Source organism: Myxocyprinus asiaticus, chromosome 28, assembly GCF_019703515.2.
Source record: "Myxocyprinus asiaticus isolate MX2 ecotype Aquarium Trade chromosome 28, UBuf_Myxa_2, whole genome shotgun sequence".
Taxonomy (NCBI): Eukaryota; Metazoa; Chordata; class Actinopteri; order Cypriniformes; family Catostomidae; genus Myxocyprinus; species Myxocyprinus asiaticus.
The window spans coordinates 5,119,462-5,231,317 of record NC_059371.1 but is presented as its reverse complement, the minus strand read 5'-3'; the positions used below and the strand labels follow the sequence as shown (position 1 = coordinate 5,231,317).

The 111,856-nt window shown below is 38.6% G+C and overlaps 2 protein-coding genes across 3 annotated transcripts; both read left to right on the top strand.

Moving 5' to 3' along the window:
* Positions 1 to 33,195: 33,195 nt before the first annotated feature.
* LOC127418943 (complement C1q tumor necrosis factor-related protein 7-like) lies at positions 33,196 to 34,529 on the top strand. The gene is made up of 2 exons (XM_051659883.1): positions 33,196 to 33,412; positions 33,898 to 34,529. Exons 1-2 carry the CDS (start codon positions 33,196 to 33,198, stop codon positions 34,527 to 34,529), a joined length of 849 nt encoding a protein of 282 aa, XP_051515843.1.
* Positions 34,530 to 37,337: 2,808 nt separating this feature from the next.
* On the top strand, positions 37,338 to 85,261 carry LOC127418874 (coiled-coil and C2 domain-containing protein 2A-like). 2 transcript variants are annotated; one of them, XM_051659732.1, is made up of 39 exons: positions 37,338 to 37,484; positions 37,660 to 37,763; positions 37,846 to 37,921; positions 39,479 to 39,535; positions 40,874 to 40,951; positions 43,327 to 43,471; positions 43,739 to 43,830; positions 43,921 to 44,022; positions 44,573 to 44,665; positions 46,594 to 46,788; positions 46,996 to 47,155; positions 47,252 to 47,388; positions 48,462 to 48,593; positions 53,758 to 53,967; positions 54,056 to 54,162; positions 54,373 to 54,513; positions 54,590 to 54,746; positions 56,811 to 57,055; positions 60,490 to 60,667; positions 60,775 to 60,928; positions 61,058 to 61,205; positions 68,659 to 68,797; positions 68,901 to 69,104; positions 71,399 to 71,491; positions 71,584 to 71,675; positions 75,160 to 75,327; positions 75,873 to 75,978; positions 76,184 to 76,293; positions 77,831 to 77,927; positions 78,025 to 78,123; positions 78,810 to 78,986; positions 79,625 to 79,828; positions 80,057 to 80,146; positions 82,808 to 82,921; positions 83,137 to 83,271; positions 83,562 to 83,684; positions 84,385 to 84,443; positions 84,548 to 84,725; positions 84,864 to 85,261. In XM_051659732.1, exons 2-39 carry the CDS (start codon positions 37,738 to 37,740, stop codon positions 85,050 to 85,052), a joined length of 5,010 nt encoding a protein of 1,669 aa, XP_051515692.1. In that variant the 5' UTR covers positions 37,338 to 37,484; positions 37,660 to 37,737; the 3' UTR covers positions 85,053 to 85,261. The 2 variants fall into 2 exon arrangements, with proteins under 2 accessions (XP_051515692.1, XP_051515693.1); XM_051659733.1 differs by lacking the exons at positions 39,479 to 39,535; positions 40,874 to 40,951.
* The last annotated feature ends 26,595 nt before the right edge of the window (positions 85,262 to 111,856 follow it).

The following is a 111,856-nucleotide window of genomic DNA, read 5'->3' as shown; positions in this document are numbered from 1 at the left end:
CTCAGAGAACTTTGCTTCCATCACCGTAATCGATTGATGTATTACAGCGAGATCCTCCAAGTCAGCAACAACCTTCGTCAGCATCACTGAGATGTTGGACAGTTGACGCTGAATATCTTCTCCCGACATGCTTTCCAATTCGAGTCCCCGGCTCGCAGGCCCATCAGAGGCCTCAGCTTGAACACGTAAGTGTCTTTTAATGTCTCCAGAGTCTGAGGATTTTGACTTCTTTGCCATGATTGCCTCAAAGAGCAAATATGTAACTGGGTGTATCGAATCTCACCGGTTATAACATGAAAATAATTAAAAAATTAGCAAAGTGCGCAGAGCTCATGATTCACATGTCTGCTTCTCGCATGGCATCACGTGACCCTGAGATGAAAGCATGTTACATTTTTTAAAAATCTGCCTGCATGGGGCTATCACGTTTGGTGGTCATGATGAAGATGGAAACATGATATAACTCGCTGCGTCTGAAGGCGAGACCTGGTCTCACTAAGCCAATGAGTTTGCTGGTATCTCCCCTGCGGGAAGGAAAACCGTGTGACAGCAGTCTATCACATTGAGCTGAAGCAGGTTCTCACTTGGGATCGTTCGAGAAACTCCGAATGGCCCTCTCCTACTGTGCCCGCATCACGCAGTCAGGTGCCGTTTTTCTCTGAGCTGTATGACCAGCTGGTTAAAATGTGGTGTTTGCCCTACTCTGCATGAACGTATGGCCCTTGCCCTAGCAGAAAATCTCCTTCTAGGTGAGTCAAGCATTCCTGATGGTCGAGGACCATGAAGCAGGGGCCAAAGCCCACGGAACAGTCTACACTGGCTCCGAAGAAGGCCCGGAACACTTCTCCATGTCCCTGCCGAGACTCTCTCGCTCTCCCCACTGTCAAATGCCAGGATAAAAAAAACAATGTTACTGTTTGTGTTGCTCTTGGCAGTGTGCTCGTTGTTTGCCACGTTCCAATAAAGTGTTCAGACCTCATTGCAGTTGCACGAGGCACAAACATTCTCACAGAAATGAGTAAAAATCCAGCTTTAACTGACTCGGTTGCACTGAGCAACGGCCCACCGAGGGGGGCTGGCATTCAGCCACCAGTGGCTACACACTAGCCCATGTGTCCTCTGGCCCTCTATGCTGGGTACTGAGCACAGTGGCACATGGCTATGTGCTTCAGTTTGCAAGGCGGCCGCCTCGCTTCACTGCCACCCTGTCCTCCACCATAACGGTGTGAGTCGTGCCAATTTTACACTTTAGAGGTACAATGTCTCCTTGACAAAGACATGATAGAAAAATTACCAGCGTGTGAGGCTCATGCAGGCTTCTACAGTTGTTATTTTTTGGTTGCCAAGAAGGATGGTGGGCTGTGGCCCATTCAGGACTTAAGATGCTTGAACCAGATCAGAGTTTGGACTAGGCTTGTCAAAAGCTGTTCTCAAGCTAAGGGAGGGTTATGTACCCAAGGTTTTGGTCACTCCCTTCAGAGCTCAGGTGGTTACCTTGCAAGCTTACTCTCCTGAGTTCAAATCGGACAAGGCAGAGGCTGTACATGCTCTGCCCTGTGAGGGCGCTACGCATATACTGGATATTGACAGTACGAGTCAATTCAGGCTGGCAGGTCAGGTCTTTGTCTGCTTTAGAGGTCGTTCAAAGGGTTTGGTCGTCTCCAAGCAAAAGACTTTCTCACTGCCATTCTGCTTGCTTATAATTCGCAAGGTGTGCAGTGTCCCATGGAAGGCCTCCTACTTGTCATGGGCAAAGGGTGTGTCCTTGGAGGACATCTGTCAGGCTGCAGATTGGGCTTTGCCTTATTGCCAGGTTTTAAACCTTGGATGTCTCTTGCTTCCCTTCCCAGATCCTCACTGTGAAGTAGGGTTGATTTCTCAATGCTTACTACCTTACTAGCTAGTGCATTGTGCTATGACTATTGTTCATATGACCATGTTGTTCTTGACTCTCCCCAGTTTTGAAGAGCAATGTTTTTAATGCCCTACTGCCCTGTTGGCTAATGGCAATACATTATTTTGTCATCTACAATTGTTCTGTTTCTAAACTCTTTTCCCACTATGGTGCGAATGTAAATCTTTAACTTTGTTTTACTACATGGTATGACTAGAATCACTTTTATACTTTGTTAGTTACAGCAGAAAAATATAATTACTCTACCGTACTTTTGTTATATTTTATTTTATTTAGTATGTTACATATTTAACCATTAAATGTAGTAGTATTTTGATATTAATTAAGTAGCATTTTAAATGTTAGGAGAAAGTAGAACTTTTTACATGTGTATGCAACTAAAGTGAAAACTGCCTGCTTTGTAATGTGTGGAGCTTAGCTCAAGGTCGAAAGATAAGAATGAAAACTGTGTTGCCAAAATACTACACAAATGCTTTATGAAGAAAGAGACATGTATTAGAATAGAGCAAAATTTTAAAAATGTGAATGTAACATTACATATTATATAAGAGAAATATATTGCTATAGAATAGTGCATGATGTCTTGCAGACGAAGCGTTGGAGGAGTCAGCAGAGAAGAGCCAGTCGAAGATCAAGAAGGACATGAAACAGGCTATTTAAATGGACTTTGAAGGCGTTTGCAAAGTTACATCTGATGTCATTCATAGAGACATTTGGGAAGGTCCCTGTTCAAGAGATGGCTAACTTATCTATAAAAGACTGATGCACTGATAAGAACTTCAGATTGCTGGTTTTGCCTTTAGAATTTATTGATGATTATTTCGTTTTGTACTTTTTACTTACCTATATTTTGATTGCTAGAAAAATTTTAACCAATAAAACGATTTTTGTTGATTGCAAAAAAGACTTGACTACTGAGGCTTTTATTTTAATGTTTTAAGTTTGTGAGCCAGAACAAACCACGAAGGAGTCTTCTGTCTAGGTTGTAAGTATAATTTATACTTATAATTTAGGACAAATTCGACTTACTTTACCTAACCGGAGAATAATAGAAATAAGGTAAAAGGTGTTAGGTTATGCACCGCATAACATGGCACCCAATGCACGGGGGCTCGATAAAGCTTAAAACATTAAACAGACGAATCACCGCGAGAAAAATTGATCCTTAAGACCCAAAAAGAGGATAAACGTTTCCAGTATTTGTTTATAAAAAAGACCTTAGAAAAGTTGTATGTGCGCATGATAAAAATTAAACTGTAGGGGCTTAGAAAGAAAAGTTCTGTGTATTAAAATCGGTCTCTGTTTACCGAATTTCTGAACAGCTGCCCCCAGTGGCCAAAGTTGAAACTATTGTTTCACGCATGGAGAGCGTGTTCGACGCCATTTTGAAAGCTTGTTTTATGGGAGCGGTGTGAAAGTAATTTGTGTAATACAGTTTCTTGGAGAATTTTGTTGATTAAATAGTGAGTGATTGGAATGCAAACTTTATATTTCCCTGGTTTTCCTTTTGATTTTTTTAATCTGCTGTGCAAGGTAGTTTGTCTGGATTGTATTCCACCAAGACTGATGCAGAATCACTGATCTAACAACAATAAATAAACTTGGGCTATGCTAAAAATCATATTAATTGTTGATAGGAGAACTTTTTAATCGAGGCAATAACCAAAAATAACCAACCTTTGCAGGTTACTCCATTTTGACTCGATATCATTTTGACATCTCATCGCGTTCTGTTCACAAGCTGAAATCTAGAGACCTTCTACATTTGCGACAAAGTAAATACTTTAATAATGTTAATAATGGTAATTATGTTTGTTAGAAATTTTTAGTGCACAATAGTTGTGCATTTTAAATTGGTTTAAATCTAGCTTAGTATTTTTGTTAATACTTTACTGTAAAATATTTATGGTTTGCCTTAATGTCATTCATGAGAAATACACAAGAACCATCACTCCTTCCAAAAAAGTTTCCCCTTAAAACATTTTCATGACTTGATGGGGAAACATTTACATATTCAAAATTGCTGGCAATGTACAGAGACTATAAGGCTATTCCTGATCATGTTAAGCAAATAGCTATTACAAAAAAATATTATTTATGTACTCAGGTTTGGGAGGGTTACTTTTGAAATGTATTCCACTACAGATTACAGAATACATGCTGTAAAATGTCATTTGTAACATATTCTGTTAGATTACTCAAGGTCAGTAACGTATTCTAAATACTTTGGATTACTTCTTCAGCACTGGTAGATTTTTTCACTTGTTTTGACTATAAAAACTCTGCCAGTACAGTAAGACAAAATACACATGTTAAAAATACATTCTCTGAAAAACCTAAATATCTTATGCAGTGTTGTTTCAAAAACAAGATCAATCAAACAGATCTTGTTTTAAAGATTTTCAGATATTTTTACAGGAAAACTTAATAATCAAGAATATGATTTTTGCCCTAATATCAAAGGTCTTACTATAAAAAATAAATTATGATCCAACGTCAATTTTCTTGATAAAAAATATGATTGTGTCTGGTAAAATGTGCATGTAAAATGGCTAGAAATAGCATTTTAGCTTAGTGTAAAGCTGACAATTTACACAAGGTTTATTTCTATTTCTTCTGCTCCAAACTTACTTCAAACTTACTTCTCTGTCTGCTCGTATGAATGTAACACATCATAAGAAAGTGTTTCACCGCTGTTCAAATGCACTTTGGATTGCATCATTTATATGTATAAATGTTTTCCATCTGAAAGGACTAAATATTAAATGAAACAAATGACAATAAAATGCAAAGTAATCTCTTCAGTAATCAAAATACTTTTTTAATGTAACTGTATTCTAATTACAATGATTTAAACTGAAACTGTAGTGGAATACAGTTACTTATATTTTGTATTTTAAATACATAATCCCGTTACATGTATTCCATTACTCCCCAACACTGTATGTACTACATAAGGGTCTGTACTGGTGGTACAACAGTGCACTAAATTTTGGGCGAACTATGGTTGTTTACCATGAAACAATCAAGTCGATGAAATGAAACTATTTGTGTGATACTAATATCATCGTTAATCTCACACTACTGTCTTTGTCTCCATTATAGATGAATCTCTTCAACAGCTACAATCTTTATTGCAGGTGGCTCATGCTTTATCTGAAACAACTGCTGGACCATCTATCTGGGAACGTAGGAAGTAGCAGACAGATGAGAGCTGGCGTTCGTCGCGTCCTGCATTTCTCGATTCTTTGTTGGCAGCTGAAAAATGCAAAGGTCATGTCAGTGCTGTGGTGAGGAAGCAGTTGTGTGGTCCCACGATTGCCTTCCTAAGCAGTTTCTCTGCCAACACTGTGATGCCACAGTACATAAGAATTTTGTCCTTCACAATAGAGAGTCAGGCATCAATGGCTTTTATTCAGCTATTCCTCCCACCTCTGTAATTGTGAAGGCTGATCATGGATATAAAATTCAGCAACAAGGTAAGGGTCACCGTAACTAGTTTAATGTACATTTTCTTAATATATAAAGAAAGGCTCTGCACTCCTTTTATTTCTCCTTTTTATACATTAAAAGTTCTATCCTATAGAGTTTGTAATCCTCTTGTTTATTTTAGTATTATTAATGTATTCATCCAGCCCCACATTGTTTAGAGTCACTCAGCATTTTTCACTCTTTTTGATTATAGCAAACTCATTTACATTTTTCATTTTTTTCTTTCTCTAATCCTAGCTTGCTTTCTTCCTGTCACTTTGCCACCATCTGTATGCGCATGTGGGCCCACACACCTGAGTGTGACTGCTGGAAATCCAGTCATATTGATCAAAACAAATGGTCTATATCTCTTAACCAAAATGTTCTAATTAGCACTGTTGGTTATTAATTAATATTTATATATGCATAAATAATTATGTATATATGCATGTATTTGTTTATTTATTATGTGATATTTTTGTTTGTGTTGAGGTCACTATGATCTTACAATGCTCCTCCTGTTCTGTTCGGCATACAGTCATAGCTGGTCACCTCAGGTGGTAGATTTGTTGTGTAGCTCTTACTGGCCTGCCAGTTTGAGCAGCCAGACATTTTTTGACCAAACTGTTTTTGAGGATTTTTCCAAGGTTAAAATCATTGCAAATCATTAGACTGCTTGAGGGTAAATCGAAGTGTCATGGTAGGGTAAGTAACTAAAATGTACAAATAGAATTTGGTCATGAGTAGCATGTTGCCATATTTTTCATTTAGAACTACAGATGACTAATAACAATCAAACTCATTTGAATGTTTTTAGGTTGGTAGTACTTGTGGTGACTCCTTTCAAAAAAGTTACCTGGAATATAGGTACTGCAGATTTGAACAGGACAAGCTTGGCTTCGGTGATCATTTTGAATGTCCAGCTTGCACATCTGCCATGTTGGCAGTTTGTGCAGATGGGAACCAGAAGCATTACAGGTTCCAGAAATCAAAGGGGTGTGTGCAGAACTGTTATAAAGCTCTTTCATAATTAAACCTGAAATGTTGCACTGTCTGATAATTAAATATGTGTGAAATAAGTTTTTTTTTTTTTTTTTCAGGACTGATAAGAGCCTATTTTGATGGCCTTTTCACGGCTAAAGATAATGATGTGGCTTAATATGTGGAGCTCATCAGAGGCCAGATGAAAAGTGTAAGTAAATGTCAAAGAATAGAAAAGAGAATTTTATAGTGTATGAACTCTTTACTAACTTTTTTTTTTTTTGCATTCTCCCTTTAGAAGCCAGGTAGTGCTGTTTGCGGGACATCAACCTGGAAGGCTGATGAGAGTGCTTGTGAAGATTGAGAGCCAACATAGAGTAGATAACAGGGCATAGAAATCTCTGTCTGTCGTCATGGCCTTTTCCTGAAAGGTCTGAACATGTACAGAGGGGAAATCTATGCTTACTCCATGTACTTACAAAAGGAGGTGGCTTCCAGCCAGGTCTCCTAGGCAACCAAATTGGCCCGGTTGCTAGGGAGGGTAGAGTCACATGGGGTAACCTCCTCGTGGTCGCTATAATGTGGTTCTCGCTCTTGGTGGGGCATGTGATGAGTTGTGCGTGGATGCCACGGAGAATAGCGTGAAGCCTCCACATGCGCTAGGTCTGTCATGGGAGGATTCATTCTGCTGGTTTATTGCTGTGTGTCTCCCTCATGTTGTTGCTGGTGCGGAGTTAAACACGTGGCAGCGCTGCCCAGCAATGCTCATTACCAGCCGCTGCTTGATTAGCTCGGCACCTGCACACTATCTTCTCTCTCCCTTATAAGCAGCCCTTTTGTGTGAGTTCAGTATCGGATCGTTCTCTTGTTGTGTGTATTCTCTGTATTTTTTAGTCTGGATATTTTGCCTATTTTCCTGTGCTCCAGCCATTACCATCAGCTCCATTCACCAGGATTTCTCACCTCTGTTTCTCTCTGCTCCAGTCGTCACCATCTCACACCCTGGAATATACATTATCTCTACTCTCTCCCCGCTGCAGCTGCTGCCGTCAAAGTCCTCCACCTTCATCTTCTTCCATCTCATCTCTGGACTGTTCTGTTGTTTGTGCTACTTCATATTTTTTCATCATATACCTGAACTTTTCACTCATTAAACATTATTATATTTTTACTCCTGCATCTGGGTCCTATTTATATCATGACAAGGTCTCCGTGGTAATGCGCTCAACAAGCCACATGATAAGATGTGAGGATTGACGGTCTCAGACGTGGAGGCAGCTAAGATTCGTCCTCCGCCACCCAGATTGAGGTGAGTCACTACGTCACCATGAGGACTTAGAGCGCATTGGGAACTGGGCATTCCAAATTGGGGAGAAAAGGGAAGAGAGAGAGAGAAAAAAGGAGGTAACTTCTTCTAGGAATGTGTCTTTCTTTTGCACTGACATTGCTTGCAGGTGTCACATATTCCCTGTTTTTTGTTTCCTGTTAGTTTTGTTGTCCTTTGTAGTTTCTTTTCATGATTGGTTTTCCCCTGATTGTTTCCCCAGGTGTTCTTCGTTCCCTTGTTTTCCCTTGTGTATTTAAGCCCTTGTTTTCCCCTGGTTTCTTTGGCAGTTCAACTGTATTATGCTGTGCTTTGTTCCCTGTGTTTTGTTTCATTACATTCTGAGTTACCTGGTTTACCTTTATTTTATTAAAAAAGGCTGCATTTAGATCCTAATTCCTCTCCTGTATCGTCACAGAAAGACTGACCCAGAAATGGATCTAGCAGCCGTCTGGATTCTGCTCCTTCAGCAGGGGGACCGTCCAGTTGAGGATCATGCCCGTGAGTTTTTAGAGCTGGCAAATGTAGTGCACTATTCAGACCGCTCTCTGGTGTTTTCTTCCGGGCCGGTCTGAATAGTGCACTGAGGGAACTCATGCCTCCGGCTGATCCTTTATTTATGTGGAGAAGGCTCTGGAATTTAGCGGTTCCCCTTATTCAGTGGATTATGGCGGGAACCCCGGGCCAAAACCTGCATCCATGGCCCCGTCATGAAGTCTTCCACGGCCCCTGTCGCGAAGCCTTCCACGGCCCCTGTCGCGAAGCCTTCCATGGCCCCTGTCTCAAAGCTTTCCACGGCCCCTGTCTTGAAGCCTTCCACGGCCCGTGTCTCCAAGTTGTATGATCTGCTACTGATGTCGGTGCGTAGGTCCTTGAAGACCCTACTTCAAAAATTGTCTGCGCCCACGCCTGCCACGGTCAACGAGCCAGCACCCACGCCTGCCACGGTCAACAAGCCAATGCCCACACCTGCCATGGCCAACGAATTGCCAGCCTCGTCCATCCCAGAGCCAGTGTTGCCAGCCTTGTCCGTCCCAGAGCCAGCGTTGCCAGCCTCGTCCGTCCCAGAGACAGCGTTGCCAGCCTTGCCCTTCCCAGAGCCAGCGTTGCCAACTTCGGCCATCCAGAGGAGGAGGAAGAGAAGAAAAGTTTCTGTTCCCAAGTCTCTTCCCATGTACATGACCATGGAGGTTGTTTCCGAGTCTCCTCCCATGCCCGTGACCACAGAGGTCATTCCCAAGTCTCTTCCCATGTACACGACCATGGAGGTTGTTTCCGAGTCTCCTCCCATGCCCGTGACCACAGAGGTCATTCCCAAGTCTCTTCCCATGTACACGACCATGGAGGTTATTTCCAGGTCTCCTCCCATGCCCATGACCACAGAGGTCATTCCCAAGTCTCTTGCCATGTACACGACCACGGAGATCGTTCCCGAGTCTCATCCCATGTTCACGAGCACGGAGGTCATTTCCGAGTCTCTGCTCATGCCCACGACCACGGAGGTCATTCCCGAGTCTCATCCCATGTTCATGACCACGGAGTTTGTTTCCGAGTCTCTGCCCATGCCCACGACCACGGAGGTCGTTCCTGAGTCTCTGCCCATGTTCATGACCATGGAGGTCGATCCCAAGTCTCTTCACATGTACGCGACCATGGAGGTCATTTCCAAGTCTCTGTCCATTCCCACGACTACGGAGGTCGTTTCCGAGTCTCTACCCATGTTCGCGACCATGGAGGTCATTTCCCATTCATCCAGGACTCTTTGTCTCGAGCCTCCCATGGCTCTGCCTTCCACGGCTTGGCCCCACGAGCCTCCCACGGCTCCATCTTCCACGGCTCTGCCACGACTCCGCTCCCAGAGACTATTTCCACTGCGGCTCTGCCCCAGAGACAATTTCCCCTGCGGCTCCACCCCCAGAGACTATTCCTCCAGCGGCTCCGCCCACTTCTTCAGAGACTATTCCTCCTGCGGCTCCGCCCGCTTCTCCAGAGACTATTCCTCCAGTGGCTCCGCCCCCTCCCCCAGAGGCTATTCCTCCCGCAGCTCCACCCACTTCCCCAGAGACTATTCCTCCTGCGGATCCACCCGCTCCCCCAGAGACTATTCCTCCTGCGGCTCCACCCGCTCCCCCAGAGAGTCCTCCTACAGCGGCTCCGCCGCCTGACCCTGTCCCTGTCCTGTGGTCGCCTCCCAGGCCTCCTGACCCTGTCTCGGCCCTGCAGCCGCCTCCCAGGCCTCCTGACCCTGTTTCGGCTCTGCGGCCGCCTCCCAGGCCTCCTGACCCTGTTTCGGCCCTGCGGCCACCTCCCAGGCATCCTGAACCTGTTTCGGCCCTGAGGCCGCCTCCCAGGATTCCTGACCCTGTCTCAGCCCTGTGGCCACCTCCCAGGCCTCCTGACCCTGTCTCAGCCCTGGTCATCTCCTTGGTCGCCTGGCTGTCTGCCTGATCTGCTCTGGTCTACTTGGTCTCCTGGCAATCCGCCTGATCTGCTCTGGTCTCTCTGGTCTCCTGGCCGTCCACCTGATCTGCTCTGGTCTCCTGGCCATCCGCCTGATCTGCTCTGGTCTCCCTGGTCTCCTGGCCATCCGCCAGATCTGCTCTGGTCTCCTTGGTCTACTGGCCGTCCGCCTGATCTGCTCTGGTCTCCCTGGTCTCCTGGCCATCCACCAGATCTGCTCTGGTCTCCTTGGTCTCCTGGCAGTCCGCCTGATCTGCTCTGGTCTTCCTGGTCTCCTGGCTGCCCGCCTGATCTGCTCTGGTCTACTTGGTCCTCCGAGCCTGCAGCGTTGCCCTGGCTCTCCATCCTTCTGGCTCTGCCTTGGTTTCAAGCCTCCATGACTTTGCCTTGTTCCTCTGCTCCCCTTGCCCCTTGTGCCCTCTTGAACTACCTGTTTTCCCCCCTACCCCATGGACAATTTTTTTTGTTTTGTTTTTTGGAGCGTCTGGAATCCGCTCCTTAAAAGGGAGCTCTGTCACATATTCCCTGTTTTTTGTCTTCACTTTTATGTTAAAATTGTGGTTTAGTTCCCTGTTTCTGTTTCCTGTTAGTTTTGTAGTCCTTTGTAGTTTCTTTTCATGATTGGTTTACCCCTGATTGTTTCCCCAGGTGTTCCTCGTTCCCTTGTTTTCCCTTGTGTATTTAAGCCCTTGTTTTCCCCTGGTTTCTTTGGCAGTCTTCATCTGTATTATGCTGTGCTTTGTTCCCTTTGTTTTGTTTCATTACGTTCTGAGTTACCTGGTTTACCTTTATTTTATTAAAAAGGCTGCATTTAGATCCTCATTCCTCTCCTGTCTCATCTCTCACAAGTCAGGCTGGGGCACCGTATGCAAGGGGCACGCAGCCTCGGGCTCCTGGACAGGACCTCAACTGCGTTTGCATTTCAACTGCCTCGAGTTGCTGGCGGTATTGCTGGCTCTGCGGAGGTTTCGGCCATTGATCCAGGGCAAGCACGTGTTAGTCTGGACAGACAACATGGCGATGGTAGCATATATAAATCGCCAAGGTTGTTTACGCTCACGTTGCATGTCGCAACTCGCCCGCCATCTCCTCCTTTGGAGTCCCAGGTGAACTCAATCATGCAGTGGACGCGCTGTCGCAACAGGTGAGACTCCACCCCCAAGTGGTTCAGCTGATTTGGAGTTGATTCGGCGAAGTGCAGGTAGACCTGTTTGCTTCCCAGGAATCCTCCCACTGGCCGCTATGGTACTTCCTGACCAAAGCCCCGCTCGGCATGGACACATTGGCACACAGCTGGCCCTGGGGCCTGCGCAAATATGCGTTTCCCCCAGTTAGCCTGCTTGCACAGACTCTGTGCAAAGTCAGGGAGGACGAAGAACAAGTTGTGTTGGTGGCACCGTACTGGCCCACCCAGACTTGGTTCTTGGACCTCACACTCCTCACAACAGTGCCTCCCTGATGAATTCCCCTGAGGAAGGACCTCCTTTCTCAGGGACAGGGCATGATTTGGCACCCATGACCAGACCTCTGGAACCTCCATGTCTGGCCCCTGGACGGGATGTGGAAGACCTAAGTGGGCTACCACCGGTGGTGGTAGACACTATCACTCAGGCCAGAGCTCCCTCTACGAGGCAGCTGTATGCCTTGAAGTGGCATCTGTCCATGAATTGGTGTTCTTCCTGAGGCGAAGACCCACAGAGATGCGCAGGCAGGTCGGTGCTTTCCTTCCTGCAGGAGAGGTTGGAGGTGGCAGCTGTCCCCCTCCACCTTAAAAGTGTATGTGGCCGCCATAGTGGCACACCATGATGCGGTAGACGGTAAGTCCTTGGGGAAGCACGACCTGATCATCAGGTTCCTTAGAGGCGCCAGGAGGTTGAATCCTCCTAGGCATGCCTCATTCCCTCGTGGGACCTCTCTGTAGTCTTGCTGGGCCTACAGAGAGCCCTGTTTGAGCCCCTGGAGTCAGTCGAGCTAAAAGCCCTCTCACTGAAGACGGCCCTCCTGACTGCGCTCACTTCCATCAAGAGGGTTGGGAACCTGCAGGCATTCTCTGTCAGTGATACATGGCTAGAGTTTGGTCCGGCATACTCTCACATGATCCTCAGACCTCGGCCGGGCTATGTTCCCAAGGTTCCTATTACCCCTTTTAGGGATCAAGTGGTGAATTGCACCGGGAAGAGGCAGACCCAGCCTTGTCGTTGCTGTGTCCAGTACGCGCCTTGCGTGTTTACTTGGCCCGCACAGACAGCTTTAGATGCTCTGATCAGCTCTTTGTCTGTTTTGGGGGACAGCAGAAGGGGAAGGCTGTCTCCATACAGAGGATTGCCCACTGGATTGTGGATGCCATCGCTTTGGCATACCAGGCCCAGGGCGCGCTGTGCCCCCTGGGAGTATGAGTACACTCCACTAGGAGTGTGGCATCCTCCTGGGCCCTGTCGAATGGCACCTCTCTAACAGACATCTGTAGAGCAGCAGGCTGGCGACACCCAATACCTTTGCATGATTTTACAATCTCCGAGTTGAGCCAGTTTTGTCCCATGTGTTAGAAGGTATGAACAGGTAAATATGCGGGCAGCTGGCTGGGTGTACCGCTTGCACTCAGTGCCTTTCCCCTCCCTGAGGGGATAACGTGTGCTTTTTCATCCACGTGAGTTCACGGGACCGGCGAACCCTGGATGTCTTTCCTCCCCAGCACCCTGCAGCAGGCGAATTTGGCGGAGGAATTCGATGCCAGGCCCAGTACTCGTGAAATATGCCCTGTCAGGTCAGCCCCTGTACTTAGGATAGGTGCTCCATATGTAGTGGTTCCCTGTCGGTAATACCATATGAGGTGTTTTCCATGGTACAGTTTCCCTGATGGTAAACCCATGTCTTCCCCTGGGCAGAGCTCTGCTCTGCCATCAGTCGCTGTGCATGTAAAGCTCCTCCCTTCCAGGTAGGACCTACCGCAGGGACTCCTTTCCATGTGTGATACTTCCCGGTGGGTAAGTCCATGTGATGTGCTCTCCACATGTTTAACCTCCCTTCAGGCAGGATGTGGTCTCCACGGTGTCCTTTCTCCATGGGGGAAAAGAACACCTTCCCCCGTGCGAATATACAGTATCTTGGTCCCAGCTAAGTGAAATTTCATTTACAAAAAAAGAGAAAAGGTCAAAACAGCTGATGCTACATATTCCCATTGTAAGTACATGTTGTCCCCCCCTTTGAGGGTACGAGGGACTATGCGACTTATGTGGGGCGTTGGGAAGGTTACGATGGGGCTGTGTGCACTTGTTACTTGGCACGCAGTAACCTGCCTGCATCTGCACCGCCGATCCACGCAACACAGTTCAGCTGGTTGTGGCGTTTTGTATAGGGACCCCTAGTGTCTCTACATCGACACAACATTGAGTGAGTGACCGATAGGGAATGTCTTGGTTACTGTTGGAGGGAACGAGACATTATGTCCCTCCTGCCACAACACTGAACTACCCGCTGAAATGGCCGGGACACTGTCTTGGCTCCTCAGCACAAACCTGAATGAGTGGATGCAAGCCGTCTCCTTTTATACCCGTATGTCTGGGGGAGTGGCATAAAAATTCCACTCGCCAATTCTTATTGGCCATTTCTCAAATATCAGAGGTGATTGGGGCTCCCAAGTTCGACCCCTAGTGTCACTACATCGACACAACTTCTCGTTCCCTCCATCAGGGAATAGAGGTTACAACAGTAACCAAGACGTTTTTTGCCTTCAACATTTCTGCTGTCCCATGCATAGATTTCAAAAAATTTGAATGGCAGAGGAAGATTCATTCATATTTATGAGGAAAGCGCTATTTGATTGGTTTGATTTAGCTGTGGGTTTTAGTTCTTACAACCAATCAGGTTGGACCATTCACCACTAATGAATATTACTGAATTGTCCAGTTAAGGATGGCCTTGCTCATGAAATTAAATGATTATGTTTCAGAAAAAAACTGTACTATTATCATACAGTAAAGACCTGGAATCTATGTAGTTTAATGTGACATTTTGACCTACTTTTTCAAATTCTGAATGTTTACTGAATAATTGATATTGCTGTTAGAAACACTGTTTTCTTCTTTTGTTTCTTTGTTCTTATTTTATTACTGACTATTTCTTTGTCTTTTATAATTTCTTGAGAATTAAAATAATGTTACCTTACTAACAAATTTGTTGAAATTAACTGTGGTATTGAGAATCATTAGTTTTCACAGTATTGGTACAGACTACAGAAATGTTGGTATTGTGACCACACTGTCTACAATGTTCTGTACATTTAAATTGTGCATGCTAGATCTTACTGTAAATCATTATGAAAAAGTATATCCCATGCCATAGAAGTATGAGCACTTACACACTTTACATTCTAATTGCATATGTGTATTGTTTTCTCATGTTATTTTCTTTGTTTACTCTCATCCCTGTATTCCTCTTGAATCTAAATGTTTTGTTAGAGAATTAAATTGAGTTGATTAATGGTTGTGTGGTTATCATCCTAATTTTGTTCTGAACTATGAAAAGGCTAAAAAAATCGATCTTTCTAACATATTATACATATGAACTGGGGGTGGGAATCACAGAATAATTGGCAATAAGATATTATATTGATATTTGGGTCAAGATATGATATGATCGCGGTTCTTTATTTTTTATGTATTGCGTTTCAGAAATATGATATATTGTGATATTTCACTCAATGTTCTCAATCGTCTTGACTGGACTTCAGTGAACTGTTACCAAATCACCAAATGCAAAATCAAATTTTTTTTCTCCCCTTTTCTCCCCAATTTGGTATGCCTAATTCCCAATGAGCTCTAGGTCCTCGTGGTGCTGTAGTGACTCGCCTCAATCCGGATGGCGGAGGACGAATCTAAGTTGCCTCCGTGTCTGAGATGGTCAATCCGCGCATCTTATCGCTTGGCTTGTTGAGCGCATTACCGCAGAGACCTAGCGCTTGTGAAGGCTTCACGTTATTCTCCGTGGCATCCAATGACCCAATGTCCAAAGTCCATAGTTAGACCCAATGACCGCGAATGCGTACATTGTGTTTAACAATGCGCCGTTTCGCGAAAAATCTATACATTTTTTAAAAAGACTCTACTCTTTCGACTCATACAGGTTTTACAGTGAAAACTTAATCAGGCTTCTTACCAGATTTAGTTTTGTTGCCGTTTCTCCCAAAAATGAACTGAGCTATGTTCGGCGCCACGTTGTTCGAATTACATTTAGCTTGCGTTCTCAACATGCTTTTCATCTAATGACATGCACAGTTGTGTTTCATGTTAGTGTTGTGCCCGCTATCTGAAACACGCAAGTGCACGTGAGTCTTGCAGGCATACCATACTTTGTGCTTCATATATAGAAAAAGTGCAGATCTCACCTGCTGCTCATTCTGGTATCTTTCAGTGTCATGCGGGTTTTAAAACTATACATTTACATGCCTTCTAAAATTCTATTCTGTTATGTTCTTTATAGAGATTACAAAAAGATTACTAAGAGCTTCATTTAGTGTTTATTTTCGTTGAATAATTATGTTAATTTCTTTTTTGCATTGCTTTGAGAATATGTTAAGTTTCTGGAGAAAAGTTTATAATAATGAATATGGCATAATGTTCAATTTAGCATTATGGCAAGGTTGAGTAAAAAAAAAAAAAAAACATCTTTTTTTTTATTTTTTTTATTTTTATTTTTTTTTTGGACTATATTTGTCAAGTTCCAAATAAAGAGAAAAGTAGTTTTCATATTTAAAATATTTTAATTCACTGACCGGACTACTCAAAATTAGACATTGCAACATGGCTTTATACTGTATATAATAAAAATTTATTGATTTTGCTGAAAAATGTAACTATATTGTGATAGAAAAATGTAACTACATTGTTATAATTGTATACCTTTATCGTGATGTAAAATTACTCATCATGATATAAGATTTTGGTCATATCACCCACCCCTATCATGAACATATTATGGGAAATAATATGAAATAAATTAAAATACACTCACCAACCAGAGCAAGGCTTCTATCTAATCAGCACCTCCCACTCACCTTCCTTCAAAATAAGATCAGCATGGCCCAGTAAGTTACAGATTAAAGATCATTCACACCCTCTTTGTAAAGTTCACATTTAGTGCTCCCTGCACTAAAATTGGTATGAAGCATTTATGAAATAGCAATACTATTTCATCCTAAGTTTGGATTGGCACTAATACAGTAGACATCTACAGTGCTTTGCAAAGTGAGCAAGTTTACCATCGAAATCTGTGTGTAATTCTTGACATCAAAATTTTTTATTCTCTTTCTCTACGTTTCTGTAAAATTAAATATACCAATGCCAACATGTATGAAAAGACCACTGATTTACTAGCAAACATATTGTTATGCCATGGTGATGAATATTCATCCAAGCTCATGTACACACTGTTTCAGCTATGCTCTCTTGAACAGCAATTCCTTACAATTTCAAAATTCTATATTCAGTAAATTCAGTAATCATTAAGTAATTTGGTAAAACAGTGTTGAGACTGAAATACCATTCTAAGCAATGGGCAATAATTCCTTTTCATGAATTCTGTACTCACTTCCTGGGGAGTGTTTGCATTGCCATGTCTTATTTACATATTTTTTATGAATCATTGTGCACTTATAGTGCTTTACTGACACTACACTCAAAGTGCTTTAACACAGTTAACAAACACCACCAGTTAATCATATTTTAATATGATTATTAATGTTTTATCTACTATTAAAGTTTGTATTGTACTACAGTTATCAATTTAAGAGGTGAAAATTGTGATATGGTTGATACGAGTTTAATGGAAGACTTTATTATTTTTATATTATATTTTACAGCCTCAGTTGATAATGCAAGTAAAACCATAATATTACAATAGTACATCTACACAAAACACACAATAACACTGTAAACTAAAAACATAAAACGAGGATTCAATTAAGATTGGGATGAAATATATGTTAATAAACATGGAAATAATATGCAGAAATATGCTATATAAAAATTACAAAAATACCTTTAATTAATAATTTCTTAAGCAGTAAAGTTATAATAGATAAAAGGACACAAAAAAAATTCATATGTACTTTACTGTGCTGTGAAATCTGTACATTTTAAACAACTTGAGATGATTGTACATTTCATGGTGAACTACCTTGTAGTAACTTGTACCTACATTGGCTTTTAAACAGATTTGTAAACAGACAGACTATCTGCTAAAATGACTTTACCTGAACTAAAGTAAAGAGTGTAGTTTCTCCTTCAGGAACACGTGACAGCCGGCTCTTCTTTCCTGTGTTTACAGACATGACGTAATGACATAAGGATGAATGACACAACCCTGGGATTTCACGGCAAATCCGACCCAACTGCTCAAAATACAAATCAATTTTGTAGGCTTACTGTACTGAATTGGGGTAAAGTAAGGACATTGTTTTGAGCACTGTTTTTATGTACTCAATCAATGGCATTTTGTTTATTTTTAACCAAAATATATTCCGTAGTGTAGCTTTAAAGTTCCTTATTACTTCTAGATCATCGGTTAGATCATTAGTTCTTTTTATTATTATTATTATTCAGTTATTAAATTGTCTTATGTTCTTTCTGAAGTCTCCAGGCAGAAAGGCTTGGTTCTGCCCACAGCTTTTTCCATTCAGAGTAACTGGTCAATGGCTCTACCATCTAATTTCAATAAGGTCAATTCTTCCACTCAACAAAGGTTATGTTTGGTCTTGTATTAATTTTGTCTCATTTTTGGAGCCACCCATAATGTTTAATCTTTCTAGGTCTTTGGTGCCTTTTTTTTCTTTTCTTTTCCTTCTTTTCCCTTCCCTTTCCATTTCCTTTCCCTTTTCTTTTCTTTTCTTTTCTTTTCCTTTCCTTTTTCCATTCCCTTTTCCTTTCTTTTCCATTCCCTTTTCTTTTCTTTTCTTTTCTTTCCTTTTTTGTCCTTACATTTTATATTGTTTTGAATGCAGAGAGCAGCTGGGAGAATTGCACAGTCAGTCTCTCCCAAAACAACAAATTGCTCTTGCTGCTATATTAAGGGTTATCTGATATCTCTTTAAATTCTTGATCTATTTTTATTTTTATTTTAACCTTATAGCAACTTGAAGAGAAAGTTGTCACTTTTGTGAAAAAGGAGCTCCAAAAAATCAGCAAGGTTTGAACCTGGATCTCCCAAAGTGTGCAGATACTCATCCAGAGGAAGATGCTCAAGAAACTGATGAAGCAGCAGTCCAGATCACATTACACATTCTGAAGGGCATGACAGAGCAGAGCATCTTTGACAAACTACTTCAATGTTAGTGTGCTTGGATGGGTGAAAGAGAGTTATACATAAAAAATAAATAAATAAATAAAAAAACACAGGCAAAGGTAGTTTTACTCTACGTATAACAAATTGTTTGTATTTCCTTTCTTTTATTTAGTTCATCAAGTCTATGCATGTCAGCAAAAGCTTAAATCCAGTTTGAAGAAGAAAAACCAATGTGTATTTGAAGGAATTTCTAAGCAAGGGAATTCAGCCCTTCTTAACAAGATCTTCACAGTGCTCTACATCACAGAGGGAGGGAGTGGAGAGGTCAGTAATGAACATGAGGTGAGACAGATTTAGGCAGCATCCAGGAGACCAGAGACACACCAATCAAATGCAATGAGATAATTAAACCCTGACCTGGACAAAACAAACCCATCAGAATTGTGCTGAATAAAGGAGTTGCTGGAATTGGAAAAACAGTCTCTGTGCAGAAGTTCATTTTGCATTCGGTTGAAGGAAAAGCCAATCACGATGTCCATATCATGCTCTCATTACCATTCTGGGAGCTGAAATTGATAGCCAAGAACCGTTACGCTTTGGAGCGACTTCTTAAAATCTTTTTTCAACGAAATGGATGGATTGAGTCTTTCAAACTTTGAAAACTACAAAGTCACATTCATCTTTGATGGTCTGGATGAGTGTAGACTACCCCTTAATTTTAGGAACAATAAGAGGTGCTCTGATTTAACTGCGGCAACCTCAGTGGAAGAACTTTTTATAAACCTCATCAGGGGGAATCTGCTTCCTTCTGCTCTCCTCTGGATCACCTCTTGGCCAGCAGCAGCCAATCAGATTCCTCCTGAGTTTGTTGACCAGGTCACAGAGGTACAAGGATTCAATGATCCTCAGGAGGATGAGTATTTCAGGAAAAGAATAAAAGATCAGAGTCTGGCCAACAGAATCATCACACACATCAAATCATCAAGAAGCCTGTACATCATGTGTCATATACCAGTCTTCTGCTGGATTTCAGCCACTATTCTAGAGATAATGCTGAGTGAAGCAGAGAGTCTCTGACTGAAATGTACACCCACTTCCTGATTTTCCAGACATTATAGAGGGATGACAAGTACAGGGAACCACATCACTTGGATCCTCACTTGAGTAGAGACAACATTTTTTTGCTTGGAAAATTGGCCTTCCAGCAGTTGAGAAAAGGTTATGTGATCTTCTATGAATAAGACCTGACAGAGTGTGACATTGTTGTCATGGCCGCATCACTGTATTCAGGACTGTGCACCCAGATCTTCAGAGAGGATTTTGGACTGTACAAAAGGAAAGTGGTTCGCAGCTCAAAATTCTCCTGAAATGAAGATACCATCCCAAGACACAGAATTTGGAGAGCTTAGTGTTGATTCAAGTCTGTTCGACTTGCACAAGAGTGCCATATATCAGGCTTTAGAGTCGCATAATGACCATTTCAACCTTTTCCTCTGTTTCCTCCTTGGCCTATCACAGAAGTGCAATGAGATGTTGCTTTGTCACCTTTCAATACAGATAGGAAACAGCACACAAAACATTGAGGACATGGTCAAATACATAAAGGAGCTTTGGGGCATGTCTCAGCCCAGAAAGCTCCATCAATCTTTTCCACTGCCTCAAGGAACTCAATGACCATTCTCTTATAGAGGAAATCCAAACGTACCTTCACTCTGGAAGACTTTCCTTAGAAGTACTTTCACATGCATAGTGGTCAGCTCAGGTGTTTGCCTTGCTCACCAGTGATAAAGGACTGGAGATTTTTGACTTAAGAAAATTCTCCAAATCAGATCATTGTCTTTTAAGGATTTATCCCGTTTTCAAAGCTAGTCGGACCGCTATAATTGCCATTAAATCTCCTCTGCAATAACCATTAAAATTACTACATTTCTAAATCAATTCTGAAGTTGTGTTTGTGTTAAGAGACTTGTTGCAACTTCTAGACTGTCCACATGTAACCTGACAAAGGGATGCTGTCCAACTTTGGCTTCTGTACTTGAATAAAACCCAAATGTTTTGAGAGAACTGTACTTAAGCGTCAACGACTAAGCTTAGAGGGAAAAATGTAACCTTTGAGTCGTGTTCGTCTCTGCTCATGCAAACACGATTTCTTCCTGGTTTCAATGCAGGATCTGTATCCGGGTCTCCCATGCTGCAGACACAAAGCACTCCTGGTAGCGCCAATAGGGAAGATAAACATGCTGAAGCAGATGCAAAAATGTCTGATAGGAGATGGTATTTGTCAGTGAGTTAGCATAATTTGGCTGATCCTAGTGTACAGGAACTCATGCCAACTACCCGTGTGATCATGTTGTAGTTTCAGTTTAGCTTATTAGATATTTAGTTTTTTTTTTAGTTTTAGTTTAATATTTTAGGGCTGTCCTAGTAAATGTATTAACTGATATAATTAAAATATTTAAAACTGTTACATTTCTCAGGGTTGTCTAGACTTTTTGCTATCTGTCTGAGGGTTGTAGTGGTTTTATATTTTATAATATTGTTTGTAAAATCATAAATAAATACATTTGTTTATTTTTATTTTAGTTCATTTTGAAATCATGAAAATTTATTTTAGTTCAGTTTCAGTTTTACCAGTTATACTACTTGTTGTATTTATGCCAGTTAACAAATGTGTTCAGTATTCAGTTTTTAACCTTTGTTAATGATAATAGCACTGTCTTAGCTGATTACGAAGCACCAGTGGCGTAGTAACGGTTGTGCCTTGTGTAAGCGGTCCTGCTTGACCCACTCCGAGCGGGATTTAAACCGGCTTCATCCGGCATGGGAGGCGGGCGTACTAACGAGGAGGCTAAATGCTACAGCCCTTAGCGTCAGTCGCTATTGCGCCTCTTGAGGCCAGGAGAGTGAGGTTTACACATACCGCACAGCTATCACGTACCAGCTGGCTACCGTTACACCTGGGTGTACAAATGGCACTCTACTCCACACTCTACTTCTACTAAAATGAACTGACAATTGTTTTAGTTATTGATTTTTGGACATTTAACAGTAAGGGTATCCAGTAAGGGTGTTAAGGAGGCCATCTCAGATTAAATGTGGGCCCTTGCAAAACAAGCGCACACATCAAATTGTTTTTGTTTTCTTCGTTTTTTTACAGTTACTGTAATGTGCCTTTACTTATGACTATTTTTTTCTTTACGTGTTTAAATTGTTAACTCTGTGATCCTGCTTGATTTAAAGTGACTTATCTGCCTGTATACATGGTAGGTTTCATTTTATTATTATTATTATTATTATTATTATTGGTTCAGTAACTAAAATTTCCCTTTAGATGATCTGCAAATCTATGACACATGATCAACATGGTCAGCTTAATGTCTGTATGTTAGTTTGCATCAGATCAGACATGATGTTATCCTTTATTCATATTGGCTCAATAATTAATGTAACACAAGAAATCATTTTCTGTTTATATTTGCAGTCATAACATAAACCAAAGCTCCCTGTACCTAAAATGTACAAGGTAGTACCTATATACAGTAATATTGTTAAAGGTAGTTTTACACGGTAGACAGTAACCCCAGGTTCTAGTTCTTTTTCAGTGGGAGAGAGAACAGAGCAGAACAGAGGCGGTACTCAAAGCTGCGGCGCTTTCCAAGCCCGTTCACGAGAATCCTGCCACTTTGTCGTGCACGACTGCTTGCAGCACACACCACGCAAGATAAAAATATTTTATCTCTCTGTGTCTCCACTTGTCATTAACCAGTCAGAGGTGACTTTATTCACAACCAATCAAATGCCATTATACTCACTGTTGCTGAATTTATGCTATGCTATATAACATTTCTTTTAACATTTATAGTGACATAAATTGGAAAATGAGTCATTGTAACAGGTGTTAGGTTCAAGCTAGAAGAATGTAGAAGCTTTAGCATTTTTTGAAAAGAAATTATGAATCAAATCATGGCCGAATTTCAGATTATATTACAAATAATTATGAAGTCGAATCCTGGCCGAATTTCAGATTATAAAACTACATTTTAAGCATAATATTTGGATGCATTAACAGGCTAACTTAATCCACTGATAAAAGTAGCAGTAATTTGTTTAAAGTCATTTTTACATCATGCAGGGCTAAAAAAGTTGCTGTTAATGATACATGCCACTTTATTGTGCTTCGGTTCTTGCACACCCTATTTTCCCATGGCTCACCCAGAGCCTTGTTTCTGGCTACGCCAATGCGACACATGCTTATTTGGGTAAAAATGTGTCTTTATTTGGTGTTCATTACAGAACATTGATGAATATGCATTATCTGAAATTACTGCTGAATAATATTATCGCAGTTATCAACTTCAATTTTGCTTGCAGGCTGTCACGCTGTGGGATCACAAAGGAGGCCTGTGCTTTCTTCGCATCTGCTCTGAGTTCAAAACCATTCAACCTTTGAAGGCTGGACTTGAGTGATAATACTTTTTGGGATTTAGGAGTCAGTGTATTTCCTGATTTACGTATGAACCCAAATTGTACCCTTGAAGAGTTGAGGTACTGTAGGTGTGTGATGATCTGGTCTTTCAAATATTTCTCCTTTCTTGTTCTTTTGGGTCTTTATTTTTGTTGGATCAAAGGCTCACCATTAAGTTGTTGTTGTTTGTTTTTAGATTAGAGAGATGCAATATTACATCTGGAGGTTGTAGATTGGGTCTGGAATGCTCACATCTGAGAGCGCTGGATCTGCCTGACAATGACCTGCATGATTCAGGAGTGAAGCATCTTGTGAGCTCACTGAAGAGTCCACTCTGTAAACTAGAGAAACTAAGGTTATGTTTCATTCTGTTTCATTTCACAGTATTGGCAACTATTTTTTGTAAAGTGATACATTGTAAAGTGATACATTCAGACTATGGTGTGTTATCTTCTGCAGGCTGTCACAGTGCATGCTGACAAATAAGGGTTTCTCATCTTTGGCTTCAGTTCTAATATCAAACCCCTCCAGCCTGAAAGAGCTGGGTTTAAGCAAAAATTTCCCAGGACGTTCGGGAATAGGGCAGCTTTGTAAATTCCTCAACAACAAAAAAAAAGCAACTGTATTCTTGAAAATCTGCAGTCAGTGTTCTGGTGAAAGCTCATTTCAAAAGTTTTGCTTTATGGGTAAAAAGGACTATTAAGAAGTATAGCAAATAATCAGAGTTGTTTTGTTTGCCTCTACAGTTTGGACTTTTGCAATCTCACTGAGGGAATGTCTGGCTTACTTGCCACAGCTCTCATCCAAAATGTGAACCTGATGGAGTTGAACCTGAACAACAACAACAACAACCTTAAAGATAAAGGTGTACAGATGCTCTGTCAGGGCCTACTGGAGGGCAAGTGTGGCCTGAAGATTTTAAAGTAAGATCAAATAATCATTCATCCAATAAACGGAAAATATACATAAGTAGAATGCAACTTCAGTCATTGATAAGAAAGACCTTGTGGAAACTTTTATTTTATTTTCCCTCTCCTAAGCAGGTTGTTCAACTATTTTCTCACTGCCAGTGGTTGTCAATATTTGACATCTGTTCTTAGCTGTCAGTCGTGTCCACTATCAGAACTGGACCTAAGCAGAAACTCCATCATCCACCAGGTGGAGCAGTTTCTGAGCTCAATTTCAAACATCAATCTTTCATTCTAGTTTACAGATGCATAAATAACATGCACAGTGCTTTTTATTCTTGGAGAATATTAATGTTTCAGTTACAACACAAACACTGACGCACAGGCATGCAGTCTACTCATGAAAAATCACGAAAAATTTTCCTGTCTGTCACCACATGCTGTAGTTCATGCTTGTTTCAACATTTTCAAGAACATTTCTGATTTTTCATTTTTAAATTTGGCAGACACAGAGATAAAGTAGTGTGATAATATCACATTTATTTGAATGAATTAAATAAAAAGCTGTACAAATAATTGGAAAATTGGACATACGTTTTTTGGAGACCACGCACTCTGTAAAAACTAAAAAAGTCTATGAATTTAAATGCACAATCCAGAAATAATAATAGCCACATAATGTAGAAGGGTTTGCACTCCTCAGAGCATGTCATATCTAATTTCTATTCTTTGTTTTTTCACATTAATTATGAAAAAGGACAATTAACCAACACGGGTAGGACAATTCTAAATGCCCTGGAAAGACAGGGGCCCCAGCAGAAACTTTGAGTCTTTTCCTGCATGTTTTTGTGATAAATGTACACTTCTCACAGGTAAGCTAGAATGATGACTGCTCTTACTTGATTATAAAAGATAATGTAGTGTGTGGGATCCCCCTTTAGATGTTTGGTGGTTTATCCCAAAAGTGCTTTTTAAGCGCTAAATGCACTTCCCATTTGTACAGCGTGGCACGACTCACATTGGATGCATCATAAACCAGGCTTCATTGGATTGTGCAGCACAGTGCAGACACAAACCTGAATTAAGCCAAGAATTTCCTACTTTGAGGCACTATGCAGAATGTCAAACATCTCATAAGGCCAGACAGACCTGACATTATAAATGGCGCTGATGAGGAAAAGACGAGAAAATATAGTGTATGCCACTACTCTAGTAAAATCCAACTGTAGTGACAGGTATGATTTGACAAGAAAGTTATAGATTCATATTAAAACTATAAAAGGGAAGGAGAAGTCTCCTTAGTTCCCTTTCAAGTCGTTCACTGCATCAGTTGCTGATGCTATGGGAAACATTGCCCAGGAGGGACAGTCTCTGAAGCCCTGTAAAACCATGCCAATTTATTGGCAGATGGTGCTTGATGCTTGATGCTCGCTCCCCATAAGCACTGCGCAATTTCATCACAATTGTCTCCTTCAGGTCCGCAATAACGTTATCTCTCATACTCTAGATGCCCAAATCTTCGCTTCGTCATTGATACTGCACATCTTCAGCAAGTGGATTAATCTCTACTTTCCTGTTGTGCTCCTCAGGCAGATGAACCTTCGCTTCGCAGTTGATACTGCACATCTTCAGCGAGTGGATTATTTTCTACTTTCCTGTTGTGCTCCAATGGACAGCATATCCTTTATCACTTAGACATCTTTTTCAAGATGACCTTTCGCAAATATTTTCCACCATGTGAGTGTTATATATATTCTTGTTGCACTCTAATCTGTCTTGGATACTACTAATCTGATGCTAGTGAAACTTCGTAATGCAGCACTTTTCATACCAGTCTCTTTAAGATGAATCGCTTATGATGTATTATTCCTCTTTTGTAAGTCACTTTGGATAAAAGCGTTTGCCAAATGAATAAATGTAAATGCAAATATTATATCCCTCTGTAAGACAGGCACGATTGCTGCTTTATTTGCCTGGGCAAAGCTCACGCTGAATCAGCTTTCGGTGAAACTGATTGCATTCGCTGTGAGCACTTGGAACTAAAGACGCTTTGCTCTTGGCTTTCCTTCTTTCAAGATGACGATGCCAGACCCCCTCCTCCCACCATACTCCTTCTACGGCTCCCGAGGGAAGGCCTGAGGGAGGCGTGCGAGTTCAGGATAAAGAGCATGGGGAATTTGAGGAGGAGTTGTCGCCAGCGTCATTGGGTCCGCCCGTGACGACCTGTTGTTTGCTCCATGCCAAATTGTTGTCACGCTCCAATAAAATGCTCACGCCCCGCTGCAATTGCTCGGGCACAAACGTGCACCAAAATGAGCTCATTTCCAGTTCCCCATGTCAACCCAGTCACACTGCAAGACTGCTCCTCGAGGGTGGGCGGTGTTCAATCCCTGCTGGACACAGGTGGACCCTATGTCATCTGGCCCATCATGCGGACGTGATCTTCCCCGTATTTCCAGTTGGGTACTGAGCACAGTCAAGCATAGCTACACACTTGAGTGAGGTGGCTGCCTTGTTTTAACACCATTCTGTTCTGTCCTTGGTTTCCAGAGCAGGTGGAGCTGATAGATGCCCTGTGCAGACAAAACTTCACTTCATACAGGATTGTTTGGATGCAGGACTCACACCATCCATGCTCACACCATCCACGCACCACAAACCACTCCCTTGGGTGGTTTGTAAGTGGTCAAAAACCCCCTGGTCATCATATTTTTATGAGGTCAGAGACAGCTGAGACCCTCTCGCCCCTTTACTGTCCCGGTCTTGGACTTAACACTTGTGCTAAATGCGGTTACAGGTTCCCCATTCGAGCCACCTGATACAGTAAGCTTACGCTTACTCTCTCTAAAGACTGCGCTGCAGTTCGCTTTGGATTTAGTTGTGAAAAAAAAATTCTCTTTTGGGGATCTTCAGGCCTTATCGGTCAATGACTGTTGCTTGGAGTTTAGACCGGGCTTGTAAAAAGACATTCTCAAGCCTAGGGAATGTTATGTGCCCAAGGTTTTGGCCACTTCTTTCAGGGCTCAGATTGTTACCTTACAAGCTTTCTCTCCTCCTCCGTTCATGTCAGACGAGGCACAGAAACAACACATGCTCTTTCCTCTGTGTGCGCTCTGCATGTACGTTGACCGTATGAGTCAGTTTAGGCTGACAGATCAGCTCTTTGTCTACACTGGAGGCTGTTCATAGGGTTTGACCATTTCCAAACAAAGACTTTCTCACTGGGTTGTCCATGCAAGGTGTGAAATGTCCAACGGATGTTAAGGCTCACTCTACAAGGAGCATGGCCTCCTTCAGGGTGTGGGCTAAGGGTGTGTCCTTGGAGGACATGTGCTTGGCTGCAGGCTGGGCTTCACCTAACACCTTTGCCAGGTTTTACAACTTGGATGTCTCTTCCCTCTCTTTTCATATTCTTACTGCGAAGGAGGGTTAATATCTCAATCATTCACTACCTTTCTTGCTAATGCAGTGTATGTGCAATGGACCGTTCCAACCATTTTCCCCATCATGGTGTGTATGGCTATAGTTTTGCATTGCTTCACTATCTGGATTGGCTAGTGTCACTGCCACTTTTTTCTCTTAAATTGTTAGATTTATTTCTCTTGCCCTTCTGTTTGTCAACATGAAGGGGAGAATCTGTCAATGCCCTTTAACTACACTGCTGGCTAGTAGACATTGCTGGTGTGTGGAACAGTAGCACGGAGTGGTGGTGTACGATTCTCATGGCTTCAGCAACTGACGCAGCATCGAAGTGACTGACTTGAAAGGGAACGGTATGGTTATGACTTTAACCCTGGTTCCCTGAAAGGAGGGAATGAGACGCTGCGTTCACTGGCCACACTACTGATTACTCGCTTTTAAGGGTTCGAGAGATGCGCTCTCTTCCCTTTTCAGATGAAATGGTGCCGTGCTCTGTTTATATGCTCGCAGTGACGTGCGCATCGGGGGCGGGCCGTCAAGCGCCATCCGCCAATGAATTGCCATGATTTTAAAGGGCTTCAGAAATTCTCACTCCAGAGCAGAGCTTCCTATAGCATCAGCAACTGACACAGCATCTTGTTCCCTCCTCTCTGGGATATATACAGTATATGTATACAAACACAGAATTTACTTCACTTCAAACAGAGTTTTTTTAGTTAGTAATTTCATCTGTTATTCAAATCTCCTCTGTACTTTTCTTATATTGTGCCAAAACTTCAATGTGAATAGAAGTTTTATTTTTTATCTTTAATATTAAAATAGATATTTTTGCAGGTTGCATGACAAGATGTTTTGATACATAATTTGATCTGTGGTATGTAATTAAATGTTTTTATTTGTGTTCGTGTTTGTGGAATGTGTGATTGCTGTGGCAACTGTGTGACCTCACTGAGGAACTCCAGAGGTGTGTTTCTGCAGTGGGTGTTTAAATTCTTTAGTCTGAAAATCAGAAAGATCACTGCAAAGACCTTACAAATAGACAGTGATGCAGTCATTCAGAAAGACCAAACTAAATGGAGAGAATATGGAAATACTGTAAGTAGGGAGGGAAAGAGACAGATATAGTCAGCTTTACTTACTAAAAGTAGGGTTGTTTGATTTTAGGAGAGCGCAGATTATATTATATGTTCTGCAAAGATTTGGCTTATTCATGGCTGTTCAAGAAAAAAGAGCAGAGAAAGAAAGAACATAGAGAATGAAAGGCCAAACATCTTTGAAGTCCAGAAAATAAGGCAGAGGACATCACTGCAAGAATAAACCAAGACAATGACAACAATCCGACAATTTCCAAATAAACTGGCAAGTTATTTTTCTTGCTTATTTAAAAAAAAAAAGGAAACTGAATTTTAGTTTAAAACTGTTAGCTTAAAGTGCACTGAAGAGTAAAACTGTTTCATTGCGATAAAGACTCAACTTTTCATGCTAACCAAGTGGTCCCAAGATAATTTTTGTGGATGCATGAAGTCAGCTCCCCTGAGTAACTACAGGTGTAGCTTATCACATTAACTACAATATGGACATGTTCCACTAAGTTTGACAACCAGAATGTGTCACAATACTTTTTTATGTTTATTTGAATAGCATATCTACGGATTTATAATTGTAAACCTACAAATATGTTTTTATTGAAAAGTCTTGCTTGCAATCTCTGCTTATGCTATATTTAACATAAATGCCACTTAGTTTGATATTATGTTGTATAATGCAAAGACATTCATACACATTTAATTATATTTTAAGTGTCCAAATACTTTTTGGCACCATTGTTTATACTTTGTTTCCATGAAATTGTAAAAGAAAAAAAAGAAGCATTAAATAAAGCATAAAACAGCAGCCAATAAAGCATGACATATGAATAAAAACATATGTATGTTTTTTGCTTGTAAATGTAATTGAGTAAGATTCATTTTTAATAGTACTGATAAGTACAAATTTCCCAAAATATAATTTAAATATATAGTAATTAACTACTTTACACCCCTAGTTGTTTGTCTATGGGTAGATGACACATAACACATCCACAAACTCCATGTGATCTCTCAATTACTATAGCCATAAAAATTGCATCCATAATAATCATTAAAGAGTAAAATGCTATTAAAAATACTTTAAGATGGAGTATAATGGGGGCCTGGGTAGCTCAGTGAGTACTGACGCTGACTACAAGCCAGGGTCGTTTCTAGGCATAGTCGAACTAGGCGGTCGCCTAGGGCTTCACCTGCTGGGAGGGCGCCAAAGAGGAGGCCTCTACTTTTGGGAGTGGGGTTGATTGTGTGACATTTGATTCGTTTCAGGGTTTGAATTTTGTCTTGTAGGTGAACAATGGAAATTAACTCGAAATGAAATCTTCCTCCTGCTGTCACCAGGCCAGGCTGATCTAACAGGACAGGAGTAAGTGAAAGAATGTTGTTTTGGTCTGACGACTGACTATCCTAACCATTTCACAGTGCAAGTCAAAAAAGACCCAGCAGAGTACAAGAGATATACAACACCACTCTTTTGATTATAAACATGGGCTTTTTTCCTCACTGAACACAAGCTTTTACAATAGTATTTCTTCTGGAAAGAGCAGAACCTACACTATATGTCAGAGGTGGTACAATTCTTTTACAATAGAAATACAGTTAACCTTTCATTTTGAGTATAAAAGCTGACAATTAGAATAATTAAATATTATATCTGTAAAAAAAAAAAAAAAAAACATGGTCAAAAGGTACAATGTGGGTAATTTTAAGGGCATGAACATTTGCTGCATGGTGGCGCTTATCTAAAATTGACACATTGGGTCTGAATTTAAGTAGGAAAAAATTCTGAACTATCCTGTTTACCGTACAACAAGTGAACTGAAGTCATGTGATCCACAATTAGGCCAGAAACATACTTTACGCAAGTACACATACTCATACTTGGCTAATGCGTTGGTGACACATGGTCCGGTTGAACATGGTTAATGTGCATTCTTGCATTACAATGGCAGTAACAAACCTCAGTACTCAAGGGGGTGAAAGAGTTACCTTCGAATGTCTTTGCCCATACATTGGATTTAATATTATTTAGGTAATTTCCTGTAAATATATTGACTTTACCTTACTTGCTCTGCAGTATTCTCTTCAAACTGTTGCTCCACCATGACAGTAGTTGGTTTGAAAGAGAAATCTTACCGTAGAAGTGAACAGTTCACCCTAATCTCACTATAGCGCCCCTTGTGGCAACATACTTGTGTGTATGAATGGCGGTCTGACACTATTTGGGACACAACAATGCTTGATATTTAGTTTGAGTAGCTAGAAGCGCATATGTTCACATACTTGTGTAGACTATGTTTTGGACTTTAGTCAACACAGACTCAGCACGTCAAATAGTTGCAGAACTAGTTGAATAGTCGACAAGTTTTTGCACCCCCTAATTCTCTCATAATGTTTGATTTGGATATCAGAATTCCTGGGCACTTTTTTAAAAACATTATTTGTCTACTTTCTTGACAGTGTACATTTCCATTGTGGCATATATTGGAAAATGAAATAGTTTGTAGTTTGTTTATTGTAACCATTTCACAAATATGTTCCAAACTGACACAGTCCTCTAAGTTCAATGATGATCTGGTTCCAGCATGAGCTGGACTAGAGCTGCCATTACTGTATCATTCAGAGAAGATGGTTGCCAAATCCACAGTTTTCCCATGGAATTAGGCTATTGTTAAACTTGTTCTGCAGTTTGAGGGTTTGACCTATTGCATGAATTAGATGAATGTAAAGATTTTTGACAAACCAACAGCCACCTTCTGCATGTCAAAACAGGCAAGATGGTTTTTATTTTGGTATGGAAACAGACAGGCCAACTGTGTTTGACTACAATACAGTGAATTTACAGGTGTAATGTATCAGGAGAAATATAGGTAAACTTCCGCTTAAAATCCTAAATCTGAAGTAAAAACAGCAGTTGCACTGTACTGTCTGCATTTAAATTATCCAAGCAACCCCTAAAAATCTGTCCTGTCTCAGATTAAATGTGCTGTTTGTGACTTTGTAAATAATGCTTTGTATCTTTGTTTATTGCTGCTACTTACATTACACAGTAGGCCTAAAAATGAACAGAAATCTGAAAATGCAAAACAGAGATTTCGATGATTGGTAATGGGCTGTTTTATGTCCACACCTGGTGACCCTATGAGAGCAGTGCATAAGATCATGTCATGTGTCTCTGCAGAGCTGTTACCTGTAGTTAAACACAAAGCTCTGGATTGTTCAAGACTGCATCAGTGCATATATTTGTGTATGAACATAATTTTGGCCATTCACATGTCTGTACATATCTGGGTGCAGCGGGTTCGTTAGGACAATGGTGTGATGAGTAGTTGCAATGAATTTTTCTGCAGTTGTTTTCCCAATGACAACATGTGCTGAGAAGTTGTGCTGTCTTGTTTTATAAGGGCTGATGTACATATCATAAGCAAACTTACAATGCATTTCTCCTGTCTGTCTTTTTGTCTCTTTCAAGCCTGGACTTGCAGTCGTTCCTTTTTAGGGTCTCTTGTCCTGGGATACACATGTAAACTTGGCTTTTCCTTAAAAGAAACAAATGAGTTTCTGCTGTTGATCTGGAATCTTTTTTCAGTAGATGTTTTATGACATCTTATTTATTTTAAATGAACACAAAATAATCTCCCAGCTAACAATTATATGCTATAAGAACATTTTCCTAACATTCCCATTAGGTTGTAAAAAATGTTATTTAAAAGTTATGGGAAAGTTCTAAATGTCCAGAATTTTAAATGTTTTAAGAAAGTTTTTTTCTTGGTAACAGTAATGTTCTGAAAAATGTTGGAAAATTGTGTAGTTTTTATTTTTACAATCTAATAACTTTTTAAGAATGTTCTACTAAGGATGTATGAATACTGTTTTCATGCTAACATTTTGAGAACGTTTATCAACGGCAAAAAAAGAGCGTTCTATTAATGTTATTGCAAGAACATTTGTTAATAACTTTGAGATAAACTTTTAGAGAACGTTAGAAAAACGTTTAGAGAATGCCAAAGTTCTGAGATTGTTCCATGTTAGCTGGTGATCCAATGTCAAAATTTTTTATTTTTTTTTAATTGATAAAAGGTCCAGTTAAAAGGTTCAAAAGGAGCATTTGTTTCAAATGCATGAGGTTATTATGAGGTCATTAATCATCCTCTTCTTCTTCATGTTTAAGATTGTATTTCTTCAGAATAGACACGCTTGTTATTACACAAATTCCAGAAGGGTTGTTTAAAGGATTGGTTCACCCAAAAATGCAAATTCTGTCATAATTTACTCAGTCTCATGTTGTTCCAAACATGATCCAAAATGTTTTTGCTTCTTCAGTATAATAAAAGTAGACAATACAACTCATATGCTACATATGTTTATTACAAGGCATTCTTAATTCATACTTTAACTTGTGAGATGAGTAGACTGGAATTTAAATAGTTATTCGCAAAAATCTTTCCCTTTGCCGTAGCTCTTGAATCTCATTTGCGTTCTCGTACATTCAAAGATGGTGCATCAAGACGCCACACTGTAAAAAGTGGCAACCTTGTTACCTTAAGGAGCTATTTGTACTTGATCTAACCTTTAAACATTTTGTTTTCTTGGTGTAACCTAATTTATTCAGGTTGATTCAGACATTTCAATATTTTTTACTTGAATCCAACCAGTTCATTTACTGTAAATGTTACCACATGAAGAACATTTTTAGGTTAAAATGTTTTTCAGTGCAGGTTTAATGACCAAGATGAATCGTCACAAGACACATGAGAATCAATGAAATTCAATGTCACTGACATCGAAACTGATGTCTTTGGGTTTCGAACAACATCATGGTGTGTAAATTATCACAAAATTCATTTTCATTCATTTTTGCTCTTCTGTTTTTGTGTTTAGGTCTCAGGATGTGGGTGATTGTGTGCGTGTTCTGTCTCTCTCAGTACATTATAGCTCAGCTACTAGAGGCTAAGTCCAAAAGAGCCCTGCCCCAATTTATCTGCAGCATTCCAGGTTTGCCAGGAGTACCAGGAATGCTTGGTCCCCTGGACCCCGGACATGTCGGAATTCCAGGAAGAGATGAGTGGGATGGACGGAAGGGGGTAAAGGGAGAAAAAGGAGATCCAGTCAAAGGAACCAACTGACCAGTTGAATGGTTTTTCAGACAAAGCTAGTAGTCCAGACTGTTTTGCAAGTTTGGCAATCGCACAATATTTGCAATATCCGTCTGGAAACAAACTCGTTTTACAAACTTTAAGTCATTATTCACTGATAATCTTTCCCTCTAGAGAACTGTTTACACCTGTGACAGATCATTGAGTCAGTGAGTCTCCAGAAGACTTATTATACATAGGGCATGAGTTATATGGACCACTTGTATGATACTTTTATGCATCCTGTATGTTTTTGTGTCGTTTTTGAAGCTTGAAATTCTCAGTACCCATTCTTTGTACTTGTATGGAAAAAAAACTGTAAGTACATTCTTCAAATTTCTCCTTTCATAAAGAAAGAAAGTCATACAGGTTTGGAGAATAAGTAATTGATGATGTGATGGTGAGTTAAAGAGGATTTTTTTTTCAACTATCCTTTAAAAAGTCCTCTGTTTGTTTCAGGCATCAGAGGCAGAGTTGGGCTGACGGGGAAGCTCGGGGAGCATGGAGAGAGGGGTTTTACCGGCAGACGGGGCCCTGAGGGTGATCCTGGAGTTTCAGGGCCTCCTGGTCCCTCAGGATATCTCGGACAAAAGGGAGACAATGGTCAACGTGGCCCACTGGGAGCATCGGGCGTCTGCAGGTGTGGAAGTTTGGTTCACAAATCCGCCTTCTCTATAGGCATCACCAGTAGCTACCCTGCTGAGCAAGCACCGATCAAGTTCAACAAAGTCCTGTTTAACGAGGGTGGCCACTACAACCCAGAGATTGGAAAATTCATCTGCGCATATACAGGAATCTACAACTTCTCATATGACATCACTCTGGCCAACAAACACCTTGCCATCAGACTAGTCCAGGACGGACAGTACCGCATCAAAATGTTTGATGCCAACACCGGCAACCATGATGTTGCGTCTGGCTCGACGGTGATGTTTCTGAACCCAGAGGATGAGGTGTGGCTGGAAATCTTCTACAGGGTCCAGAACGGGTTGTTCGCTGACCCCGGTTGGGCTGACAGTCTCTTCTCTGGGTTTTTACTTTACGCAGATACAAATTACCTGGATACACTGTCGGAAGACTACAAATAGTAGCAATTTGTCAACAAAGACACTCCAATGCTAAATTAACATTTTCAAAGGGGTTAAAGTTTTATTATCGTATGGCCAATTACTAATTTCATGTTTTAAAGGGGTAATATCATGTGGAATCAGTTTTTTCTTGATCTTTTGAGATAAAGTTTACTATGAAAAATGCAGGTACTTTCAGAACTCAAAACTTCCTCCCCAGTCCAAAAAGGGTATTTATTAAAGCAAATCTGCACAAATGGTCATTCTGATATCACTGAAAACTGTAAGTTACGCCCCCTTCAAATAATCGGCGAAATGCTGAAGTGTTGCAAGAGTGTTTGTTGTGTTTATTGGGGATCCCACTGTAAGCCCTAAACCTAAGCTTAACCTTAACCCCACCACTGTATCTGACTGTAACCACAAAGATTAAAAAATAAAGTTTGTAAAATGATTAATACTTAAGCAACTTCATTGAATAAAATCATTCTGCCATATCGCTAGGTGGCAGCAGTGAGGAGAAAGTGCTGAAAGTGTAGAGAAGAAGCTTTACTACTGCGCTGCAAAAACATATAAAAAACCTTTCTTTAGAGTATTTTTGACTTATTTTCAGTAAAAAAAAAAAAAAAATAATAAAAAAAATCGCATCATTAAAACAAGAAAAATTTACTTGAGAAGCAGAATGACATAAGATAGTTCTTGTTTTCAGGGAAATCTAACAAAATTTAGTGGGGTTTATGCTTGAGGGGAAAAATGCCAGGGGGGTAAGACAAATCAGCTTTACATATAATTTAAAAGTTATTGACAATATGAATCATACAGCAATTGCACAGGATCTTAAAAGTTCTTACAGCCAATAGAATTGCTTTGTGATCCAAGGAGGCGTTACTTGTAGTGGACATGCCGTGTAGTGGTGTTTCTCGTGGAAAGGGAGATAAGAGGAAAAAGAAAATAAAAATACATTAAGTACCCAAAATAGTACAAAAGTTAAATATACAGAGGCAATGAATTAACAAATTATGATACATTCAAAAGTTCATCATACAATTTAACAGTTTGACACTTTTTTTTTTATTATTGTTTTTAGTGTCATAATTAGGCAAAGTCATGGAGAATGTAACGAGGCAGGCGAGGATGGAGGATCTAAATGCAGCTTTTAATGTAAACAAAAGCTGAACAAGGTAACTATATTTAAAAAAAAAAAAAAAAAAAACAGGGAACCAGGTGCAGAACATGACAATACATGTGAAGACTGACAAACTAACAATGGGAAACAAGGGCTTAAATACACAAGGTAAAACAAGGAACACCTGGGGAAACAATCAGGGAGAACCAATTATGAAATAAAACTACAAAGGACTACAAAACTAACACAGGAAACAGGAATGGGGAACTAAACAAGAATTTCAACATAAAAGTCTAGACAAAGACAGGGAATACATGATTTTAAAAAAAGATGATTGACTGACTCAAGATTGTTTTTACAAAAATTACAATTCAAATCATTATTACCAAATTTAGATGTGATATGGTTAGTAGGGTATATTTTATGTAAAATTTGTAGGTGTATTTCTCTGACTTTGTTGGGGATACAAAATGTATATAGTAACTTTCCCCTAGGGGTGATACATTTCCTTGAGAGAAAAACATTTCTTTTAATTGTATTACTACATTTTGGGTCATAAATGTTCCTATCTTCTACTAGAAATTTTTGTTCAATCTTTACAATCTCTCCAAATGATAAATTACATCTCATTAAATGAACAAGACCACTAGGTATTGCTTTTATCACTGTGAGAAATTCCTTATGGACAGCAGGAAAGTTGTGTTTAGACATGACATCAAAATAAGAGTAAACATTCCCTTCTGTATCTAACATATCACAAAGATAATCTATTCCTTTTTCATGCCAGTTCTTAAGAAAATAGACTTGTTCTTTGCTATAATCATGTCATTATTCCAGAACTTCACCTTGCGAGGGGTGAAATTGTGGACAAAAAGTTTCCATGCCAGTGGAATTTGGAAAGTTTTATTGGGAGCTTAGAAGGGTAAGTTAACAAGAATTTAAGCTCTCCCACCATTTTAAAAATATTATGTGGGATAAGTGTGCATAAGGTAGAGTGGTGGTGGCATAGTGGGCTAAAGCACTTAACTGGAAATCAGAAGGTTGCCAGTTTGATCCCCACAGCCCTCACCATTGTGTCCCTGAGAAAGACACTTAACTCCATCTCGCTCTGGGGGTATTGTCCCTGTAATAAGTGCACTGGAAATCACTTTGGATTAAAGCGTCTGCCAAATGTGTAAATGATAAAGTGCCAGATAGAGTCTGGTGAATTAACACATTTTTTTTAACCCAATTCATTTTAAAAGTATTATTAACATTAAAAAAGTCTAACATGTCAAAACATCCATTGGCTTTTTTACCACATTAAACCCATTTTTTCAAATGTTGATGTTTGTTTTTCCAAAAGATGTTAAATAATAATCTGTTAATTTGTTTACAGGTGTTATCATAATTATAGAAATAGCTGGGTATATAAAGCAAGATAGACCTTCAGCTTTAGTTAAAAGAACTCTACCAGGAAAAGATAAATCTCTTTGAAGCCAACTGCTAAATCTTAGTTTTGCTTTTTTAAGTCTAGGTAAAAAAATTCATTTCTTGCCTTACAGAGTTTTTCTTACCAAGGTACAATTCCAAACAGGATTTTGGATTGAAGCGTTGCTCCGTGACGTCGACGAATTCGTGTGATTGACGGGCTTGTGAGCCAATGAAAGACGCTCTGAAACAGAGTGGGACGGACAGGAAGTGTGTCGCTGTGTGTTCGACAGCAGATTATTTACCTCCGTTACCAGGCAGCGAGAGACTCAGCATGGCGGTAACAGGTTTATCAATGAAAACAGTAATCTGAATATTCAAAGTCTGCTATTGAAGTCTGGAGATGTGTTTGCATACTCATTAGTTGATCTCTTCTACACAGGGTAATGTTTATTTCTTGAATGGAGGGATTCCATATTTACTATACTTCTTATAGCACTGTGCGAATAATACAATCAAAAGAGCCCTGATGACTGTGTATATACAGTGACTGATACAATGTTACATATCTCCAGTAAAAAGCGTCTCTCGTTCTCATGTTTATCTGTTTCCTTACAGTTAAGAGATCAAGAAACTCTCCTGCAATCGTGGTCTGATATGAAGTGAACACATTTCTGGTCTGAATAGTCAAAATACATGACTACCGAAATGTCATCGCCCAGGTAACCTCACTGTAGGAAAAACAACAATAAAATCCACTGTTTGTATATGTATGAAGGAGTATTTCTGTACTGTTTCCTTTAGTGACGTTCGGGAGAAGATAAAGAACAAGAGAAGAGCTCTGCAGCAGTCTTTAGGAAGAGTCAGAGATGATAAACAGGTATTATTTATTTTTCTCTGTACCAATGACTGCCTGCCAGAAAAAGCCAAGTATAGTGTAGGACAGGAGACTATTGAATAGCACAGTGGAATATTGTGTTTTACGGTACATTATAATATTGTATAAAAATGCAGTATTGTATTGTATAGTACCATACTATACTGTATCATAGTAAGTATTGTATAGTACAAAGATACTGTATATTGATCTTTCGTTGAGGTTGATCACAAGGCGATAAAAACACGTGCATTCAGATTTACTGTAGTTAATATACACTCTCTGAGCACTTTATTATGTACACCTGTACACCTACTTATTCATGCGATTATCTGATTAGCCAATCGTGTGGTAGTAGTGCAATGCATAAAATCATTCATATATGGGTCAGGAGCTTCTATTAATGTTCACATCAACCATCAGAATGGGGAAAAAATTTGATCTCAGTGATTTGGAGCGTGGCATAATTGTTGGTGCCAGATAGGCTGGTTTGAGTATTTCTGTAACTGCTGGTCTCCTGGGATTTTCACACACAACAGTCTCTAGAATTTACTCCGAATGGTGCCAAAAACAAAAAAACATCCAGTGAGCGCCAGTTCTGTGAATGAAAATGCCTTGTTGATGAAAGATGTCAACGGAGAATGGCCAGACTGGTTTGAGCTGACAGAAAGGCTACGGTAACTCCGATAATCCCTCCTGTACAATTATAGTGAGCATAATAGCATCTCAGAATGCACAACACGTCGAACCTCAAGGCAGAACACGTCGGGTTCCACTTATGTCAGCCAAGAACAGAAAGCTGAGGCTGCAGTGGGCACAGGCTCACCAAAACTGGACATTTAAAGACTGGAAAAACATAGCCTGGTCTGATGACTCTCGATTTCTGCTGAGGTACACAGATGGTAGGGTCAGAATTTTCCGCCAACAGCATTAATCCATGGACCCAACCTGCCTTGTGTCAACAGTCCAGGCTGTTGGCGGTGGTTTGATGGTGTGGGGAATGTTTTCTTGGCACACTTTGGGCCTGTTAATACCAATGAATCATCGCTTGAATGAGCCTATTTGAGTATTGTTGCTGACCATGTGCTTCCCTTCATGGCCACAATTTACCCATCTACTAATGGCTACTTCCAGCATAATAATACATCATGTCACAAAGCAAAAGTTGTCTCAAACCGGTTTCATGAACATGACAATGAGTTCACTGTTCTTCAGTGGCCTTCCCAGTCACCGGATCTGAATCTAAAAGAACACTTTTGGGATGTGGTAGAACGGGAGATTTGCAGCATGGATGTGCAGCTGACAAATCTGCAGAAATTGTGTGATGCAATCATGTCAACATGGAAAAGAAAAGAATCTCAAAGGAATGTTTTGAGAGCAAAGGGAAGCCCTACCCAGTATTAGTATAGTATTCCTAAAAAAGTGATCAGTGAGTGTATATAGATACCAGATTTTCATGTGAGATTAGCGATTTTCTACAAGAAAAGTATGCACGTCTAGTAAACGCACTCACACATCTGTCAATGCTGTCAACATAAAGGCTGTGCTGATGTGCTGTAGGCTTTGGTTCCGTCAGACTGGGATATGTCTAAGGAGAATGAGCACACTGCGGTGGAGGTTGGTTCTCTTCTCACCCTTTCAACTTCTCCAAGCACTAACCCACACAGTAAAAAAAAAACCAATGTGTTGGATTTACTTAAAAAGCATGATGCAAAAATACGGCATTTATATTTGAATTAAATTCAACTTATGGTCATTTTATGCCTGTATAACTAGAAAACCATATACACAAATGTATAGGTTCACTCAACTTTATTTGCTTAAAAATGTGTCACACAATTAAGATTTAAGAACTAATGGCTCATTGTTTGGCTCAAAAGAAAATAATGACAAAGGTCAGTCATTAAACTTGATTCCACGAAAAAGTTGTTTTTCAGCTATGTACGTTCACACGCACAAGGTAAAATTCCATGGATTATACAGGACCCAACTTCACCAAAGGAAACACTAATCACCTTGGTGACTTTACACAAAACAACTAATTACTGTAAAACAACGTCAATAATACTAAAAAGAGCCAAAGGCTCAATGAATTCTTAATATCAATGAATTAAATGTCCTAATAAGTTCCTTTTGACCAAACAAATGTGATTAAATTATTCAAGCACAAGGGCTTATGGGTATTCCCCACAACCTCAGTTCTGTACTTGAATGTTTGAGTTAGTAGTACTAAAAATCTTAATTTTATGGATTTTTAAGCCAAAGAATTTCAAGGAACTCACAATTATTCTTTTACTTTAGATCTCTCGGAGTTCACCTTAGAATTGATATTTTGTGTTGTACACATAATTAATGCAAATGAAGTAAAGCTAAAAAAAAAAGTAAAACATTTTTTTCAGTGCATGCTAATCTTTTCCGGCTGCATTAGTCTTCCCTAGAATGTTGCTTCTGTCTTTGATTTTCTATAATGTTTGTATTGTATGTTAAAGGAATAGAAATAAAATGAAAATGTTGTCATCATTTACTAACACTCCTGTCAATCTAACCCTGTTTTATTTCCTGTCCTCTGTGAAACAGAAAAGGAGATCTTATGATGACAAAAGTTTCATTTTTATTTAAACTATCTCTAGAACCTGCTATATCCAGAAAATGTACATGCTTTTTTTCCTACTGTGATTTGGTTTCTTGGTTTATGTAGGATAAGTATACTTTAGGATCTGTTTTCTCTTGAATCTGTTTGCTATTCTTTGTCATTCTTCTTGTATTCATGTACTAATTTCCTCTGAAAAACAAGCTTCTTCTAACCTGTAACGGAAGTATTGTTGTAGTAGTGTGATGTCATTTCATCTAACTGGACCCTTTCAGTGATGTTTACTAAATATGCCCCGGGTGGCACAGTTGGCCTACATTTGCTGGCCATTATCATTACATGTAATTCCCAATATGTAATATCAGGAGCTGGCAGTTGGAGAAGAGGACCTGGGTGAGACACTCAGGCGTTCAGTGAAGGCGGAGAGAATGAAAAAAAAGAAGGTGAGGACTGTGGTAACTTTTATATTGAGACGTAATTCAGATAAAGATTACTTTTTTATTTGTATTACATCCTCTGTGTTGGCGGGTTATGTTAGAAGAGTAACAGAATGTATATTTGGATAGTTTGACAGCCATAAAAGAAAAATATCTGATATGCGATACAGGTTATTTGTATGTGTAAATGTCAGGTAACCGATTTGCAGAACCATTTTTTTTTTTTTTTTTTACTAACAATTGTAACGAAATAATGCCATTGTATTTATGGTCGCAGTATTATATTAATCTTTTTTTTTCTTTGTTTCTGTTAAGCTTAACATGCTGAATATTTCTCACTTGAGAATAATTGGCTGTAAAAAGTGGAGTAATTATTCAAACTAGGGTTGTCACCATAACAAAATTCCTGTAGTCGATACCAATATCAGTGAGATTTCATGATTCTCGATACCAATTTTAATATCACAGCAAATACTAATACACAGGCTGCATTTACACTGCAACACCTAATGAACAAATCAGATATTTTTAAATGAATTCTGAATTTTTTCCCCTTCCTTTTTACATTGACTTAACCAACATAAGACATTACCAACAGTCTTTACATTAATACTTCACCAAGATGGGCATTTTGACTGAATTGTAAAGTGTATTAATGTATTTATTTAACCTTTCAGTTTAAAAAGCATAAAGAGCATGGAAAGAAATTCATGTCTTTTTAATTTAAGTATTGACCTTTTATATCCCTAATTTATAAAATATATTAACTGAGTTACTGTATCTGTGAATAGCGTTGCTTCCTGTCTGAAACCTGTCAAGAAATTGTCCTGGTCCTATTTTACTCCAAAATCAAAAGAAACAAATACATTATATTTTGCATATAGAAAATAAAGCCTATTTTTAGGCCATTAAAGTGTTTATATAGTGATAATATTCATGATGCACATTTACACACATTTTACCCCTAATTCTCATTACCGCAATGCAAAAAATGATGGGCATTATTTTATTGCCATTACTGCAATGTGAAAGTTGATAGCATATTTTCACGTTTAAAGTATTTACACATTGTAGTAATACTCTCTTGGAATTGCCTTAAATGTTCGCTGTTTTTCATTTTTAAAATACTGTAATACAAAAAATAAAATTAAAATTAAATAAATAAATATATATACACATATACATATTTATATATTTACTGTAAATACACTGATCAGCCACAACATTAAAACCACCTGCCTAATATTGTGTAGGTCCCCCTCGTGCCGGCAAAACAGCACCAATCCGCATCTCAGAATAGCATTCTGAGATGATATTCTTCTCAACACAATTGTACAGAGCGGTTATCTGAGTTACCGTAGACTTTGTCAGTTCAAACCAGTCTGGCCATTCTCTGTTGACCTCTCTCATCAACAAGGCGTTTCCATCCACAGAACTGATGCTCACTGGATGTTTTTTGTTTTTGGCACCATTCTGAGTAAATTCTAGAGACTGTTGTGTGTGAAATCCCAGGAGATCAGCAGTTACAGAAATACTCAAACCAGCCCATCTGGCACCAACAATCATGCCACACTCCAAATCACTGAGATCACATTTTTTCCCCATTCTGATGGTTGATGTGAACATTAACTGAAGCTCCTGACCCGTATCTGCATGATTTTATGCACTACACTGCTGCCACACGATTGGCTGATTAGATAATCACGTGGATGATTGTTGGTGTCAGATGGGCTGATTTGAGTATTTCTGTAACTGCTGATCTCCTGGGATTTTCACACACAACAGTCTCTAGAATTTACTCAGAATGGTGCTAAAAAAACATCCAGTGAGCGGCAGTTCTGTGGATGGAAATGCCTTGTTGATGAGAGAGGTCAACAGAGAATGGCCAGACTGGTTCAAACAAAGTCTACGGTAACTCAGATAACCGCTCTGTACAATTGTGTTGAGAAGAATATCATCTCAGAATGCTATTCTGAGATGCGGGTTGGCGCTGTTTTGGTGGCACGAGGGGGACCTACACATATATATATATATATATATATATATATATATATATATATATATATATATATATATATAAATTTGTTAGGTTAATGAGAATTGGGGGGTAAATTGTGCTGAAATGTCCTAAAAATAATGTCACAATGAAATAAATCTTAATGGTCCTTGTTGTCTCTATTCAAAATGCAGTTACATATTTTTTTATTGAGAATCAACCAGTGGCGTTGTTGGGTGCCATTTATCAGTAGAACCGATTAAGTCAAAACTATCAGACTCACTCAAATTCTCAGCAGATCACTCACTCTGCATTAATAAAAGTGGGTTTCACTTGGGTTCATTTTAGTTGAAAGTGATATCTGAGTATGATCTTTATGTTTCAGCTGCTCAAGAAGAGAGCGGTGGAGTCTCCTCCAGATGAGGGAGAAGTAGTGCAGGAGGTGACAGCAGTGCAGGAGATGAGAAAAGAGGAGGAGAGAGGAGAGGATGTACAGCGTGTAGAAATTCCATCATTGCGGTCTCCAAGAGGTGAGAGAACGCTACACTTTATACTGTAGACTTCTACAAACCTCAGAAAACACATAATGAACCAGAGGTCATTACTGCACAGTATCAATTTTCAAAAATGGACTTATTTCTTTTTATAGAAATGCCAAATGTTAAGACATTTTTACACAAAATTGGATGCAAAATGCTCATTTATATATCCAAGATGTTAATTAGATGCCATTTGCTGAATTAAATATGCAGTGTCTTGTGAAATAATGCATATTGTCATTCTCATACTCTCTCTAGATCTTCCTCCTCATCCTGTGGTGAGACCAGGCTCCAGTCAATCAGTGACGTCCATGAGACAGCGTGTGACTGAGAAGCTGAGAGCTGCCAAGGTATAGTTCATCTAGGACCATTTGGAAGAAAAAGAGGACTTCATTTTCAGTATAATTAGATTAATGTTCTCTGTTGTGTCCTCCTTGCAGTCTAAAGCTGCTAGTCTTCTACAGCAGGAGACCATCATTGAGCCCACCAGTCGCCTGCAGAGTCTACGAGACAGAGAGACCCTCACAAGATTTGATAGAGATGTAAGATACCCTTTGAAATAGCTATTTGATGATGTTGTTGATCAGTTTTAACAATTATGTTGGTCTTGTTTTCCAGTAAAACGTCTAAACTTCCCTGAGAAAGAGCCCATTAGCAAACATTTATTCTTGTTTTAAGCACAAACGTTACTAAATTATGATTAAGTTTGTGTTGAAAAATGTATTTCAAAATGTATTCTCTCAATTTAAGTCATATTATCATACACAATTGTGCAAGATTTAGTAAATTTATCTTGTTTTAGGATATGTAAATATTTTTACTGGAAAACAAGATAAAATTCTGCTTAAGAAAATGATTTTTGCAGGAATAAACATGTATTGTCCTGATATCCTCATATTTACAGCAGACCTCAGCATACAGACCTGTAACATTTAGTCAAACTTTTTTCTCATATGATGTTTCTGAAGTCCAAATGTTGAGTAATATGTAAAAGCAAGCTTGTAATGAAGATGAATAAACAGCGTCTTCAGTTTAAAACCAAGAAATTAAGTCTGATCTGCTCACAGCCTATGTCATTGTGTTCTCTTTTAGACTGATGCTGATGTACAGGTGTATGAAGACTCGTCTTTTGCTGCCAGGTTAAAGTTTCGTGATGCGGCCAGACGTGCAGCCAAAAACAGAAAGGTCGGAGTCTGCACCAACATGGAGAATTTTTTTTTTATACATTCAACAGGGTGTATTCTGCATTTGTCAATGCATTCACAGATTACTAGCATTGTAGATATTTGTGTTATGTATAAATTAAGCTGAGTTTTCCCCACATAGTGTGAAGCATTAATTGGATTAGACAGAATTAATGAAGAATGTCGTTGAGCTGAATGTCCACCAGTATTCTAGAAATCATCTCAGAAGTCAGTACTATTCTAGAAGTTCTCACCAATATTCTTAAAATCCTCACCCTCTAGGAATTCAACAATAAAATAGAAATCCTCATCTATATTTTACAGTCCTCTTGGAATTCACCCGTATTCTAAATATTACTCATCAATATTCTAGAATTAGCTTGAAATTCACCAGTATTTTAGAAATACACACCAATACTCTAGAAATCCTCACCAATATTCTATAATCCTTTTGGAATTCACCAGTGATTAAAAAACTCCTCACCAATATTCTAGAATCCTCTTGAAACTGATCAATATTCAAAACATACACACAAATATTGTAGAAATTGTCACCAATATTCTAGAAACCTCTTGGAATTCACCAATATTCAAAACTCCTCACCAATATTCTAGAATCCTTGTGAAATTTACCAATATTCTAAAAATACTTACAAATATTGTAGAAATTTTTACCAATATTCTAGAATCCTCTTGGAATTCACCAGTGTTCTAAGAAAATACTTACCAATATTCTAAAAACCTCTTGAAATTGACCAATATCCAAAACATACTCACAAATATTGTAGACATTTTCACCAATACTGAATCCTCTTAGAATTTACCCTTTTTCTAAAACTCCTCACCAATATTTTAGAATCCACTTGAAATTCACCAATATTCTAGAGATCCTTACCAAAAGTGTAGAAACCTCTTGAAATGGACCAGTATTATAAAAATACTCATGAATATTGTAGACATTCTCACCAATATTCTAGAATACTCTTGCAATTCACCAGTGTTCTAGAAATGATCTCCAATATTCTAGAATCCTTTTTGAATTCATCAGTATTCCAGAATTCTTACCAATATTCTAGAATCCTCTTGGATTTCACCAGTACTTTAAAAATACTCACCAATATTCTAAAACTCTTCCCCAATATTCAAAAATCATTTTAGAATTCACCAATATTCTTGAAAACCTCACTAGTGTTGTAGAAAACCTTTGAAATTCACCAGTATTCTTTTTTTTTTCTTTTTTTTTCTCTCTCCCCTTTTCTCCCCAATTTGGAATGCCCAATTCCCAATGTGCTCTAAGTCCTCGTGGTGGTGTAGTGATGAATCTCAGTTGCCTCCACGTCTGAGACCATCAATCCGCGCATCTTATCACGTGGCTTGTTGAGCGCGTTACCGTGGAGACCTAGCACATATGGAGGCTTCACGCTATCCTTCGCGGCATCCACGCACAACTCGCCACGCGCCCCACCGAGAGCAAGAACCACATTATAGCGACCAAAAGGAGGTTAATTCAACGTGACTCTACCCACCCTAGCAACCAGGCCAATTGGTTGCTTAGGAAGCCTGACTGGAGTCACTCAGCACACCCTGGATTCTAACTTGGGACTCCAGGGGTGGTAGTCAGCATCTTTACTTGCTGAGTTACCCAGGCCCCCTATTCACCAGTATTCTTAAAATCCTCACCGATATTTTTAAATATCAGAATATTAAGAAAAATATTCTTTAAATGTTCTTTAGAATTTAAAATTACGGCAAGTAAAATAGTTGAAATCCTCATTATTCTAAATTGTCTCAGAATTTACCATGTGTTACACAAATCCTCAGAAATATTTTACAAATCCATTACATTATCCATTGTTTTGAGACACATTCTGAAAACATTCTTGTTTTGAAGATCTACCTGAAGTGTTTGTGTGTTTGTTAATTGAGCAGGTTGATGCTGGCTTACCCACCACTGAAGAGGCGTACAACTTCTTCACCTTCAACTTTGACCGCGAGCCTCAAGAGCGATGGCGCCATCAGAAGAGACCTGCCAGGAGAAGAGAAGCAGCGGAGGGAGCAGAGGCCGACCCAGAAGAGCAAGAGGAGCAGGAGGAAGTGGAAGCAGAGGAAGAGTCAGAAGCCAGGGTGACTTGAGTTCATTTGTTCTTTGGTCCTGCTTAAAAACATGCAAAACATTTTTCGTTTTTTTGCAAATTTGTACTTCATGCTAACAAACAACAGGTTATATCACAATGGACGTTTTTAGATGAAATATAGCATGCTTTACTGTAGGGCACTGCTGATGCTGCTTGAAATTGCACATCAGCTACCCTTTCAATCTCCACTGATTAGGAAGAAGATGTTCCACTGGTCAGGGATGAGGAGGAGGACTTGTTCATCATTGACCATTCAGCACAGGACTTCCTGGAAGTGAGGAGGGCGGAGTACATGAGCTACAGCAGACAACTGCAGAGAGAGAGGGAGACCCTCTTTGTTCCTAGCATGAGGCCAGGTACAGCGTAGCAACATTCACATCGCTCTTCTCTCTAACCCTCTTATAGCAGGTGAAATGATCAATGTTCCATGTGTTTGTGTGACTGTATCACAGTTCCTGCCTCCAGTAAGCTGCCTGAGAATGTGCGACCACGTTACATGGAGGAGGAGGGGCTGTATGTGGGGGAGAGACCACCTGTCTCCCTGACCAATCAGAACATTCTAGAAAACCGCCTCCTGAAGCAGGCCGAAGTAATTCACAAAACAGCATAACTGTCATTCTCATTCTCCTCACATGTTTATTAATTTTCCGATTGGTTTGGATTGTTGATTGAAAATACTTTATCGAAAAACAGTTTATTGAGTCTTGATATATTTGAGTGTTTCTACCAACATATTTTCTACTGCATATTATATACGAAATACAAGAAATAAGCCTCTCAAATTTGTCAAGGAATTGGTTTTGATAAAAATGTTTAAGGCAGTTCAGTGACTGTAATTAATGATTGATTTATGTTAGTGTTGTTAAAAGTACCGGTACTTCGGTACCAAGTCGGTACTAAAAAAATCAATAAAAAAAATTATGATACCAGTTTTTCTACAGTACGGGTAGTACCGAGCACTGATGTTTTCAGTACTTGCGTGCTGTCTGACTGACACACGACTTCTTTCAAATGCTCACACACTTATTTGAGCATGTGCTCTGTTAAATATTCCAAAATATTGTTTTGAAAATAATTCCAGTCTTAGGCACTGATTTATAAAGTAATTAAATTTATAATCAGTGCCAAAGACTGAAATTATTTTCAAAACAAAATTTTGGAATATTTTGGAACTGACTTTGGTCTTAGGTGTGCAGTCTATTTTTTATTTTGCACACTTTGTGCTTTCAAATAAATGTAAGATTTAGGTTTAAAAATCTAACCATTCAAAATCTAACTGACAGTGATGACGTCATTGTAAATTTGCATACTGATTTTCGATTGGTCTTCTTTCTTGCATCTGTTTGCATTGAATTGAGATGGGTCTACTTGCATTTATGTGCATACTGAATTGTGGTGGGTTTTCTATCTTCTATCTATTTATTTATCTATACCTGCCTTTACATGCATGAATGAGTGTCATTACAATGGCAAAAAATCTGTAATGCGGCATTTTATTTACACCGAACCAAAGACTGACACCAAAACGTACCTAAAATTTAAGCACATCTATTTCCTCCAGGACATGCAAATCATAGTGTTTTTTTTACTCTTGCATTAATTCCCCTCCTGGACAAAAGAAGTGGCTTCTGTAATAATGAGTGTTTGCGATTTGTGCTGCAGGGCAGGAAGTGGTTTGGAGATGATGGACGGATTATGGCTCTGCCTGACCCAATCAAAGAATCCTCCTCGAGACCGCCTCTCTTTCACCTAGAGGATGAGCTAGACCCTGCACTGCACACTGTGTGCAGAAAGGTGAGACATTTCAGTGTTTTCATTGCTGGATGAATCTTACAGTCACTTGTAGTCTCAGTCTTACACGGCATGCCCAGTGACCATCTGCACATTTCACACCAAAATGGTAAGCTCCAAAATTGCAAGCTCCGATCCGATTGGCTGGTCGGACGTCAAGGTGCCCAGTTTTTTGTATACCGGGATACAGAGTCTTAGTTCCTTTACCACCACAAGGTCGAATGCACATATCTTAAATTTTGACGTATATCAGATTTGTTTTTGTTTATATTCACTGAAGATATATCTGACTGTGTGTATAATTAAAAGTGCCCGAGGGGGACCTGAGCCATATCTAAAGGCACCTTTACACCTTACATTAACATGGGTTTCATATCTGTATAGTATCTGGATATTCTTTAGCTGGACTGTGTTTACACCTTGTAGTCAAATGTGTCTCTAATGTGCTCTGATACAGATCCGATCAAAGTTACCCTTGCAAAATGGAAAACACTACTTCCACATTACATCAGAAGCTTTGGGAACTGAAAATTCCCTGTCAATTTAGCACATTTTGAAAACATTGATGAATAATTCATATGCTTTACATCACATTGACAGGGTTTTTCCTGCATTGTTTTATTTTGTATTTGTATTTTTTTTGGTGGCCTCCATAGTAAATTTTATGATATTTTTCTTGCATTCAGCATTTTATAAGTGGTAGATAGGCTTTTCATCTAAAACACGAACCTAGGCAGCGTGATTAAAGCCTGGTTTCACGTGAGTGTCTCGCGAGCCACACAATAATTAGAAAACAGTCCAGAAGAGAGATAAGAGAGGAGATTTGACGAGATGTTCCAAGTGTATTCCATTGATATAATTCATGGAATATTGTTAAGTAAATCAGGTGACATGATAGCAAGATGGCAGTCTGTTGCATTCTTTACATTGCCAAGGCAGAATAAAAAGACATCTGCAAAAACAAGGGGTCGAACGATAGTGGATTTTGCCGATAACAATTAACTAAAGTGGTGGAAAGGCTGAGAGCCGATTAGTCCGATAGTTTTTAAAACTGATTTACATAATGTAAAAAAACTTCTTATTCTTTCCTTACCGTGACAGGCACAGGCAAAGTGTCCTAAATGAATAAAATCCCAGATCCATTTTAATGTTCAACCAAAATCCCCAAAATAACCAGAAAAAGATGAAGATTTGGTGCATAACATGGGACTTTTTAAGTATTAACAGGCCCGAAACACACTGGGGATGCTTATTTTGAAATGACGAAAAAAACGATTGCAACCATAGATTTTTGCCAAAAACGTTATATCGGTCTACCTCTAGTAAGAACCCGCAACATAGTGATTTAACAATGGATGACTGTAGCAAAGACTACATGAAATTATGGAAAACAAAAATGCATTTGCATGTATACCTTCTTTGAATGTGGTCAGAATCCATCCCTGACCACTTCTGAATGTGGTTTCAGTGATCCGATTACAGTCCGATCACAGTGCATCACAATTGGGGAGCATTTACGCATTTAATGTGGTCAAGTGAAATCTGATTGCAGTCTGATCACTAAAAACATATTTTAATACCAGGTGTAAATGAGGCCTAAGGACCAGAATATCATAGAAATATGGAGTGGGGGTCCCTTTTGACAAACAGGATTGTCTGATAATGTGAATGCAGCCCTTGTGTAAAAGTTACTTGGTTGCCACAATGAGTGTTTTAAGGAAGAACTACTTGCTGGGTTTACCAAAGTTTGCAACGATTCACGACATTCAAAGGAAACATGACTCAAAATAATTTGAATGACAATGTTTTACAGTTCCAAGGCACCAGGCTTCCAGGCCTTTAATGAAAATTGTAATTAAATTCCAGAGTGATACAGTTATCAGTTATTTTATAGGCAAATTATTTTTAATGTGTTCTTATCCTAAGACATATTAAGCCATGCACGCATATCTCTTAACACTGTTGAATACTAAACTACAAGCATGTAATGTTTACTAGCCCTCTGTGGTGTCATATCCGGCTTGCTGCCTGTTGCCAGGCAATATGAGCAGCCAATAAAATTTTTGGAGATGAGAGGTGTGAGAACAGAGATTGAATCCAGATGTGGGATGATGTCACAGTTTTCGGGATGGGAAAAAAGAAGATATTTAATATTCTTTATGATGCATACACACAAATCAGTTTTAACAAAGTAATAACACACCCATTCAACCATTTGTGTTTAATAAAACTCAGAGGGGCTTGTGTATTATGATTGCTGCACTCAAATAAATATGAATCAGACAATAAACAAACCATGAGAACAGTATCTGCAAATGAAAGCACTCACAGACACATGGAGTTGATTGACGTTAAGTGTTATGGTAATGCGAACCAATTATAACTTAAAAAGAGTAAAAATTCCAAACAAAATAAAATGACAGTGAGGAGCATCACATGGTCTTGACTGATAACCAATGAGAAAAACTAAGTATACAGGGTCTTGATACACAATGTAGTAATTATACACTGTACAGTGTAGTATGGACATAGACAATGCAGTAGGCACTTTCCACAAACTGAAAATTGGTGTCCCAGTAATTTTATTTTACTTTTCTATTACAGTAGTGGCTCAAATCCCATGTTTTTAGAGAGATAACTATTCGATTTGTTAAATAAACTATTATCTGACATAAAATTAACATAGGATCAAAAGTAGCTAGTTTTAAGCACATTAAATATAAAATATTTTCTTTATTTACTGGGAAAAATAAGCTTAACTACTAACCAACATTTGGTCCCAAACTATCTAGACCCTACTAAGTGATCTGAGCTTAATTTATGATAAATTTGCAACCCTGTTAACCATTCTGGTCTATTATAATAAATAAATAAATATACACTGGTGGCCAAAATTTGGAATAATGTACAGATTTTGCTCTTATGGAAAGAAATTGGTACTTTTATTCACCAAAGTGACATTCAGCTGATCACAATGTATAGTCAGGTCATTAATAACGTGAAAAATTACTAATACAATTTGAAAAAAATGTTCAGAACTTCTTAAACTACTTCAAAGAGTTTAAGAGTTTAATCTTTTCAAAAATTTGCAAAGATTTCACGTTGTCATTATGGGGTATTGTTTGTAGAATTTTGAGGAAAATAATGAATTTAATCCATTTTGGAATAAGGCTGTAACATAACAAAATGTGGAAAAAGTGAAGCGCTGTGAATACTTTCCGGATGCACTGTAAGACATGCCAGTCTATTGCATACCGTGGCAACTCTAAAACAAACACAAAGACAATGTTAAGCTTCATTTAACGAACCAAATATCTTTCAGCAGTGTTTGATATAATGTCAAGTGATTTTCTAGAACCAAATGATCAATTTAGCATGATTACTCAAGGATAAGGTGTTGGAGTGATGGCTGCTGTCTAGATTTGATCAAAAATGACTTTTTTCAAATAGTGATGGTGCTGTTTTTTACATCAGTAATGTCCTGACTATACTTTGTGATCAGTTGAATGCCACTTTGGTGAATTAAAGTACCAATTTCCTTCTGAAACAGCAAAATCTGTACATTATTCCAAACTTATATATATATATATATATATATATATATATATAATTCAGGTATTACACTAAATTACTTCGAATTCTGCTCGTAATATCATGTTTGTGCTTAGATTAAATGCAAGTATAATAAAGAGAAACGGTGCGCTTTCTTTTTCTTCTTGTACTTTTTGTGCTATATCATGCAATGATACACTGACATAGGCCTAATGATTCATGTGTCATTATACCAGAGTCTCTCCCACGAAATCCAAACATGAGTGGTCAAAAAAGAAGCATAATACGACCAGTTATAATGATGATGTGTCTCGCTTGTCCACTTCTGATTGAATCACCACAAACAGGTGCGAGCCGTTCTTTTATGTTGTTTGTTTGCATGTTATCATGAATTAACTCTCCCGTTGAGTTTGTGCATGAATTTCAGGATTTACTTACCTGTTAATCAACCGATGAACTAAAAGAAGAGTTTTAAACTGGCACGCGAGATGGGAATAATGCAGGCTGCTTTTGAACTTCGCAAACTGCTGGGAAAGTCCTCCATGGCAGTGCAGCGCAAACAATTTTTGAAAATGTAGGACATTTCCAGCTAACAGAAACCCTGCTGCACACAGTCTCCAAGGTTCTGTCACAGTGTCTCTGCATAATAGTGCGTTTGATAGTGCACTAGCCACTGTAGAACAGCAGAAGATGCTGGAACGCTGCAGGTAATCTACACTGTCATTAGCCCATTTAATCCCACCGAACAGAGTGAAAGGGGTCTAAAAGGAGTTGTTGATGTATTTTACACAGAGTTGTCAATTGTAAATAACAGTGCAGACTTTTTTTTTTTATTTATTTATTTTTTTTTTTTGCATGAGTGGTGCAAATAGTCACATGACCAGAGCTATTTAATTCCACTGTGCTCCTCTAAACATTATGTCTGTTAAAAGACCATAAAAGGAAGCAAATATGTCCTGTCATTATTCACACACATATACAGTTGAAGTCAGAGGTTTACATACACATAGGCTGAAGTCATTAAAACTTTGATTTTCTCCCTTTTCTCCCCAATTTGAAATGCCCAATTCCCAATGTGCTCTAAGTCCTTGTGGTGGCGTAGTGACTCGCCTCAATCCGGGTGGTGGAGGACGAATCTCAGTTGCCTCCGCATCTGAGGCCATCAATCCACGCATCTTATCACATGGCTTGTTGAGCAGACGTAGCGTGTGTGGAGGCCCACACTATTCTCCGCGGCATCCACGCACAACTCACCACGCGCCCTACCAAGAGCGAGAACCACACATTATAGTGACCACGAGGAGGTTACCCCATGTGACTCTACCCTCCCTAGCAACCGTGCCAATTTGGTTGCTTAGGAGACCTAGATGGAGTCACTCAGCATGCCCTGGATTCGAACTTGCGACTCCAGGGGTGGTAGTCAGCGTCAATACTCGCTGAGCTACCCAGGCCCCATTAATTGCATCCTTTTATTTTTTAGCATGTCAAACAGTCTACTATTAATCACAGAAATGAGCATGTTAAATATCCCATACCTAATTTTAATGCATCATGATATATATGCATAATGAATTAATGACATATGGTGTTTCTATTTATATCTACTGTGTCTCAGGCTCTGAAGTCTAAGCAAGTGAACCTCTATATCGCTGGGATGGGGGATCCTCAGGCAGACTATCAGCTGGACGTGGATGTATCTGGTCTTATCTTCTCCCATCACCCTCTGTTCAGTCGTGAGCATGTGCTGGGAGCCCGTCTCGCACAGCTGTACGACCAGCACCTGACAAGACAACACAAGAACCTCACACAACTCCTGACTGATAAGGTAACACTGAGGAGTGAGCTCAAAACCAAGTCTTCTTTTTTTTCAACATACTATTCTTGAAACTCATTCTGAACATTTGTTTGTGTAGCTCAACGGCTTGAGGAACACGATTCGTAATATGTTGGAGTTGCACAGAGGAGAAGCTCTGAGTCTGGTGACCCAACAGAGAGTAGGAGAGTACAAACATGAAGTGAGGTAAGCGATTCTAGCTCAAATATGTAGGACTTCCATTGAGATTTTTTAGTATATTTGAGTTTTTAGATTAAACATCATTAAATATTGAGGGGTGCTGATTTGGGAACCGCTTAAGTACAGATGACATAGGTGATCATAACTACTACTTTCAGTATTATAGAACCAAAGGTCCATCACATTTATACTGATATCTTGTTCCTGTATTTTCAGACACACTCGTCAGCTGCGAGATGTGGAGCAGGAAAAGGACAGAATTCTCCTCAAAAGCATCATCAGAGTATGGAAAGATCTCAAAGCTCTAAGAGACTTCCAGAGATTCACCAGCACACCTTATAAACTCTTCATCAGACGGTACGGCTTCATCCACAATGTGTTTGTGTGAGTAATTGTGCTTCATTTGATGAGACAAGCATCTTTTCCTCTGCAGGGTGAAGGTGGAGAGAGAGCAGGAAGAGCAGGAGTTTGAGAATGAGATCATGGTGGAGGTATCAGAACTGCAGGCGGAGACAGAGGAAGACTATCAGAGAAAGATGAGTGAATTTAGAAGATTACATGAGGAATGGAAGTCCTGGAAGAGAAGACAGGTACTGCAGGCATAAAAACGAATGATTACAGTCTGAGTCTGCCAAATCTAGTTCAGTGGTCTGGTTTACACCTGGAATTATGATCTGTTGGGACAGATTATGGCAAGCCGAATTGACTTTTAATCATGTGCTGGAAATTAATTGTTGATATCAACAATTCAATGTTCATTAGTTAAAATGCTTATTCTTGCTATCAGGAATGGAAATATTTCTAGTGGAAATGCCAAATTGATTTTGATGTCAGTACATACATTTGCACCAGTAAAAACTTTAAAATTACATCACTAGCAGAAATACACTTTCTTGATATCAAAATGTTTATTTCAACTAATAAAAACTGTAATTCTTGATATCTGTAACTGCATTTTCACTAGTAGAATTTCATAATGTTCTGTCCTCCACTCCTATTCAAAACGCTATTACGGATATCTGAAATTAATTTCTTACTAGTTGAAATTCCAATTTTTTAAATAAGTAATGCACTTCTTACTGGTAAAAATTATAATTTTTTATATCAATAATTACAATGTTACTAATGCAAATGTCCATTCCTGATATCAACAATTTGATTACAAACAAAAACTGAAGTTCCAAATATCTGAAATACCAAATCTAACATGTTGGAAAGCATTTTGATGAGCAAATGAGCATTTTCACCTGCTGTAATGTATTTAGTGATATCAAAAAGTATAATTTTTACTAGTAAGAAATGCATTGCTGGTATGTGAAATTGGAATTTAAGAAATTAATTTTAGATATCTGTAATTGTGTTTTGAATAGGAGTGGATGACAGATCACTGTGAAATTCTCGAATTAACGTTTTTACTAGTGCAAATGTAATTACTGATATCAAGAATTGGCATTTTAACTAGTAAAAATGTAATCATTGATACCAACAGTTCATGTCATGTCCATGTGATTAAAAGTAAATTTGGCTTGCCATAGACAGATTGCTGTTTACACCTGGTAGTAACATGCATTTATACTAAGTCAGTATATTGTTGCATGTTGATGAAGCATTGATTAAAAAAGGAACAAAAAATCCAGTGCAAAAACATTTGTAAATGTCCACAACATCTAGTGGAAAGCCTTCCCAGAAAAATGAAGGCCAGTGGTTTTAAATTAAATGTGCAACATTCACATACGTGTATGGCGTTCACAGTGTTAATCTTGTCAGCAGAATTACTTACGACGGAATTATGATGGGAAACAAAATTATATTGCAAGATAACAATGCACATGGCACCAACACTGTGCAATTTTTTTTAAGAAAGAAAAATCTGGAAAGAATTGATTTAAATAATCCAGTCATAGAATGTTGAGGATTAATCTTTAATATGTTTGAAACATGTTTAAATTATTGTACAATAAGTAGTTTATACATTATTCAAAATATTTGAGTATTTGGTCAAATTTGGTCTGTTACAGTTTAATACATATTCTATCATTTTTCATATTTTCATTAACTAAAATATTTTTGGCGACTAATATTATATGCCATTTTAGTCGGAGTAAAATAGAAATTGATCAATTTAAAGGGCATTTTTGACAAATGACAAATAAAAAACTGACAATTAACACTGGATGTTTAGGTGTCCTTATACTTTTTGCACTACCAATGCTGGTCAGAGCATTATGTCACTGCTAATTTGCATAAAGTTATATCATTCATTGTGCCTCAGATCGACAACTAACTGGTTGCTTTGTCTCTGTGAAACGGTGTCACTAACATTGCCTTTTTAGTAGTTTTATTACAACTGTGTCAAAACTATATGTCATGATTTATTAGACCATTTGAACCCTGCTCAAAAGACCAGCCGAAACCAGCCTAAGGTGGCTTGCTGGTCTTAGATGGTTTGGATGATCTCCCATCATGGCTTGTTGGCTGGTTTTGCTGGTTAGCTGGCTGGTCTCCCAGCCTAACCTTCTTACAAGTGCCCAAAACCCCTCTAAAACCATCAAACTCGACCTGCCTGACCTGTGGCTATGAGGCCAGCAAACCTGGTTTAAGCTTTCCAGCAAGCAAATCAGATAGATATTAACAGCAGTTTCTGATTCTTTTAGAAAGCCTTGAAGAAAAAGCAGAAAAAGAAAAGAGAGCAGGAGGAGGGAGATGAGGATGAGGAGAGTGAGGAAGAGCTCGGTGAGGAGCCAGAGAAGCCCAACCCTCCAGAGAAACCAGACATGACCGTCCTGGAGGAGCAAGTGCGGGAGAAAGCTGCCAGGATCCGCAGGAAACCAGGAGAACCATTTCTGACTCCAGAACTTACTGTCTCAGGGCCTGTAACCCCCAGTGAACAGTGTCCTCGGTAAATGAACAAACACACACACTCATACTGATACACAGCTCAGACCTTAAAAAAATTTTGGTCTGGATCTAGGTCTCGCCTTAGGGTCTTTGTCAAGACCGCAGTGTATTACCAGTGCACTAAATGTGATCATTATTTCAACTACTAGTTGGCGTGGCATCTTCATCATTACTGAAAATCTGCATGTGCTTCTGCCTCTGTATCATCATGCATGCTTCGACAAGCAGTTTCTCGCTCATCACATGAATGTAAGTGCAAGAACTATGGTCAAATGACACAAAGCAATCATTAGTGATTTATGGTTGTAACTGCCATGTAGAGGCCATGACTTTACTTGAGGTAGCCACGGGACCCAATAAGCTTGTTACTTTGCGAGAGTTGTAAACAGGGGTGGCCAGTATACTTATGAGTTTTTGGTGGGAGTAGGGATGCACGATTATGACTAAAATCATAATTGAAGATTATTTCTCTTTATATTGTAATCACTATTAATAATATTGATTAATATAAATGTATTGGATGCCATATTATTTTTGTAGCTACACATCCCAAACAAGCTGAGAACTGTGTTCCTGAATTAGTTCATTGTTGAGCGGATTTCTTCTGTGCCGGTGACTTAAACTTAAATGCCTCTGATTGGCCATTGCATTCATGTGCCCAACAGACATGTCTGTGATTTTGAAAAATAAACATTGTTATTTTATGTTAATAATGCTTATACCATGGTCTGTTCGAACACTCAGTTGTGATTGGCTGGAATGTGTGCAGTTCAAACCATTAAATGCATAGGTAGTTCTGGTCAGTTTTAAACACTGTTCGATATTAATGCGCTGTTTGTAACCATAGCAACATAACATTACAGTGCAAGCAGAGTGAACAATAGCATCTGAAAACATTTCCTAACCACTTTCATCAGCATAGCTAATATAAAGGGTGAGAGAAGGAAATCCAGACCTAATAAATGCATCTTTCGCTGTCTGACAAAGCGATGCAAGACGATTAATGTGTTGTGTATGTGTTGTGTTGCTGTGCTGAAGTGCCGCCTATAGCCACTAGTGGCCCACCTGCGCTCACATCTCTGACTCAAACACTGAAGGAGAAGCGATGTTTGTTTGCGGTGAAGCGCTACATGCAAGGACAGATTGCGATTTCATTCAGTCAGTCGTGCAGTCTTGATGGATACCATACCGATGTCTCAGAGGTCAAAATCTGCAGGTTCCAGAGTGTTTTGAATGGTTTTCCCCTTATTTATACAGTAAGTGCTACTTTTACTGTCACTGTCACGTTTGTAACGTCAGTTTTTCCACATTAATGTGAAAACAACAATGAATACAAATTAAATCATATATTTTCTCTGGAGTGCCAACCCCTCTACATTCTGTGGATATGATTATTTGTGGATTGTGCATTTAAATTCACAGTTTTGACCAAGTATGCGGTCGCACTACTTTTTTTTTCTGTGTCTGATTTAGAACAGGTGGAGCTGCAGATCTAACGGCCCTTAGATCAAATTAACCGTTATTTTTTGTTATTCCAGTCAAGATTTACGCTGCAAAAATCAATGACAGCTGTAACTAATCAACTCTGGCAAGTGACCATGATATAAGTGGGATAATCCACGGCTAGGTGTGCATTAAACGATTTTAAATGCACTTCTCTGATTCACGTGGGGTGGTGCTTCGCCTCCACGTCATGCATTTAAAATCATTTAATGCACACCTTGCCGTGGATCATCCACTACATGTGAAACACAGTTCTTAGTTATCCATGTTTTTGGGAAGTCTGACTTATTTCAGTGAATAAATTCTTTCAAACTGTTCTTTTCAATTACTGCAGTTGTTTTACATCAGCATTTGTCTTTGTTTATTTCGATCAGAGATGGTCAGTGTTATTGTCAGCGAAGAACATTCTGTTTATGCATAGTTGTTTATATAGTTTAATTTTCCAACAATAGTTAGCAATTAAGTTTCCATCTCTCAGGTTTAATTTTGATTAGCAAAGATGAATTTGGCATTTAATGTTAACATGTGAAGCAGCCATCTTTGTTTAGTTCATTTATGATGCAAAAAATATTGTAGTAATGTTTCATAATTTTGAACCAGTCCTTAGGGTATCAGATAAGTATTCACTAAGAATACATTAATATCCTATTGGATAAACTGAAATTGTATTATTTCATTATCAATCTGTTAGCATTCCTTTAGAATTTTTTTCTTCTTTTTAAAAATGATGCCTGCAATAAAAAGCCATCACACTTTTTTATCTTACTTTTGTTATGGTAGAAGAATAAACAGCTTTGTGACACCTCGGGGTGGATTGGTGGGGGAATAAAGGAATAGGTGTACATGCAGAGAAAATCAGATCAATTCCAGGCAGACCACTACTTTCGTGGACAGCCTAGGAGCTACATCTTCTAGGCTGTCCACTAACCAATTCAATTCACTTCACTTTAGTTGTATTATTTATATAGTTAGGCATTTGGGTTACAAAGGCATCTTTTAAAACTGGACTATTTCTTTCTATATAGCTCTCTGGATAATGTCTGCAGTGGTAAAATTTGCATTTGAAAACTTTGAAGAAGATTCTTTAAATATAAATTCAGTATCTTGGTTCATTAAATTTTACTGCCTGGTTCTTGGACCGAAAGGTCTTGGTCTAGATCTGAGTCTTGAAGGGTCTAGTCTTGGTCTGGGTCTTAGGGGGTCTGGTATTGGTCTGGGTCTTGGAGGGTCTGGTCTTGACTACACCTCTGGTTCCAGTGTGGCACTTACACAGGAAGTGAATGGGGCCAATCAGGAATCATTAAAATACTCACTATTTTGAAAGTATAGCCACAAGACATAAACAATTGTGTGTTAGCATGATTTTAGTGTGATAAAATCATTTACTAACCTTTTATGTGTAAAGTTATATCCAATTTTGCAACTTTGTTGCCATGACGATGTAACGCAGTAAACCCTAAAACATTGTTTTAAACAACTCTTCAGCTCAAATAACACATGAGTTTTAACAGAAGAATTAATGAAAGTGTTTTTATAAAATTATAAGCTTCACATTTCTGCCTTTAAACCCTCCAAAAATCTGCCCCATTTACTTCCATTGTAAGTGCTTCACTGTAATCTCCATTTTTGCATTTTTTTTTTATATAGAAAAGGAATCAAAATATTTTTTTGTGGTAATCAGTATTATACCACAAATGCTGTTGATTGAGCTCAACTTGTATTGAAACCGGAATATTCCTTTAAATATATAGTAGTGTTTTCTAAGGGAAACATCACTGTTATTATTGCACAAATTAAGGGTTAGTGATTTGATTCTTTTGACATGGGCCTGTTAGGATCAACCGAGCAACCATTTGGAACACCCTAGCAATCGCATAACATAATCTCAGAAAACGTGAACATCTAGATTTGGTTTGTTTTTGTCTTGTCTAGTGGCGAGTTTGCTCGTAGAGAGGATGTGGCCAAACATGCGCTCTTCATCAAGGTCCTGTACAATGATAAAGAAGTTTCCAGAACAGACAGTCGAACCCTCAACATGGATTTCAGAGTTCACTTTGGTCAGATCTTTAACCTGAAGATAGTCAACTGTCCAGAGAGCATCAGACTGCAGGTACGGTGTTGTGGGTGTGCACCATTGATTTTGTTGCTGTAAAATTAAAAAGGGTTTATTTATCTATTTCTGTATTTTATTTAGGTGTTCTGTATGTCTTCTCACAGGTTTTTGAGAGTGTCGGCTCCTCTTCTTCCCAGCTGGCTGAGGTGTGTGTCCCGGTTCCAGAATCTTCTGTCCTGACAGGCAGTGCGTTGTCGGAAGAGATGGAGTTTAGCAGCAACCAGCGAGTCACGTTCAACCACGAGGGAGTTGGCAGTGGTAAACACATTCCTACACAGATATACACACAGAGGCTGTATTTCTAAACTTTAGAACAGACCAAATTTTTGGGCATCATTTGTGGCAGCGTTGCTTGAGGGGGTTGTTTGTGTCTTGTTTCTGTGGTAGGTGTGCCGTTCTCTTTTGAAGCTGATGGTACAAACATGCAGACTCTACTGACATCAGGAAAGCTCTCTTGCTGCGTGTCCTGGGCTGTAGGGGAGGATGATGTCCCCCTTGCTCCCCCGTCCAGTCAGCCTGCGGGAGGCATGTACAGGTCAGAAAATCCTGCCAAGATCTAGCTCACCACTAATCTCATTTTTTTAACCACATTTTAGCTTTTTATATTAATATGATGTCATGAAAAAAACTGAAATGTCTGAATTACCTCTGTGTGTGTTGAAAAATGAACATTTACAGAGACCGCAAAACAACCCACTGCATGAAGAAATAGACCAGCTTCTTTCAGCTTGCCATTGAAAACCCATTTTCATTTGGACATTTCTAACTTGAGACCACAAAGAGCAGCAGCAAGCATGTCAAAGTTAGGGATGTCCCAGTATCAGTATTGGGTCTGATACTGAGCACACCTACTTGTACTCGCACTCGTAAAAATGCTCTGATAACAAAAAAGCAATACCATCTGACCAGGGGTGGAAAAAGTACTGAAAAATTATACTCAAGTAAAAGTACTGTTACTTCCCAAAAAATGTAGTGTGAGTAGACTAAAAGTACCTGTCCTAAAAACTACTCAAGTAAGAGTAAAAGAGTAGCTCATTTAAAAGTACTCATGAGTAGTGAGTGTTGGTTTGCGAATGTGATGACCTCTTATAATAAACACTGTATGTTGCAGTTTCAAAATGTAGCACACAGATACCGTAATTTACATTCCCTTTTATGGCTGTTTGCCAGAAAGTATAAAAAATGTAGGTATTTTAAAAGTATTTTTGACTGCCAACTTTTCAAATACATCACTTATCTAAGAAAAACACTACATGAATCTGATTCACAAAAAATAAATAAAAGGGCAACATGATTACAGAAATGAAAAGATGAAAAAATGTATTTCAGTACACTGATCACCATTTTAAATCGTAATGTATGAAACAATTACATTAAAATCAATTTATGTGTAGGGTCTAAAAATGCCCTTAATGCCGACAGTGCGAGTTATTGTTTTACATAAAATATGTTCAAAACAATGCAAGGAATACAAAAAACGCTAACAAAATCAAGATCACTTGGCATGTCATGTCCCGCACAAAAGAGGATGTAGAGCAGGGGTGGAAAAGTTGTTTGGTACAGAAGCCACAGCATGATTTAAAGGAATAATTCACCCAAAATTGAATTCTCTCATCATTTACTCACCCTCATGCCATCCTAGATGTGTATGACTTCCTTTCATCTGCTGAACACAAATTAAGATTTTTAGAAGAATATTTCTGCTCAGATCAATGTTTAAAGGAATAGTTCACCCAAAAATGAAAATTTGCTGATAATTTAAGTTTAAGTTTAAGTTAAAATGGAGACTGACTGAGCAGGGAGGAGAATCAATAGTAAAAATGGACTTAAAGGAATAGTTCACCCAAAAATTTACATTTGCCGATAATTTACTCACCCTCAGGCCATCCAAGATGTATCTTTCTTATAAGAGTTTCTTTCTTCATCAAAACAGAATTTAAGATTTTTAGAATTTCATTTCAGGCCTCCTCCTCTAAACAATGCAAGAGAATGTCCTCCATTTTTTGACGATCCAAAAAGCATATTTAGAGTGCATCAAAATAATCCACATGACTCCAGTCGACAAATAAAGTTCTTCTGAACCCAAACGATTGATTATTTTGAGAAACAAAACAATACTTATATACTTTTTAACTACAAATGTTTGCTTCCGTACATCTCTGTGACGCGCGCTCATGAGAGGGATGACATAAGCTCGTTGGTAAGGTCACGCGTCACGTGGAGGAGGAGTCAGGAAGCGTGCCATTGTTTACATTTTATTATTATTATTATTTGGAAATGATTTGTATTTATTTTTTTTATATTGTTTTGAACATTTTTTTGACTGTTTTGGTTTGTGAATGGCACAAGTTTCTATTGTAAACAATGACGTGCTTCATCAAAAAATTCTGTTTTGATGAAGAAAGAAACTCAGATACATCTTGGATGGCCTGAGGGTGAGTAAATTATCAGCAAATGTAAATTTTTGGGTGAACTATTCCTTTAAGTCCATTTTTACTATTGATTCTCCTCCCTGCTCAGTCAGTCTCCATTTTAACACTCACTTTCACATTCTTCTTCTTGTGTTTTTGGTGATTCACATTCTTCATATGCATATTGCTACTTACTGGGCGGAGAGAAGAATTTCTTGCAAAAATTGACTTACATATTGATCTGTTTCTCACCCACACCTACCATATCACTTCTGAAGTCATGGATTTAACCACTGGAGTCATATGGATTACTTTTATGCTGCCTTTGTGTGCTTTTTGGAGCGTCAACATTTTTGCACCATTCACTTGTATTGTGAGAACCTACAGAGCTGAAATATTCTTCTAAAAATCGTAATTTATGTTCTGCAGAAGAAAGTTATACACATCTGGGATGGCATGAGTGTAAGTAAATGATGAGAGAATTCAAATTTTTGGGTGAACTATTCCTTTAAGTAGTACATGGGGGGCCACATTGTCCTCCTTTTGAGATACAATGTTCAACATTGATTTAATTATTGAATCTTTTAAGCCCAGAAATAGTTGTTTCTCATTCTAATACATGATGCACAATTTTCTGAAGTTTGTGACTGGGGGAATATTCTGCCTGAAGTATTGCTCTACAAAGTTCGATACTTTTCTATCAGGCATAAGAAAATACATGATAAAGGATAAGCACAATTATAAATTATTTTATCATCTCTAATTTCCTGATAATTTATCATACAAATTAATACACTCTTTACATCAGTGGTCAGTATAATTAAAAAAAAACGAACAATATTATTAAAAATATTATTATTAAAAATGTCACTGATTTATTCTATCACATAAATACTTTTAAAGCTACCCAAGTTATTCAGCCAAAAGTAGTGTGTGGTTTTCTCATTTTCTTGATGTTGTTTGATTAATAGACTTTTTATGACATACTAGTCCATGCTCTATTCGGTTACACATACACTTCAAGTCTAACATTAGATGCAAATACGCTTTTTGTCCCACTGTTTATGTTCACTTTAGACATAACTGACTGGGTTTACATGAATAGCGCTCTCGGAACACATGTGCATGTAAAGCGCAGCACACAAACATAAGCCACCTGTCAATCAAACAGCGTGCTGCTACAGACACCAGTCAATCTTTTATATTTTAGCTAGATCAACCAACCAGTCTTGCTATCGCGATCGATGTAATGAACACCCCTGGTCTAGATGTAGAAAATAGGCTAAATATAGAATATTACTCAAACATTTATCATCGATATTGAGGACATCTGTTTTTCTTTTTAAATGTCTTTTTTTTTTATAAAAATCAAGATTTCTGGGTTTTATTACCCAGCCCTATTGAAAACATTGCATTAATCTCTCACAGAAACCCAATAATCTCAGTGATAGAGAGTTAAATTACACAATACCTTATATACACATAGAGTTTTGTAAGAAGAAATATGAAATTTATTTCGATATGTTTCTTAAAATTAGAGGCAGGATTAATGCTGAAATCTGGCTTGAGCAAGCTGAACTCGCATGACACAATCATGCAATTAGCCTTTTTCACTGCGAAAAGCCCTTTCAGGTGCGGCCGTGGATGTTCAGGTGTTGAACTGTGCTTGAGGCATAGTCAACATCCATAAAAGTTGGCTCCAGATCTGCAGCTGCCGTTCAAATTTTCTATGCGTGTTTTGATTTGGCGGGAGTCACAAAACTCTCGTAGCCAATCATGTTTATGGATAAAAATAAAATCAGGACAGGGAAGTAGCAAACACAGATGGAGGGAAAATAGCACAGTAAAAGTCAGTTACAGCACTTAAAATGTAATCAAGTAAAAGTATACCATTTTTAAACTACTTAAAAAAAAAAGTACTCTTTTGGGGTAAAACTACTTAATTACGTTAACGTGAGTATTTGTAATTCATTACTTTGCATCCCTGCGTCTGACGTATAAATGTATTTGCGTAAACATTTAGCACACAAATGAAAATCATGTTATGTCCTAGTGTGATTATTAAACTGAAAGGCTGCGATTTATTTAAATAAATATACAGGGCCCTATTTTAAGAGTGCTAGCGCAAAGCGCAGTGCTGTGCCATAAGTCATAAGTGCAAAGTCAATGGGCATTGCTATGAGGTTTTGGTATTTTTGCGCAAGCATGCCCTAAGTCTAGGTGCAAGTGGGTTTGGCCTAATTTAGCACGCAAGCGCTAATGTGCTGGATCAATTGCAATTTAATTTTGAGGTTCCTCTCCGGTTATTGCAGTGTCTGTATCCTATTATATAGTTAATTCCCTCAAGCACCGGTGATATAAACAAAGACAGCACATTCATAAGAAGTTGGTAGTGTAAATGGACTGTATGCAATACATTTGAAGAAAAGAAATATGGACTTACGTTTTTTTGTGCATTAACTGCATCCTTGTTGAATGTCAGACATATTTCTATGACAGTGACACGCTCCTTTTATACGCATGGAAAATGTGGTTCAGGAATTGGATGTAGGCTCCTTTAAATTATAGACCCTGTTTACATCTGGTCACTTAAATGTGTCTCCAGCGACAACTTGTGTTCAGATTTCGAGGGGCAGGTCTCCGTTTCATGATGACAAACATCCATCACCATGTCAGTGTGTTAATGCATGACAGTAAACCACGGAAAAGTAAGAAAAGACAAAGAAAGCGTGAAAAAATACCGGTGCAAATTATCCATTATTTAGTGGATTACCTGAATTTATCGAGCTTCAGATGTTCATGCTTCTCATCTGTGTTTATATCAGACACACTGAAGAAGATCCGTGAAGTTCTTGTGCTTGTGTATGTATCCTCTTTTTTTTATTTTCCGATTGGATGGTTATTTAAACTCTTGTTTTAGTGCAGCGGTTGATTGACAGGTGAGGTGTGGTGCTTCACTGCTGTCTGAGATGCTTTCAGAATGGATTACTGTTTACACCTCAAATGTGATGTGATCACATGCGTTTTTGACTACCTCTGTATGTGGTTTTTGTGATCCGATCACAATAAGAGTTAGACCCCGTTTAGACCTGTATTTAGCGCTGACTGCAAGTGATCAGATCACCAAAAATGCATCTTAACACCAGGTGTAAATGGGGTCATAGATAATGTAAATTATTAATCATTTTCATCAACTGACATACAAATCATGGCTAATATTAACAGTGATTGTATCGGCACGCACTTCACTTCTGGACGATTCTGAAAATTTTTAATTTATTGAAACAAAAAATTACACAAAAAATATTTCTAAATTCAAATTACACTTCAAATGAAACGAAAATATAATCAAAATAACAAGGTGGTCAAAAAAATCATACCAAATCCAAACATTTCTCTGGTCTCTCCTATGACTTAAAAATCACTCTGTGACAACAGGTGGAAAAATACCAATACATATTAGATCATAAATACAATTGTAAATATAAACATACTAATAATAATAATAACTGAATACTAAACCATGAATGTAGAAGGTTTAACTCAAATCTCATAAATTTTGTTTCATTAAACGGCTACGACAGTGATCGTCAAGGACATAATTTGATGTCCCACTATATTTTCAGAGTTTGGACATGAACTTTATGACCACCTGCTGGTGGAATCTCCAAACTGCAAATGCAAGAAACTGATTTTAGACTTTGCTTTCAAAACAGATGTGGTTTTGAAACATCTTAGTGTAATGACCTATTTCTCAGGAAAATAGCAAATCTAGCGGTCTGATATTTCTCTGTAACAACCGCACATCCACGCATCAGACCGCTCATCTGGTTAAAGTGAGCCATCTTTCCTGCTTCTCAGATCACTGTGCGATCTCTACAAGTAAGCTAAAAAAATAATTTCAACTCATCAATGTTTCATGTCCATTTATTTATTTATTTATTTGGCAAGTAGTCTTGTAATAGGCAGAATAATGACAAGTCAGACGGTCATTTTCACAAAATAAACACCAACAGAACTCTGATGCAAACCGGAGATTTCAGCTGTTTATTTTTCTTGTAACATAATTACATAATTTCTATGCAAATCAATTATTTTATGTCCGTGTATTTGTTTATTTGGTTAGTAGCCGTTTAATAAGCGGGATAATGTACAGTCAGCCAGTTGTTATCGCACAATAAACCCCTTCGGGTTGATACAAGACTTCCGCTTCACGTCGGGATCCTGATCACACTGTCAGGTTTATTGTGCGATAACAACCAGCTGACTGTACATTATCACTTACATAACAACATTAGTTAACATGAACTAACAATGAACAACACTTTAACAGCATTTATTAATCATTAATTAATGTTAATTTCAACATATACTAACACATTTTAAATATCAAAAGTTTTATATATTAATATTAGTAAATGCACTATGAACTAACATGAACTATCAATGAACAATTGTATTTATATTAACTAACATTAACAAAGATTAATAAAAACTGTATAAATATACTGTTCATTGTTAGTTCATGATACCTAATGCATTTACCATTTAATGATTTCATTTATTTACTGGAACTCTTTTGATGATAAAAACTGAATTAAACTGTTGAGTGTGAAATTCAGAAAAATAAAATGGAAAACAGAATTTGTGACAAAAAAGAAAGTTTGAAAAAAATGTTTTTTAAGCATGCACAGTTTACATGCAGAGATGCTTCTGTTTATGAAAAAGTATTTTGAGTAACAGTTGCTGAAACATACTAAACACGCTGTCCTCGAATCATAATGTATTTGAAAACTGCAAGATTACAAAAAAATAAAACAAAAAACAGTATCGTAACGGTGAGTATCGAAAGGAAGTATCGGTACTTGTACTCGGCCTCCAGATAATGGTATTGGGGCGTCACTTGTTAAAGTTATTGTCATGCAACCAGATACATTGTAAGAAGATTTGCTGAAAGACTAGAATGAAAGAATCATCAAATCAGCGTGCAGTGGCAACTAAACAGTCTTCCCTGCAAACGATACCAGAGGCGATTGCTAGAAAGACATTGAGAATATTGCATTTCAAAGAAAATAATCAGTGAGCTAAACAGCTGAAACTGGGACATAATTAAAATGTTTCGAGAATTCTCGGGACACACCTTGTGAAAACGGGATGCCTTGTCAACCAATAGCTAATGAAACTGACAAGTTAATTAAATAAAAGGACATTTATTTATTCTTTAAAATATGAATGTTTTAATGTGAGATGTATTTGAAAAATGTAAAATAAGTTCATCATGAATAGAACTCGGCATCATGAAGCCTCATAAGTCATGTTTCCATCCAAGTAACAAATTTAATTTATGCGCAAAATCGAAATATCGCTAAAACAAATTGCAAATTAAGCAGCATTTTAATCCTGTGTGTTAAAAGAGCTTAACGGCAAACACCATTAGATTGGTTGAAAATAATACCAAATGATCTTTTATCTTGCGTGGTTTTGCCACTTGCACTGAAAAGCGGCATGATTGTCACAGTTAACATGTACTGTGTAAAACAGCCTTTAGACAGACTATGTCGTGTTCTCTCTCTTCAGTGCTCTCAGGCAAGTGGACGCTATAGCGTGTATTGGGGCATCTGGTCTAAACGACATGAAGAAACTGGGGAAGTGGGCAGCTGAGTCTCGCCTTGACCCCAATGACCCCAACAACGCTTCCATCATGCAACTTCTCTCGGTACATTTCCTCAAATTCTCTGCAGTAATCTTCATCAAACAAGTGACAGATTATGCGTCTGAGTGTCTTTTGGTCTTTATATATCTCTCTTCTGTCTCTGGAGGTGGTGAGTGGTGGAGAGGTGGTGGTTCCTGAGTACTTCCGTCTGGAGCAGCTTCAAGAGGAGTTTAATTTCCTGTCTGATGAGGAGCTGCAGCGTTCCCGCCGTTTCCGCCTGCTGAGGCTGAGGAGTCAGGAGGTGGCAGAGTTCCGTCACTTTAAATGCGTCCCTTCCATGGAGCGGGAGATATCTGAAAAAGTGTTTCATGTGAGATGACTCATAGATAGATACGCAATCAGCATTGTAACAGATTGTGCATGCTGAATGTTATGTTAACGGTTCATGAATGTGTATTCTTCCGCAGATGTGGATGGGGCACAGTGCTAAAATACTGACAGTGTTTCCTGCTCTACCATTCAGCACCAATGCAACACCGCTACTAATTCAGTAGCAATAAACATACAGCACGACCAGTGTAGTCCGGTTCCTGAACAAAATTCTGATGAGCCAGTTCTTTTTAATCTACAGCTCTGCGTGACCAGTGTAGTCAGATTCCCGAACAAATAACTCTTATGAGCCAGTCCTTTTGAATCAGCTGTGCGAAACACATGTAATGTCAACAAACTGTAAAATGCCATTTTAAACAACTTTACAGCTCAAATAATACAAGAGTATTTACAGAACAATTAATGTAAGGGCTTTTATAAAATTATAAGCTTCACATTTCTGCTTTTAAACCCTCTAAAAATTGGCCCCATTCACTTCCATTGTAAGTGCCTCACTGTAACCTCCATTTTTGCATTTTTTTAAAGAAAAGGAGGAACGACTTAAAATTATTTTTGTTGTAATCAACATTATGCCACAGATGCTGTCGATTGAACTTAACTTGTATTGAACCTGGAAAATTCTTTTAAGAAACCAAAATTGTTCAGAGGAATTTGAATCAGAATTGGAGCAGGAATCGTTAAATTCATGACGCTTCCCATCCCTAGTTGTTATCAAGTGGTGCTGAAATTCAGCCTTCTTGATCATATAGTTGCGCGTTTATGACTGCCCGGACAAAAAAGTTGAAAATAGATGTAGACCAATATATCGGTTTTACAGATTAAGCGGTGCTGATTTTATTTGTAATCCTTCGTGTTCCTCTGTGGCCGACGCTGGAGGATTCTACAGTTAGAACGACTTGGTTTTACAGTATAACAGCGGCCTCTACAAGTGAAATAAAAACAATTACTGACACCTCCAGGGGATTTGCTGTTAGCAGTTACAGAAATACTCAAACCAGCCCATCTGGCACCAACAATCATGTCAAACTCCAAATCACTGAGATCACATTTTTCCCCATTCTGATGGTTGATGTGAACATTAACTGAAGCTCCTGACCTGTATCTGCATGATTTTATGCACTGCACTGCAGACACATGATTGGCTGATTAGATAATCGCATGGGTGATTGTTGGTGCCAGATGGGCTGGTTTGAGTATTTCTGTAACTGCTGATCTCCTGGGATTTTCACACACAACAGTCTCTAGAATTTACTCCGAATGGTGCCAAAAACAAAAAACATCCAGTGAGCGGCAGTTCTGTGGACAGAAACACCTTGATGATAAGAGAGGTCAATGGAGAATGGCCAGACTGGTTCGAACTGACAAAGTCTACGGTAACTCAGATAACTGCTCTGTACAATTGTGTTGAGAAGAATATAATCTCAGAATGCTATTCTGAGATGCGGGTTGGTGCTGTTTTGGCGGCACGAGGGGGACCTACACAATATTAGGCAGGTGGTTTTAATGTTGTGGCTGATCAGTGTATATTTATATGTACAAAGTCATTCGTTAAATGCTTAAAAATAGAGCATTGTAACAGAGCTGTCATTTAAAAAAATAAAAATAAAAAGAGTACCAGGGGAATTTTGGGCTTGTTTACAGTTAAAAGTCCTGCATTCTGCACCAAATAGATATATAAAAAATAAACAATAGTCTAAAAACATGTCTGGTTATTATTGGGATTTTGGTTGCACAATAAACTGGATCTGGGATTTTATTCATTTTGGACTCTTGTAGCCTCTGTCTGTTGCCGTCTTAGTAAGGAAAGTATAAGAAAGGTTTTTTACGTTCTATTAATCGATTTTAAAAACTATTTGCTGATAAATCTGTTATCTGTCACTTCGTTAGTTATCGGTATCGGTCGACCTCTAATAGAAACCCAATAGATTTGAGGGTCTAGAGAAAAAATAGTTTTGATTCTGGTCCATATTTCTAAGTGAACATGTGAATTATTATAACTTATTATAGCACCACCTAGTGCCAAGGAGATGTCTTCACACTTGGCTGAATAATGGGAGGGATTTGGGATCAAGTTTGCAGAAGCTGCTTATCTTTTGAGGAAGGATATGCCTGAAATGTGTTAATTTGCTGTTTGAAAATGTGCAACAACAATGAGGTTGTCTCCTGTAACATGATATTTTAGAAGTCATTCTGTGCATTGAAATCCCTGCAGTTAACTGAGCCATGCATGATATGAACTGTATAAACTGAGGTCTTTGTGTCTGTGTGTTTCAGGATTATGAGAGGAGGTTAAAGGAGGGAGAGATCATCGATACAAAAGAGCACATTGATGCACATCGAGCCCTTGTGGCCAAATATCTACAGAGAGTGAGTGACCATGTTAATATCTCTGTTGAGAAACTGATAAAGTGTCCTTAAACTCGAATAACTCTCTCTTTATCTCTGTTTCTCTCTTTTAGGTACGAGAGTCAGTCATTAATTGTTTCCTCACTGCAAAGCATCATTTTCTTCTGTCTGATGTGGTTTCAGAGGATGAAGTTCCCAGCATCGGGTAAACGGCTCTATTTCTATTTCACCTACTTCATCTGTAAATTTTAAATATGTATATCTGGTATTAGGGACTAGCATACAGTTGACCTCAAAGCTAACAGACAAAAACCTTGATTTCTTGGGATCATTTGTTGCATGTTATGACATGTTAATGCCATGAACAGTCCTCGACAGTGGTTTAATGACAGGCTGTATCACAGACCGAGGGGAAGAGGTTTGATCTAATCTTACATCAGTATAAAGTGATTCTTTGTTTGACGGTTCCCTTTATTCCCATCTTTTATTTCTCTTTTTTTCTCCTTTATGTTTGTATATTCAGTGGTGCAGGTTCTGGGTACGTTCAGAGGATTTTTCTGTTCTTTTTACATCTTTTATTATCCTTGTGTTGCTCCGCTCTGATCCATGTGTACATAAACTGTCACTCTATGTAGAGTTAGTCTGTGTAAATTGTAATAGAGGAGTCCAGTCTCTCACTGCAGTGTCTGTGTGTGTGTCTGTGCGTGTGTGTTGAGATCACACACTTGAGTGTTAGTGTGTTTGATCTGAATGCTGTACGGTGAGAACTAATGTCCTACTGAATGTTTAACAGCACACATGTTTTCATCACACACACACACTGATATGTTTATTTACCATCACTCCATGCGGCAGAGCCACCAAATAATTTTATTATAGATATACACTGTTAATTAAAATCAAGAAAGAAATGTTTATATGTTAGGGCTGCGAAAGTTAATGTGTTAAGAAAGGAAAATCTTAAAGGAATATTCCGGGTTCAATACAAGTTGAGCTCAATCGACAGCATTTGTGGCATAATGTTGATTACCACAAAAAATAATTTCGATTCATCCCTCCTTTTCATTAAAAAAAGCAAAAATGGAGGTTACAGTGAGGCACTTACAATGGAAGTAAATGGGGCAGATTTTTGGAGAGTTTAATGGCAGAAATGTGAAGCTTATAATTTTATAAAAACACTTACATTAATTCTTCTGTTAAAACTCTTGTATTATTTGAGCTGTAAATTTGTGTAAATTGTGATTTTTATAGTCGTTTTAGGGTTTGTTGACATTACATTGTCATGGTAATGAAGTTGTAAAATTGGATATAACTTAAGTGATTTTTTCACACTAAAATCATGGTTACACATATTGTTTATGTTTTGTGTCTATACTTTTGAAACAGTATTTTAACATTCAGAAATTGTCCCCCATTCACTTCCATTGTAAATGCCTCACTGTAAACCAGCTTTTTTTTTTTTTTAAAGGAAAAGGAGGGGCAAGTAGAAATTCTTTTTTGTGGTAATCAATATTATGCCACAAATGCTGTTGATTGAGCTTAACTTGTATTGAACCCAGAATATTCCTTTAAGTAATAAGCGGACACCTGGGTTTCAGCTTTATAAATGAATTACAGTCACATTTTGACATAGTATGTTTGAGTATTTTTAGCTGGAAAGTCATTCTATTTAGCTTTCGCCCAGCTGCTGAAGTTGCTGTGCTTCTCATAAATATTAAAAGTAATGTTGTGTTGGAGGAATGACCAGTGTCTTTTTCTGGTTCTTTTGGTGTTGTAAACAATATGACTCTCTGAAGTTTCATTCATTTTAAATTTTGTTACAATTCGGAATTAAGGCGAAGTGATATTGAACTGTACTGCGATCAACAAATCTGAAACTACTTCATAGCAGTGCAGTTACGGTATTAAAAAAAAAAATAAATAAATAAAAAAAAATGTTTTATATATATATATATATATATATATCAACACCAGCAAATTTTCAGCAATGCCATGATATAATTAAATATGTTTAACACTGGGGGCCTGGGTAGCTCAGCGAGTATTGACGCTGACTACCACCCCTGGAGTCGCAAGTTCGAATCCAGGGCATGCTGAGTGACTCCAGCCAGGTCTCCTAAGCAACCAAATTGGCCCGGTTGCTAGGGAGGGTAGAGTCACATGGGGTAACCTCCTCGTGGTCGCGATTAATGGTTCTTCCTCTCAATGGGGCATGTGGTAAGTTGTGCGTAGATCGCAGAGAGTAGCATGAGCCTCCACATGATGTGAGTCTCCGCGGTGTCATGCACAACGAGCCACGTGATAAGATGCACGGATTGACTGTCTCAGAAGCGGAGGCAACTGAGACTTGTCCTCCACTACCCGGATTGAGGTGAATAACCGTGCCACCACGAGGACCTACTAAGTAGTGGGATTTGGGCATTCCATATTGGGGAGAAAAAGGGTTAAAAAAAATAAATATATATATATATATGTTTAACACTGTACGGTTTCACAGTTAAAGCATTGACCTAATTTGCAGTTTTTACTGTTTAATTCGGTTCTGTCTAATTTCAGTTTAACAAAGACTGTTTATTGTGAAAGACCTACTTAACAGCTAATTTTAAATCAAATCCAAATGGCACTTTTAAAATAATAATAATGTTGACTCTTTGAATGGCAGAATTTAATTTCCATTGAAGATATCCCATGGAGGCAAGCTAACCAAAAAACTTTATTTTGAAGGGGAATTATAAAGCACAAGAATGCCTGCCCATTTTTTCAGCCGTCTTTGTTCTGGAAGTGTTCTTCCTAATCATTTTTTTCCATTGTGATTTCATAAAATCCTTCATAAAAGCATTATAAGCCTTGAACCAAACCAACCAGCTCCGAGGTGAATCACATCATTACAACCTTTGATTAGAAGCAAAAATAATAAATTGGACAAAAGGACAAAGGTAAAAGAATGTGTACTTAGCGTCTTTAATGAGGTAATGAACTACATGAAGCATTGCCAATGATGTAATCAAATTTAAAATGATAGAAAAATATAAAACTACTTATTTAAAGTTGTTGATTATAAGTATAGAAGCAATACATTAAGATAATTGCAAAATATTCTGATATATTCAAACAAATAAGTAGTTTGAAAGTTTAGGGAGAGCGACTCGATTGCTTCATTCACAGTGCATCGTGGGAGTAGTATCTCGCTGCAGAGCTCTTTTGGTGGGCTTTGTGTGTGGCGATACTTGAATTGAATAATCTCTTCCCTTCAGGATCATGAGTAGTGTAGTTCTTTACCAGGAATTACACTTTTAAACAAGTAAAAATAAAAAAATAAAAAAATTGAAATATCATGGACTGATGGCTTCAACAGAAGCATATACTATGGTTTAACAACCTCTGAGCTCACTGTAGGTCTGTCTTTAAAGGCTCGTACATTATCGTCAATGATCAGTTCCCCTCTGGAAAAAATAAATGCTGATTTTACTTCCGGAACCAGACTGTCGTGTCCCATTCGGAAATGCTATATTACATTATGTGTGTTTGTAGATGTATGTTTTTGTTTGTTCAGGGTAGAAATAGAAACTTGTTAACTGTGTACTGAAAGAGTGGAAAGTCCTGTCTCTCAATGTCAAATATAACCCCACAGTGATATTTCAGTGCATTATGGGTGTATCTCCACACTAATTCTCAGTTGAAACTCTCAGGATGTTGGGTTTGAACCTGTTCAAACTGGCTGAACCCAAACGACCTCTAAAGCCCCGCAGGAAGGAGAGGAAGAAGGTCACAGCTCAGAACCTCTCAGATGGAGACATCAAACTCCTTGTGAACATCATCAGAGGATACGACATCCCCATCCGCAGACCTCACACTAGGTAACTGCACATGCAACATTTGTGCAAAAATCGCTCCATCATGCCACCAAAAGCTGCAACTTTTGCTGCAGCACACTCTCACGTGGGCATCTGTTGACTGATTAAGAGGCGAGGGGGGATTTGTGATTTCAGAAATCCAGTTCACTTTATTCCAGATTTAAAACTGACTCAATTTTTTACGCACCCTCAAATTGGAGCTTGCACATTTATAAATGTCAAACGCCCATCAGAGCTTTCTCTCTGTAACTCATCCCGCAATGTTTGTTCTACAATACTTTTCTATGCACTCAGATTTTTGTCTGGTGGACCATAAAATTAGCAAGAAAAATCTGGTAGACACATTAAAGAAGTGCCACAAGCCTTATTAGTAAAGAGCAAAATATCGTAGAGAGTAGGGGGTGGGCTCTTTTTACTTGGACCTGTAAGCAACCACCACCCACAACACCCCAGCATCGTAGTGGCGAGTTTCGTGTGGACAAGCACCTCTCATTTTCAGAAAGTCTACTTTTATGCATTTTCTTATGCATTATTTGTTGTATTTTCAGCAAACCTCCTGTGTCAGCAAGGTCTAGGCGCTCTTTCACAGAGCAGTTTACAGCACCTGTCCCGCCCCAGATGCCCTTACAGGGCAGCGAGTGGCCCCTCGGACAGGTAATGCACACCATGACATGTTTCATTGCACCTTAGACCAGGTTAACCTTTGCTTTCAGTTTACTTGTATAGTGTATGTTTACAGCCTTACTGTATATTATTATTTTACTGCTGGTCGCATAATCAAAACATTACTGCCAATTTTTAAGCACACCTGTAATAATGGTTTACTTACTGTGTGTATTTGTGTGGATGTGTTGTGCAGCCTCTGATCAGGCCCTTTGTGGAGGTGTCATTCCAGCGTTCAGTTCTTCAAACTTCAACCGCTGAGGGTCCAAACCCCTGCTGGAATGAAGAAATTGTGCTTCCTTTCAGGTCAGCTGAAAAACCGTCAGTTTTAATATCATGTCTGGCAACAATGTAAAGAGAAAAAGCAGCAGATAATCTCCACACATCATCCAAACACTGTTGAAATCTCGCGCAGCAGTTTGCGGTCAGATATTTTTGTATATTGACTGTAATGACCAGTGTACCTGGTGTCACTTTGCTAGTCTCTCAGTGCATCTTTTATCACTCTGCTCTGCTCTCACATAATAAAATAATTTCAACTCAAATCAATATTTCAAGTCCGTTTATTTACTAAGTTGATAAGTAGCTGTGAAATAAGCGGGATAATGTAATGTCAGCTGGTCGTTATTGCAAAGTAAACCCCTTTAGTGTGAAACAAGACCTGATTACCCTGTCAGAGTTTATTTTTGCAATAATAACCTGTGCATTTTATTATTGCATATTTTATATATATATATATATAGACACACACACACACACACACACAGGCGGCCAAAAGTTTGGAATAATGTGCAGATTTTGCTCTTATGGAAAGAAATTGGTACTTTTATTCACCAAAGTGGCATTCAACTGATCACAATGTATAGTCAGGTCATTAATAACATGAAAAATTACTAATAAAATTGGAAAAAAATGTTCAGAACTTCTTAAACTACTTCAAAGATTTCTCTTCAAAAAATCCTCCAAGTGCAGCAATGACAGCTTTGCAGATCCTTGACATTCTAGCTGTCAGTTTGTCCAGATACTCAGGTGACATTTCACCCCACACTTCCTGTAGCACTTGCCATAGATGTGGCTGTCTTGTCGGGCACTTCTGATGCACCTTACAGTCTAGCTGATCCCCACAAAAGCTCAATGGGGTTAAGATCCATAACACTCTTTTCCAATTATCTGTTGTCCAATGTCTGTGTTTCTTTGCCCACTCTAACCTTTTCTTTTTGTTTTTCTGAGAACGCTGTTTCTTTTTTGCCATTTTTGACCTAGTATTGACCTTAAGACATGCCAGTCTATTGCATACTGTGGCAACTCAAAAACAAACACAAAGACAATGTTAAGCTTCATTTAATGAACCAAATATCTTTCAACTGTGTTTGATATAATGTCAAGTGATTTTCTAGAACCAAATGATCAATTTAGCATGATTACTCAAGGATAAGGTGTTGGAGTGATGGCTGCTGTCTAGATTTGATCAAAAATGACTTTTCTCAAATAGTGATTGTGCTGTTTTTTACATCAGTAATGTCCTGACTATACTTTGTGATCAGTTGAATGCCACTTTGGTGAATTAAAGTACCAATTTCCTTCCGAAACAGCAAAATCTGTACATTATTCCAAACTTTTGGCCTCCAGTGTATATATATTGTTTCTTTTCAATTTGATGGTGAACTATGACCCAGACATTTATTTGTTATATTCAAGTTTATTTGGCTAGTATATGGGTAAATCTGTCAATCAAATCATCTCAAACTATGACTTCAATCAGAAAGTGTCTATGCATTGTTCACATTCTTTGGAATATCAGTACAGTGTGAACTGATGTTCAGTTGTTTCCTCTTTATCTCAGTGCTCCAAATGGAGACTACAGCTCCACCAGTCTGCAGTCCGTCAGAGATGAGATCTTCATCAACCTCTTTGATGAGCTTCTCTATGATGTGGTGGAGGTGAGGAACATTTAGATCTGTTGTTCTCCTTTTGTAAATCCATTTATAATTCCACTGTTTCAAAGTAATAATATGTCTGTCTTTATCACTCTTTCAGGATGAGAGAGAGAGAGGAAACACTATTCACACTCGTATAGAGAGACACTGGCTTGGCTCCATTAAGATTCCCTTCAGCACCATCTACCTGCAGTCACGGGCAAGATACTAAACACCAATACTTTATACTAAACACTGTGCCTCTACTCTTAATCATTTCATCACAAGTGGAATCTGTCACATCTGTCACAAGGAATTTTTCACCCAAAAGTGAAAATTTTGTTATCATTTACTCGCATGACTTACTTTCTTCCATAGAACACAAAAGGAGATTTTTGAATGTAAGTTTTTGCCTTTTACTCGCACTTGGAAGACTTGGAATAAAGCATGTCATACGAACTACTTTGATACATCTATTATACTTTCATGATGCTTTTGTATCCTTTTTGAAGCATAAAGCTCCAGTTTTCATTGATTGTAACATCATGGACAAAAAACAAGTACATTCTTCAAAATATATTATACATATATACATGTCCATGTTGAATAAAACAGCTTTTATAAGGTTACTGATATGACTGAACTCTTCATCTCACATGAGTGGTCATGATTTTATACATGTTTTTCAAAATTACTGAGTGCACCTTTAAATGTGTAAATGCTTGTGCTTAAATGACGTTTGCAAATTTAAATAAGTTCTAAAATAATCTCTAAATATTAGCTGGGTACAAAAGTTTGTATGGTTGACTATGCACAAACCTTTCTATAATGCAACTAAATTAGAAATATCCTTTTTTTAATTGGTTGTGATCAACAATTAATTGGGTCTTTTTGTTATATGGTAAGATTGATGGGACGTTTAAGGTGTCGACTCCTCAAGTGCTGTTGGGATACAGTAAGGAGCAGAATTTGGGAAGTGAAAGTGGATATGGGGCCATCCGCAGTCTCTGTGAAGGAACCTTCCTCAGCCTCTTCATCACTGTTGAACCCCAGCTGGTGCCCGGAGACACCATCAGAGAGAAGGTACACATTTTAAATGCACAGTGCTTTCTGTGCATTTAAAGTTTTGCTTATATTTGTTTTTGGTTCAACTCTTTCCTTGTTTCTTCCCTTTGAACTGCATGTGAAAGATGAAGGAAGTAAATGTAACAGAATTGGGATCCGATGTCCTCGGTGGATATAGATGTTTAATCTTAAAGGAATAGTTTTCCCCCAAAATAATTTTTTTTGTCATTGTTTACTCATCCTTATGTTGTACCAAACCTGTATGGCATTCTTTCCTACTGCTGCTTTTTTTTGTGTGTCTTCTGTGTCCTTTTTGTTTGGAGCATGACAGACCCTGGTCAATATATGCTTTCGTTAAGTGGAAAAGAGTAGCTTTAACATTCTGCTAAAAATATTTTGTGTTCAATGAAAGATAGTCATACAGGTTTGCAATAACATGAGAGTGAGTAAATGATGACAACATTTTCATTTTTGGGTGAACTAATCCTTTGTGTCGTCAGTTTAGCAGAGTTCTATAGCAAGTTTTCCTAAGAGTTAAATATCTCTCCATGTTTAATTGACTTATTTATACGTATCTAAAATTAGCTAAATTCATTATCACTCCTGTGTCATTGTTTAAGAACTGTTAATGACCTTTGTCTGCTCTATCCTCTCAGTTTGACTCTCAGGAGGTGGAGCGTTTGCTGATGGCATGTGAGGTGTTTGAGAAGGAGGCAAAGCAGCTTTTCCCTGACCGGCCCTGTCTCACCACCGTCATCGACATCAACGGCAAATCTGTCTTCGTCACGCGGTTCATACAACCCCTGAACCCCCCGCAAGAGCTGCTGGACTCTGTCCCAAACAGCTCTCAGGAGGTCACGGTACGTCAACACGCACTCAGACAGACCTACAGCTCATTTTCAGGTTATGTCAGTTAAGAAAATTCACAACACGCTAGAATTCAATTCTCAAGAATCTGATCAGAAGTTGGTTGTCTCAACAGTCTAGGGGTATGATTCTCGCTTGGGAAACGAGAGGTTGCAGGTTCAAATCCCAGACAAGCTCAGCTTTGTCTACAAATCATCTTCTCTCTTTCTCTCTCTCCTCAGGAGTTAGTTGTGCGATACGTGTCTCTCATTCCCTCTCTTCCAGACAGCGTGTCTTTTACAGGAGTTTGTGACTTGTGGAGCACATGTGATGTGAGTATGTGGTCATTTCTGCTGGCCGTTGTGATTTTTTCTGTGAAATTGTGTTATTTACACCGCATAGCTGGATATATGCCAGGTTATAACTAGGGATGCACTGATCCGATACCTGGATCGGTATCGGCTCCGATACTGAAGCTTTTAGACGGATCAGGTATCGGTCTGACGAGCCCGATCCAAATCTGATACTGTTTGTTAGTCATGTTCGTTACTGTCAAGCTCCAAAAATGACATAATAGAACCATAAAAACAGCGTGTTAGTGAATGGTGCTGCTCTGTTGACAAACTCACGCACAGCTGGTGATGCACTCGCGGCTATTTTTAGCCTTCACAGCGGTGCGCAATATTTGAGCGCTACTCAAGAACAGCATCTCGGATGTAGATGCTCACTAGTTCGGTTCACTTATACTATGCATTTAGAACTGAACATTTTACCAGAATATGAATAAGCAAATTAAACTACTGTGAACTTGCCTACATACCACTTCAGAATGTCAAAATAAAAGCCAGAAGGTTTTAAAGTTAGAGGTGCATGAATTACTGTTGTATTTAAAATTCTAAAAGTCAATGATAATAATATTAATAATAATAATAATAATAATTTATTGTTATAATCATTATTATTTGTTTACAAATTATAACAATATTTAAGTTGAATGGGTTCCAAAAAATAACAGTGTGAATGAAAAGTAGACTGATGTCTTACAACTAAATTGAACAAAAAAGAGATCTGAATCCTTTAAAGTCCAGATACAAGTTGAAAAATATTTGCAAAGAAAACTGGCTTCTTTTCTACTGGAATTCCTGTTAATTTTGCTGCTACATTATCCAGTATACTAGTTAACAATAAAGTTTTTCTTAATAGGCTGCTGCATACATTTATATTGAAATAATGTGTAGTTAGAGGTTTGTGTTTCTTTTCATATTACAGTGTACCCCCAATTAGTTCCACACAATAATGTAAAGATATTCTAAACTGATTATGCAAAAAAACAACACTGGTATCGAGATCGGGATCGGCCAATACTGAGATTTCAGATATCGGAATCGGAAGAGAAAAAGTGGTAACGGTGCATCCCTAGTTATAACACTGTTCTGCATCATTTGATAATTCTTTGATGAAATACTGCTGACTTGATCGATAGAAAATACGAACATCTCTTTTAAATAAAATGTATTTAAATTTTTGTGAACGAAGCGCAATCTATAGTGAGCCTAATTTACACAGAAAGGAGGCGTGTTTGTGCGGAAAAGAATGACAAAGACTTATTTTAGCACAATTTTGGCGCCTGATTGAGCCTGCTTAAACTAGATTGCGGGTGGTTAGTGAATAAGATGAAGATATGTGCGCTAAAATACCACGTGCAAAAGTGGCGCAACTGTTTGGTGAATTCGCCCCTTAGTGCATTAGTAGGATTGGATCATGAACTCATGGAAGAGATACCAAATGCTTATAACGTTTGAACCGTAAGGCCTACTGTGAAAACAAAAAATGTTTTTTCTCTTATTCTTTGGCTCATGTTAGTTCGATTGGATTCAGTTGGTTTCAAATTCCGCCCGACTACATTTTCTGCCATTTTTAATTTTCTGAAAAATTTACTTTTTCGAGCTTCACCTAAGTCAAATGTCCGATTTGCACTAAATTTGGTGTGTATCAGCTAGGGACACTCATGACACAAATAAATCAAAATCGTTTTGATAGACCAAACCGTTCTCATATAGCACTTCAATGAATATAGCTGAGAGCACGCCAAAGAGGTCGTAAAGCTTTATCTTAGCAACACTTTGCTGTATTGAAACGGAACTTGGTATAGGTCATAACCATCATGCCCTGAGGGTACCTGAGCAGTTTCGGAACAGCACCACCTACTGGTCAAGAAATATGAAAAATGGTTTTTATGCTTTTAACTTCTGAATAGTTTGGCCTAAAACCATAAGGCTGCTCTCTTTAAATTTCTTGGGGGATACATAGTTGAATGGTCCTCAATGTTCTTGTGTCGGCCACATTGGGCATCTGCCATTTTTATTTTGTCGTAAAACACATTGGAGTATTGTTACAAAATCTGAGAAGTTTTGGGCCAAAAAATATTTAACAAATGTTTCAAAATGCTTCTAACTTTTGAAAAATGTGCACTATTGTCATAACACTGGTCTCTACATTTATTGGGTCATGCCGAGTGCAATGATACCAATTTTGCCAGACGTTCACCATTTTGTATTTAATTGAAAACCTACTTTTTCAAACTCCTACTACAGCGTTCTTCAGATCTTCTCCAAATTTGGGTCAAATCATCTTCAGACCATGCTGGCCAAAAGTTATTAAAAGTTTTTTCATAAACAAATTGGATATTTCATGGCAAGATGCAAAAAAGGATCTGAGCCTGTATCCAAGCAACTCATCAATGTATTGACATGAAACTGTGTGTGTCATTGTAACCATGTACTGACAAATCTGCTAACAGTGCCACCTATTGACCAAACGTTATAAGCATTTGTATTATGTTACAGTGACTTCTCTATGTTTTTTTAAACTGTTTTTCCTAAATTAATCTCAAAGGATGCTCTGTGCAGTTAAACAGACTAACATGTCGTGCCTGGCCCCGTAATTGCTGCTTGCAGCTATATTTTTCATTATATCATTTTTTGTGTTTTTAGCAATTCTTGACACTGCTGGCAGGAGATGAGGAAGAACATGCTGTATTACTTTGTAACTACTTCCTGTCTATGGGGAAAAGGGCATGGCTTATCATAGGCACTGCCATACCTGAGGTGAGTGATAGGCCTCTAGACCAATCAGATTGCTTAAATGAAACAGGCCAAAAGAATAGGTGGTGACCACCAATGTTTCCAGTTGTTGTTTTGGCGAGACTATGAAAACTTTCATAAATGTAAAATTGACGAAAATGGACACGGGTATTTAAGACATTGGTGTTAATACGCTTGCTCTTTCATGTGTGCCTGGATTTGTGTGTGTCATTGTTTAGGGCCCCACTGCGTATGTTTTAACGTACGAGCAGAACCGCTATCTGATCTGGAATCCCAGCACTGGACAGCACTATGGACAGTATGACATATTCTGCCCGCTTCAGACCATCGGCTGCCTAATCAGCACGGATAACGTTAGTAAATTCGTGCATGTGGCAAACTTTAAACGCCTTTAGTGCAAACAATCATTCTCTCAATCAGTATGAATACATGCTTAGAACAAGAAAAATTTAACAACAAGGCAAAAGTCCTGAATATTATTAAGAATTAAGAATATTATTTTAGAATATGTTCTTAAGCAGCTGCATTTCGGTCTCTAATGTACTGGAATTTATTTGATGTGATTATTGATTTTATATGATATGATTGAAGTGATAATTTCAGTTTATATAACTGTCTGAATTGATCTGTCCATGTTTCTCAGGTGTGGTTTAATATCCAGGCGTACGCGTCACCAGTGAGAATGAGTTTTGACGTCTCTAAACCAAAGCTATGGAAGCCATTTTTCTCACGAGCGTTTCCTGACCCCGGCCTCTCTAGTGTACAGGTGAGGACGGCTCCACCAGTCACAAGCCTGTATTTAAAGCCCTGTCGTGCAATGGCAATTGCATGTGTCTGTAAAGTCGTCAAGACTATAGGGTGTCCCATTCGTCATTTTATGACACTGCAGAGTGCTCACAAGCGCCCTTTTGCCGAGCTGATGCGACCCGACAGTCTATGCGGCATTATGTCACTAAAGTCTACACTCAGAGGAGTTTAAGGGCGGCATTTGGGACAGGGATTTCTCTCTGTTTATTTGTGCAGGCCAAACAGAACATTCGCTCATGGAAGTAAGTTTGGGACAAACTGGCAGATGTATTATTAACTAATGTCATTGACTATTGTTAACAAATGCAACCTTATTGTAAAGTGTTACCTTTTTTTGGTAAATCCTAGTGGTGCAGAAATTACACTCTTCACTTATACAGTAAAAGTTCTCCCAAAAATGAAAATTCTGTTACTCAACCTATGTCGTTTCAAACTCAACCCAAGCTCGTTCACAGTTGTATGCGTATTCACTTGAGAACTTGCATTGTTTTGAGTGCTAAACAACGCAGTTGTTGATTGAATCCAGCTTTAGAATCCCATTGACTCTACTGAATATTAAAATGACTTCCTGAATTAAAGTCTATTCTGTTGCCTTTTCTTGTATTGTAAGTTTTGGCTAAATTCTGTTCTCAGAATTGATTTTGAATAATGTTTTTCAGCCGGAGGCACTGGTGTACAGACGGACAGATCGAGCAGCCGCCGTTGAGTTACAAGACAGGTTAGTCTGTCTTGATATGTCCCAAACTACCGTTACTTGCCAAGTCCACACTGTCGCTCAAATTACTCAACACATTCACACCCGTCTGGGGTTCTGCCATGTAGGATTGAGAAGGTTTTGAGGGAGAAGATCATGGAATGGCGTCCACGTCACCCAACACGCTGGAACCGTTACTGCATTTCTACATTACGTCAGTTCCTGCCGAAACTGGAGTTAAGCGGAGGACGAGAGGTTGCTGAGGAACATCGCCTTGAGCTGCAGAGTCTTCTTGGAGAATACAGTGTGAGTGTTATGAAGAGAAATTACATTTTACAGTATAAAAGTGGCAACATGCCCAGAGAAAAAAAAACAAGGTATTTGATCTTAAATGTTACTGTAAAGTTCTGATTGTTTGTTTGTTTGTTTGTTGTCCTATTTCAGATATCTGGGTTTCCCCTACATCTCTCTTTCTCAGAGATTCGGCCAATCATTGAAGCTGTTCACAGCACAGGAGTACATAAAGTCGAGTCCCCAAACGTTGAGTTTGCTCTGGCTGTGTACGTTCACCCATACCCCAGTAATGTGCTCTCTGTGTGGGTGTACATTGCCTCTCTGGTCAGCGCACACTAAATCTCACCACAGCAGAACCTCATCAGCAATAATGAAAAGATTGAGAACAACTTCATTTATTCTTCATGTATATTTTAAGGCATTTTATATAAATGTTTTATTTCTTAGTGCTCCTGTGCCTGCTATTGTGTTTATAGGGACCATTAGTCCTTTTTTATAAAAAAAAAAAAAAAAAACATTTCTTAATTTTATTTTTGAATTAGCTAATTACATTTTTATTTTTTATTTTTTTTATTGATGTACTGTAATGAATGGATATGTAGGAAATGTTCTTAAATACATTTTTAAGTTCACTAGACTGCAAACTTTGTAAAATGTACTTTATGTAAGATATTTTAAAATGAATCTCTACAAACTAGTCAAGAAAATGTCCAGGTCATATTTCAACCCACAGTCAATGGGGAAATTATTAGGACTGTTATTAGGACCATTAAAATGGTTTAGCATTGTGACATTTTCATGACAATTAAGCGCATTCCCCCAAATTGACCATAATGTAAAAATAAATAAATAAAACTAATTTAATAAAACTATAGGTGTATTATACATATGCATACATTTGTTTTTAATATTACAGTAATTTCAACACTAATATAGTAATAGAATCAAATGAGAACCATTATTGAGTATAATGAGAGTTACAAGTAAAACGTTAGATACATAATGTGGAAGTGGGGGAAATATGCTAAGGGTTCATAAAAATAATAGTATATCATTTCAGAATGCACTTATCTTAAAGTAATATTCTGGGTTCAATACAAGTTGAGCTCAGTCGACAGCATTTGTGGAATAATGTTGATTACCACAAAAAATAATTTCAACTTGTCGCTCCTTTTTATTTATTTATTTTTTTTTCTAAACAAAAATGGAGGTTACAGTGAGGCACTTTCAATGGAAGTGAATGGGGCTAATTTTTGGAGGGTTTGATGGCAGAAATGTGAAGCTTATAATCTTATAAAAGCACTTACATTAATTCTTCTGTTAAAACTCATGTATTATTTGAGCTGTAAATTTGTTTAAATTGTCATTTTTACAGCCATTTTAGGGTTTGTTGACATTTCATTGTCATGGCAATGAAGTTGTAAAAAACTTCACACAGATGCGGTTAGTAAGTGATTTTATCACACTAAAATCATGTTTACATGCATATTGTTTATGTTTTGTGGCTGTACTTTTGAAACAGTGAGTATTTTAACGTTTACAGATTGTGCCTCACTATAATACAGATATTTGCATTTCTTTAAAGAAAAGGAGGGATGAGACTAAATTTTTTTGTGGTAATCAAGATTATGCCACAAATGCTGTTGATTGAGCTCAACTTGTATTGAACCTGGAATATTCTTTTAATTATGTTTAAAAAAAAAAAAAAAAACATAAAAAAAAAATCTTATTTCTTTTCATTTTATGGTGAAATATGACCCGAACATGTTTTTTGACAGGTTTTGTGAAATTCACTTTTTAATACTTTATTTCTACATATAGATGATTTTACTTTTGTATTTTTTCTTGCATGTGATTTTGTTGTGATAAACACTATTAAATTGAACCTGTCTTCAGGCACAACTAACAGTTCAAATTGTACATAATATTAGTTCTACAAAATAAAATATGGAAGCTTTTAACTGTTTTGCATGTGAAATTGTTAGTCCAAGTGTTGAGAGACACACTACAGAGATGATTTCATTCTGTCTATCAACCGATGGATTCGTCTGACTCAGAAACAAATCTGTCCGATCTGTCAGCAAATTTAAGCTCTGTTTGCTTTGGTCTTGAGCTGGGGCTTGTTTGGTCTTGTTTTTGTTTTTTTTTGTTTTGTTTTTTAGTATCAGTACGTTGTTTTTTTGTCTCCTGATTCTAAATATGTAGGATAATCAAATTTGATCGATTTTTAAAACAGACAGTGGCCAGATTTTTGACTGTCAACAAAAAGTCTGGCCTACTTTGCAGTATATTCTGCCCAAGAACCGCCCACTTGGACAGGAACAGATGGTTTGATTGACATGTAAAGCGACCAACCACAATGTTTAAATTGTATGTGCCGTTTAGGGGCAGGTATATGTGAAATAGTTGATACCATAACAATAGACCAGCTTGGAAAAAATTTATTGTAAAAAATGGCGTGTGAAACCTCTTTGCAAACTTTTTTACAGACAAACCAGAGGAAATTAGTGGAAATAATTTGACTTTGTGATCAGAATATCTGTCCATCCAAAAGTAACATGTACTGATTATTATTTCAGACAGAAAATAAAAAGAATAAAAAAGTAGAATACACACATCTGCTACAGATTGATCGTAGTGTGAGTTCGGCAACAGTGGGTCGAAAGTTATGCTACTGAAATCGGTCTGTGCTTACAGAAATTTGAATCACTGCCCCCAGTGGCTGAAGCTGAAAGTATTTTTCCAAGTATGGACACGTGTAAGCTCCAGTTTTTCAAGTAAAATGTATTTTTTGTATTTTTATTTGTAAATGATGTAATACAGTAAAGGGGAGTGCATTATTACTCTAACCCTCAACATAAAGCCCAACCATCAATGAAGAAAAAAAGTTTATTTAGAGCGAAAAATGCAACCTCTGAATAACTCTCCATTGTTAATGTGAAAGCGATTACTTCCTGGTTCCCATGGGACCTGAATCCGTGTCTCGTGGGCTGTTTGCGCAACTTGCAATACAAGTTAATCTCAATCGACAGCATTTGACATAATGTTAATTACCAGAAATATTTATTTTGACTATTCGAGTTCTGGCAAACTAGCCACAAATTTGCTACTCATTATTTTCACATGTAAATGAGCTTGTGATTCGCTGCAAATGTTTGCCAGAAGTTTGCAGCTCTTCACTGGTAGAGGTGAACCTGCAGCAAACCTTTGGTGACAATCGACAATTTGCTGCAATTTTGCCTTGAAATATTTGACTGAAATGATTACTGAAATAAACAGTGCATGTTATCTTAAGTTGTTCGTCTTAAGTTGACCATCACAAATGGTCTCTGAGTTGTGTGAGTTTAAGGTTGAAGTATTCAAATTTGCAAAATAATTTGAGCACAGACACATAGATGACATCAATCTTTTTGACATGCATATTACTCACATTGTATGAAATAAAGACATTTCTGCGTGTACATTGCATAGGGTCCATCCAGTGTTGATTATGTAAAGTAGTCACCACGTGTGATTGACTCTTCAGATTAATATTGAGAAGATGAACCTAAAGGAGCCTTGTTAGGAGGACACGTGGCTGGTTAGGACACAGTGTTAACTTCAAGACTTCTCGGTTGCTTAAGGGGTTCTATCTATACACCGTTGCATCACATGAATGTTTGTGAACTTTCTTTTTGAGTCTTGGACACATTGTTCTCTGGTATCTGATCAAACACGCCATGATGAAACTTCAATAAATTTGTTGCTGTCATTAATCTGTTATAAAAACCGCAGCCCTGCTCTGTGTATGTTTGGACACAAATAAGTGCATTGTTGATGCCATCTCTGTGTTATTTCTGTGTTAATACAGAAGTATTTCTGCTATGACATGCACTCCCTAACATCATTTTTTTTCCACAGATAATTTTCACATGCAAATGAGCTTTGCGGCAAACTTGGGGCAAATTGTCAATTGTCACCAAAGGTTTGCTGCAGGTTCATCACTACCAGTGAAAAGCTGCAAACTTCTGGCAAACATTTGCAGCGAATCACAAGCTCATTTGCATGTGAAAATAATGGGTGGCAAATTTCCGGTTAGTTTGCCAGAACTCGAGATTTTTTCTGTAAATGCAGAAAATTATAAAAATTGTTTTATGCAGAAATGTGCAGAATGCATTCAAAATGGTAAAATGCAACCTTGTTTTATAGAATCACGTTACTATACCTACAATTCCGCACAGTTTAGAAGCACCACAAAATGATGTGTTTGCTTTAGCAGTTGTGTTTTTCATCTCACATTTGTCACTATTTGCCACTATTGGTTGGGTTTAAGGTTTAGGGTAGGGGGGCCTAGGTAGCTCAGCGAGTATTGAGGCTGACTACCACCCCTGGTGTCGCGAGTTTGAATCCAGGGTGTGCTGAGTGACTCCAGCCAGGTCTCCTAAGCAACCAAATTGGCCCGGTTGCTAGGGAGGTTAGAGTCACATGAGGTAGCCTCTTAATCGTGGTCGATTAAGTGGTTCTGGCCATTGGGAGAACTGGGACTTTTCACAGTGGGCCGGCCTCGAAATGGGCTGCATGGGCCGCCGCGTTATGCAGAACGTGCCACAAAACGGCGCCACAATATGCGGAAGGGGGCAGCAATATGCAGAAAAGGACAGCCCTCCCGCTCAACAACCTTTGGGCCAGTTTCTATGTAAAATCCCAGGCCGAATTTTCTTCCCAGTCCGCCCCTGGTTCATGTTCTCAATGGGGCACGTGGTAAATTGTGCATGGATTGCGGAGAGTAGCATGAGCCTCCACATGCTGTGAGTCTCCGTGGTGTGATGCACAACGAGCCACATGATAAGATTCGCGGATTGACTGTCTCAGAATCAGAGGTAACTGAGACTTGTCCTCCACCACCCAGATTGAGGTGAGTAACCGCGTCACCACAAGGACCTAGTAAGTAGTGGGAATTGGGCATTCCAAAATTGGGGAGAAAAGGGGATAATATATATATATATATATATATATATATATATATATATATATATATATATATATATATATATATATATATTTTTTCAGCCTTTTGACATTTTTCAATATATCAATATATATGTATTTGCTTAAAAACTGACTTTTATAACTCAGCTTTTGTCAGTCAGAGGAACCATCATTTCAACCAGTCATTATTGTCAAGTAGATTTGCCTGTTTTATCATCCATCAGGCAAAAATCCCAAGTCTGATTATCGATTAAGTAATAGCACACTTCTCCTCAACAAACCAAATTATTTGATGTAAGTTGTATAAGTTTGGTAGTATAATAATTATTTACAGTATATTACACAATTTCCTAACAAAGCTTTACGTTTAACATTTAGAAGTTTCACAGATACTTCACACAACAGCCAGATGGGAGCAGCAGTGAGCTAAAGTTGTAACCTCAAAATGTGAACGTGAAGAACTGCAGTTCTTTATATTAATTAATTCCAGTGCTGCTGTGTTTGCATGAACGAATGTGAATGTCTTTCTCCGAGACAAGTGTGTGTGTGTGTGTGTGTGTCTGTGTTTGTGTGTGTGTGCGTGTGTGTGTGTGTAGATTATCCTGTCGAAGGCCTCATTGAGACATTGCGGTCATTTGTGAAGTCAGATGGTGAAAGCCGGCATTGTGTGAGTCGAGCCTGAAACTCTAAATCTGGGCTTGAAGAGGAAAAAACTCACCCTGAAGAAAGCTGTTTCTCTGTGAAGTGCCACAGTCGGGTCACACTGCAGATGACCATACACCACAGCAAACCATGACAAGAGAGATAAAGGAAATGCACTACAGTGGTTTGGTTGTGCTGGGGTTGGAAAGTCCCTTTGGCTAATGGAGAATGGTCATTAGATACAGCCATATCAGAGGCCATTAAATACAGCTGTAATCAGATCACACACTATAGGATAACTGAATATTACACTGAGCTTAATGCTTGCAATATAATGTATAAGAAACAAGTTCTAAATGTCATCATATCATAGTAATTTACTGCATAATGTTGATTTTATACAGTTCGGTCAAATTTGGTCAATTCTGATTTCATGTTGACTTCATTTACTGACAAAAACAACTGTAATCCTCTCCTTTACCCAATAACACAGCGCATAAGATACGATGCCTACAGTGCAACAGCATGGTGCGACATCTATACCATCTATGTACTAACCAGATGCAACAATTTTCCATTCATAGTGAAAGCGTAAATGTGGTAATGCCATATTATTACATCCAATCAAAACATTTGATGTTTAAAATAAAGTTATATATAGCAGGTTTTTAGTGGAGAAGCTATATGTAGCAGGAAATTCAATTTGGGTGTGGCTACCTAGCACAATACCACAGAGCCTACATAATGTCCTGTTGCTTGCTGCTTATCATGCCTGAGCTGGTTATAACAGAAACTGATTAAAATGTTACAGATAGCTTTTATCATTACTTTTAGCTTTTATTGCTTCATGGCAGATTAGCAGATTAGCAGATTATGACATAGTGAAATGCAAAAGTAACTCATTATTTTACATAGAAAGTAATAATGTAATGTAATTAGTTCCTATTTTTAGGACTAATGCAAAACTGTAACATTTTACTCATAAAAGTAATGTTGTTAATGTACTGTATGTTTCAATGCATAGGGCACAATTATGCAAACATTGTGAGTGCATATGAGAGAGAGATAAATTCTCCAATGCAAGATCTGACTGTTTCATTTTGCTATTGTCTGCAGACGTCTGGTCGGCAGTATTCAAACCATCACACCACTGTGTGACCTCATGATCTACATACTGTACATATACACTTACTCATGGACTCCATGATCCCCCCTTTGTCCCCCACACCCCATACACACACACAAACTTAGGAGGCATCAACGTCGAATGGCAAAATTTAATTGGGGAACAACCATGAACCCACTTATGCCCCTACATCACCCCTCAGTCTGGAGAAGAAATGTTAATGGGGTGCCAGCATTAGGGGCATAAGGTTGACATTGTATGCACCCCCGTAAATACAGTAGGTAGTTGCACCACTGGCTCTGGCCATCTGACCTTACATGCTCCCACTGCTTCCAACCTGACTAATGCACTTTGCTTTCTCAAACCAACTATTCTGTTGGCTCGTGCCCCTTCAACCCTGATTGAACTTCCTCCTGCCATGCCGCTACTCAGTCTGGTTCTTCAGAGGCCACAGCCTGAACCAGCTCTTTATGCTACAAATGTGATTCCACCTGTTCCACTGCTGCCTGTACTTTACTTCCTCCCTGTCCTCACCTTAATGCCACATTGTGAGACTCTGGGGTCACTAGAGTCCCCATACTGCATCATTTTTTTCTGCACATTCCAAAATAAGCTCTAATAAAAGGGAACCTAACCCTGGTCTGATGGCCGCAGAGTGAAATTTTGCTGAGACTCCCAACGAAGGCCCATCTACTGGTGGAGGTAATGGCAGACCTGAAGCCCTCCACCATTGTTAAAGGGACCTCATAATTCAGCAGCAGCCAGAGGATATATGGGAGGATGCCATGCTGGTATATCCAGGATTTAAACTGGCCAGGTAGGCCTGACTTCTGACTTGTCAACTTTTGAGAACAAGGACTCAAGAGCCTGGTTGGTTGCCTAGATTGAAGCTGTGTCTTTGAGGCTACAGGTGAACTGTATGGTATTGGAGCATTGCAGATTTCAGCAAAACTTGTCGACCATCTTTCCTCCCCTCAGCACAAGTTCTCTCAATTTAGCATGTTTAAAGCTCATCCTTTTCCATGAGATTGAAGCTCTTGATCTCCTATAGGACCCATTGTACAATGATGTCTTAGTCACATCAGGTCATCCTTATTTGCGCTTATCGGGGGCTGCAGCATAGCCAACTTAGACAGGGGGCCCCTGCACTCCACCTCTGCACCTTTCACCAACATAGTCATTAACAAGGAAAAGAGAATGACAAAGATGATACAGCCCGTGATGATGCCCTTTTCCAGGCCACAATGATGAAGATGATGATGGATGTCCCCTTTTGAGCTCACATGCTGTTCACTGTGCCTGTATCCTAGCAGCTTCTTCATGAACCCAAAGGCATTGGTGACAAAGGCAGCTTGCTTCTTTGTATTTTCAGTGCTATGCCACTCAACTCTGTGTCTCTCACACTACTAGGATATCTCCTTCCTAATGATGTTTCTGAGGTCAACAAGAGTGGTCTCTCCGACTCTTCTGCTCTTTTGTCATCTGTTCAAGCTGTCCACTGTCTCTCCAGCAGGCCATAGCCAGGAGTTCTGGGACCCTTCTATACTACAGAATGTTTTGTGGTCCGCTCAAGCTGGTCTCAGCAGAACAAGAAGCACCACGCCACATCGTATCACAGGGAGAACAAGGCATAGGCATTGCATATATAGGACACGTCAGTGCGGTGCATGTGGCAGTTCAAAACTGTCAATGTACAGAAAAATGTTTGGAAGGTTTTTGCACCTCTTCAGGAATGAACAAAGTGACATTGTTGAGTTTGCTGGTTTGTGTATGAAACTGGTTCTACTGCCCAAACTGATAGATAAGAAATCCAGCGAGCCATGGTGCTGGTGAGCATACATTCATAGAAAACAGAGATTTCAAATTTTAGGGTGCTCTGTTTCAATGACCAGACTTGTCCGGCATGTGACCCCCTATATAATCAGTTCCACCTTTTACCCCAGTAGCTACGACCCTGCTCAGTTGTCACTAACCTTTACTGGTTGTCAGCCAGCCTATTCGTGAGAGTCATTAGCCTAGCTTGCCTTACATACATCTGCTGATGAAGTGGGACACATCATCATTGAAGTATCCTGGTTCTGCTCTTAAAAGCATGAAATGGAACCTCCTTGTGGTTCCTTTAGCCAATATAGATTGTCAGGGCGTAATTTACCTGCGGTTCCAGAGTTAGTAGTCACATGGTATTTGCGGCTTGCGTGATTGGCTTGAAAACCTCCATAGTCAGAACAGAGTGCCCATGAACAAAGATTGCAGATTATAAAGTGCATACTCTTCTGAAGAGTCCTGTGCCAGCCAAGAAACTGCCATTGACATGCATGGGAACGCTAATGGATAGCTTTCTCCATTTGTCACATGCCACCTTTTTGCATATTAGGAAGCACTATGTTACCTGATACCTGAATGTGTTTCCATTGTGCTCCTTTATATGTATCCCTTATGTAGGGATGTGAGAAACGACTAATTTCACTGATGATTAAACTAACATTTTGAAGTCGACTAGTATAAAAAGAAACTAACCTTCAGAAAACAGTAAAAAAAAAAAAAGTGTTTATGCGAACCATTTAAAATACTTAATCTATTCCAAATCTGACGCTAAATTCCACTGAAAAGGGGCATTTGTCTGCAAGGTGCTCGCCTTGCTTTATGATCATTGTACATTAAATATAGACCATGACACGCATTCACTGAATCAACGTTAGTGAATATTTAACAGGCATATTTATTGAAAACAGTTGAATGAATAGTGCAGGACCAATAGAGCAACCCAGCCTGTTCTAAGCGGAATTCACAAAGTAAAAATTACTTAACATATTAAAACAGTTAGGACATTGTTGAAAATAATTAACAGGTAGGCTAAGCCAAATCTACGAGAGAGAAAAAAATGCGCTGAAAAGTTGTACGTATTTCACAACGTGCAGTCGTGCATTAACCATTAATCTAATTTGACAGCTGTTCAGTAAAGAATGTTAACCAATAACAGTTACAATGTAAAGTAAAAAAAATAAATAGCTATAGGATAGACAGGCCTGTGATGTAGCCTAAAATAAACCTAATGTATTCTAAACATGATGTGTGCACATAACAAAAGATAGTTGAACCTGTTAAGCAGTCGGCACCTCGTTGAAAATAGCCTTCATCCTTAAACAGCAGATTAAAAAAAAATGGCATACCTAGCCTAAAAAAAATTTTTTTAGGTTACTTACTCAAAAGCATAAATGTTTTGATGAGCAAAATTAACATGTCGACATGGTCCGGTGAAGGACGGGACTTGACTCACCTGAGACGGCTATCCTGCGCTTGAAAACTCCTGCTCAGCAGAAAAATTACATACAAGCATGCACAGATTTAAAGAAGACTCATATGTAAAAACATCCATAGGGACTTTCAAACATTTGGAAATCCCCTTCCCGCACCACCACCAAAGTGATTTCATAGCTAATTTGCTGAGTGTGCTTGTCTAGCGAGAGGACATTTTCCTGCGCGTGCCGCAAGTGAGAGAAGGAAGAACTTGGTATCTGCTCCAGATATCGTCTTTTTTAAATAATATTTGTATTATTAATTCTATTTAAAAAATGTAACATTAATATGACAGTAATTTAAGTGCAGCCTCTGTAAAAATATAAAGCCAAACTTAAATGTGTTAAAATGTTGATCAGTTTAATGGGGGGAAATATTAACTGACTAGTAATTCCAGTGTCGACTAGCAGCATCAGAAGCGTTTAGTCGACTAGTTGACTAGTCTCGCACATCCCTAATCCCTACAATGATTCCGAGAGAAATGTATGAGGTGCATTCATTCACTTGATACTCTGATACTGAGAGATACTGCATGATACTTTGTGGGTGTGTTTGAGAGTGAGTGTATGTTTGTGTGTGAACCCACAAAGTGATCTATTTAATGAGTGAATAAGAGCTGATTGCACCTGAGTCACTGGTTGCCAGTTTCCTTGTGACCAACAGAGTGGTAATTGTTTGATTTTTTTCACTCTGCATTCTTTGACTTGTGGTCTTGATTACCATCACACACAGTTACTGAGGCTCTCCTTGGAAATGTTTCAGTTGAGTGACAGTGTTAAGAGGGCATGTGAGAACAAGAACATTTCAGTTACCATAGAGAAAGAGATTGTGGAACTCGAAATTAGATTCAAACGGCTAAGATACGGAAGGTACGTAAATGAGAGTATTAAAAGGAGGAGAAGGAGGAAGAGGGACAAGATGGAGAGGTGTTGGATGAAGGTCTCCCGATCTCTTTCCCTCTTTCATATGACACTGCTTTGAAGAACCTGAGGAAGGAAAAAGTGTATCACTTCCTCCAGCCACCCCCTGTCACTGTCATCAAGTATGTGTGTGATGGAGATATTTGAAGTGCACGTGTGTTCCACATGTCTCTGGGCTAATTAGCCTGTGTGCTAATTACAAAGCTAACTTTAGCGCTGCCGGCAGCTCAGGTCTAATCTGGGGCGGATAGTGGGACAGACTGTCCCTGAAAGTGTGTGACGCACTCGCCCAGTTTGAAAAGATCTAGTTCTATCACCAGGGGATGCTGTAACACACACACACACACACACACACACACATACACACTTCTGTAGGACATATATATATATATATATATTATTATTATTATTATTATTATTATTATTTTTATCTAGGGTTAGGGTTTTGTTTAGTCTGTAGTCATTATAATTAGTGAATCTAAAAACAAGTATATGGTATGTCCTCATTTAGACAGGTCAGTGTGTGTGTGATGATAAAGTGGTGTTTAGAAGTAAAATCTTATCAAATGTCATTTCACAGTTTCACACTGACCCAGCATTAACTGAAGAGACAGAGACAAATGACAAAAGTCTAAAGTTATCACATTTCTTATTGCTTGCCTAAGGTCTGTAACTGATACCAGATGTATAATAGAGATTACTTGCACAAAACCTGCTGAGGATGCACAGACAAGTGAAAGAGAGAGAGAAGGACAGAAGGAGAGAGAGGGGTATGGAGAGAGGGAAAGATATTTGAACCGATTGTTCTCAAACTCACAGTTCAGTTGTATGACACACTATTTTCATCTGCAAAACAGAAAGAGAGAGAGTATATAATGGTATATAATGAGCGATAACTGCAGTGAATATGTTTCTGAACATACTGTATACTGTATAGTATTACCATGTTTTTGGACATGTACCATTGTACTAACAGGATTTTAGACATATACCATGGTATTACTATGTTTTTTTAGATAAGTACCATGGTATTGCCATGGTTTTTGGACATGTACCATTGTACTAATGACCAAAAGGTCAGCCGTGCAACTCTGAGTGGCACAAGCGGATAGGTTCTCTGAACTGGTATCTAGCCAATTGGCCTGCTCAGATGTGACATGTTGCGCCAATTGGCTCGCATGGTGTAAGCTGATTGGTCCTTTGATGTGTAATCGGGTAGCCAATCAATTTGCTTCTCCCCCTTCGGCATTTCGCGGCTCCCTTCATCATATCGCGGCCCACTTTGGCATATCATGGCCCCGTTTCATGGCTGGCCCACAGGAAAAGTCCCAGTTCTCCCGATGGCCAGTCCACCTCTGCGAATATTCGATCAATATGTCATACCCATATGGTAATACCATGGTACTCTTTGAAGTAACTGAACTGTGGAACAGAAGAACAAGCAATATGTTTTGTTTATGTCCTAACTTTATAACCTCTGAAGTTTGTATAGTGCCTGGTAACAGAATACAGTATGTTGTGTTACAACAAAAGGAAGTGTTGAAAGCTTTGTGATTTAATGTGAAATGCTGTGTGTCAGACAAAAGCTCTGTTGGCGAAAACAGACACAGATCACCTCCTCAGAAGCCCCAGATGGGTGAAGGAATAAACCCCCTTCAGCTAATGAGGAAAACAGAAGAGACAATAGAAAATAGACTGGAATTTAATTTCTCCCGCACAGGTGATTCCTGTCAGCCTGATTACCTCGCCGTGCAGCTTGTTTAGGGTGTGCTCCATTCAGAAGTGATCGATCCCATGCCCTATTCCCTTCATAGACTTTATCATCAACTGTGAGATATTTGGAGGGCTATGAATTTGAGGGCTCAAAATTCGGAACTCACTTTTAAGTCTTTATTATCAGAAATTCCATTTGAAGTTATCTTCCAACATGACTATCATGATCGTTCTCCCTTCAAAGTGCCCTTTGTAGTTTGATTTATCCCATTTCTTTTGATCTGAAGGCATATTCTTAAATGTTTGAAATTAGTTTTGTAGACAAAAATATAATTGTGCCACCATATTCATTTATTTCATTATAAAAGTTTTTGAAACTGATGACTTGGATCAAATAATAAAGAAAAGCAGCCAATAAGTGCCCAACATAGATGGGAACTCCTTCAATACTGTTTAAAAAGCATCCCAGGATGATACCTCAAGAAGTTGGTTGAGAAAATGTCAAGAGTACATGTCTGCAAATTCTAGGCAAAGGGTGACTACTTTGAAGATGCTAAAATATAACACAGTTTTGATTTATTTTGGATTTTGTTTAGTCACAACATAATTCCCATAGTTACATTTATGTTATTCCATAGTTTTGATGACTAAGTGTTTCAAAACTTTTGATCGGTAGTGTAAATAAGTTATTCACCACACTACTGCACAATTGTGCCCATATAGTATTTATTAAATCCAATTCTCAGGCACAAACTCCAAATGATTTTGTACGTCCTCGTCAAAATGAGACGAGTCGGCCCGTGCCAATAATACATAGTTAATTGAATTACTCGCATTACATTGGAAAGCAATCTACAAAGCTCCAAACCATATGCTTAAGTTACAATAAATTAATATCAGACCAGAGATATTCAGGTGCATCTCAATAAATTAGAATGTCGTGGAAAAGTTCATTTATTTCAGTAATTCAACTCAAATTGTGAAACTCATGTATTAAATAAATTCAATGCACACAGACTGAAGTAGTTTAAGTCTTTGGTTCTTTTAATTGTGATGATTTTGACTCACATTTAACAAAACCCCACCAATTCACTATCTCAAAAAATTAGAATACATCATAAGACCAATAAAAAAAAACATTTTTAGTGAATTGTTGGCCTTCTGGAAAGTATGTTCATTTACTGTGTATGTACTCAATACTTGGTAGGGGCTCCTTTTGCTTTAATTACTGCTTCAATTCGGCGTGGCATGGAGGTGATCAGTTTGTGGCACTGCTGAGGTGGTATGGAAGCCCAGGTTTCTTTGACAGTGGCCTTCAGCTCATCTGCATTTTTTGGTCTCTTGTTTCTCATTTTCCTCTTGACAATACCCCATAGATTCTCTATGGGGTTCAGGTCTGGTGAGTTTGCTGGCCAGTCAAGCACACCAACACCATGGTCATTTAACCAACTTTTGGTGCTTTTGGCAGTGTGGGCAGGTGCCAAATCCTGCTGGAAAATGAAATCAGCATCTTTAAAAAGCTGGTCAGCAGAAGGAAGCATGAAGTGCTCCAAAATGTCTTGGTAAACGGGTGCAGTGACTTTGGTTTTCAAAAAACACAATGGACCAACACCAGCAGATGACATTGCACCCCAAATCATCACTGACTGTGGAAACTTAACCCTGGACTTCAAGCAACTTGGGCTATGAGCTTCTCCACCCTTCCTCCAGACTCTAGGACCTTGGTTTCCAAATGAAATACAAAACTTGCTCTCATCTGAAAAGAGGACTTTGGACCACTGGGCAACAGTCCAGTTCTTCTTCTCCTTAGCCCAGGTAAGACGCCTCTGACGTTGTCTGTGGTTCAGGAGTGGCTTAACAAGAGGAATACAACAACTGTAGCCAAATTCCTTGACACGTCTGTGTGTGGTGGCTCTTGATGCCTTGACCCCAGCCTCAGTCCATTCCTTGTGAAGTTCACCCAAATTCTTGAATCGATTTTGCTTGACAATTCTCATAAGGTTGTGGTTCTCTCGGTTGGTTGTGCATCTTTTTCTTCCACACTTTTTCCTTCCACTCGACTTTCTGTTAACATGCTTGGATACAGCACTCTGTGAACAGCCAGCTTCTTTGGCAATAAATGTTTGTGGCTTACCCTCCTTGTGAAGGGTGTCAATGATTGTCTTCTGGACAACTGTCAGATCAGCAGTCTTCCCCATCATTGTGTAGCTTAGTGAACCAAACTGAGAGACAGTGAATTGAGATAGTGAATTGGTGGGTTTTTGTTAAATGTGAGCCAAAATCATCACAATTAAAAGAACCAAAGACTTAAACTACTTCAGTCTGTGTGCACTGAATTTATTTAATACACGAGTTTCACAATTTGAGTTGAATTACTGAAATAAATGAACTTTTCCACGACATTCTAATTTATTGAGATGCACCTGTATATCTTAGTACTTAGTTTAAGGTGCCTTCTAACTCAATGACAAATCACCACTTTAAATGACATTGTACATATGCACATGCAAGCATGTACCCTAACATCGCTTCACAAAAGTTCCAGAAATTAAATCCAGCAAACAATTTAAGTTTAAGGTGTCCGCAGATGCTACGTATAATTATGTCTCCATCAACAAGCATTTGAACACGGCTGCTTTGTTAAACATTTGTTCGCAGGTGTCTTGCAACACATAATTGTGCAAAATAAAAAATAATAAAAATAAGTAAAAAATAAAAATCCCAAAGTTCAAAATATCTTCCTAGAAGTGCTTTTACAGAGGATTCAACTGCAGTGTAACACAGCCTCCACTGGAACTCTTCTTACCATGCTCTCATTTACTATTCCAGTTCAACCGCTCAGCTGCCACAGCAGCGCTATGAACTCTGCTTCTGTAGGAGCCCTTTTCCGGTCCTGGCTCAAGTATTCGTATAATAGCCCAATCGCCAGCACCCTTTAATGCTAGATGTTTCTGAAAATGCATGTTTTACATATTACTGTTTACATTATCCGTAAATGTTATATTATCCATTAATCCCATACCTTTAGGATGCAGCAAGTAGTTGTAGCCCTGCTGTCAATGTTTCCAACAATGTACACCCATTATCAGAGTGCTGGGCTTGGCCGTGATCTCAGCAGAACACAGACACCTGCCCAACCTTGAGCCCCAGCTTGCCATAATGTTAGCTGCGGACCGATACGATCTATGTCTGACCACACTTCGGGTTCCTTCAGCCACATTCACTAATGGTTCTAATACCAATCCACAGCAGCCTCAGCATTTCACCATGCTTCTGCCAAAGCCCATTTCATCTATGCCTCATTGCAGCCTTAACAAGCCCCAACTTTGCAACTGCAAGTCCCTTTCTCCTCTAACTCATACGTACTACCCCGGTACCTCACTGCAAATCCTCTCCTCGGGCAGTGAGCTGAAGCCTGGTGACTCCGCAACCACGTTGCCCCTGCTATTGGCTCAATACATCTCAGAAGCAGTGCAAACGCACCATTAATGTGCCTCAACTGTGGCATGATTTTCAGACAATGCATGTAACCATGATGTGTTTTTCTTATTAATTGTCTCATATTATGCCACTCATACCAAAAAAAGGATTACCCACCTTAGTGACTGACAACAATCGAGCTGTTTCAGGTCTCCCCTAAACAGTTCACCGTAAGCCTGCATCTCCGCATCAATCATTTTCATTCGAATATAGTATATACACTCCTGTCGAACGCCGTGCTTGATGACTCAGCCTGTACGTTTTGCAGAGTAGGTTCTCATTTATATGCAGCATAAAATTTTGCTTCCTGTTGAATGCTGTGTGGTCCTGTACTCGAGGATTCAGCCCTTTTGTTCTGCATAGGGAATTCTTTTAAAATGCAACATATATCACTTTCACAAGAATCACGAACTCTGCCGTTGAATGTCTGCGGATTCAGCCACTTGCAGCACTGAGCAAGCTCAGTAAAATACAGCATAAACCATTTTCATGAATAATATGCTCTCCCGTTGAACACAGTGTAGTCCCACGCCCGAGGATTCAGCCTGGTCATATCGCAAAGAGGGGGAGGGCTCTCATTTTAAAGCAACTTCAATCACTTCATTTAAAAGCAGTGCGGGTTCTCCCGTTCAACTGCAGCGAGAATCACCATGTTCAGGCCGTGTGCTCTTCCATTCGAATCGCAGTACGGCTCTCCTGTTCAAATGCAGCACAGGCTCTCCCATTTGAATGCAACAAAAATCACCACGTCCAGTCTGTGGGATCTCCCATTCAATTCGGAGTGAGGGCTCTTCCATTCGAATGTAGGGAGGACCCCCATCCATTCGAATGCAGGGAGGACCCCCATTCGAATGCATGCTGGGCTTATCCATTCAAATCAGTATGCAAACCTTACATCAGTAGGGTGCAGTATACGCAAATGATTTATGCGAATCAGATCAACAAAAGAGGACATTTAATTTATACTTTCAAACTGCCGACTTCCGTCTAGCTCTCCCAAGTTAAATCCCCACGCGACCCGCTCTTTGCAGACAAAAAAAGTTGTTGGTCATCCGACGCATACATAGCTACATCCGTACCAACCGTCTCCACATTGAAAAGGCACACCAAGCACTAATCAGCTAGACATCTCTTAGTCAATTATGTCATTTAAATTAATTAAGGGTCGATCACAAAATTCTGGCCTGTTAATAGTTCCTAGAATATCAAAATCCACAAAAGGAGGTAGATCCTTTTCATTTTTGGCTCCTAAACTATGGAATAGTCTCCCTAACACTGTTCAAAATGCAGACACACTCACTCACTCAGTTTAAGTCTAGACTAAAGACTCTTCTATTTAGTCAGGCATACACCTAATTTATCCTTCAACTCACAATTAGGCTGCTTTAGTTAGGTCTGCCAGAACCAGAAACAATAATCATGCTCTATAATTCTGCAATAAATTGAATGGCATCTATGCTAATATTATTTTATATGTTTCCCTGTCTCAACCTCAGGACTCCTATCCTGAGGTCACCAGAACCGGCCAGATCCAGCTCCGTTCCTGCTTGGTGTTGGACTCCACTGCTACATGTCGCTGTGTGATGATGACTAATAGCAGCCGGTGCCAGCCAAACATCACTTCAGTCTATTACGATGGACTTCAGAGGATGAACTGATGCCAACTCCAACCATAAGACATGGGATAATTCATACAGTATGTTATTGCTTGAGCCTTGGACATAGGATAGACCTCACCGAAATTATCGGCTAGGTTGAACTGCGATGCACCTCACTGATCTCGGCCAGCATCACCTTGGTCTAATGATGGACTACACTCTTGAAATGGAATACACAGACTATCATTTAATTGGCAACAAAACCCTTCATCAGCCAACTAACAAGGACAATTGCATCTATGTGAACTTCTGCAGTTAATCCAGGATGAACTTCAAAGACATTAGTCATTAATCTTAAATTCTTACAAAATCTTTGTTTTAAACACCGACCCTTAACACTTACTTAGTTTAATAATTTTAGACCATGACCTGCACTATACATAAATAATATTGGCATTATATTCATGATGTAAGCCAGAAGGGAACTGGCCCCCACAGTGAGCCTGGTTTCTACCAAGGTTACAGTGCATCCGGAAAGTATTCACAGCGCTTCACTTTTTCCACATTTTGTTATGTTACAGCCTTATTCCAAAATGGATTAAATTCATTATTTTCCTCAAAATTCTACAAACAATACCCCATAATGACAACGTGAAAGAAGTTTGTTTGAAATCTTTGCAAATTTATTAAAAATAAAAAAACGAAAAAAAAAAAAAAATCACATGTACATAAGTATTCACAGCCTTTGCTCAATACTTTGTTGAAGCACCTTTGGCATCAATTACAGCCTCAAGTCTTTTTGAGTATGATGCTACAAGCTTGACACACCTATTTTTGGGCAGTTTCTCCCATTCTTCTTTGCAGGACCACTCAAGCTCCATCAGGTTGGATGGGGAGCGTTGGTGCTCAGCCATTTTCAGATCTCTCCAGAGATGTTAAATCGGGTTCAAGTCTGGGCTCTGGCTGGGCAACTCAAGGACATTCACAGAGTTGTCCCAGAGCCACTCCTTTGTTATCTTGGCTGTGTGCTTAGGGTCGATGTCCTGTTGGAAGATGAACCTTCGCCCCAGTCTGAGGTCCAGAGCGCTGTGGAGCAGGTTTTCATCAAGGATGTCACTGTACATTGGTGCATTCATCTTTCCCTCGATCCTGACTAGTCTCTCAGTTCCTGCCGCTGAAAAACATCCCCACAGCATGATGCTGCCACCACCATGCTTCACTGTTGGGATGGTATTGGCCAGGTGATGAGCGGTCCCGGGTTTCCTCCAGACATGACGCTTGCCATTCAGGCCAAAGAGTTCAATCTTTGTTTCTCATGGTCTGAGAGTCCTTCAGGTGCCTTTTGGCAAACTCCAGATGGGCTGTCATGTGCCTTTTACTGAGGAGTGGCATCCGTCTGGCCACTCTACCGTACAGGCCTGATTGGTGGAGTGCTGCAGAGATGGTTGTTCTTCTGGAAGGTTCTCCTCTCTCCACAGAGAAATGCTGGAGCTCTGTCAGAGTGACCATCGGGTTCTTGGTCACCTCCCTGACTAAGGCCCTTCTCCCCCGATCGCTCAGTTTGGCCAGGCGGCCAGCTCTAAGAAGAGTCCTGGTGTTCCAAACTTCTTCCATTTATGGATGATGGAGGCCACTGTGCTCATTGGGACCTTCAATGCTGCAGAAATTTTTCTGTACCCTTCCCCAGATCTGTGCCTCGATACAATCCTGTCTCGGAGGTCTACAGACAATTCCTTGGACTTCATGGCTTGGTTTGTGCTCTGACATGCACTGTTAACTGTGGGACCTTATATAGACAGGTGTGTGCCTTTCCAAATCATGTCCAATCAACTGAATTTACCACAGGTGGACTCCAATCAAGTTGTAGAAACATATCAAGGATGATCAGTGGAAACAGGATGCACCTGAGCTCAATTTTGAGTGTCATGGCAAAGGCTGTGAATACTTATGTACATGTGATTTTTTTCGTTTTTTATTTTTAATAAATTTGCAAAGATTTCAAACAAACTTCTTTCACGTTGTCATTATGGGGTATTGTTTGTAGAATTTTGAGGAAAATAATGAATTTAATCCATTTTGGAATAAGGCTGTAACATAACAAAATATGGAAAAAGTGAAGCGCTGTGAATACTTTACGGATGCACTGTATGTTGTGAAAGGCGCTATACAAATAAAAATGACTTGACTTGACTCTAAGGGGGCCTGTTTCAAACAGCCTTGCCTGGACACAAGGAGGGCCCTCCTGTTTGGATGCTGCAAGGGTCTGTGTCTCCCAGGAGCTCTCCTCTTTGAATCCCTCCCACTTACATGCATTCAAGGGATCTCCGTTCGAATCACAGTGAGGGTTCTCCCATTCGAATGCTTGGTCAGCTAACGTTTATTTGTATCATGCGCTCTCCGTTCGAACAACTTCCTCCGGAGGGGGTGGCCTCCCAGCTACGGGCGTTGCGGAGTCCTCTGGTGCAACAGCAGCTTCTGAAAGAGCTCATTTCTATGCAGCAGTATCTGCCACTGTTTCTTCAGTGTTTCTGCCTATTTTCAGTCTATTTAATTCTCTACCTATCCTGCAGCTCTCAGTTTCCTATTCCCCAAGCAGACCCTAGCATGAGGCTGGCAACCACTTGTTCTATCATCTGTGGCACCTCTACCCTTCTTACACAAAAGGCTCAGCAAGCCTTGACACATGAGGTAGGATGGTTCTTCTTGTAATCAGTAAGTGTCAAAATACATATTCCGAGTATCTTATTTATCTGGAGTTTGACAGCAGTGAGCTAACTTGTGTGGCAAGAGTGTTACCTGTTGAGAAGCAACTCGGCAAGTTTGCCCTTATAGCACAGGTACATCACCCAGACATCTATTTGATGTGCATGTTTACATCTGGAAGATGTATTTTTTGTATGTTGTTTGCTCATCTGTAATAGGTCTATATACAGTATGTCTATTAGATGATAATTAGATTGTGATTCTTTCCATATGAAAATATCTAAAACAGACATCTCGGAGACATACGTGTGTAAGTCTATGACGAAGGCGGAAGAGTTGGATCCATGTGCAGGGTATTTTATTCCCAAAATAGTAAACTCAAAGTCAGAGATGTAATCCAAATAAAGAGCAATAGGTCAAAACACCCAGCACCAGTCCAAAAGAAGGGCAAACAAATCCAATACGTGAGACAAGAGCGAAATCAAGGGCAACAGGCAGAAATTATCCAAAACCAGTAGAATATTGAGTAACAGAGAAAATCGCTCAGAAATTGCAGTGTAGAAACATACAATACTTCGCAATGAATGCTAGTGAGAACTGGGTATTTATACACAAGCAGAGACTAATTAGAGAATGAGCAACAGGTGTTTTGAATGAAGTCCCATATGATCAGTAATCTGGAGACTGAGACCTCTAGTTGTGAGACAAGTGTGTTGCAGTGGATATGACAATGTGTGCTATCTGGCAACGTCTCCATCGAACCCCAAAAATCTCCTCAAAGTCCTCTTGGTGCCAGTGTTCACTCTGGTTTTACTCCGTTCTCTGTGTCTGTGTCTTTAAGCAAGTCTTCAAATTTTGGCTTTAACATCTGTAGTTGAAGCTAAATTTATTTTCCTCTGTAACACGTATGGTTGACCATATTTTCCCAGCTGTATTAGCTTACTACAAGTAGCCATGACCCAAACTCATTCTATATGTTGAGCTAGAAAGGAATGGGTGGAGCTGAGTGGGCCGCTCAATGGTTTTGATAGTGCCTGGGAGGCTCAGTGTTTTGTACTTTTGAGGTACGTAGGTAAACCCACAAATGGCTTACTTTTCATTAAAGGATAAACTGGGATAGGAGAATGTATTTTGATATTTAAAATGTTTTTACTTCAGTTTTAAAGAAACATACTCTAAGGGGTGTCCAAACTTTTTCTATTGGGGGCAATGTGTGGCAAAAAAAAGGTGTAACAGGCCGCATCCCTGTAATAATTAAAAAGAAAGGACTAGATGCTTCTAGATTGCCACTATTGCATTTATTCCTTTTATTTGATTGAGGCACATGTGCTACACTGCAAGCTGAGCGTGCAGTATAGGGATAGATGCGTGAGTGCTTTGAGCGCTCTCTCCTATGTCCTCACTCTCAAGTAGCACTGGGAAGCCCGTGAATAATTTTTCTCGTTACAATAAACATCAGAATGAACAAAATCTTGACAATTAAATAAACTTCCCAGAGTACGTTCTGGGAGAGTTTGCTTTGCTTGTGCGTCTCTTTGGGCGCTCAATAAACTCAGTGCGGCTGCTCTCTCAATTGCAGCTCTACTCAATTTAGGGACATTTTAACAAGAACAAGTAAATGTATCTAACCTGATACCAGTCCTAAAACAAATGCATCATTGTTTTTGCGTGCAATTAATTCATGGATATCTGGAGCTTTCCAAACTCCTGTTGAACTCTGCCAGTGGATGAAGCTGTTGATGACTGCGAAGAGAATGAGAATGCACTAGTGGAGATGATGCACTGTGAAATGTTGCTCTACGTGATAGTGACACACAGTGTTCAGAGTATGAATTTAATATAATTTCACAATAGTGGCTTCATTACAAGTTAATAACAAAAAGTAGTGAACAACACTAAAGCTATTTAAAGAATAAAATATTTTAGATATTCAACAATTGTATTGCATTTCAGTTATTTTTAGTATCTAAATTTAACAAGCAGCACAAATACATTTTTGAGTGCCCTGTCGTAACACAGGAGCAATGTCATTGCACCTGCCCTCAGGTGTGCGTGCATCCCCTCGTCCTTCAACTTCAAAAAGACTCTTACACAACAAAAAACAACCACTGTTTAACTCAAATATATCCTCATAACCCCATAATGGTCACCATCTGTTACATAATACATTCTAAAGGTGAAAGGACGTCCCACAACCCTTAGACTGAGTGTCAGACTTAACGCTCTATTAAAAACAAGACAAGATAATAACAGTGATTATGCTTTCTTGAAAACAGCCCCAAATGCAGGATTAACTCAAGGTTTAGGTTCAGCTCAGACCCCTCTTTAGTCTTCATAATATAATGGCTCACACACAAACACCTGTGTGATCAAACAGTGGCTTTGTGTGGAGAAAACTCTTTTCACACACACCCCTGTGGTGCACAATTGGTCAGTAATTAGCGTGATGTCAAAGGGTTGATGAGCGCTGAACTGTGATGCAAATGTTTATTTTTTATTTTTTTTATTTTTTTTTTTGTAGAAAGCACAGAACGTCAAAGTGACATTAGTGGCCTATGAATTAAGTATTTATAGATTATGAATAATGACTTCTATTATACAAATAAAGCTAAAACAAGCTTTTTTAAAACAGGTGTATGAAATAAAGTACATAATATAAAAAACACCAGGTCAGTGTGTTTAACATACAACAATTCAAGCATGCTCTAGTCAAATGTTGTAGCATGCTGTTGTTTACCACAAACAATGGGCCTCATTAATAAAATATGAACTGAACAGATTTTCATGTAAATTGTTCATAAAGCCATTTTAAGGTAAATTCTCAGATTCATATAATTTTGTATTCTTATTTTCAAAAGGTTATTGATATGAACAAAATTTACACCTGCTCCTGACCATGTGTAAATCGTGTGTAAAAACATCTGAATGTTTTTTGTGTTAACAGTGTACTTTGTACAAGTACTTTGCATATTGTTGTATGTCAAGTCCCTTTCTGATATGCTTCTGATTTATTTGTATATTTTGCCAAAGGTACTGACATTGCATGGTCATGACAGGAGTTGAAAGATTGGATATGATTTTGCCCAGACAAGTTTAGTATGTGTTTTATTATTCATGTTATTCTGATGTTAACGTCAAATGTTTTTGTAAAATGTGTTGTGGCTGCATTGAAAGTTTATATTTTAATGCTAGATCTTAACTTGTAATGAACCTGGAACATTCCTATGTACTGTAAGTGGTCACTGATGGTTTCTTTAAAGTGATGTGACTTTCACCAGCGCAATTTTTCTTTCCATCTTACATGTACAAGCCTTCTCCACACCCACACATCAATAAACAGACGGGGTATATAAAGACATCAGAGATGGCATTACACACCCTCTGTGGCATTTCCTCCATTTCCTGTGTGTGTCTCATTACCATTAGAGGAGTTTCTCATACACAAAGTCCCATTATGATGTGTGATGAGGATGACAAATGTGTGTATGTGTGTAGCTCAATGTTAAATTCTATTTCAACTATTTGTTTAATGTCTGATGTGAGTAAAAATTGGCTTTTTAAGGGATAACGTACAGTCACTCAAATTTATTTTGTGATTGCAGGATTACACTGCTACTTACCAAGTAAATAAATAACTGGACTCTTGTGGTGCGTTTCATTGTAGTTGTGTTGTGTTTCACTGGTTTTCAGCATCGTGTGCATAAACACTGTGATATTAGAACACTGTGCCAAGTTAAATGCAGTCTGAAACCTTGACAAACGCATCTCGAGATCCTTGCATTCGAAGTTGTGCCCCATCCAGCTGTCTTTGAACGCAAGAGTGTGTCCTGCTGGAAGGCTCATTTTGTGCTGCTTGCTCTTGGTTAGTGTGGTTTGTTACCTGTACAGCTGGAGCTGCAATGACTGCCTCCTGCTGATTGCGACCTGCAAAAACATGAACACTCAGGAGGCATGATTAATACAAGCAGGGTCTGGAGGGTTACTGTATGAAATGTAATCCACTACAGATTACAGAATACATGCTGTAAAATGTAATTTGTAACATATTCCGTTAGATTACTCAAGGTCAGTAACATATTCTAAATACTTTGGATTACTTCTTCAGCACTGGTAGATTTTTTCACTTGTTTTGACTATAAAAACTCTGCCAGTACAGTAAGACAAAATACACGTTAAAAATACATTCTCTGAAAAACCTAAATATCTTATGCAGTGTTGTTTCTAAAACAAGATCAATCAAACTGATCTTGTTTTAAGGATTTTTTGATATTTTTATATGAAAACAATACAAAAATTATTATCAAGAATATGATTTTTGCCCTAATATCAAAGATCTTACTAGAAAAAAAGAAATTATGATCCAATGTGAATTTTCTTGATGAAAAAAAAAATAAAAAAATTATTGTGCCTGGTAACATGTGCATGTAAAATGGATAGAAATAGCATTTTAGCTTAGCGTAAAGTTTATTTCTATTTCTTCTGCTTCAAACTTCAAATTTACTTCTCTGTCTGCTCATATGAATGTAACACATCATAAGAAAGTGTTTCACCGCTGTTCAAATGCACTTTGGATCACATCATTTATATGTATAAATGTTTTCCATCTGAAAGGACTAAATATTAAATGAAACAAATGACAATAAAATGCAAAGTAATCTCTTGAGTAATCTAAATACTATTTGAATGTAACTGTATTCTAAATACCAATGATTTAAATTGTAACTGTAGTGGAATACAGTTACTAATAATTTGTATTTTAGATATGTAATCCCGTTACATGTATTCCGTTACTCCCCAACCCTGAAAACGAGGCATGATGAAATCTATTTAACACTGTTAAGAGCTCTCTGGTCACTGGTGAAACATCTACTGTAATATTTTTAAATATTTGAGTTCAAAATGTATTTAGTCAGAATTCACAATTTATTTTTAAATGGCTGTCAAAACATTCTCATAGGGGCTAACTACCATAATCATTCAAACCTTACCTTTGGGGATTATCGAGCACTGCCCCTGTTTGCCATTGCTTTGACACAAAGTTTTTTGTATGTCATCATTTAGCTGTAATGAATAGATGCTGTCTTTGTAAGACACAGTAGTAGTAGACACAGCAATAATGTCTGGATGATGTCATTAACTATAGCTGTCTCTCCCTCATAATTGTGTGTCTCTGTTAATGTAATTTGAAACATCTCCCTCTCTCTCTTTCTCTTTCAGTGAGACATGTCTTCATATGAGCACTGTAATCATGTTTCACAATTTAAATAATCAGTTACAACAGTGTGCGGTCACTCTGTATGCACAACGTTATTCCACCCAAATCTACTCATTAAAAAAACAAAACAACATTTCTTAAATTTAATGCAGCTTTCTCTGACACATCTGGTCTAGGTTAAAACATCATCTCTAATATAAATATTTAAGAAAATGAATTTCACTGTGCTCAGCACTAACCCCCCTGATAATATACAATGATTACAAACAGCAATTACAGCTACTGGCTCAAAATGAAACAATAACCAATAATAAAACTAAGACACCAAATTAGAAGACTAGATTAATGTAAACCATTGGCCCTACTCTCTCTTTATCCTTTCACAAATATATACCCACACACATAGGGCTCTGTTCCAAACCTTACAAAATCGAGAGTTCTGGCAAACTTGCCGGAAATTTGCTGCAAATTCATTTTTTTCAAATGCAAATGAGCTTTGCGGCAAACTCTTCATTGTCGTCTAAGGTTTGCTGCAGGTTCACCACTACTTGTGAAGAGCTGCAAACTTTTGGCAAACATTTGTGCCGAATAACAATCTCATTTGCATGTGAAAATAATACGTGGAAAATCTGTGGCTGTTTGCAGCAAGTTTGCGGCAAGTTTGTCAGAAATCTACATAGATTTTTAGTAAATTGCTTAAAAATAAATTGATGTTAAAATACTTTTTTCTTTCCCAGTTTAACATGCTGAGGCAACCTCAAGTTAGCCACTGGTTTATTCCCTCAAAAAGTGTATCACTGTAGAGCTATCAAAACATTGGTCTGTTTGTATGAGCATCCCGACCAGCCCGACATAGCAATATTGGCTCAACCAGGGGTGGAAAGAGTACTGAAAAATCATACTAAATTAAAATTACTGTTACTTCCCAAAAAATATAGTGTGAGTACAGTAAAAGTACCTGTCCTAAAAACTACTCAAGTAAGAGTAAAAGAGTAGCTCATTTAAAAGTACTCATGAGTAGTGAGTGTTGGTTTGCGAATGTGATGACCTCTTATAATAAACACTGTATGTTGCAGTTTCAAAATGTAGCACACAAGATACCGTAATTTACATTCCCTTTTATGGCTGTTTGCCAGAAAGTATAAAAAATGTAGGTATTTTAAAAGTATTTTTGACTGCCAACTTTTCAAATACATCACTTATCTAAGAAAAACACTACATGAATCTGATTCCCAAAAAATAAATAAAAGGGCAACATGATTACAGAAATGAAAAGATGAAAAAATTAATTTCAGTACACTGATCACCATTTTAAATAGTAATGTATGAAACAATTACATTAAAATCAGTTTATGTGTAGGGTCTAAAAACGCCCTTAATGCCGACAGTGCGAGTTATTGTTTTACATAAAATATGTTCAAAACAATGCAAGGAATACAAAAAACGCTAACAAAATCAAGATCACTTGGCATGTCATGTCC

Bases quoted from the DNA above. Each gene is read 5' to 3' on its own strand.
- LOC127418943 (XM_051659883.1), top strand. From the start codon at position 33,196: ATGTGGGTGATTGTGTGCGTGTTCTGTCTCTCTCAGTACATTATAGCT. The intron at 33,413-33,897 runs CAGTCAAAGGAA...CTCTGTTTGTTT, and splicing joins AAAGGGAGAAAAAGGAGATC to CAGGCATCAGAGGCAGAGTT.
- LOC127418874 (XM_051659732.1), top strand. From the start codon at position 37,738: ATGACTACCGAAATGTCATCGCCCAG. The intron at 46,789-46,995 runs GTGACTTGAGTT...TCCACTGATTAG, and splicing joins AGGAAGAGTCAGAAGCCAGG to GAAGAAGATGTTCCACTGGT. The intron at 60,929-61,057 runs GTAAACACATTC...TTTCTGTGGTAG, and splicing joins CCACGAGGGAGTTGGCAGTG to GTGTGCCGTTCTCTTTTGAA.